The following is a 144,179-nucleotide window of genomic DNA, read 5'->3' as shown; positions in this document are numbered from 1 at the left end:
AAATGAGACTACCTTGAGAAGTTGCCAAAATATCTATGAATAAATTTCCCCATTAGCATTGTTGTACCAGCTGCTGAATTTTGTGGGAAACACATACGTGTATCCCCTTCCAGCTTAGGGGACCCACCTTTCAATGTTAGAACTTCCTATTGTGACTTTTCTTCAATATCTAAAAACCATCCAGGCCAATGTGAGCACTATGGCAAAGACCATGGATCTTCTACTAGGAGGTTTCATTGAATTCATGCTGCTGTGAAGGTTATGAGGAAGTAGTACAAGATGTGGCATTTGGCAGTGCAAGGGGAATGGATTGGCATGGTGCAACTCACTGCGGCCCGGGCCCTTGAGGAGATGGCCAAGCTTTGAAGACACTATGTAGCTCCATCCTGAGGACTGTGCAGCAGCTCAGTGCGAAAAGGATGGGTGCCATGGGGTGGCCCTGTCCTGGTCTGAGAAAAGGGATAGTATAAATCTTCTAAAATGGTTTTGACTCCAGAGAAGGGTCAAACAGTCCAGTGTGGCAATGGCAAGGTTCAATACCTTGAAACAATTAATGCTAGCGCTCCCAAGAGGAGAGAGCCTGCCTTCAACTTACTTCTAATTAATTTACAAATTAGCCTGCTGGCCCATAAAGAGCATCATGCACTAATTAAGCCCAGCTGCTTTATGGGAAGAGCTAAAAGGAAATCTGTAGATTTCTGGTACCAAAAGGAAATGTCCTATCTGCACGTTGTTCAACTAGCACTCGTTGCCCCTGGATGTTGTTAAAGCTAAGAACATGTTCGGTCACAAAGAATTAAGCCGTTTATATTAGATCCTGAGGATATCCAAAGTTATAATCAATACGAAAAAGAGATAGTGCCATTAATGCCAGTAGCTACCTAGGATTTGCATCTCATGTGATGGAGAGCCATGGTTGAAGGTTTTCCCACAGCTGGAGCACTTATAAAATGCTCTCATGTGTGGTTTCTCTGGTTTCTAATGAGGTGTAAGCTCACCCTGAGCTGGTACGTTTACCTCTCTCCGCACTGGGGAGCAGCTTATATTCATGAAACCTGTAGGAACTTAACTGTTTGTGAGACCTCCTCTCCTCTACTCCAAGTGGCTCAGATCCGAAGTGTTCAGAGGTTACTGGAGGCAAGAGAGTAGACAGAGAGGGAGGGAGTCAGAGATCTGCACAGCCAGGCAGTGCACTGGTTGCATAAGCCCTGTGTCTGTGGGAAATCAGACTAAAACCTTTTCAGAAGCAATATAAACATGTAGCCTTTTAGGACTAAAGTCATTTATGCAGAAATTTCCCCTATGGTCAGACTATTTCATAATAATCCACACTGGGATGTCTTGCATTTTGCTTTGAAGCATCTGGTTCCCGGCATGTCACCATTAGTTTGATCTAGCAGTTCCTATCCTTATATAATAGCAAACCATTTCATGGCTATTTCACACAAAATGTCTCTCTTTTTACCCATTAAATGACCTGGAACTAGAACACAAACATTCTGTTTGCACAGTTTTACATAACATTTGCCATAGTTTTCACACAACACTATTAAAGACTAATTTGTTTCTGTTCCCCGGCTGATGGAAAGCAGTACTTTTGGTAGCTCGATTGCGTCAGTGTTCTTTGAAAATGTAAATAGAGATACTGAGATAAGACCTGTCCAACTACAGAGCCCTTTTTCTCTTTATGTTTACCAGATACTTCAAGCTAAATAAATTATTCTTTGCACTTGATCTGCCTAAGAACATGCTCAACAAATTGATAATCAAATTTTCTTGGATATCACATACCCTCCTCAACTTGCTGTGGTCACGAGCAGCATCTAAGAGGATCCACAATAACATTTTCAAAAAGGCATTCTGAAAAATTACTTAGGGTCCCAAATACCATTTTGAAAAGCAACTTAAATTCTGAGGAATGGAATTTTCAGGGAGATTTTGATTCTTGAGCATTGGAGAGCTTGGAAAAAGGAGCTTCTTCTTAGCAGATTCTTTGAAAGAGTTGCCTTTCCAGCTCGTATTGACCTTGATGGAAATGCATTATTTGTTGGCATCTGAAAATCTCACAGAGCACTCACCATCATCTTCATTGGTGCAAAACACCTTTGCAATGTGATTTAAAGATGCTTTTTGAAACTGTCCTAACATCTTTTTTGCTAGGCAAAGGGCAAGAATATTTTCTCCTCCTGGTTCATTTTGGGATGGTGACTTGGAGATCCGTTTGCTTGGCAAGATTTCTTGAATTGACTGAATTTTCAGTAAAGACAGATGAGTTTGGAACAACATTCAGCAAAACTGCCCTTAGTATATTTTTAAAAGATGGAGATATGACCAACCTAACACGTGAACCACTCTCCAGATACACCCAGTTTTGAAAGACTAGGGAAGTTAGTCAGTGGGATGTTTACCTCTAATGCTCCAGGTATGGGATGAATACAGCACTAGACCTTGGACATGTAGCCTCAAAGTATTTAAATAAGCCTAGCAGTACAGGTTCATCAAATCAGCTCATCAAATGTTGGAGCCATGGAGCAGGTGCAGTTGGTAGAAGGTGCCCAGTTAAATGGAGAAAGGCACTGGCTCTTCCTGCCTTCATCTTTTTTTCTGCCTCCTTTGCTAGCTTCTTTCCTCCTGGACTTATTTCACCAGGTGCTACATAATGATCTTCTGGTCTCTGAAGCAGGGGAGTCACCTCCTCTTGGAAATAAATGATGATGTTATATTCATTTTGCTGGGGCTGATGCTTAAACAACTGCTACAGTTATTACAGTGTTTGATGTAACTTCCCAAATAAGCAATGCCAAGAATCCCTAAGTGTAAAAATAAGTGAGAAGAAAAGCAAGAAATGGAGGAGGCAGAAAATTATTAAGATCACATCAAGGTTTTTATGAAGGCCGAACACAAGGCATGTAACGCAGTTATTAGCCTTCAGAAGGGCGTATGAGCTATCTGTTGTTTATGGTACAATATGAAACTGCAAACCCACATCTCAAAGGGAATATTATGTAGAGTAATAGAACTTCACTTGCCCGGTCAATTCTTCTTCTGACGTTGCTTAGATTTGTTTTTTAACGTGTATTTTGATAAGCCTAAAGAAATGTTGTCAATTTGGAATTGCTACCTTACACCAGATCCCAAGAATTATTATTTTTTAAAAAAGAGCAGACAGATAAGAAATGAAGAATATCAGTCACAGATACAGGAACAAGGCAACCTTTGAGGTCAGAATATTTCAGGAGGCACAGAAATTACCCCTAAACAACTCAGCACCACATCCAACAGTACATGGCAAGAGTTTCTGAAGACTCAATGGCCCAAAGAAGCATTTTGGTCCCACCAGGTCTTTGATGCTGCCTGAAACAACAGCCAGCCACAGCCATTCCCTGGCATCAGCTGCCGACAGAAATGTGTTTAGAGGAGCTGAAAGCTTGCCAAACCTTTCCCAGCTTGCCAAACCTTTCCCAGAGTACTGCCACTTCATTATACAAAAACTCCGAAGTTGCAAGTGCTTAAAAACGTTTTGATGCAAAACTCCCTTTGAGATCAGTGGATTTTATGAGGACATCAGCACTGCCCAAGGCTATCCAAGAGCTGCTCTGCCCTGCTCCTGCGCAGGGATGCTGCGCAGGAAAGGGAAAGCCCACATGTCCTGTAGAGGCATGGATGGGTCAAGGAGACAAGAGAGGCTGTTCCCTTCCCACCTGTTTCCCTCCTAAGACTGCCTGGAAACCCTACCAAGGGTCCAGCAGCAGAAGTCACGCCTTGCGTTAGGAGTCCCCACACCTTTTCCTCTTCTTTTCCTTGGAGGCAGCAGAAGGGAGTGGACTCAGGGCTATCCCACCACCCTCTGGGTCTCAGCCACCCCTTCCTGAGCACCTCTGCACGCACTGCACGTCTTCGCCAAGAAGGAAAGCACAGCAGCCAAGGTCTGAAGCATCTCCTGCTGGCACTGTGCCCAAGGCAGGCTGCGTCAGCAAGTGACAGTCCTCACCGCACCAGCTCAGCTTTATCGCCACATTTAATAAACAACCAAACATCTGCTTGATGGTATCAGCTGGGGCAGAAGTACTGAACATTGTAAGCATGATTTAACAATGTCTGTGACCTCAGTTTGTTGTTTCTTTAGCGAGTGCAGAGCCTGACCCCACTTGCATCCTCTCAATCCCATTGCACTCTTCTTTTCCTGCCCCCCCAAAGGACACAGGATGAAAATACCCCCCCCCCCCCCCTCTTCCCCCCCCCCCTAAAAAAACCAAAACAAAAACAAGGGGCACTAGTATTATATTGTGAGTAGCAACAACCAGAAACTTCATCAACGTGAACATGGTATTCATACAACTTTATCACCAGCAATTTTTTTACATATCTGGAATCCACTATACTGTGAATTAGTCCCATTTGTCCACTCAGTGCTAATGCCATTAAAATCAACCTCATTTTCCAAAGCGCATGAGTCCAGAAATCCCTGGACTTGTTAATTTTTCAGTTTTAAAAAGTAATCTTGGTTCCTAAACTAAATTTTATGGAAAGAAATCTCATTGTAGTTTGAAACTACACCCTTGTAACTCTAAGGAAAATTAAGAGCAGACCACCCTTTGTTTGGGTTGGCACTGGAGGGTACTTTAACACCTGTATTATTTTCTTATACCTCAAGAGCAGCCGCTCATTCTTTTTCACTCCAGCCCAGTATTTTTCACCTCTGTCTTTGCCAGTGGTTGCTACAGAAATTTCACTGTGGCTGGGGTGACAGAATATGTGATTTATCACAGTTTCCCGGAGACTGTTGTGAAAAAAGGGGATCCTTTTCTTTTCCCCAGAAGGGTAACTTTGACTATAGGCAAAATACTCTGAAAACTTAGCAATGCTGACAAAAAAAAAAAACCAAAAAAACAACAGTTTTCTTGAGCTCACTATTTTCTTTCCACATTTTTTTACCAAACCCATCACTGCCTAGTGGTTTGCAACTAGCACTTTCCCAATGAAATCTGACTTCTAATTTCATTTTCTGTTTTTGAAATACCTTCATAAAACTCTGCCTTAGCTGACTATAACTGCTATAAAGTTCAGCTTTTCACCAACAGGTTGCTACTGCCAAAGATGAATACAAGTCTTACTTGGCCATGGAGAGATAATGTGAGCAGATACCAGTGGTAAAGGCTGTTCACTATGTAAGTGTGGGTGTATATTTTTGAAACAGAGAATGAAAAAATATACATACAAACTAAAGCAAAGACAAGAAAAGGAGGGGAAAAAAAAACAGAACAGTGCAACATTGCCCTCCTGTTCTTCATCTTGTTTGGTGAAGAAAACTGCAGTGTCATGCAAGAAGTCTTGAAATGGATATTGATTGCAGATGCGGTGCAGCCAAAAGACAGACCTTTGATAACTGCGTATTTCACAAGCTTCTGTTGCCTTTTAAAAGGCAATGCAGCTGTCACAGATTGATGAGGATGCCATCAGGTAAGTGATATACATACAGCTCATGAGAACGGGTACAGTCAGTGCAGGCAAAAAAACACCTCTTGAAAAATGAGCCCTCTTTCCTAGGAGGTTTGGCAAGAACTAGCAGAATCGGTTAAGAAACCCCACTGCCGACAGTGAGCCCATATCTTGTTCCCTGTTTTTAGGTGCCTCTGAAACTGTGATTTAGGTTTATGTAGTAACCAGCGTGGTCCTGATGCAGGTTCCTGCTATAACCAGTTTTGTCCTCACGCAGCTTCAAGACAAATATCCTCTGTACATCTGCGCAAGTATTCAGCATCCTGAAATGCAATTTGCCTTAATCAGAAATAGGTTTTGGCCTGCTGCTCAGTGATAACCAGCTGTTATGGCAGAGAGGAAGACCCAAAGGGCCATCCCCCCCAGACCCAAAGGCTGCAGCTCAAAACCACTGTTCTGAAAACCCACCCTCCAATGCTGCATGGGCAGCATGTCGTCTGTCCCCACCACAGGCAACCCACCAGCCCACCGAATGCTGAGCCTCAGCATCGCTCCCACTCCACCTCCCGCCCACGATGCCTTTGTGGGCAGCTGCAGTGGGGAGGGCAGCTGGCAGGCAGATGGAGGGCAGGCAGCTTCACAGGAGCTGCCAGCCACTTCCCGGGAATGGTGGCAATGCCGCAGCCCACCGTGGGTGTCAAAAACGGATGAGTTTCTCAGGCCCAATGGTGTGTCACCCTCTGGGTCTTGGCTTCCCTGCCAGGGAGGATGGGGAGAGGAGCCCCCACCAGGGCTGACCCCTCTGGGCAGCATCATGCAAAGTACAGGACAGTGGGAGGACCAATTGTCCCCAGACTGGGGCATGGTGGTGGGATGCAAACAGGCATGTACAATTGCCTTTTGATGCACGCAGGATGGGGAGTACAGAAATAAGGTCAGGACTGCAGGGATGTGAAGAGGAGAGAGCCAGGTCCCAGGTGAAGGCAGCCTGTTGAAGCTGTAGAGGTGTCCCTACTAACGTCCTGGCAAGATGGAGGTGAGCTGCCCACCTGGGGAAGCATGGCGGGGAGCAAAACATGATGGATAGATGGGGGGCTTGGCATGGTCCCATCCCCTGCACTGTCACCCGGGGCAGCCTGAGTGGGGCCCACTGCTCATTGCTGTTGTTTTCTCCCATGAAAATCCCAGCCCATCTACCTGGCAGGTCAGCAGGGCTGGGTGTCTCTGGGACTGCCTGACCTGGGTGCTGCTCTCAGCCCCTGCTGCTGCCACCCAGAGCTGCATGCTTGTGGCACATTTCCCTGCTGTGCTCAAAGGGCCACGTCTTTCGGCGGTATTTTTGCAGCAATAAAGCAGCATTTTCACTAAGCGAAGCTGCATTTTAATAGCAAGTTGAGAGGACTGTTAAAAGCTGCAGCAGGCCCTGTTTGGCGCCAGTCATTGCTTTTTTTTTTCCTCCTCCATATGTACCCCATATGCAAGTACAGCTGAGAAGCTGACATAGAAACTTTTTGTAAAAGGAGAGAAACATCTGAAGCTGCCCTGAGAAGGATGTTCTGGGGTTTTTAATTCTGCTTTTGCAAGAGCTTGTGGAGACCCCAGAGACCTCTTACATCTGCACTTTTTAATTCCATCCTTGCAGGTAATTAATAACTTGGATAACTGTAATGGGGGTGTAGGGGAGAGACCTTTCCACTACTGAAACCCTCTCCACAGCCTAGCTGCTATTCAATGTTTTGTTCCTGTGCCATGAGAACATCTCCACGGCTGACACAGCATAAGCAGGTGGGTCCCAGTAATACCAAACCACTACTTTGCACAGATTTGCATGGCTGTAATGGGTCTGGGATAGCAGAGATGGGTTTGCAATAGATCTCCCAGCCCAGCCTCTCTTAAAGCCCCTCCACTGCCATGAGTCATCATGAGGCATCCAACACCACCAGATGCATCAACCTACCTTCATGTCAAGAGTCCCTCCTAGCAGAGCAGGGGGTCACTCAGAACAAAAACCCATGTCCAGGCTTGGTTTTACGACCCAAGTTTAGCCACAGAAGAGGCATAGCAGTCCCCTGCTCTGTCAATTGGGAAGTCATGCTCACAAGCTCCTGCTTCAGTTTCAGCTGAAGAATTCCTTGACCTTGGATTCATGGGTTGCATATGGACAGGCTTGTCTGTGTCTTTTGCTCCCTGCTGCTCATAGGCAATATTAACTAGTTTCCCTTCTTCATAGACCCATGTGAAATATGCCACAAAATAAAAAAGACATTAAATAACCTCTACACCAGTGAAAATGCCTTGAACTTCCTTTCAGGCCCTGAAGCACCCTCAGTGCTCACAGGATTCACCTTGGTTTCTAAACCAAAATTCACTCTTTAATCAGGAAGCATGAGAAATACATAGATTTGGGGGGCAAATCTCCACATCCTTGCATTTCTTCATTTTAGTTTTCTCATCATCCTGGAGAACTTTTGGGGATTAAGTAAGAGTCCCAAAACTCTCTTTTTGAAACCTCTGGCTTGTTCATCAAGTCTCCAAATCTGTCTGTTCTGACTCACTTTGTGCTAATGGTCATGCAGCTATAGACAGGATCATACTTGCTGTGAAAGGTGCTCCTCTCTTCCTGCCTCCCTTCCCATTGTTTTCTGCATGGCACTCTGAGTCCCCCACTGAGTACTGCCTTAGCGGCTCATACACATCATCACCATGCAGCTGCTCTCCGTGGGCCCAGGGACCTGCTGCTACCCAAAAGGTGCCCTGTGGAGAAGCTTCTGCTCAAGGGTCCTCCTATGACGGCAGGTGGAGGGGACATCAGTTCTTGCATGCATCTGACTAAATGGAGGGTATGTTCCCAAAACTAAATACATAGAACCATAAAATCATAGAATGATTTAAGTTGGAAAAGACCTCTGAGATCCTCAAGTACAACCATTAACCTAACACTGCCAAGTCCACCACTAAACTATGTCCCTAAGCACTGCATCTACATGTTTTTTAAATACTTCCAAGAATAGTGACTCCACCACCTCCCTGGGCAGCCAGTTCCAATGCTTGACAACCCTTTCAGTGAAATTTTTTTTTCCTAATCTCCAATCTAAGCCTCCCCTGGTGTAACTTGAGGCCATTTCCTCTTGTCCTGTCACTTGTTACCTGGAAGAAGAGACCGACCCCCACCTGCCTACACCCTCCTTTCAGGTGGTTGTAGAGAGCGATAAGGTCCCCACTAAGCTGCCTCCTCTCCAGGCTGAACAGCCCCAGTTCCCTCAGCCGCTCCTCACCAGACTTGTGCTCCAGACCCTTCACCAGCTCCGTTGCCCGTCTCTGGACACGCTCCAGCACCTCAGTGTCTGTCTTGTAGTGAGTGCAGTCTCATCAGTGCTGAGTGCAGGGGGACAATCACTGCCCTGGTCCTGCTGGCCACACTATTCCTGATACAAGCCAGGATGCTACTGGCCCTCCTGGCCACCTGGGCACACTGCTGGCTCCTGTCCAGCCGGCTCTTGACCAGCACCCCAGGGCCTTTCCCACCGGGCAGCTTCCCAGCCGCTCTGCCCCCAGCCTGTAGCACTGCCTGGGGTTGCTGTGACCCCATGCAGGACCCGGCACTTCTCCTTGTGGAACCTCATACAATTGGCATCAGCCCATCGGTCCAGCCTGCCCAGATCCCTCTGCAGAGCCTTCCTGCCCCTGAGCAGATCAACACTCCCACCCAGCTTGGTGTCGTCTGCCAGCTTACTGAGGGTGCACTTAACCCTCTCGTCCAGATCATCAATAAAGATATTAAACAGGACTGGCCCCAGTACCAAGCCCTGGGGAACACCACTTGTCACCGGCCACCAGCAGGGTGCAACTCCCTTCACTGTCACGCTTTAGGCTCTGCCATCCAACCAGCTTTTACCCCAGCAAAGAGCACACCTGCCCAAGCCATGAGCAGCCAGGTTCTCCAGGAGAACGCTGTGGGAGATAATGTCAAAGGCATTATTGAAAACAAGGTAGACAACACCCACAGCCTTCCCCTCACCTGCTAAGCAGGTCACCCTGTCACAGAAGGAGATCACGTTCGTCAAGTAGGATGGGCCTGATCCCCTGGTTGTGCTGTACATGTCATGTATTGGCACTCAAGATGACCTGCTCCATAACCTTCCCCAGCACCGACGTCAGGCTGACAGGCCTGTAGTTCCCCAGATCCTCCTTCCTTATGGGAATCACATATGTTAACTTCCAGTTAACAGGGACCTCCCCAGTTTAGGTGGGACTGTTGATAAACGATGGAGAGTGGCTTGGTGAGCTCCTCGGCCTGATTCCTCAGTACACTCAGGTGGATTCCACCTGGCCCCATAGACTTGTGCGTGTCTAAGTGTAGCAGCAGGTCACTAACCATTTCCTCCTGAACTGTGGGGACTTCATTCTGCTCCTTCTCATTCCTGTGTTCCAGCTCAGGGGGCTGAGTACCCAGAGAACAACTGGTCTTACTATTGAAGACTGAGGGGAAGAAAATATTAGGTACCTCAGCCTTTTCCTCATTCTTTGTCACAATGTTCCCCACCACATCCAATAAAGGATGGAGATTATCCTTGGGCCTTCTTTCTAATGTATTCCTAAAAAAATGTTGCTTATCTTTCACAGCAGTGGCCAGCCTGAGTTCTAGCTGGGCTTTTGCCTCTCTAATCCTCACCCTGCATAACCTTACAACATCCCTACAGTCCTCCTGAATTGCCTGCCTTTTCTTCCGAAGGTGGTAAACTCTACATTTTTCCCTGAGGTCCAGCCAAAGCTCTCTGTTCAGCCAGGATGGTCTTCTTCCCTGCCAGCTTGTCTTTCGGCACATGGGGACAGCCTGCTCCTATGCCTTTAAGTTTTCTTTCTTGAATAATGTCCAACCTTCCTGGACCCCTTGGGCCTTCAGAACTATCTCCCAAGGGACTCCATCAACGAGGGTCATAAACAGGCCAGTCAGACCTCCGGATGTCCAAGGCAGCAGTTCTGCTGACTTCTCCGATAACTGAAAACTCTATCATCTGATGGTCGCTATGCCCAAAACGTCCTTCAACCACCACATCACCCACCAGTTATTCCCTGTTTGTAAACAGCAGGCCCAGCAGGATATCTCCCCTGGTTGGCTCACTCACCAGCTGTGTCATCGAACTTGCCAGAAGCATTTTACACATGGAAAGACCCTATGACGTCATCCTCTATTTTTTTAATATTTGTCAAATGTATGCTAGCATAGAGAAGTCTCCAACTAATACAGAGTCACAGGCTTTCCCTGCCCAATTCCCAGACCCAGATTTCCACTCTTGTTTGTTGTATCCTTGAGCTTCTACAGCTCCTCTAGCATGGTCTTGCAAGTAATTTGGTATTACTTGTATTTCAATGGTGTTCAGCACTATCACTGTGCCAGACACTGTCTAACCAGGCAAGTCAGACAAAACAAGGGCAGATGTAGAATTTCCACCTCCATTTTACAGTTAGGCCAAGAGAAATTATGCGTAGATCTTAGCATGACATTTAAAAGGACCAAAACTGCAGCAAGAAAAGCTTTTTGTAAGCTTCTGAGACTCCTGGGTGGCCATAGTGCCTGTGTTTCCCCCAGCAAACATCCACTTTCTTGAAGTTCTGGTCTTTTTTCCCACATAGACCACAGGGTTTGTGACCTTTTCAGTGCCATGCACAAGTGAATGAGGGAGCAGGCTTCCCCAGGATCCCCACCACCCTTCCCAGCTGGTCCCTAACCACCAAGGATGCCTGCCTTCTTCCCTAGCTGAAACCCATGTCCCATTTCCAAGTGTTCCATGGTGGCAGTGCCTCGCTCCCAGCAACATGTCCATGATGGGGTCACCTGAGGACCAGGTGCTTCAGCCCTTGTCATCCTCACAAAAATCATGAGAACCGACAACTGGCTGTTAGCTGCTCTCTTCTGCAGTGCATTTTGAAACATTACCTCCCTTTTCATGGCCCATCAGGACCCCTAAGTCCCTCTCTGCTTGTTATAACATACCAGGAGAGAGATGTGTTCCTCAGCTAAGAGAAACTGGGAGCTGCATCCCTTCCCATAGGGAGCTGAGAAGGGCTACCAGCCACATACGGGACCTCGTCTGGGACTAGCTCACTGAAGACCAACTCTCAGGCAGCATCATTGTCTCTCAGCAGTAAGATGGAGAAGCAGATGAGAAAGGAAGAAGTATGGCAGGGAGTAGACCTGAGGAGTGATGGATTTAGGCAATGGACTGTGACAGGGAAAAGTATTTTTTGTACAGTTTTCCATATTGTCTACTGCAAAAGGTAATTTTTGATCCTATTTTGACCTTTGATTACATTTCAGTAGAGCAGACAGTGACACAGTATGTGATTCTCTTACTCCTACAAAGAGAGTTTCTTTATAAAGACACTGCACTGTAATAAACACGATGCTTGATGGTACTTAAGTCACTTTTCTATGGGGAAAGTTAGGCAAAATGTTCAAAAACCTGTGGCAATGAATATCTTTTCTGTAGCTTTTAAGAATCATCCTTCAATGGAGACACAATTCACCAGAATATCCTATAGGGTAGAAAAGGTAAGAATTGTTATTTTCTATTAAAACCTTTAGGACATTTTCTACAGAAACGTCTTTAAAACCATTAGTCTTTAGGAGATCTGAATGCCTCTGTGTTTTGTTCTACTGCTTAAAGTGTTGTTTTAGAACCACTTCAGCCCTGTCAACATGTGTCTGCCAGACAATGCAGCTGATATGAATTCGCCATTAATTGGAGAATGGGGCTTCATGTGTACCAGACTAAGTGACTGACTTTCAAAGTGCTGTTATTATGGTTGTAGACTGCATTTGGTTGCTTAGAAACCATCCTCATCGATGATTCAAGTTTTCTCCTGATAGCACGGATAGCACCTTTATTTTTCTCTCAGCAGTTGTCAGGAGGAACTATTTTATAAAAACCACTGCAAGAGGCAGTATCCCTCCATGGATGGGCAATAGTGTAGCTGGCATGTTGATTTAGGCCCAAGAGGTACATTATTCCAAAGGAGCAAAAAATATTTTAGAAAACAGCATTTGTCAGCATGATGCTCAGAGACCTATGGTTCGGCTGGGGGAAGAAGAAGAAAAACACTTCCCCATCAACTGGGAAGACATATCTGACAAACAGCATATCTAACAAGCAACAAATGCTGAGAAGAAGGTCTCTGTAATGTTTCATTAAAACCACAGACACATTACCAATGTGGACTTTAGGCTGCAACTCATTAGTAAATGAATTCTATCTGTGACAGCCTTGTCAAACCCAAGCTTTACTGATTACATTTGGCTTTTAGGCAGTAATCCCCAGGGAAAGTGATTTATTTCAGCACTTGATGAGTTACTCCATCGATGGTAGTGATAATGACATTATCTTGACATAGGTTAGCGTTTATAGGCCTCTTGGAAGGAGTGAGTGTTCAAGGGGGATTTCAATTAAGACAGGAGGGAGGCCAAGCACAATGGTGTGAGAATAGATAGAAATGTTTGGAAAGCGCAGACCACCTGTAATAGCGGAGGGTTTTACAAAGCTGAGCAAATGCTCCGCTGGCCACCTTTCACAGGCCAGAGCAGAGAGCGCTGAGATGAAATGGCCGCCAGGTTAGACAGCAAGCCCACAGCAGGGGGAGGCTGCAGGCTGCCCACCGCCATCCTTCCTGCCCCAGGCCAGTGCCCTGCTGGTCTGCAGGGGCTGAGCAAAGCTGGCTTCGTCTCCTCATCTCACAGCTAAACGGGGGGCTGCAAAAGGGAATGAAACTCTTCTCATGTCCTGCTCCTGACAAGGAAGTTTTTCCAGGTGTAATGAGGAAAACAAGTTGAATGTGTGGTTACCAGGGGCTAATGATGTGCAAAACCAGAGAGAGCTACAAACACAAGCAGAACAGAGTTAGGATGCTGTGAGGAGCAGAAACAGGGTGTTAATGCCTAAGACTAACGCTCACATGCCTCCTCAGTAGTCAACGAAGAGAGAAAGGGGAGCAGAGAGGGACAGATCAGAGCAGCCAGCAGCTCTGACTCCCCTCTAGACAATCCTTTTTTCTTCCAGTGTCCTTGGATCAACAGAGAGATGTTGGGTTCCTTAAGATCAAGGGAATACTCCCTTGAAGTCCAGGCATTAATCTTGCCAAGGGAAATCACGTTTCAGGTTCACACGTCTGCCATGGTAATTCATGCAATACAGGGCCAGTGGGCCAAAGAATAAATACTCACCTTAACAAGTGAGACATGGAACAGGAGCTCCAGGAGAAATAGGAGCTGCCTTTGAGATACGTCTGATATAGGTACCACAGGTGAGATTGCTCTGCAAGATCCCAAGTTCTTGGGATCCCAGTCTGACCTACAAAGATGCTCCCTGCAATGCAAGGGGGTGAAACCTGAGCCTGGCCAAGGCCAGGAACCAAGGCTGTCTCAGCAACAGCTATTTGGAAACCCCTTAGTTTGAGAAGTCTTTTCCAGCTTAGAAGAAATCAAACAGGGATCTGCAGACACTTGACAACCCTTTAGCAGATCTAAGTGTGTCTGTTAAGGCTTCTTTGTCATTCAGCTGGCCTAGCAAGGCTCCTTCTCTGGGAGGAACATAAAATTGAAGCATGAGCACATTTGAGGATTGATGCATTCATAATCTCTAAAACAACATCACAATCTCAATTCTGCTGATCTGTTTTTACAGAAGATACCGCAAAAATTTACCCTGTGGTGGCAGCAGCATCTGTGGGCCTTGTGCAAATTCAGGAGAAGATTTTATGTCTGCTGAACTTGTTCTGTCAATTTTCACTCAAGAATATGCCTCTCAAAGTGCAATGAACATGTGCCATGTCATACTGATCCGGTGTTGCTCTAGCTGTAACAGCGAAAGCAAGAACAGCTTGTCTTTTTCAGTAATTAACTCTAACCTGAGAAGACACAGGTAATTGCGTGAGTAAAGGCTATTACCCCTCCAAGAAATAAAATTTAATCTGCTTTTTTTTCAGCACCAGTGTTCAGCTGGACTACAAAGTTTTTTCTGTTGCAAACCAGAAGCATGATATGATTAAATAGTAAATCTACTATTACTGGTTTTAAGGCAATGACACCTTTTAATATCTTAAGCAACACCACGTCAAGTGAGTTTGAGATGGAACCCGCAAAATTCAGTGACAACTTTTGGGAGGGAGTCTAAACCATAGGTAGCAAATGACTGAATTTCAGAAAAACGTATTTTCTTATTTAGAGAAAAAGGGGCAGAATGTTAGGCTAGTCCATAGTCCTGAAAGGGCTTTTCAAAATAAAAAATGTGCATATTAAGTCTTTCACTGGACTGGCATCACAGATATTGTGAAAAGAAAGGAGTGGACTTCAATTCACCAAATGACCATGGTTATTTTAAATCGTAATGAATGGTTATCCCGGAGCAATTGTCAGCAAAGAGGAGTTCTGGAGGAACTGCAGAACATGAAGAACCGAAGACATGTTTTCTCGGACACACCTGGCTCTGGCTGTACTGGGGGCAGTTTATAAGCAAGCCCCTGCAGGGCACCAGCTCCTCAGTTCCCAGGAATATTGTCTAGGGAACAGCTCAGCTTATGAAGCAGTTAGAAGTGCTGTGTGTGAATTAAAATATAAACTATAAGGCTAAATGAAGTGAATTGTTTAGCCATAAGGCTAGATTACCAAATAATGCAGAGAATAATACTTTTCATCATGTAGCTATATTAATTCCCATACACACCATTGAGTTTTGGAAACAATATGGGTCAGAGCCACTAGAAATACGTGGCTGCTGCGCTATTCCAAATGGCCTGTCTGTGCTGAGGACAATGCAAAATATGATTTTATTAATTTTTCCATCTAATTTCATGGCACTCAGCAGTGTTTGTGCCTGCGCACAATGACAGGCACCAATCCAGAGCCTGAACTGGCACAAGCTAGGTTTGTTCCATCTACCCCAACAAAGCCATGCTGATTTACACCAGCCGAAATCCGACCCATATTTTCTGCCTTGGGTGGATTAAACTGAATTACTTTTTTATGCCTGACCCACAGCGTTGGGATATCCCAGCATTACAAACCCAAGGGTATCCATCTCTCCCCTCAGCTGTAGTAAACTCCCATTCAAGCCAATCTCACGACAGATGCCTGGTGAGAAGCAGAAATTGTGCTGTGGCACCAAACCCATTGACTGGTTGGTGTGGCCATGAGAGGTCACATGCCAGGGTTTCTGGAGCCCTGTGGGGCTCCAGGGGCTCACAACGCCTGCCCTGGCAGAGGCAGCTTTCAAGACCAGACCTCCTGGACTGCAGGTCCTGAAAACCAGCTTCTGAGACCTCCCCCACAAGGAAGAGGGGTTTGGTCCTTCCAAGGGGTCCCCCTCATGCTTGGTCCAGAGATGCCTTTGGAGTGCCCTTGGTCTGGTGATGCTGGAGAAGGGTGAATGTGGGGCCCTCATCTGTCTTGCAACATCGTTTTGTCTATCAGTGCTCCACACATGTCACCCTCCTGCCGGCTGTCTCTGCCTCCTTGGTTTTCTACCACTGAATTACCCTTCTTGAAAGCTAATATGGAACAGGCAGAGTCAAGTGTAAATGCAGGGTTTGCAGTTTGCCCTGAACATTTCCAAGTCTTGGACCAACAGGGGAGAAGGGAGTACTTTCCAGGAGAAGATTTAACACCCAGGTCCTGCCACTTGGACAGTGACCATGCTAATGATGGCCCATGGGCAGAGCCACTTGACACAGGCCCACTGAGGATGTCAGAAGTCAAATCAGTTGGGACTTCAGAGGTTAAAACACAAGCACCTTAGATTGCCTCCCTGCGCCAGAATCAAGCGGTGGCTTGCCCAGTTCCCAGCATGATCCATTGCCCATGGGAAGTGCTGCTGAATGAGGACACGTTGCCACACTGTCCTGCGCTCACTGCAGTTTGACAAATGCTTATAGAGCAGCATCTTACATAGAGCCCATTGTAGTAATCATGCCTTAGGGCTCTGTCCTTTCTTTCCAAGCAGAAGAGGGTGAAAGCATGCATGGAAAATATTTCTCACTGGGCACATGGGTGTAGAGAAATCCAACAACCTTTTCCCCCCATGCTTCTCAGCCTGCCCACCCTCAGTCATGCTCCTCTCAGCCTTCTGGTTTATGCAGTTATTAGGACAGTTTAGGGCACCTTCAGGTAAGCAATTTGCAATAGAGGGATTATTGCCTGGTCCCCAATTAAACAAGTTCCCTGGTGATGGGGCTACAGAGTAGACAGGAAGAACATCCACCACAAAATGCATGGTGTTCCCCTCTGTGCCACCCTAGCATGCTACATGCCACAAGGCAGCATGTATCTTATATCCTAGCTCTGATAAGGTCAACGGTCACCTGTTCCAACAGCATTAGGCTTTTGCCTCAATTTTTTTTTTTTTTCTGCATGGAATTCAGCAGTCTCTTATGTGAGGAACATTGGCCAGGTTTGTTTTGCAAAGCATAGCTGGGAACGTCATGCTGCTTGTCTTCCATGTAGGAACAAACCAATGGCTCGGGTATAATAATTTTAAAATCTCCTGTTGCTAAACTGTACCTCTATGGGGTTGATTTCACTGTGTCCCTTCACTTGAAGACATGCTGAAATGCAGCTGTTAACTGTAATGTCTATCTCCTTACGTCTCTGAAGAGTACACACCGGTTCATTAATTTTGCCATTTCATCTAGGAAGGATCAAATCTGGAAACTTTTTTTTTTTTCTTTAACTTGGTAATTACACTGTGAGAAAACAGAGCAGAAAGGAAATTGCTTCTAAAGGACATGGTAATAAACATGTCACGTATATCACTTAGCTGGGTTGTGTTTATTATTAATTCAGAATGGGAGAAGACTCGAGTTGTGGTGTAGGAGCATAACGGACTGGTTCTCCTGGGAGTGCAATTCCAGACTGCACTGCTTATCCCACATTTGCACCAAGGGGACCCAGCCCGTGCTGCACACCTCATTAGCCAAGCGAGGGACCTGGGAATCCTATTGCTGCATACATTTCTCCACAGCTCAGCAGCAAGGAATTCCCTAACATTTCACTCTCTGCTAATTTCCACTAACTGAGGATCCAACTATTTTTAATTAAACCAGTATGTACTGAGAATAACTCCTCTGACTTCACATTAATGCCAGCCAACAGAGATGAAACTCTGCCTTGTAGTGCCTCCTCCTCGGCAGCTGTCCACCTGGTGAACTTCAGCTATGATTTACTGAACTCTGGCACTTGTAGAGATAAACCTAAAGATGGTGGCTTGATGATGAATCTCAGACAGGACTCGCGGGGCAGTGGATGCAAAACCCTAGGGAAAGTCTCCTAAATTTCACTGTAACCAAGAATTCACTTTTATCTTTAAAGAATGCATTGATTCAGGACAGATTTGCTATCCTACTGCTTTAGATCACTCCCAAGCTGTAAAATAGAGTTAAAATTGTTAAACAAGTAGCTACTTAACCTGGGTTTACTGCTGCTTTGCATAAGTGAAATGGCAAAAAGCAGCTTGCATGAGTAGTTGAATCTGGCCAAAGCTTGCCCGGATTCTTCTGTTGGAATAACTTCCTTTATAGAAAGGCCATGGATGGGCAACCAAGCAGCCATTACAGGTTGGCTTTTGGCTAACGCTGGAGACAGACAAATGGTTTGGGCACTCAGTTGTATTGTGGAGCTCCTTTGTTTTTAGCAAATCCTGGCGTAGCTCTGCTTGGAGGCATGAAAGTGGGGCAGCTGCACCAGGGCCCCCAGGGCAGAGTCACCCTGGCTTTGAAAACGAGGCAAGGTAGGAACAAGCTCTCCACAGCGCAAGCTGGGACCCTGGAGCCATCCAAAGATGCTGAAATATCGCTCAGATTTAGGGAGGACATTCAGATCAGTTGGGTTTGGATCACTTCATGGAAGTGAGTGCACAGGAGCGATGCTCAGTGAGGAAACGGATGCTTGGATGGGAGCTGGGTCATGGTGATGTCCAGATCCAACAGGGCCAGTTTAGTTCTCGGTGGCCAGTCCCAGGGCAAATACTAGACACAATCAAAAAGAAAAAAGTGCACGCATAACCACAGTTCCTTTGCTGTCACATGAAGTACATTTCTCAGGGCACGTATTTTGAAAGATGTACATTGGCCTTTGTTTTTTTCAGGAAATTAAAAAGGTGGCATCCACCCCCAAAACTGTTTCTGCCTAATTTAAGTTAATAAGCTCCACCAAGACAGCAATTATTCTCCTGTTTGGCTGCGGCCTCTATTCATTATGTGTGTGTGTGTATATTATTGTTATTTATCAGTAATCTCCTTGGAGCTATACAATGACACAATATTATGACATTCGCTGCTCCCAGAACTTGCTATACCAAATACAAACAAATGATCAGCAAGAACCATAACAACTGAGCTACTGATCTAAGCCAGCATTTGATCTGTAGCTGGGAATTTGAGCAATTGAAACATGGCTTGTCAGATTGTCAGGACCTTGAGTTTTTATATGATCCACCAGTAAAAGTGGGTACTTTGGCTAGGGCATATTTGATGCACATTCTTTCAAGGATGCTAGGGCTTTTTCCTTGGTTTGGGATTTTTTCCCTCACACGTGGCATTGGTTTGAAAGTATTTAAGTGGTGATTATCCCTTATTTTCCTACTATATTGGCAACAGTGAATCGTGGGGATAAACAGAATATATGCAATGGTGAAGAAAAAAAAAAAAAAAGCACATTTCTGAGTTAAGAAAATGAATTGTGGAGCAAAGACCACAGTGCTATTACACAAGCTTATTCACTGATGGAAATAAGTGCTGTGGCAGGCAATTATTTCCAGACCTTACCATGCAAGAAAGGCAAACTGTTTGCTGGAGAGCATTCATGAGGGTCAGATGATGGAGGGAAAGGCCAGGAAGACAAGAAGGAAAGCTTTCACATCCTTTTTTCAAGCTGTCACATGAAAGAAATGCCTGCAGTAACACTCAGTGAATGTGAACAGGGAGATGTTTGCAAACTGCCAAAACGTCCTTCAGTGGGGTAGACAGAGGAGGGAGAAGAAAATTATCATGAAATAAAACAATAAGAGAATTGTTGCCATTTCATGTTATTTTTGTCATCCAGAGCTGAGTGAAGAGAAATGAGTTGTGCCCATCCCGTACATGCTACCATGATGCTACTATAGGTGTTGCACAGCCTTCTCATGTGCTGCTGGCGAAGGGCAACTCGGTGGGGTTGCTGGTGATACACCTTGAGTATTTAATGGCAACCAGGAGGAACCCATCACAGTAAGAGCCCAGTCAATGGAGGTCTTGGACTTGATTCACCATCACATGAGAAAAACAGTAGTTCTAAAAGCATGTGCTCTGAGCCCTGTCCCAGCTGCAAAATCACCTGGGCTTGTTCAAAAACCATACTGGTCCCTGCAGCACGTGCATGCACACCCAGTATGCCACATGTGCTTATAGACTTCTGCTTAGCAGGCACAATTCTATCTGCTGTTCAGCCCTGAGCTGGCAGCCCCTAGATGACAGGCATCTACCCGAGATAGCGGGCAGAGACTGGCTCCTTAGAAGGTCCAGAGTTGCCCCTCTCCCCTTGACCACAGAGGGGACCCCAAGCACGCATGCTTCTACCACACAGGAGTGGTGGGGTGGCTCTGGACCTGCAGGCACTTGTATGACAGTCCCAAGGCTCAAGTGAGCTGGCAGCAGTGTGCCTGTTCCTGTGGGCACAACAGCTCCGTTAGCCCAGAGACCTGCTCAGGGTGAAGTGATGCTGCAGAGAAAGCTCCTCAGGAAGCGCAGCCGTTCAGGAGTAAGAAAGCATGTCCTGCTACTTATAGATAATGGGCTGAAAAACGGGGAACAGAGGTCAGGAGTAGACAGCCAGTTCTCACAACGGTGGTGTGATAGCAATGGCCTTCCATGGGGGTCTGTGCAGCAACCTCGGCTGCTCAGCATCCTCATAAATAGCCTGGAAATGGGGTGAGGAGCGAGGTGAGAGAGTTTGCCACTGATAAGAAGTTATCTGAGTGCAAGGACACCCTGTGAGAACGGCAGACAAGGTGATTAGTCAAAGGGCAGATGAAATTCAACACATGTAACTGCAAAACTGGGTTTTCGAGGAGGGAAAGAGAGTCCTAGGTTCATGCGGGCTCTGCACAAACCGCTGCTGGTTAAGAGCCGGGTCCTGTGTTTAGTGTCCACCAAAGCATGAGCTCAGCCCTCAGCAGTCAGGAAAGCAAGTCAAGCACTAGGAACCTTCAGGAAAGGAACAGAGATCTCAGAGGTTAGCAGGGGAAGCATCACAAGCCCTGTCTTCCCTCCTCCCAAAACATCTGGCCACAGCTGGAGATCGATACTGGGCTGGATGTGAAACAAGCCTAACCCACACAGTCAAGCTTCCTCTGTTGGCATGGTATCACCTCAGTACGCATCTAGGGTGGGAGATCTCTGCACCACACAGTGCCATGGACATATTGTTCCTCTCACCACACCCAATAAAATGAGAAGATATGCAAATAATATGAAAAAAACTCCCCTGTGCCTTTCTACAAAGATAGCACAGTCCCAATAAATGAATGAATTTATTCCCAGTCCTCAACAACAGGGTGTGAAAAGTCAATACCCAAAGCAAACATAACAGAATACTGACTTTAGGAAGGTCTACCACATTGTTTGTCAGCTGAAAGATGGTTTTAAAAGCCTGTAGCAATAGGTTTATTGCCTGTTATGGCAGGAGTCACCTGGCCATGCAGCTATGCCATGGGGCACCCTCTCTTTTACCATGAGTAGTCATGCTTTTAGGGTACAGGTCTTGTTGCAAGGCTACTGCAAGCAGCTGGACAGTTTGCCATGTGTTTTCCTTCCTACAGCTTGAAATAATTCCTGGGGACGTGTTATATCCTGAAAGCTGAGACAGCCCCGGACTGAAGGAGCCAGAGAGCTGCCCGCACTCTCATTTTGGGAACCAGTTGCTGTGTCACAAGCAGGTAACTTACACCAAAACATTCGTGTTTCAAGCCTTGGATTTCTCCCCCAAAGGAAAGACTATACCCATATGGGCTTGAAATAAGCGGTGTTAATGAAAGGTGTAATAATGTGCATCACGAGAGGAAAGGGAGTCTTTGCTTTCACCTCAGATGTCATCCTTGCTGCTATGGGAGCCACTTCTCCCAAAACTGCTAGGTGCCACCCCAGGGTTTGGCAGCCCCTTGTACTGAGGTGTTGGCAGCCCCCACTGCCCCGGGGACAGCAAGGGATGGGGCAGCAGGGAGAGCTGGTGGAGGACAAACAGTGAGAGTGCAGGGCATAGGCACAGAGGCATAATGGGACATGCATTGGGGACCACTGGTGACACGCAGGGGGGTTGGTGGGATGTGTGGAGGATGTAGGGGGCACACAGGGACATTCATGAAGCTGCAGAGGGACATGTGGGACACATGGGGTGCATGCAGGGGCACAGGAGACACACGAGGGTGAAGAGGGACACATGGAGGTGGAGTGGGAAACATGGGAGCGTGGCAGGACATGTAGAAAAGCATGGAGGGACAGGTGTGGGAGGACAGCAGGACACAGATAAGATGTTGGATCATGTTGGGGCACATGGGTGCATGGGGGGAGAATGTGGGAGCATGGGGGAGATGTAGGGGGCCAGGCACAGTAGGGCATGCTGTGACATAGGTGGCAGGATGCATGGGGCCACACAGTGGGGATACACTGGAGATCAAGGGGAGACACACGAGGCTTCTCTGGGCAGGTGTGCCTGCCTCCTGTGGGGTCCCACATGTGTCCCAACGCCACAGCCTGTGGTAAGCAAAGGCACTCAGAGGGATGCACACACTTTGGGGGCCAGAAAAGCGGCCCCCAGCAGCCCCAGCTGCACCATTGTCCCCATAAAAAAAAAAAAAAAAGATATTTTTTTTATACACAGGAAAACATATGCAATAAATACATATATAGAATGATACATGTCTATATACTTACAATTAATTAATATATTTATGAAATAAGAAAGCAATAACAGCCAAATAGTGGATCTGGATGGCAAGTGAAAAGCACAGTGAAACCTCCACCCACCAGAGAGGAAAGGCAGTCCCACACTGGTAAGGTGATGCTGGGGTGGTGGGGCCATTAGTAGGGCTCTTGGGGGGACACCTCAGGTATGCTCCCTCAGCTCCCAGAGCAGGCAGGGTTCCTTTTTCCCTGGCATCCTCTTCAAAAGGGAGGAAAACAACCTGCCTGTTCATTGCAAAGCGTGCATCTGCCCCAGTGAAACCAGCAGAGGAAGTGTCAGACCCCACCCTGCAAAAAACCCACACATGTGCGAGTATGTATATATAGATGGCTCGGGGGGCGGTGGCTTTGTGGCTGAAGCGGGCCACAGCCTCCCCTTCGTGGCCATGGTGGCTGTGCCTGGGCTCTGACCCCGTCACCGCTCCACGGGCGGTGGGTCTACCCAGCCACCCGGCGCCTGGGCTGCTGAGGCTGCCGACAGCCAGGAGCTGGATTATGGGAGGGGGCTCTTCATTTAAGCTGAGCCTGCCTTTATCTATAACTCCTGTACAGCTCTTGTTTGGTCTAAATCCACTGACAGAAGGATATAGGTGGGAAGCAAAGAGTGGATGTACTCCTTTCCCTTCCCTCCATCGTGGGAAAGGAGGGCGTGATTTCCTGGTGTCCCAGGGGGGAAGAGGGAGACCCGTAGCGAGGAGTTTTGGGTGTCTGGGCAGAGCGACCCACTCTGCCTTGGAAGTAGGACTCCTCAGCTACATTTGGCCAAAATCCATTTTTGTTGTTGAATCACCCTCATGTCCCTGAAGATGAACTTTAAAAGAAATATGCTACAGCTCTTGATGTTTTCCAGTCCTTAGGAAAAACTGGTAGATTTACTTTTCTTCCAAAAAAAACCCACAACTCCAAGTAAACTATTACAAGTTAATTTAAAACAGTGTTTCTACAGCCCGCTGCCTTTCTGATAACAAGAAGCAAGAGTTTGGTTGGATTTTTTTTTTCATGTTTACTTTAAATCAATTCAATCTTTTCTTTTTTGCTCCTGCCACTTGTTGAACTGCAAAGCAGGGTTTGTGCTTGGAGTGCCCGTGACGAACACCAGCAGGAGTTACCACTTGCAGCATAAACAGCCTGGGATTTGCGGTTGCTGCTCTGGTGCCTCCTCTGTCTGCAGTCCCACATGGCCCCAGGTCTCACCCTTTGGGTCAAGGGGACATTCCTGCCAACTTGCATTGTGCCAGTTAGTGGGATTTTGCACTTTCAGCCCCAAAATTGCATTTGAAGCTTGGTTGTCATGCTCAGCACCACATGGGTGCATTGCCCCAGGTGGGAGGGGAACCGATGTGGGTGACACCCCTCTGGTTGATTCCTCTGAATGGAGGTTCAGCTCTGAAAGGAGCTCAGCAGCTGCCTTGGAAATGGGGTGCAGCCCGGGGGGGCTGCCAAAGACCCCCCTGGTGCCAGCAGGGACCTGCCCCAGGACCTGTCCCCACAGGGTGGGTACCCAGGGTGGGGAGAGGGGAAGAAAGAGCTGCTGGAAGACACTAACAGTGCTGAAATTAAAAATGGAAAGGAAAAGGAAGAAAAAAGGGAAGCCAAAGTATAAATTCAGTTACTTTTCAGAGCCAGGGAGGAGTCAGACAGTTACACAGCCTTTACTCAGCTGCTGCTGCTGCTAAACTCTACCAGTTGAACAAGTCGAATGAGTAATTATCAGTATATGTCAGCTGTTATTTCAGTCCTGGCAACATCTGCATTTACAGAACATCTGGGGGTTTTGTGAAGCTGTTCTATAGTTGACATATTGGTATTTAATTCTTCTTTTTTTAAAAGAAATCTTCAACCTGTTCCATGAGTGCTATGCTAGCAGTATACATGAAAATGAAACTCAGCAGTCCAAAATTACTATAAATTAATGAACTTCTCCTTTCTATGGTTTTCCCCAGCCTCAGAGCCCTGCCTCGTGCTGCTTCATTGTACTGACTCGAAATAAACTGAATAGAAGTTGCAACATCTTAGCACATTTCACATAAGGATATTTCTGGCACATGCTGAAAAGCATCTATTTTAATGGGATTTGAGAGAGGGAGGGTTTAACAGTTTAGCTGGTTTTTGGGAGGAGGTGCCTGCATCAGTAGCAACTGAGGCATCTCAACAAGAGAAAAAGAAGAAGAAGAAACCCCTTGGGAGAGAGATGCTATTGGGTTGTTGAAGTTTTCAGATCTCAGAGCATCCTCTATTTTATTTACAGCTCCTCTGTGACTAAATACCATTTTCCAGTTACTATATTGTGTTTTTTTCAGTTGGGCTCCTTATCCTTTCTCTGAAGCAACATGACCGCATAGTAAACTGTTTTTGAGGAGCGTTTGCTGTTTGAGGTTAGAAGCTGAAACCACATAGTTCCTTATCTTGCCTTTCTGCGACTGTTTTTATATGAGCGAGTAGGGCAAAAAAGCAAAGTGCTAACAACCGAAGTCTTCTTTTTCCCCTCTCCACACCCATATTTTTGAGGCCACAGTCCCCTCTAGGACCCAGCTGCTGGCTCTCTGGTTTTGTTGCCTGCGGACCAGGTATGAACATGCTTCCAAAGGGTGGGCAGGGAGAGGAGGCAGGGGGCTGATCTGGGAGGTGGAAAGCAGTTACCAGCCTGGCATCGCTCCCTCTGAAACTTGTGTTTGTGGCTTAGGAAAAAGGTCTGAAAGATGCAAAAAAGTTCATTCTGCTACCTTTCTTCCCCAGACTTTCAGTGTTCATTATTTAATGGCTGCTAAGTCTTGCTAGAAAATGTGTCTGGACGTGAAAGCCGGTGAGAGTCTTGCTTGGTACCTGGGGCACTGGGCAGCGTGGGGGTAGGTGGTGGCTGGAGTCTGTTCTCCTGGGATGCAGGTTGGCATCTGGTGTGGGAAGGTGGCAACCGTCACTGCTGCCATCTGAAATAGCTTCAGTAACCCCCAAGGGAAGGCCTTTGGATGAGCCCAGGTGACAAAATCTTCTCTTGTGGTTCAGTGTTAGGTTGCAAGGTTATTAGAGACTTCTAACTGGGACAGACTGGGTCACCTTCCCAGGCAGGGATGGGGGAGTCCTGGGGGGGCTGCAAGCATCTGGTCCCTGCACTGCACCATGCACCTAGAGGCCTTTCAAACCCGCTCAAGCTTTCACAAGCCTTGAAGAGCATTTCGAAGGCATTTGTTTTTCACATGCTCCAGTGGTCATGCTGGATACATCCCAACATGACATTTTTATACACACATGCTGGTACAAATCATTTTGTGAGGCTACCTCATTGCAGCCTCCAAGAATTGCACGGGGTCAATAAAGTCTGGCCAAGCTGGGTTGGGTACTTAGTCCTGATCTTTTACAACAGCCATCCTTGGGCTTCTGTGGCTTTTTAACTCGATGACCTTTAACTAAGAGGGAAAAGATTAAAAAAAACCCAACAAAAAACCTCCAGCTTCTCTAGATGTATCTGATATGTTCTTTCCAAAGAGTTGTTCCTTGCTGTGAGAAGGTACCCAACCATTTCCAGCATCCTTGGGCAGACAGCATGAGCACTGCTTCCTGTGCTCCCTCCCCACACGTTCATCACATTGAACCAGCCCTGTAGGAACAAATGGCACCAAAATCTGCCCCAGTGCACTGGGAGCACTGGGAGGCCAAGGAGGAGGAGGAAGAGGCAATGAGCGTAGGAGCTGAAGTGTATTGTGACGAAGAGCAAGTCAACAGCACATAGCTGACCAGGTAGCCTCATCTTCTGAATCTGAAGGCTGGATTTGGGATTTTTCTAGTGGTAAATGATCACTTTGATCGACGGATTGATTTCTAAGTGAAAACATTTGTAGTATTGAATCCTGAGCGGCGTTCATTATTTGCACTCAGCTGTCAGCGAATTACACAGATATTTTGCCTGAGAAATAGAATTAGTTTCATTATCTGGAGACCCGTCTTGAAAACACAGCACTGATAATGACACGGGTTTAGTGCTGACTCTCAGAAACTCCAGCTTTGTCCTTGAACAAGATGGCCAGGGGAGCTGTGTTTAGACAAATGCTTCCTGCTGGCAGAAGCTATTTCCCCATCTCTTGTCAAGGTCCATGTGAGCCCGGGCAGCTTCACCTCAGCGGCTGACTCCTCCCAACTGCCAGACTCTTACCTCAAGGTCTAACCTGAACCCTGCTCCTCCTTCAGCTTCAAGCCATTCCTCCTCGCCTGCCACCTCCAAGAGCAGAGCAACAGCCTTCCTTCATTTCTGTTGGTCTCTGCCGCTAAAGTCCCCATCCTCTCCCCCGTCACTTCTTCCCAGGAAGGGCCCTTAGTGACCCCAAGAGTGATGTGCACAGGTCTGTATCTTCTGTGTATTACAGCCAGATTTTGTACGCCTTTCCTGAATACCAAAGGTCAAAAACACAAACCGTATCTCAGGTTGGCCTCCGCAGCTTCATTAATGCCATAGCTTTTACCTGTAACCCCTCCTCCCTAAGGGACCAGCCATCATTTCACTTCCCAGTGTTTGTTTCCACAGCACTGCAGCATTACCCTAACATTTGCCTTGCTGGTAACTGCTTCCCACCCCCAGAGGCTTGGCAGGGGTTTGGGTTCACAGTTGCAGGGTCCCAGCCAGGGTGGCGGTTGCGTGATGTGACAGCATTGCCATCCCACCATGCATGACTGGTAACCTTCCCCAGCGGAAACTCCTGACATGGCATGTCACACCTGAAAGGGCATCTTCTTAATAGCTACTTCATCAGCCTAGGCACAGCAAGGCCTGATGTCTCTTGGACATGAGGATGCGTTGTCATTCTTCCCCTCCTTCTTTGTTCGTTTGCTTCTACAGCTGGTAGAAGCCACCAGCACCCAGGGTAGGTGCTGGTTGGCTGGGGATGTCTGTGGTTGGAGCTGCAGGGGGGATGGGAGACCAAATGGCCCCTTGTGGGGATGGTGTGAGTGGACCAGAGGTGTCCCTCCCCCAGGGCATCCCAACGTTCCCTGCCTGACCACCAGCCCAGGTACTGCTGCAGGTCGCTGTGAGGGTACCATGTCCCATCCAGAGGCAATATAATCCAGGTCTGGAGGGAGGTGCCTCCTCCTTCCCACTGGCTATCAAGGAAGTGGAGTTACCTGCTCAGCTCTAGCTAGTTGTTAATTATCTACAATTAAAACCTGTATATACCACTCAGGGTTAAATTAAGGTTTGCAAAGTGCCTGGGAATGAAAGGCATGCTGTGGATGCGCAGTGTCACTGCTGCTGAAGGTATCCACACCTGCCTGTGCAGTGGTGGGAGACTGAAGCATGTTTCCGTGAACTGGAGCTAGCTGAAGAATTCAGTGACTTCTCTCCTTCTTTCTTTTTTTTTTTTTCTCCGTTTTTTTCTCTTTTTTTTTCCTTTTTTTGCTAATTCAGCTGTTGCACGAAGGGAGGGATTGACAGGTGACAGGTCTTACGGCATGTTCAGAATCGTGGGTTGACAGCATCCTCCCTTCAGATGCTTGCGGAAGGCGCAGCACATTTGGATGCTGTAGGAGGCAGACCAAGCAGCCAGCGCCCACACTTCTTGCAGCTTATCCCCACTTCACCCTTAGCGGGTCAGGGGCAGCGCTGATATACTTGCTTTTGCCAGTCCTCAGTGGGCATTTCTCCGTCCAGCCTCACCCACATCCCCACTCTGCCCATCAGAGCACCCGAAATCTGGCGCTGGCCACAGGCCCGCCTGTGGAGGTGAGCCCAGCCCGCTGGCCTTGCTGGAGGCTGAAAGCATCCCTCCATGTGACCTCCTTGCCTTGGCCCCTCTCAGTCCCTTTCTCCACTTTATTTCCTGTGACAAATTTGCCGTGCTGGGTCTGTGGAAAGCAGCTGGAAGGGTTTCATGCCCGCAGTATTTTTCTCCTTCTTTATCCCCCTCAGCAGGCTTCGATCTATTCAAATCTCCCTTTCTTTTTCTTTTCTTCTTCTTTTCAGCGCAGCTTCCTACAGTTTCAGCTTTTTGGCTTGAAATCTGTCTTTCCTCTTCCCTGGTGCTTCCTCCTGCATTAACCCTTCATGTGCCATGGGCTTGCTTTCCACAGGCACGTGGAGGTATGTTTTAGAGCACGGTGGAAAGCCACTGCCTTTTCAGTTGGAGGGCTGCCACCGCTCCCAGCTTACCCCCTTAACCTCCCGGAGGTGGCAAGGGCATCAGCCGCTTCACCCTACAGGTGCAGACATGGAAGGGAAGAGCATCGGGGTGCCGTGCCTTCAGCATGTATACAGCCCCTCACCCTCCCGTGGGCTTTTCCGGGAACAAGTGGTTGCAAACCCTGTGTCAGAGCCATTGGGACATGGGGTCTGCTTCTCCCCCCAGCTCTCCTTGCATTGTTAGGATTTGTCATGAAGTTGCCAGCATCTGCTCAGCACAATGACACAGCTTGGAAGCCACTGGTGAAGAAACCAGCCTGATGCCCCGGCTGAACATTGTTGCCTTTCAATGCCCCCCTTTCCCCCTCCTTTCTCTCTTTAGCTTTTTTCTAATATTACAGGCAATGCCCCACAAAGCCACATATAAGGAAACCCACAGCAAAAAGTTTTCAGGGCACACTACAAGCTGTGCTGGCTCCATCCTGCAGATGGATAAGGTGGGTAGATGCCCAGCACTTTGGCACACAGAGGGACTGCAAGATCAGTCCTTTAGGGACACTCAGGGCACATAGCCACTCCATGTCACAGCTGCCTCTCTTGGTATGTGCAACTGTGCCCTGGGCTTGGACAACCCCAGTTTTGATGGCATAAATGCAAATGCATTTCTGGCCGTCTCATGTCTTTTGGGGACTTGCCACAGCCTGATCCAGGAAGGCCAGCAGGCAGCTGCTCTTCCATTTGGCAGATGCCTGTGCAGCTGGGAGCCTGTACTGGGACACCAGTATGATGCCCTGCCACCAGCCAGCCACGCTGCTGGCAACTGTCTGTTCACATCCAGTGCTTGGGGGATGCAGGTACCCATGAGCTCAGCTGTTGCCGTATCAGAGATGATGGTTTCACATTATTAGATAACAGTTAAAATAGGACAGGTTGAGTTATCTGAAGGGAACGGGAAGTCTCACTGGGCTCCTACCAACCCAACAGCAAGGAGCTACAACACAAAGGACATTTTTGCTTTTATAGTGATTTTAACTATATGGATAAGCTGGTCCAGAGCGGGTCAATCTGCTCTCACCAGGATGGATTTGTGTGATGACTATATGTATGTCTGTTTCTGGATGCATACACTGTGTGTATACTATCTTCTGTTTTATGATGGAACTTCTAAAAATATTACTACTATAATTACTACAAAAAAATGCTTATATGCACAACAGTGTGACATTGGCACCCACTTCCCAAATAGCCAGTGCATGATGGTTTGAATCGGATGTGATGCTGAGCATGCTAATTCCTGGAACAGATCCCCAGGTACCAGAGTTAATCATCTCGTGTTTACGCTCCAGACCCGGCAGCTCTTTTGCTGCATTTTTGTTTAAGAAATTTATTTGCCAAAAATATGCTCTTGCTCATCTGGAATTTTTATGGACATTAAACAAGCCAATGTCAACAACGCAAGAGTCATCCTTGCTGGGCCGGTCAAACTCATCTCTCTTTTTAAACAAGGCAGGTGCTCCCAGCTCCCAGCCCTGCCAGCTCCATGCCCCCATCCCCGCAGCAGCGTGTGGGACATGCTCAGCACTCAGAAACCCCAGCCTCATCAAAGACAAATGGCAAAGGAAAGACACCCACCAAAAAAAATAAAAGTCACTTTAGAAATGCTCTTTGCTACCTTCACTTCACTTTTTCTCTATGGTTTTTGTGTTTTTTTTTTTTTAATTTCATATAATTTCATGGCATTTCATTAGTGCTGCATATTACATAATAATCTCTTATTGTTTAAATTCAGTTTCATTTTAAAACTATTAAAACCATCTGCCACTTAGTAAACACTAACATATTTTCTTTCCTAGATCAAAGTGTCTCCCGTCTGTGTTGTAATGGAAGTTTGACATTATTTTTTTTACAAGACAGGCAGGAGACACTTTGATCAGGTGCCAAACCATTTCACTACAACAAACAGGCAACACTCTGAGCTAGAAATGATAAGATGTTATTATGCGCCGTGATGATTTCATGACATGTCAGCCATAATGTTAAAAAAAAACCCTACAGAACATATAACATTAAAAACGTCAGTGTGAAATTCCAGGTTTTAAAAAATGAACAATTTATGAATTGAAAGCGTTCCTTTTATATTTTTCCTCTACAGAACTGTGACCTTTCTGTAGCATTTTTTGACTATTTTTTTTTTTGCAATCCTTTTCATTTCAACGAACCAGTATCTTCAGTCAAAAACAATCCACTGAAAAAATTCTGACAGAGTTAACTTAAAAAGCTTTTCTTGAAAGCCCTGTTTATATACAAAAGATTATTGTCCTTGTCAGAGAACAAAAGAATCACCTGCTGGCTTTTTTGTCATTCCTAAATAAATTAATTGCTTGAGGATTATTTCATCCATGTTTCTCAAATGCACCGCTCCCCACTGGTCCCACCAGACCGCGGTACACATTTGCCTTTTATCCTGGGACACAGGATGCCTCCACAGAGAGCCCCCGACTTTCCAATAACACAAATACTGCAGCTACACGCTGGGGAATAAAAAACCATGCACATTGTCATTTCTGTCTTAATTTGCATGCTGAAGAGGAGAAGGGCTCTTCCATAGTCGTCTGCACTCAGCGCGCGGGCATCAGAGAGGGGCTGGGCACAGGAGCTGCAGGTGGAGCAGGGGAAGGCAACCAGACCCTTCCCCCTCCCCCTAAAAGGGGGGCTACTCCTGCTTGGCTGAGCAAAGCTATTCCAGCTTTCCATGTGGACAACCATAGCTGAGAAAGGGCTAGTTGTCTCCAGCATGCATGGCAGCTGGAAGGGAGGTCCACGGCTCAGGGTAACTGGTAGCAGAAGGGCAGCAACACGCACAAGGGGAGCCTGTCTCACCAGCAGGGAAAGATGAGCACTTCTTATTTGAAAACCACAATTTATTTCACCCTAAAAGAGGTGAGAAACCTCAGGGGCCTAAAATTTGTTTCTTTACAGTGATCATAAAGGAATCAAGGATGACTGTGTTGCAGAAACCAGATAAAAGTTGCATCTGAGAAATGTCTGACTGGGTATTAGGGAAAAAAAAAATCACAGAGGAAGAGGTTGCCCTGGAGGGCTGTGTAGGATTTTCATCCTTGGAGATTTCCAAAATTCAGCTGGACACAGCCCTGAGTGACCTGCTGTAATGCCAAAATTAGCTCTGCTTTGTGTGAGGAGTTGGATCAGATGACCTCCACTGTTCCCTTAAAGGTTCAGCCATTCTACATCCATTTATGACATCCCTACGATTATACGGGATGAATCCCAGTTTAAGAGATAACAAGTATCAGGTTTGCCCAAACCTGATTGTGTGTCCTTACCTGCAGCCCACTGCAGCAATGGCATTTGCTGTGTCAGTGGTGGTGCCAGTTACCACCTCCCACACCACTGGAAGCACAGTGTTCAACCCTTCCAAGGGTAAGTCCTTGGCTTCCCGGATAGCTTCATTTCAAAACATGCATTTGAACCAGTCTGGGGGTTGGGGGACCTGTATCACACTGCCCAAGGTCAGGAGGAGACCCCAGACAGCGCCGGTCTGCAGGCGTTTCAGCACGGGGAGCTCTTTGTAGCAGCAGAGCCACATGCTGGTGCAGTGTCAACACACGGCGCACGTCCAAGCGCAGCCCAGGCCGCCGCACACCGGGGTCTTGCGTCAGTATGCGCAGTACAAACAGGCACCAAGCGTGGGCCACTTCATGTTTAGGTCTTCTTTCCTCCCCTGATGCTTTGGGTCGGTGGGTGTCACTGCCCTGAGAATGACTTTCCAGCACCAGTGGAGCAAAGGCTGTGCAAGAAACGATTGAGCCTTAGCTCATCTTCTCCCCTTTTAAATGCAGATTCTTTAGAAACAAAAGCCGCAGGATTGTGTGCGCTTGTTGTTTCAACCCACTAGTAAGTATTTTAATGTGCAGTAAATCATTTTTGAAAGAAAAGGTCAGAAACCCAGAGCCTGGGAGGCTAGAGGTGTGGGCTGGGCATTGCAAACCAACCGACAGGAATACAACTCAGGTGTTTCATTCCCTAGGGCTCCCTCAAAATTCACAGCTTTTGTGCTTTTCTTCCTGAAAGACTGCATTCAGGGTGTGTTAGCACAAGGCAAAGTTGGTTATACTGGAAAGCTGAGAATTCAGTACTTTATCCCCTATAAGAGGACCTGTTTACCACAGGTTGTTTATTGCTCATTATTACTGGTTGTCTGCTAGCACCTCTCCCTCTTTCTTGCCCTCTCCAGGCAAAAATCAAAGCCTTTCCTACCACCCGTGATGTTTTAGTACCCCACGGGCTTAGCAATAAGCTTGTGCCGTCCCTCCACACCCCATGTTGTGGACAGCCCAGCCAACCACACAACCCAGCATGCCTGAGGGCTTCCTTCCTCACCAAGAGAGGGAAACCACTGGGAAGCGACAACCACAACTCCCAAAGAGCCCATTGCTTCTCAAATGAAAACATTGTGGAGCTGTGGCCTAAATACAAGCGTTGTTTGCCAACAAGTCAGAAACATCTAGAACAATCTTCCCTCTGGTCCAGCGCGAGGACCACCTGGTGCCCAGAAGCAGATAAACATCACGTGGCACCGTGAGCCTGTCCTGCTGCATCAGCCACACCTGCTCATCTCCTTGAAGAAGGACTTTGACTTGGGCTAGCAAAGGAGGCAGGGGTGATGCTCACCAGGATCACGGGCCTGAGCAGAAACCCTTGGAGAAGTGCAGCATAGCCTTCAGCCACAGCATCTGACCGCTCTCTTGGCTGTGCTTGGCAGTTGCTGCCACGCGGGTACCGCCCGTAGAGCCCACAGTAAATACCCCTCCTTCGCCAGCAAGAACATGAAGATCACCAGGGTACCATGCTGAGGTGCACCATACACTAACAGTTCAGGTCCCAAACGTGTTATTTGCCCCGTCAGTTCCTGAAACATGTTTTTGTAAGATGTTCACGCCTCTCCCAGCACCAAAGACATCTCCAGCAGGACTGATCTATTATCCTGCTGCCCCTCTTTGGAGTGCCTTGTCCCCATTAAGTAAACAGTGCAGGAAACCCTTCGTATTTACCCGCTCCAGAGAAGACCTTTGGTTTAACCTTGTCAGGATGCGTCTGCTGGAGCGACAGCGTACTGTATGTTCTGCCTCTCTATTTGCATGGGTCGAGGAAGGAGGCTGCCTACATAACCACCCTCCAGATGGAGTGGTCCCGTACGCATCCAGACCTTTGTTGGCAGTTGCCAGGCTCACGCGGTACATGAGAAACGCCTTACGTGTAATTATAGGGCTGCGGTGTTTTGCTTAATTGTTCTGCTGACAGAATACAGCTGTCAAAGGAATTGTCCCCTTGGAAACCTCCCTGTCCACACATTTTAGGACACTCAAGATAAACTAGATCTCCTAGCAGGCTCAGGATGGACAGATGTAATTTCATGGGGGCTGGGGGACAGACAGAAGGGTCAAACTTCTAATTTTTCACAGAACAGCTCTCTTCTCGTTTGCTGTGCTCCTGATGTAGTTCTGCGAAGACGACAGCACACATAGGGGACTGGAGATGGGATCGTTACCATGGCTGGTTATTTTTGTTGGAAATGGCTGTTGCTATTTTTTAGTCTAGTTGATTTAGCCAGTGGTTTCCGGAGAACAAAAAAGTCAGTGCTTTCTCTTGACCCTTCATTGCAAAATGCAACCTGAGCTTTAGGAAACTTGTTGTCGGAAGGTTCCCACTCCTCAGACCTGCCCTGGCTGTCGGGGCCACTGTGAGAAAACGCCGATGGCTGCAGGGTGGCTGTCCCACCAGGCACTGAAGGGCATTAGCCCTGGCTGCCTGGGCAAGGTCTGTGAGAGCCCCTTCCCTGAGGTTCTATCTACCACAGAGCAGTTGGTGCCACACAGTGCCCAGGTTGTAGATGCCACAAATAAAACGCTCCAGAGAGTCATCTGGGGTAAATAAATGAATGCCATTGCTTCTGAAGTGAACTCTGACTCTGAGAGGCGCAGTAGAGCTGCAACACTGCACAACCCCAAGCTGGACACTGCTTCTCCTCAGCTGTTTACACAGCTAAAAGCAAGTAGCCGTTTGCCTTCTCCATTTTTCTAAACAAGGTTGCAACCTTTGTTCCTGCCTTAAGGAACAGACTGAATTGCTTATGATCCAGAACAATGTCATCCTTTATTCTCTCTCCAAAAGCAAATCGTATTTCATCTTGATTATTTGCACATAATATGATTCACCAGACAAAATACCACAGGTATAAAAATGCTTATTGATAGAGAAATTGATAAAATGAAAAATCCAACATTTGCTTAAATATCATGAAACTTGTCACACACCAAGAGCAAGATTTCAGCCCCACTTTGTGAACTGGGAAGACTGATGCTGTGTTTCTGTTCACTCCCAAACCCTTAATTAATTTGTTGTGGGACCAGGGCATCATAATGCTAAAGGCAGCTTGTGCTGCAGTCAGAACACAAGAACAAGTTTGCTCCAGCACCATTTCCAAAGCTATCAAAGCATCCCAAAGCGTCCTAAGTCTGGCCCAAATGCATCATTTAATCTTAAGAAAGAATTTGGTGGTTTTTTTTTTTCTTTCTTGTTTCTGGCTTGGTGTATTGCAGCTCATTGATACTTCTAGCTCTTTTCCTCAGAAACTGAAGGCTAGAAACTGACTCAAGAGGAGGTATGAGTCTCATCAGAGCAACATGATTTCAGGAGCTCAGATTTTAATGGGAACATCACATCTATTTGGCATTACAAGGTCTGATCTTGGTTTGCTGAAGGTCTATCCTGGGTTTGCTTCTAACAGAGATCATAGGCTGATGTATACAAATGTCTGTACTGACGTTGCCGAGCAGCCTCATTGGCAAACTTTGCAGTTAAATATAGCTAGAAAGGGATTTCTTTTAAAATTTAGACCAAAAGTAAAGGCCGTTTTTCTTTCCCCTCTTTTTTAAAAAAGAAAAAGGAAATTATTGATGTCTGTGAGTTTTCATACAGAACATCTCCAAAGGGTGGATGTGCTTTCATTTAAACCTTCCCTTAGCCGAGCTGTTCTCAGCCCTGTCAGGATGACGTCCTTGTTGGAGAATGAGAAAGCAACTTTGCACAGACACTAAAAGGAGACATTTAACGATGTCACAGCTAAAAAAAAAGCAAATAAAATCAATGCTAACAATGGGTACCAATACTGAAAGTCCTCTTTTTCTGAAAGCGGAGAATTACTTCCTTTAAGTACCCAAGTAAGCAGGCAAGGGTGGCAAAGGTGAGGAGACAAAGTCTGCGGGGGGGCACCACACGTTAGCCATGTGAGCCTACCTGAAACTTCAAGGGGCGAGGACTTGCAGAGGACCTGACGACACCAAGTTCCAGGCAACACACCCAGAGCAGAAAACTCCATGTCTGAAGTGATGCCCATGGGCTAATAGCACAGATCAGGGCCAGTGCTGGGCTCCAGGCATGTTGCTATGCTGCAGGGCAAGCGTGAGCACTGGGGGGCCTGGGGAGCCAGGCTGGAAAGGGAGAACTGGGAACATCTGCTCTTGCAGAGCGAGCGAAAGATGGAAATTAATTTAAACATGTGTCTGCAGGACATGTCCAAACGCAACCCTAAAACATGGGCATCCAGCTGCATCCTCCAGTTTGGAAAGTCCCCGAGTTGTTGGCTGCTGGAAGGTGAAAAGATGCTTCGGGACAAGGACAGGTCCACACCTTCCCTCATGTATCTGCTGGTGGCCATGGCTACTCAGATGTGCTGGGCTAGGTGGGCTGGGTCAGTCCCCACTGATAGCCCAGGCAAGGCCGTTCCGGAGGGATAACACACTGAGTTGCTCAGTTTATCCCAAGCAGAAAGCATCACCTTCAGTGTAGCAATACCACTACCACAGTACTTACACTGTACAGATTGGCAGGAATAGCCACTGCTAAAATACAATCATGCTCACACTAGGAGGTCCCATGACCTCAGCAACAGGCTTGATCTCTAACAGAAACCCCTCCCCTTAAGAACATCACTGCAGTTTTCGGGGCAGTACTTTGGCAACAGCTTTTAAGGGACAAGTCGGCAGGTGCCGTTCCAGTATCGGGGTGCAGCATTTTTATGCCAGACACCTCACTAAGCAGCGTGTTTTCCCTTCATGCCCTGTGTGCTGCAGCACACGCTTGGTCAGGTAGGAGCTGGAATGGCAATGAACTGCCAGGCTGTGCTGGAAGAACTCTTTTCTCCCCCTAGGATGGACTGGGGTAAGATTTTCACGACCAAAACCACCAAAAAACTACTGTGTGCAGAATTGCCCTTGCTTTTTTACATTACTTTGGGTTGGGGGTTTTTGCTTATTCTTCTTGATTAGCTAAAATGCCCACCTGAAATTTATCTTGAGAAAAGGCAAAGGATCTGACCCTCCTGTAAACAACAGACTGTTGATAGGATAACTTTTTCCTCTCTGAATTACTAATAACTGATACCTGTATTTTCACATCCCCAGAAAGGAACGCTTTTTAAAGAAAGGGGCATTTGCCACTGAAGCCGCAGGTTGAAATGCAAACAGAGTTGTGGCGTGGGTTGATTTTACCTCCAGGCTTGACTGCAAGCAGCCACGCTGAAATGAAATAAGAGCACCATGGAAAACTGGAACATTTTCCCTGGGCTACAGGGTGCCGGGGTGCAGCCCTCGCCCTGCCCTATGTGCCCCAGCACTCACCAGGGGCATTAACCCTCGCGAGGAGTACCACAGCTCCTCCAGGGAATGGTGGGTGGGCGATGGCTGGCTGAAAGCTGCCATCCAATGTCACTTGGTGTCACAGGCCCTCTGCCTCCTGATCCAGCAGGCTCAGCATAGATGGCCTGGGGGGGGGGGGGGGGCGGTGTCTGTGCCCATACATCTGCTCTGCCAAAAACCCAGAGTGTCCAGGAGCAAGTTTAAGCACTGCAGGCGTTGAAGATGCTCCAGCAGAAAAATAGCCTCAAACCTCCTTGCTGGAAACCCTTTAAGACAGGTAGGGGCCCATGTTAGACTTTCCTTCCCCCATAAGATTTCACTTCATTTATTAAAGCTACATTAAGAACATCAACATTGTGAGGGTGGGGAAAAGAAAGCCTCTTCAAGCCTCTTCTGATTTCCCCTGCTCTGCATGAGATTCATCTCAGCAGCTTGGCACTTGTACCTGCTCCCAGACCTCTCTGGCTACCAAGACCACCCCAAGTAGCCCGGGGCTGGAATAAAATCACTGCCTAGCTCTGACATGTCCAACGCAGGCATTGGCATCCAACAGGCCACGTCAGAATACTGCCTCCCCCATCATCTCCCTCTATCCTAGACCTACTGGAGCACCCCCAGCCCTGATCTGTCTGTATCCTATTGTTGGCTGGAGCTGCTTCGGTTTGCTCCACATGCCCTGGCAACACAGCTACTGCTGCTCCTTAGAAAGCCCAAGTGCATTTATGGCACTTAAGTAGTAAATAGGAGTAATTGCCTCCTGAGCAAACAGGCTGTCCTGGCTCAGATCCTCTGCATGAGCCCATTAAAGGGGAGCTGCTGTTCATTAAGAGCATGACTGAACTTGATCCCACCACTGCTCGCAGGATTTTAAGTTGAAGCTGATGGAGACTGGGAGATGGGCTAGGGGACTTTTCCCCGCACTGCCTATGAGCACTGGCACTTCCAGCCTCTTCTCACCTCCCTGTGACAGACCTCAAGTGCTTTCATCATCACTGCTGGGGTGGATCCCTTGTGAACAGCAGATGGAGAAAGCCCATGGCTGCAGGGCACTTAGCAAGGCTTTGCTAAATCCTGCGCTCAGGGGACACAGACAGGTACAGCACCCCAACCCATCAAGGCTATACTCAGCTGCACCGTTCTGATCCCCATTTGCTTTTCTCCCGTGCCAGGTAAGCATTAAATCTGCCTCTCTATCATTAAATCTGCCTCTCTATCAGCGGGGGCTGCTGCTCCCTGAAGGCACGGAAACCTGCCATGAGCTGCAAGCCACATCCACTCCCCGCACTCACCTTTTTTCACTTCTCTTTGGGTTTGGCGATTTTGTCAACTGCATCTTTTCTACAAAGAAGCCCATGCAAACCTCCCTTCTGACTGCTTTCATTTGTGATTTGCAAGCCTTTATAATTGGTTCTTAGAAATGCTTTAAGCAAACCGCTGAAGCACTTTGCAACATCCGTCTGCAGCATTTTTAAACAAATGGTATGGTTGTGGTATGTGGTAGGGATCAACCTGACATCACTTGGAGGTCACCTTTACCTCTGGGGTCACGCAAATATTTCCAAAGAGTTGTTCCTCTTGGCGGTCTGGCCCAAGCAGGAGGTGTTTGGGCCTTGCCTCAGTCACCTCAGAAGGTCACTACGAGCAGGAAGAGTGGCCCTGGAGCAGCCAGCACCAGGGAATATGCATTTACAGCACCGGAGACTAAATTAAAATCAGTGAAAATAAAGCCATCCAATTCCTTTTTGTATGGACATTCCTACCAATTCATCATGCTTTCATGCCCATGCAAAAAGCACAGTAATTTACCCCTGGAGCACCTTTGGAGCTTCTTCATCCTACTTCCCGAGGCAGAAAGACGCTACACTGCAGCAACCACTTTCAGTAAGTCATAAAGCAGATTTTGTGGCTCCTGAGTGGTGCCAAGTTTCTAGCTTCTCTCCTGCTTTGCAAGGAAGAAGAAGTACACTCCTACCAGCCTCTGATGAGGAACGGGCCCTCATTTCAAGCATCTGTAAGCAGAGCCAGCAAGGCAGGAGGGAGGATGAGCCGGTGGCAGGAGGCAGAAGGGCTGGAGCAGAGCCCTGCAGGCTGCAGCACCAGCAAGCCCACAGCGTGGAGGGCACTCTGTTCTGGCAGCGGCCAGTTTCACAGAGATTGTGAGTTTAAGCACATATCTAATTGAATTGCAGATGTCTTTTCTGATGGCTATCTGGTAGCAAAGCTTCGATTAAAGCAGCAGCAGAGAGGCAGAACAGGCTGGTTCTCAGTAATAAAACTAATGGAAGGAAGAATGACCATTTACCGCAGCCTCCGTGGGAGCATAATGCAGGCAGCTACTTTAAACACGATTTTTGAGGGAGATCTGAGAGCTCAGCACAGATCCTCAGCTTCCAGCTCCTAGAGATCCTGAATGTATGTTGGACTGGAAAGCAGCTGACAGTAATTCAAATAATCCACAAATAAGCTCATCTCCCTCCCTTCCCATACTCCCTGATGAACAACAGATCTGCTTTCCCATGAAGGCCATAAAGGTTTGTTCTTCTTGACTTTGTTTTTTAAAGGCTGACAAATTTTAACCACTGCCCTTTTGTTTCTTCCAAGATTCAGGTGGGTTTGCCCCGAGCTTGCACTGGCCAGATCTCAACCTTTCACCATTTTACGGTGCCTTTAGACCTTCAAAGAGGGAGAACTTTTAACAGAGCTCTCAGTCCACCCAAACTAGAAGGCTGGAGTGCTAGGATAACCTTTTTTTTCTTTTTTTTCTTTTTTCTGACTAGCCACTTTCTCGTGACAGCTTGAACCACATCCAATATGCATCACCACATATGCATCACTGAAAAACCACCCCCACCCAATCCAGCTGAAGCATCAAAGTTAAGCTTCAGGATGACCTAAGAACCTGGCTTAGCTCTAGAACAAGGCTTTTGAGAACTGTTTTCCCTTTTCTCAGCTGGCTGTTACACAGTACCCAAATTCCCGTTGTGCTGCCTTTTGGAGGTCTCTTGGCCATGTCCCACCCAAACTCTTTTGCCTCTTGGTGCAGCACAACCCTCCCGGGGGCACCTCGATGAACAACCACCAACAGGCACTTAGCTGCAAGGAAAGTCATTGCAGTTTTGCTCATTTTCCTTTTTGAACCGCTGCCCTTTTCCAGCGTATTTACAATGTAAGGAAGTTGGTTTATTCATGGTTTGGCTTTTAACTTCATTGCTGAGCCTGGCTTTGTTCCTGTTGGAAACTGGACCCCGATTCAGGAGGGCAGTTGCCAGTGTCTGCTGGAAACTCCTTGCCATGGGATTTTCAGACACGGCGTTTGTTGGCCTAGCTCAGCACATACTAAATGCAGTCAGAGGAGTCTGCTTACTCATCGCAGGAAAAGGACCAGGCCAGTGGCAGGTGTTTTTCAGAGTATCCTCAAACAAGCATTTCAAATGCCTACGTTCTTTCCAGACTTCCCAGGAGCTGCCTCCAGTAACTATCCTCCATTCGGTTTCATACATCTGAAGTTACACTGACCAGCAATGGATGGAATTAGGCTGATTTCCAGTTCAGGCACTTGGAATTGTAACTTGTTTCAGGCTCAGCCCAGCAGCAAACTTGCCAGAAAGTCAGAACGCATAATCCCAAAGAGAGAGGAGAAAAGCAAGAAATAACGCAGTGTCTGGTAAGATGTGAACTGTTACTAAAGTACTCAGCATGTTTAACAAGAGGTTTTGTGAATGGCATATATTAAGCTAAACAAGCATGCCTTCAGTCAGCGAGCTCGAGTACTGCTATTGCACCCTACAAGGAATAAATAATAAACAACATTCTTTGTATTGAGATAAATACATTCACTGTAGCTACAGAAATCAAGGGTGGTAATTCCCAAATAGCCTTGCTGGGTTCTTTCTCCAGCTGAAAGATGGGAAGCTGCCTCCCAGGCATGGATTTATTCCATGAGAATTAGGGAGAGGGATCTCTTAAGGCACTGCATTTACTCCACTGCTGCTGGGAGGTTTTGTCTGGGTGATCTCCAGATCAATGTTATTGAAGCATATTTCTCTTCCCCAAGTATTTACAGAGCCCCCAGAATCTGGACAATCTGGACTTGCCTTAGAATTATTTGTCAAAAATGATTGGTTTAACCAAAAAAAAAAAAGCCACAAGAGGCAAAAAATAGCAACTTGCTCTCTACGATAATTGGCTTAGATGAGTTTATCATATTGCTGTTAAAAATAAAGCAAGTGTGCAGCTAATTGTCAACAAGTTAAATGACAAACAGCTTGAATATAGCCTGAAGAGTTACTGAGTTGGAGATAGGCAGAGAATAAAGAGCCTGGCAAATAAAAGACAGATTACATTATTCTCACTGTGGATGTAAACCTGAGCAACTCAGAGCTCATACAAAGAAAAATTCTGGTGGAAAAAGGTTACACTCTTAACTATTGATAAGCTTTGATTTAAAGTGCTCTGAAAAATTATTTGTTCTAGAATAAAAACAAAAATCAAAACAATTAATTCCAGAAGCATTACAACACCATCGACTGAAACACTTTTTATTTGGGTCTCAAGTGCAATTTTAGTTGATTTGAATCTGTTTCACAGAGAGGCTGCAGTTTTGATAGAGCTATTGCTAAAATCAATTCAGCAGCAAAACACTGCTCTGTCTAACTTTAGCAATTAATAAACAGCTACAAAAAAAAGCTCTATAGGTACTGAAGTTTTAAAACTAAGAGTAAATTATCCTATTTGTCAGCATTGAAGCACAAGGTACTAAAATTGTTGATTACCTAACCAAACTTTCAGACTTCCAAATACTGTATTAAAGAACAGTTAAAAAAAAATATCTTGGATTTAGGATATGCTCAGGCTCTTTGTGAAAGAAATAAAAGCAGAGGTTAATTTCTTTCTTAAACAAAAAAAAGTAATTCCTTGCAAATTTTGGTAAGTGAAGTGGGTGAAAAAGCGGCTCTGCATGTTGAGATTGACTTTTTTATATACTCAATGTTACAGCCTGGAAGTGCTAAAGAGACATTCAGAATAGAAAGGCAACTGGAGACAATTAAGCCATTTAAAAAGCACCAAAATTAGCATTCCTTTTGTCAGATCCAAATAATTCCAGTGCTGTTCTGCCACAAAGGCTATCATCAATTTCTAATTTTAGCTTAATCCATGAAAAAAAGCATCTCGCATTTCTCTCTGGCGTTTCCTCATTAAGAACATTCTCAAATTATAGACTGAAATCTCAAGAACACAAACTACGAATTAAAGTTCACACTCCCACAGAGACACACTCACGCATGCACTTTGATATACTAGTCCCAATAAAGGTAATGCAACTACTCATGCCGTGATACAACTAAGCAACGCCTGAACTGCCGTATGATGAGTGCCCAAAAGCAAGAATTTAGCTATAAATCACACAAAAAGATGATCTGTTCTGCCTCTGAAGCCTCAGCCTTCTTGCTCCCTCTGCTACACCCGATTACTCTCAATAACATGAGATTCCACGAGAATGGTATCTCCTGATTTTCATTATATGGAATAAGCAGTCATATAAGACCCTATTAAAAAAAAAACCAACACAACACCTCTGTAATTAACCCTTATGTTTTAAGCCAAATTAATTCTTTGTATTCAAATTTTAGGACAATGCTTTCAAGGTCAAAGAACTGCCCTACCACTCAACGCACTGACCATTCTCCCTCATTAACCGGGAATACTCTTTTAAGTATACAAGATTCACATGCTCAGCACTAGCTAACACGATCCACTGCAAAACCGCAAATTCCTTTGCTCCCCCGGTTATAGCCTATCAATCACGCTGTATCTAGTCATTCACCTAGAAATCGGTAGGTTTAGATTCAGTTGTATTTTAATCATCATAACTAAAGAGGAACGAAATACTTTTTTCAAACCAAAGGGAAAGTTTTTATCTTCACACAGAATTGGAAATTCTTCTCAACAATTTTAGAAGGCAGAATTAATACTGCAAGCCAAGTTCAGACAATTTTAACTCACAAAAGTATCAAATAATCAAGATAAAAAGCTGTGGGAGTGAAAGTGAGAAATTCTTGGATGCCGAGGTTTCAGCCTGGCAGTTTGAGAGGAGGGCAGGTCGCTCACGTTTGCACTGCCGGGGAAGCCGTAATGCTTGCTGCCTCAGTCACCCTGAATTCAGGGTATCGGAGCCCCTGCCAGCATGGGGTGACCCACGCTCAGGCACGGGTGCAGTGTGCTGCCACGGAACAACCGTTGCACGAGATTTATACGTTCATAGCTGATCATACAAGCAGATGCCTGACTCCTGCTTATCTGCTACTCCACATACAGAAGGTACTCAACAGTCCTGCCTGCACACGATCAGAGCAAAACAAGGAGCTTTGCTTAGTCAGGCCCCCTATTCCCACCTCCTTCGTTTGGCTTCATGTTCACTGTGTTTTTAAGAACACTGTGGAAAGCAGGAGATGCATTTTTAGCTGAAACTACACCTCTGAAGCCTGGACCTTCTCCTGACCTCTCTGCTTATGTAAAACTGCATTGCAACATGCTGACAGTGACTGCAGTTAACATTAGTACAGTATACAAACAGTGATTTATCAACATTGTATGCTTTATTGAAAGTTGACAAGTGCAACAGTTAAATACATTGACGTGTTACAACTGTTTAGAGAACATGCACAAAAACATATGCATACTACTATACAGATCATATGCAAAAAAATCCATACTGGGAAATCCAATTTTTTTTTTTTTTTTAAATTCTTTGCTAGCAGGGTTTGATAATTTTTGGAGTGGTTTTTCCTGTCTTGAACCAAACTACAATGAACAAAGATTTACTTCAAGATAATCAGCAGCCAGGGAACTTCAGAAGTTACACAAACAGCATAAATCTGCCAAATTCTGAACAGTTGCGTAGGTGCATTCTTATTTATGTAGCATAAAAAAAACAACTTTCCAAACTTCTTCAGATCAGCCAATGAAACAACTAAACTTCAATCTGTACAACCTAAATAGTTACAGTTTTCTATTTTACAAAGTAATTACACTAAATACACAAATATACAGTAGGCGAATAACCTTCATTGTAATTATCCTATGACCCAACTGTACGTCACCTACCTGCTTTCTATATATAATACAGCTTTATGCACCTGTCCACTGCTTCAAAAAACGGTGCAAGTATTTGCACTTAAGGTTTCAGGTGACAATTAAATGTTAAAACACTGAATTTACCTTTCTCCCTCTCCCTCTTCGATCCTATGCACCAGTCCTCACTTTGGAACCCCAGTGCACTATGGGGGATTGAACCATCACTTTTTACTCCAGTCTGTTTCTTCATATTTCCAAGCTCGAAAAGCACTTGTATCAGTTATGTCACTGGATGAGCAGAAGGTTTAAAAACAAACAAACAAACAAAAAATTCAGGCATGCAACTTCGTTTCTCAGCCATTTGCAGAAGCTGCTCAAGTCCCCAGTGTACTTGTGCTAATTCTCTGGAAGAAGTTTATTTTATTCAGTCAACCTAAGAACAAAGACTCCTTCAAGCCAAAGGGGGGAGGGAGGGAAGAGAGAGAGACAGATGAGTGCATAACACGGGGAGGGAGAGAAGCCTCTCCTGATGTGTACAGGGCATGGAGTCCTCAGTCTGAGTTGCAATGTGCACTGAAATGGATGAAGGGTGGCTGTGGCGGATTCCCGCTAGTCCTTCTTGCTCTGGGCAGTCCAGAGGCCAGCAATCATGATGGCAACGACATCCTGAACTATGCTGAAGGCCCTGACCCCTGTGATGCCGGCTGAGCAGGCTGCTGTGTTGTCCCTTGTGACTGGGAAGAGGAAGGCGGGGAACCAGTCTGCAGCTGTGCTTGGAACTGGGCAAGCTGCTCCGGGCTGGCCAGTGTTTTTAGCAGAGTGTTTTCTTGCTCCAGCTGGGAGTTCTTCTCTATCAGCTCTTTGATTTGCTCTTTGAGGACCTCCACTTCCTCCCTTACCGCGTACATCAAGTGACTCTTTACCAGATCCTGAAAGGCAGCAGAGAGCCGGAGCGTTAGGAGAGCAGCCCCGCAGGCGACCCACGCTGGCGGGGGCCGGCGCCGCCCGGCTCTGCCGGGGCACGGTGCGGCAGGTCCCCCCCGCGAGGGACACGGCCCCGGCCCGCGGCGGAGGGCGCCGGGCCGGCCCCAGCGAGCCCCACCGGAACCGGGGGCCGGTCACAAGCCGCCGCACACGTGCGGGCCCGGGGAGGGCGGTGGGCCCCGCCCCCGGCGCGCGGCAAGGCCCCGCCCCGCGCCCGGCCCCGCCCCCCGCGCACCGGCTGCAGCCAGTTCTCAGCGCAGGTTGCCGCATTTCCCTCCCTCCCGCCGGCCGTGCGCGGCCGTGGATGACGTCAGAGCGCGCCCCGGCCAATGAGCGTCCGAGTTATTTATAGCCGGGAGTTAAAGGCTCGGAGTTTGCCTAGCAACAGTCGGCAGAGGCTCCCGTGAGAACGGCTCCAGGCACCGCTCCAGTAACAAAGGGCGGCCGGGCCCCAGGCGCAGCGCGGCGGGACCGCGCCGGGGGCAGGGCGGGGACCGGGCCGGCGGCCGCGGCGGCCCCGAGGGGGACCCGCCGGCTCCGGGCAGCGCGACGCCCGTGCCGGCCGCCGGGAGAAGGGCGCAGCGGCGGAGGATGCCCGGCTGCAGTCCGCGGGGGATGCGCTCGTTTGGCAGAAGCGGGATGCGCTAGGAGTTTAAAAAAAAAAAAAAAAAAAAAAAAAGCGAAAAGCACCCCAAAACACCCCCGCTTTGGGGGGTGGGCGTGTGTGTGTAACACCCTACACACACACAAATGCCGCTGTCTGCCCCAGCAGCGCCCCTCCCCCGCCGCACGGAGCTGGGATCAATCGGTTGGGGAGGCAGGAGCCAAAAACGATGCCGTCATTCCCTCTCCGGCATCGATAGAGAGAAGTGCGCATTCCTCCCCGCAGGAAGCCTTTGATCGATAAAACAACAACCACCAGAAAAAAAGCCCCCAGAACCGGAGCCGTGCCTCCCCCTCCCTCTCCCCGGCCCCGCTACCAAAACGCGTCCGCGCACGGGTAAACCAGCCGCATCCCCATATTGTTTACCGCTTCAAACATCACCACGGTTTTATGCCCCAATCGGTACGTACCATCGCTTGCTCGATTTTGTTGTCGATAGCTACCACGCTTGCACCAGAGGAGCTGCAAAAGAGAGAAAGAAAGAGAGAGAAAAAAAAAATTACATTAGCGGCGGCTGAATTATTTAAGAGACAAGAGACGCGGGCATTGGTAGCCAGTTGGCTGAGAAAAGTCATCCTCACGCTGCCCTGCCGCCGCCGCCTCACCGGGATGCTCCACTGCAGTAAAGCAACCTGTGAAGCCGCCCCGAGCCCCCCGCCCGCAGCCGGATCAAATATCCCGACATTTTGCCCCCCAGCAGACCACAAAGACCGAGCTTAACTGCAGGCTGCGGCAGCCGCGCTCCGCGCCGGGGAGGGCAGCCCCTCCGGGGCGGGGAGACGAGGCGAGGCGGGCGCCCGGTGCCGCCGCTGCGGCTCCCCCGGACAAAGGAGTCAGCCCGGCGTTCACCTGCCCCGCCGCCGCCGCGCCGGCAGAGCCCCTCGGACACAACACTTATTTACCTACTGTCGAGCCTCAGGGACGAGTTGTCGGTGCCCAGCAAGGACGATAAGAAGGAAATTGAGAAATGTCTTAGTTGATAAACTCCTAGATCCATTGCCACTGGTCTACAACATTGGGCATTCATGCAATCGCGGCCAGAAAGGCTCCCCGCAGAAATCTGGTCTCCCTCTTGCCGGACGTGTGCGTGTACGCGGGCGGCGGGGCAGCTCCGCCGGGCGGCGGGGCGGCGGCGGGACCCTGCGGGGCGCGGGGCTGCGCTCGGCCAGCTCCGAGGTCAGCGCTCCGCCGCGCCGCACAAAACCTGGCCATCCCGGCCCCCCCATAATTTATGCGGCGCCGCCGCCGCCCATTGGCTGCGCCGCCGCTCGGGCTCCGCCCCCCGCTTCATCGCATCTCATTAAGCGCGCTCGCCCCCCCCCCCCCCCCCCCCCGGGGCCGGCAGCGCCCTGGCCGCCCCGCAGCGCCCACGCGGGACGACCCCGCACGCGTGGGGGGGGGGCCGGCTCTGCCCCCTCCTCCCCCCCCGCGAAACCCCGGCACACGGGGTGCCGACGCGCGGCTCACCGTGGATTTCCACCAGCAATCGCTGACGGCGAATGAAAACAATAATAATAATAATTATTAATAATAATAGTAGTAACAGCAGCCGCAGCCGAAGCAGCTGGGGAGCGGCGGGGGAGCCCAGCGCGCTGCCAGCCGCCGCCGGCGGGAGCGCGGCCCGCGCCGCCCAGGGGCCGCCCGTCGCCGCGCCGACAGCGCCACCTATCGGCGCACGGCAGGGCCGGCCGGGCCCCGCCGCACCGGGGCAGCCCCGCCGGCAGAGACGGTGCCGGCTCCCGCGGCGGGATCCACCGCCCCTACACACATCTCAGCCCCGGAGAATGAAACCCGTTACCGGACAGCTTCGCCTGTGCGGGATGCACACGCACTGACAAATGCACCTGCAGATAAAACTTGTTTCAGACTCCTACAGATCTGCTAAAGCAGCAGCGATCTCTCTTCATCCTTTACACAGGCCTTATTAGTCCCTAAAACCATTTATGAAAAAATATTCAGCCATCCGATCACCCACAAAAAGCACGCACTGCCAAACCTTCGGACTTCTAGCAACCCAGCTAATACTCTTGTACAATAACAGGGAAAATGCGTATTTGCTGATTTTTATATTGTCATCCAGCACTTACGGTCTTAAAAGTTGCAGCATGTGCACTAATAATGTAGGAAAAAATTATCCCACATAACTGTGGTGTATTTATCAAGAAATATTATGCTTTCATGGGTCATCAAACACAGCCACTACAGTCACAGCCAGTCCAAGTGATCCTGTCTACCAGTAGAGTTTAGGAGGAGACCCGAGGCTGAGCTTGACCACCACAAAACACCTCCACAAGAAAGGGCCAGCCTCTAAAACCACTATCTGCTAGACCTGCACTTTCATAAGGCATTATGTTACTTTAATGCACAAAAATAAAGTCAAAAACCTCTTCAATTCTCTACAGCAAACCTCTCCAAGAACTGGAAGTCACATATATGTCACAGGTGTTGCTCCCAGAGAAGCAGGAAAGCCAGGAGGCACAGAATAATCATCTTAAAGCTAAATTTAGCATTTGCGTATCTGCATCATCCTTCTTAGTTTATTTACGTTGTCCTAGTCTACTATTCTTTCATTCAGTAATGCCAGCAGAGTAGTACAAACTAATCCTGTTCACAAGAGAGGTGACATTTAAGAATAAGTGCTCATCATAGCTGCTATCCTAGTACCACACAGGATGTACATAGGATGTACATCCCGCAAGGGCACAGCTCTCATCTCGCCATCTTCAGATATTCAGGGGAAGCTCCACAGGATACCACCTAACAGGCTGAAAATTAAAGGAAGGTTTTTTTGAAAAAAATCCTTTTACATTTGCAAGTCAATACAGGCAAGTAAATTAGAACCACCACATGAAAACATACGTGTCAGGCTCCAGCCTCCCACCTCCTGATGGACAAACACCAGTAACCATACAACGTGAACAGACTTCAACTAACCGCTTTCTTTGCAAAGGTGACATACTACACACAATGGTACTCAATCATATTCAGTGACCCAAGTGAGCCATTTAATAAACAGCTCCAAAAGCACATCATCTGTACCGGAATCTGTATCAACTTCTCTCCTAGACTTGATCTAAATTAGTATTTTATGAAGAGCTGGGGTTTGAAAATCAAGTAAATGTCTCAAATGACTCCTCCTCACAGCAGGGGACTTAGGACTTTAAAATTAACGGAATTGCAGCTGGACACAAGCTCAGGGGCAATCTCTGTTCCCTAAAGGTCTCAACCTGAATGGGGCAGAGTAGATATAAAACCAGAGAAACTGTATCTCTGCTAATTAGGTCCTTATAAAATAACTCCCTGGAAGATAGCAAACTCACATGCCCACACAGACGTACCCTTGAAATGCCTGCTTTTGTTGCAGGTCAGGCAGCAGACGTTTGTATGTGTTTTCATTAGTACATGTAAAAATAAAGTCATGGATGCATTCCAAGATGATCGTCAGTGCTGCCATAACAACTGGTGATTATAAAACACCATCATCCCACTTATGACAGAAAAATATGATTTTCAGACTAAATTATCAATAAGTAACATTGCCCTCTAATCTACACTAATGTGTCTTCGTGAAGAAGAGATACAGGTATGATCCTAAATCCAATTCCCACTAAACTCTCTAGCCATCTTCCATTAACTTCAGTGGGCTTTTAGCAAATTCATTTATTTTTAGATGCCTACAAGCAGGGCTATGATTCAACTGAAAGCTGTCAGCTGCGTAAGTAGGACTGCATATTAATATGCATGTTCTGCTTTGCCCACCCTATTAAAAAGCAAAACATAAACGTCCCTTTATGGCTGAGAAAGCTCTAAGCTCTCAAATCATCTAGGAAATAAAAAAAGCAGGACATGTACTTTCATGTACTACTTCATCCCCAAAAAGGCAGGGGGGGAAGAACACTAATCTGTGATGTTCTCACCTCAACACCACATCATCTGCCTGACAAGAACATGGACAGAACTCTGTATTTAAAGTTGGGGGTTTGCTATTGCTTTTTAAAATGTATGATATAAAACAATCTACACAAGCTGTAAGGAAAATAATCCTCCAAGCTCCCTTCCCCCCCCTTGCTTGCTCATCAATTTGTCTCCCCTCCTGGCCCCTCTACCATAACATTCAACATGCACTTTACTCAGCTTATGTTGTTTTGATTCACTCACCTTCTCTCACAGCACTAGAAGGGAGTCAAGATGACTACTATGTTACTCAAAATCTTCTCTCTCTCTCTCTTTTAATATCTCATTAACAGATACTACATGGTATTAGACTCCTGCGAAAGCTTACAATTTTACATTCCTGGGAGCAGAGGTGAGAAAGGCTGCAGAATTCCTTATTTCTGTAAAGCCACCCCGGGTCTGCACTGGGCTGGACCAATTCATGCCCGCTGTTAGCCCTGGACACGGAATGAGGGTCATTTATTTAGAGTCCCATCACACGGCAGATCACACACTTTGGAAGTCTGCCTGGTGTTCACGAACTGCTTAAATTAATAGAAAAAGGGTTGAGATGGGTTACTGAGAAACAAGCAGGGCAGAATACAATATACTGCTAAACAAGGAGCTCACCAGCATCTCTGATGCTCAAGTAAATCAACTGCTTAAGTTGAAACATATACGGTAGTGAAAGACTTCTTAGCATGCTTCACCTTTTGTAGTGTTTCAGTTCTTAAACACTGTTTCTCCCACTAAATAAATTTCCTCATCTCAATATAATCACGCTAAGCACTTGAAAAAAGAGCTTTTCATCTTAAGCACATAATGAAGTAAGCTGCAGCACAGAACCATTTTGTCTCTACGCAAGTTTGGTTTGGCGTATTTCTGTGTGCATGTTAAATTCTTTCACTTAAATTACCTTTCAGGTATCTTTGTCAATGTATGCCCCCTTTAAATGCCAACATTAAAAGCCCTAGATAAGCATCTCCTGAACTTAAAATAAATCTCATCTTTTGACCATGTTGCAAAGAGACCACACCAAAAACTGTACTAGAAAACAGCAATTTCTGTCACAGCACACTTTCAACTTACGCTATAGACAGGCTCAGATCCTGTGCACTTCAGCTATAGTTTTCAACCACAAAATTAAAGCACTGAAAGGTTAATTTTTTTTTTTTAACAATTACTAAAGAAAAGAGTACAGTAATTAGATTCTACATGACATCTGACTTTACATTTCACTTGGCATCTAAAAATGGTCAATAAATGGCAAAGTACTATTCTGCCTTAAAATTTATAAATGCAAAACTATTTGTGTACTGACAGCAATCCCCCCAGTATCAAACTTAGCAAAACTGCTCCAAGCTAATAACCTGAAGAGGAAACTCTGGCTGCAGTTGGCTTCAAGGACTTAAAGAATTATTTATTTCAATACACCATGACTTTTTTTCTTCCTCTCAGTAAAGGTACACAATAGGCTGGAGAAGCTTCCCAGTGATTTCCGCTCCCCCCCCGTAAGTTATAATTATTTTTTTAACAGACTAAGGACAAAACCAAACCAACCAACCAAAAAAATATCACATTCAGATAGTCTATAAAAGATCACAGAATCTAGCCAACATCTTTTTCCAGCCCCAAAACTTGTAGCTAGGATCTTGATTTAAAGAAAACTTGGAGAGGTTGAGAACTTACTGCTCAGCTCCAAAGGCTAACACATTTTATTTCTAGTTTGAATTCTGCAGATTTCCATTTACATATTTCTGCTAAATTGAAGAACCTCTTGCTGCCAGATACTACTTTAAATGTATCTTTTCCTCCCCCATAGTAAAGTTATTTGCAACTCTAATTTGGTTTGCTAGGAATTGGGTTTTAGTCCCATGAAAAACAGATAAAAGGGAAAGCTATGCAAGATGCTAGTAAAATGAACTGCTATATTTGTAAATAAGTTGGGTTTTTTGCAGATGTGCAAGCATAACTAAATAAATAGTCAGCAGAAAGAATACATACACCCTGCTGGGGTTCTGGAAATAACCTGACAGTACTTCTAATTGCAATGCACACACTGAAATATCATGCTGTGTGCTCTGCACAGGAGACACAAAGCTGCATTTAAAAGCAAGAAGGTAACCATGTAAGATCAAAAGACAAACAAGGATAGGTTCTCACTGGCCCCTCTGAGGATATCCTCTTTCTCTTTTACAGGCAACTAATTGCTAAGTCAACCCCAGTTGTTTTTAATGAGAATTATAATGATTCTACCAATTGTAATGCTGACAAAATAAAACATAAGGTCTGTACCAAGTACCTGTATATAGAAAAACACAGAGATAATCCACCCATCAGAGAGAGCTCTGCAAAGAAATGGGAACCATCTTAAAGCAATTTTGATGCTTGGGGAGAGACATGTGGCATACCCTTCCCTGTGATCATCCACCGATGATCATCTAGCAATGCAGCTGGGATGAAGGACTGTTCTGTGCACATCCATTGAGTTTCAAGATCTCCTCACACAGTCAAGTGAGATCTATCATAACTCAAAACCTGAAATTGCATCCAGATGTTACACCGCCTAAACTCAGAGAATTACATATTTGCAGTAACATCTAGTTTGGGAATCACAGGCTTCCCTAATTTCATATCCAAGCTTAAAATGAGTAAGTGTAAAATATTTAACTTCATTGAAAGTGAAAGTCCTTGTCAGTATTACATAAACTTTCCTTGACCAAGGACTGGAAGTGGGAAAAGATCCACCAGCTGTGTTAGCACCCCTGAAAGTTTTAAGTGAGACATCTGAGCCAGGAATTTATTTTCTTTCCTCCAGAAAGCTACACACAACATCACTCTGCAGGCTGACACTGTCCCCAGGATGGAAGGGGAGAAAAAACCCCATCCGTTTACTGCCATAAAGGAGCCTATGTAGAACAGTGGTAAAATGTTACAACCCAAGTTTCACTACCCAAAGCATGGAACTGTAACTCATTTTTCCTTTATGTGAAATTTGGTTTAAGTAATTTTAGATTTAACTTATTCCCTGTTCTTATGCATAGCTTTCATGTGCAGTGATTTTCTCAAAACCAAAGAGAACACCTAGAAGGAAAACCTACTTATACTAGCATTTAATCCCACTTGTTCTAGCTGTACAACGGATTTTTCAACTGTGTACTCCAAAATTAAAAGAGGGAAAGAAACAGTGTCACTGGACCATTTCAAGTTACACCTAACATAACAAAAGAAACATAGCAAATATAGAAAGTGGTTTGGCACAGTGACACCACAAGCATTTGGAAAGCTGAAGTTCTCTATATTAACTAGTATCTCTGACCCAGGGGGCCAACAGCCCAGGAGGGACTCAGACAGTGGCTGACACCCACCCCACTCTACCTTGATAGCACACAGTGGGATTTAGTCATCAAATTAAGTAACAGCTAATTTAACCTGTAACTGAGCAGGGTAATCTTTTATCATTTTTTAAACTCTTAATATCTTCTGTTTCCTTAAGGCTGTGGAAAAGTCACTCCAAGTAACATGAAACGGGAATACATCTCACTGACTGGTGCTAACCATGGAAGGGGGACAGAGGACCTTAAGTCCCTCCATTTCCCCTGTTCCCAGTCCCCATAAAGCCTACACCTATTATGTCAATCTCTTCCTTCCCTCTTTCCCACCTCCTCCACTTTTTCCAATTGTTCCCCTTGAAACTACATTGAAAATCTTGGATCAGCTAATAATTTACTCATGCTTATTAAGAAATTACTTATACGGCATAACAGTTGGCCTACACTTCTCACTGAATATCATTTTCCCTTTAATGGCTACTTTTCAATTCAATGCTTGAAATTAAGCCTGTGTTTCCCACAGAAGTATATCACACTAGAAACAAATTCAGAGTTGCTAGGAACAAAGCCAAAACCCACACAATTAACCAGTGTTGTCCTATGGTCTTCAGGAAGTCTGGAATGAAGTTCCCTATTCCAGCTTCTACAGAAATGATTAAAAACAGCCAATGATGATCAAAGGAGAAAAGTACAGGCATACAGACAAAAAATGTAAGGTAAGATCACAGTGCAGGAAACTGAGTGCCCGGGATGTGGAATACAATCTGCTGTGAATGAGGATGAAGGTCCGTCATTGCTCAGCTTTTGACATGGCAGATCACTCGTTACCACCCTGTTATGCAGAACCTTTTTTAAGGACATTCTGTTAAATAATAATAATAAATACCCAACACTGCAACTCTGTTACACATATAGTAGAATAAAGACAATAAGGTCAGAGTTCAACAACAATTTTCATCCTTGGCAAATATATGAAGATGACAGACCTCTATCCAATTGTCCATTTACACTCCTACAGTTTCAATCTCTTCACAATCACTGGCAAATGGCTTCAAAAGGTATTAGCAATATCAATTAACAAGTAGGTGAATGATTCCCCTGGCTCTAATGTATGTGTAATACCATATTTCCTAATTTCTTAAGTGGTCAAAACTTTCTACTTCAGATGTACCTCAACCCACAGTTTATCAACATCTGGTGACTGCTTAGAAAATTTAGAGAAAAGTCAAGAGCTGTTGTTCCATCCAAGCAGAAGTGCACTTTGACAAACAGGCTGCATTCACTCTGATGTATTTAAAGGTATTTTTATAACTGAATGGAAACTTGCAGTTATAGAATGTACCTCCACCCATTCAGGAAGCATAGGGGAAACTTCCAGAAACTGGTAAGAATGTGACCTGATTTACTACACCTATTGCACACGGCAGTGTACCCCGAAGTCTTGCTCCTCTTTATCAACCTTTAAGTCAGCCATCTGCTGGACGATTTCCTGCCCAGGCTGTGCTTTCCCCACCCTGTGGAAACAAGGATATGAGAGGAATCTGATGTATGCTCCTGCTTCAACTTGGTACAGCATTAAGAAACAGGTACAGCTAGACCCTGGAGTGGGAAAGTACTCCCAAGCTTCTTAATCCAGGCAGAGCTTCAGTGACTTAAGAGACACAAATCCTGCTGACTCACGACCGCAGAAATCTCAACAGTATCTCCACATAAAAAAAACATTTACCTTCTCCCCACTGAAGGAAGGAATTTTAAAGCAATACTGACCTGAAATAGAAAGGCAAGAAACCTGGGAAAATACAATAAGCCTATGAAATGAGGTGTGCTTAAAAATTGCTTCAAAATTACCTTAAGACAGATAGATATATTTCAAATCTGACCCAACTGTGCCTTGTGGCTTTAGAGATGTATTACCCGCTTTAGTGCAACGTTTCGTTCCTGTAATTCTGCCACACTGCAAACCAAAGAGACCAGTCAGAACACAATGTGCCAGCTCAGCATATTTTGAACACGTCCCTGGAACACCTTCCAGGCCAGAGACTGAAAATGGCTGGCATAGGTCCCACCATCTACAGAAGGCCCGTATATCCTGAAGTCCTGGTTCTCCTTCAGTTGGGATTCAGCCTTCCTCAGTACCCTACTGCTCCTCTAAAAGAACCCCAGCCAGTACAAAGCCCTCATTTTCCGCAGGACTTCATCTTCTAGCAAGTACCTTGAGACTGTCAGATCCATGGTGGCCACACAGAACAGACACCGCTGACATTTAGCCACCCTTGAGGCAGACATTTTGCAAACAGCAGAAGATAATCTTAATCTTTTAATACACAACTTACAAAGGATGTTATTTCATACTTATTCAATATCTGGGTAATAGTCTTTATGCAGAGTTGGCTAAATTTGTGAGTGGCATACTGTTTATGAAGCAGTCCTGTCCACTCCCTAAGAGTTCTGATGCCTATTTTCTGGTGGATATCCACATAAGATAAGTTTCATTAGCTGTTCCAAGAGTCTTTTGTACAAAACAAGTTCTGAGCTCATGTATATACTAACCGAACGCTTCTTGAAAACAATTACTTCATCCTCCAGAAAACCACTGTTAATAAGATAACACCTTGAACCTTTGTGGCTTAGAAAAAAACCCAAACAACCTCAAAACAAAACCCCCACAAAAACCCCAACCAGCTCCAGCATCAGAAGCCTGAGATGAGTAACCCACTCAGTAACACATGGGAATCCAAAACAGCTCCCGGGTACATTTCCTCATTCTCGTGCAGGGTGTTAGCCCAGATGCCCAGTGGCCACTTCTACAGCATCAACGTGGTGAGCTGCCACACTGCTGTCAAGGTATAAGGAAGGAGAGAAAACCCCTGCTGCAGGACAGGATTTAAAGCCCCTTTTCCAGCTCCACCACTGCTGCAGTGCCCCACCAAGCACAGAGCACAAGTCAGCTCTTCCAAAAAGCCACCCCAGGCAGCCTCCCATCCAGGAAGGCATTGCCTGCTCCCGCACAAGGTACAGAACAGGGGAATTCCTCTCTGACTCTCCCCAGCTACTGCTAATTGCTAGAGGCCCTGGGCAGGTAGACAGTAACATCGATCAGCAGTTCAACCCCGAGCAATCATGACAGCTATAAACAAAAATACTTGCAAGTGAATGTTTGAGTCACAGGGTAACAACGGTGCCACTGAGATAGGCTCCTGCCTTAAATTAGTTTGGCCAAACCTGTTTTTCAGCCCCATTTCTGAAGAATTCGGCATTTTAAAAAATGCTGTTGATAAACTGAAACAGGTAGAAAAGAACCATTGAACTGATTCAGAGATTGGGGTTGGGGGAATTCACTTACACTGACAGACTGAAAGATGTCAAGGTACTTGAAAGGATCCTTGAAATCCTTGGAAGGACTGAGAATGATGAGTGAAAAGTTACCTTTAAATAGTGAAAATGCTAGGTTTCAGGAGCTGTCAGATTTTTGTTTTCTTTTTTCATATTAGAATGTATCTATTTAGTATTTGCCTAATGATGAATTAAAGCCTGCCTTTGAAAAATAGTAAGAAGGACCAGCTCTAATACAGCTGGTTTTGTATCCCTTGACATCAGATCAGGTAGAGGCTGGATGCCCTTCACATCCTTGTTTAATGCTTTAAACCAGCTAAAGTTACTTAAGTTCAGATAGGAATGACCTAAATATAACAGCACAAGACACAAGTTTTTGTCCCTTTAACCAATACAGCCCACCTTAACCATTCCAAGAGTTAGCAGGTGCACCCAGCACTCCTTCCTTCCAGCTGACGCCATAACCAGAGCCTGAAGCATCTTCTGACTTGGGTGGGTTCCCCCAGGCCCCAGGCTCATATGACCTGCATTTCCAACCAAGCTTCAAAAAGAAATACAGAAGATGCCACGACACCATTTGTTCAGTACAAATACAGAAAAATGCCGATACACGCCAGGCCTCAAGCAGACACAGCCACCAACTGCCTGCAGTACAAGAGAAGCAGGAGCTCCTGCACACCTACATAATCGCAGTTTCCAGCTGCTTAGTGCTACACAGCTCCTCAGTAGCACACAGACATTAGGGATCACTCTTCCAAAGCACCCTGGCAGAGCTCCAGAGCCTGAACTCTAGATCTTGGATGTCATTCTTGCACACAAACTTTAAATGAAAAAGTATAAAGTATTTAATTTTATTAAGAGTAAAAGCCCTTCTCAGTACCCTGCAAACTGCCCTTGACCAAGGACCGCAAGTGGGAAAAGATCCACCAACTGTATCAGCATCCTGAAAGTTTTAAATGAGATGCCTGACCTGGGAATCACTCCTCTTCCCTCCAGAAAGTTGCACACAACTGCACTCCCTCTCAAAAAAGAGATTCTACATCAAACCTGAAGAAAGCCAAATGCTTCTTTTGATTTGGCTCACACATTCAGTAGGGTCAGTTTTGGAAAGCAAATACAACCATATGCAACAATAGCCAAGGACAGCTGCGCAAGAGGTTGAAGTTTCTCCTTCATTTGCAATTTATGGTGACGTGACAATCAGCCAGCCTTAACTCACAGAAAAGCAAGTAGAGCAAAACCAGCGTCTCTGTAAACGAAACTAGAGGGAACAAAAGCAAGCGAGAAGTAAACAGGAAGTAGCTTGCTGAATAAGAATACAGGAGAAGTCATCCACATTTTCTACATAACTAACAGATGTAGATTTTGGTTTACAACTAGAGGTGCTACGCTGGGCTGCTATATGTATCAGTAAAAATCAGTTATAGCAAAACCTCTTAATAATGCAGAAAGGTTAAAGAAAAAGCATGTCTACTCCATCACACTTTTTTTCATCATACATTTTGTGGAACAGATTGTTTCCTACCACAAACCAATCTTCTCCATACAACCTTTCTTGCTCGGTAATATATGAGAACACAGGTCATTGCTGTACACACACGCCACTCAAGCACAACATACCTTTTGTTGTTATATTTCGATTTCTATATAAAATCGTAAAGTATTTCCATTACACTCGTTCCTTAGGCATACAGGTGATTTTAGTGTAGTTTTTAACATTCATTTCAAAATTCAAGCATGTTTTTAGAAACTGTTGATTGCTGAAGAACTTAGTTTTTTAAAAAAGTTTTCAATGTATAAATTTATATTCTTTAAAGAGGCACCATTCACAGAGGAAAGCTATTCTCCGTGGGCAGTACCGCAAACATAACATGACAAAGGTAACAAGTGAATATGTATAATTAGTATTTATCAAAATTTATATGATATGAGCAAGGTTTCTAGATTTTAAGGCTGTGGTGTAACAAAAGCACCAGTTCAGAGATCAGAAGTTACGAAGAACGCATTCTGTGCTCTCTCCCACAGAAGGGTATTTGCCTTCTGTACACAGAACAGCAGCTCTTTAACATGAAGAATGAGGGCATTTTCATTCCCCCAACTATCAGATATTTTTAACTCAGTAAAATAATTCTTCCCATTCACCAAGTTACTTGGTATTTCTTTTAAACACTAGAAAGGAACCAGATCAAAACCATCCACCTCATTTTTATACTGTTTAGATGGAAAGGGAGGTTAACAAATGTAATGCAGAAGACCATGTTTTATTTCAATGTCTCTCCAAACATTTAACAAGACTGATTAACTAAGCTGTTCTTTAAACACATGACAAGACAGAAAATATATTATGTATGAAAAATATTTACATAAATATGAATGTGCTTGATAATAAATTTCAAATCATGTCAAAATTGTCATTATTTGGTTTAGTACTGCATCACTTAAGATTTGGAATAACTGTAATAACTTTTTTGAAAAGAGGAAAAGTACTGTAGTGGCAAACAGTTTACTAAAATATCTAAAACAATCTATATTATAAAGAGATTTCAAGACATGCAGATTTTCGGTGAATAAGTAAAACAATAAGTAAACAAAAACTATGTCTACATGACACAGTACATTCAACCAATGTGATACTCCTAGCTTTAAATAGTTTGAAATAGTTTCAACTTGTGCCAAGCACCTTGGTTTAGGAGAAGCATTTTTAAGTACTTGCTCAAACAAATTCGTTTAAGAAACCATTTTTTTAAAAAAAGGAAGACCAGTAAATCAAGCATCTAAAAATTAAAAATTTTATAAATACCTCTTTAGATGCTGTTCCAGGTCCAAGAATAACACTTTCATGGTTATTTGGTCAAAGCCTTGTTTCTGAAGAAGTGTCACTTTCATTGATGTACCTATTTAGTACCCACTGATTAGTTTCCCCCAGATGGAAGGTTGGAAGAAATACCTCTCAGTCCTTGGCAGCCGTAAGATTAGCATTAGCATTCCACTATTAACCACAGGTCCTGAACTCTGCAGCACTTTCAAGAATCACAAAGCCTCACCCGTTAAAGATTATCCACTCGCTTCCATTCAAAGTTTGAGGAGTTTAATTGTGGTTGGTCATGATTAACAAAAACAAGAAGGGCGAACAGTGATGACACTACAGATTCTGAGATCACATGGTGTGCTGTTACATAAAGCATCAAGAGAGATTAAAATCTTCATGATTAGGTTTTCAAACCTCAAACAGATGCATCTTCATTCAGCAGCGCCAAATTTGCCAACTCTCAAGCTGATTCAGTCTGCTCTCACTTTTTCTGAAGCATGTTAATCACTACAGGTAGCCAATTCTGCTTAGAGAAAAGGCAGATGAGTTGTATTGTTTCTCAAATCAAAGTTCTAGTGCTTAATGACAACTGTAATTAGACACAGAATCAACAGTACCCAATCTGTCAAAACATTTTACATGGGGAAATCGTATCCCCAACTACTATTATAAGAAGAACTGGTGACGGCAGTTACAGACATGCATCTGGTTAGTCTCTTCTGCAGACCAGATAAAGATCAACTCATCATGTATCAAGCCAAAATTCAATCAAATACTGTGTATTCTTCCCCATAGAAACACCAATCGCCAGAAGGAATTTTTGGTGCATTGTAGTACATCTACCACCTAACTAGAAGTGTACTTGCATAGGGGTCATTATCCAACACTGCTTCGATGTAAACATACTCTTCTCTATCACTGTGAAAGCTTTTCAGTGAGAATAAAAATTGACTTGCCCACAGCACATTGTAGAGAAGTGAATGAGATTCACTTCCCTAGTCTACACAGGAGCTGGAGAGCCAGAGATACCCCCTCACCGTGGGAACAGCCAGATACTTGCAGCATGCGTGCAGGAGCTCCCACCACACAAGACAGCATGGGCATTGATGTTACACTCTTCTATCAGACTGAGACCACAAAAATGCAGACAAAACCAGAAATCAAACCTAGCAAATGTTACGTGGGCTTACTGCTAACTGCTAAAGCATGTCAGTTCCTCAGGCAGATTTGCCTTGTAAGACTATACAGGAAAGAAACCAAATAGAAGGGCCAAACGAGTTGGCTCAGAGCACGGCCATCTACTATGTAGCTGCACCTCTGTTGTACCTTGCCAAGGCACTGAAGACGTGACTGATGGCAAGAGAAGCAAAGCAGGTATTACACGATAAAAAAAAAACCAACAGCCTGGCCTGGGTGAGGGAGGGGTAGAGCCAATGCTTCTTAGTAGAACCAAGTCTACCCATCACACAAAGGGAATATTTTGGTTAAGAAGTAGAAAGGAAGCAAACAAAAAGAAATAACAATAATTGTTTTTTTTCTTCCTGGCAGTGAGGGCTGAGGTGGGATTAGTTCTCCATTCCCAAAGTCAAAAGGGAATTCAGTTAATTTAAAATAGGCATCAGAGCTACTAACTGTGAAGCAGGGCAGAATATTTCCAAATGGGTCTTCCCAGAGCCTGGTACACCTGACTTACAAGGACAAAGCATCACGTTCCTTTTAAAGCACACCAGGGAGATTGAAACAGACAAGTTACACTCTACAATAAATGTTTCTCTCATTACCTCAAGTCCATCTTAACACAGCATGGAAATGGGTAACAGTCATGGCTCATTTGAGCATTCTCTTCTCACTCCCACCAAAAAAATCATGGAGGTGGGACCACTCAGATGGTGGAGCAGTTGTACTCCAGGATCTTGGTTCTCAGAGAAGAAGCACAGAGGTATAACAGCCCTGAGAGAGATGCGTGCTCTGAAAGCAGAGCTACTCTTGAAGACTTCAAGTGGAGACTAACATGGTACAACCAAATATAAAATGAGAGGGGGTGGGGAAGGGAAATTATTTGTAGAAGGAAGGAGACTTTCAACAGGCTTTCAAGGAACAATAAGGTAGCAGCAAAGGGATCATCCATTACAGCAATTAACGACTATTAAGATGAGAAATTTTAACCCAGCATTATTTAATAGTTTCATTATTCTAGATGAAATATTACTTGTAATGAGGAATCTTGCTTATTTTAAAGAGCCAAAGCATCAAGCTGACTACAGAAATGCTCAAAACCAATTTCAAAAAGCTGAACCAAGACAGAAATTACAATTTGAGTGGCATCTTTACATATCCTTTCGTAGTCAGAGATTTAGTACACCAGTAATCTGTAAAGAATCCTGGTTACATTATCTTACGTATCACATATCCTACAACCACATATCCTACAATCTCCCTTGGCTGTTCTATAAACTACACGGCTGACCTGTGGCAGTCAGGCTCAGCTGAGTCTGTATCCCACAGAACTGCACCAACAGAGCTGACTGCTTTGGATTTTAAGCTGCCCTTCTCTTAATCCTCTTTAACATCCTTGCCATCTCTGTTGCCTGTATTCCCCTCTGTAAGGCTGCACAGCTGACATCAGCTAGGAAGACAATCTTTCTCCGTAACTGTTGTGCATACAAGCACATGCACTGGTCACAAGTGTTTTCCAGTATGCCCGAAACAATGAAAACACATTGCAATATGTTGGAGCGGGAAAGGGAAGAAAGCGGTGCCATTAACCTTTCCCATGGACAGTCTTTACTTTCTCCTTTCCTATTCCAAGACACCCTCCGAACAGAAGCTCCATCATGCTAGGGGCTGTGTTAAGCCAGTTAGAAACAAGGTCCAGTAAAAGTTGTGCACATCTGACCAATACATCACTCAGCTTCCAATGCTGATGTGTCTCAAATCTGGGTTTCCTTTATAGCCAGAAGGATCATTAAATGTTAGATGACGGGGGGGGGGGGGGGGGGGTGCGGCATAGAGGGGAATATATGTCTAGAGACACAAATGTAAGCACTGAATATAATTAATGACATAACTAACTGTACTATCAACTCATGCCCACAAACAAATCAAAAGATACTGTAAAAAGTTATCCTTCCAGCATCCTCCCCATGAGCTTATGCTAAAGCCCTTGTAGTTTGCCCTGCTTATTAAAAGAAGTCTTGTCAGAGTCCGTTTTAAAGTGGAAGACAAATATATATGCATGTATGATGCAGGACTACTGGATATATTCAGCTGCTTCATTCTGCAGAGAAGCAAGCGCACTGCTGAGCCCAAGAAGAGAAGCCATAGGTAGCTCCACCTCTGGTAACACTAATCACCCTCCCTCATGCTTCAGCCCCAATTACGGTGATGACTTTACAGTAAGGCAACACTCACAGGCTTAATTTGATGCTAATTCTCCAGTTATGCCAAGTAAAATGGTTTCTACACCACTGATCTAAAAGCACCTAATTCCAGTTCATCACCTTTTTATGTGGGGGTTTTGTGCCCCAGAGGAGTCCTACCAGTTTCATTTATCACAGCCATGTGAAACAGCAAAGGATTTGCATTGTCAGTTACCAGAAACCAAATTAAATGTTAAAACATAACTGCTCCAGAGGCAGGTATCCCAATAACCGATTTTCCTCATAAACATTCCCATAAATTTGACAATTCTGGTTACAGTGCATTCAAGTAATTAAAAGTATTGCTCAGTTATGTGCAGGTCAACAACTTACAGGTAATAGAAACCACAAAGAAATTGTACGTCAACTGGATTAACTACATGATCGAACATTTTTACTGCCTTGAAAAATAGCCTCTAGCTGCAACCGAAAAAAGCTTGAAGTACAAGGATCTTCTTTCTTCTCCTGTCACATTCAAGAATTCAGCACCAAGCTATGCTTTCCTTCCTTTGTCCTGAACCATTCTGGCTCTTATATAAAGTGACAGATTGTGCACAGATGAATTATCACTGTGGGTACACTAGGATGTCAGATACGGGTAAGTTCCAGCATTTATTGAAACAAAAAACAACAAGATTTCATGCATGATAGCATCAGGGTACCTAGGTTCTCCCCTGGCCATAGCACTTATGCCCAAAGGGGAGGAGGGAGCACATTTCATGATACTTGATTTGCAGTACTCCTCGACAGTCTTGCTTTTAATTAAAAAAAAATACATCAGCGCAAGTTTAGATTTAGCCTGGTAACTGAATGAATCTGGCATTCAGCCAACAGAATTTACTGTTTATGTCAGTCTCAATGAAGTGCAGCACTTGAGCCCGAATTCCTCAGCATGTCACACATCACTGAGTGAGCTGCCATACCTTCATGGAGTAAACATTTAGCAGGTTCATTTCCCACATACTACAGAGGACTTAAATAGACTATAGGACTTAAATAAAACACTATAGGACTTTAAAAAAAGAGGCAGCTTAAGTAATCCACAATTTACCATAGGAAAAAGCAGAAAATAAAGCACAAACCAACATTTAGACTACAGACATAAAAACCCTGATGGTAACCATGTCAATTTTGATGTGATGCAACAAACTAAGAATTATGATGCGCATGAGTGCTTGATAAAGCAGAAAATATACCAAACATTCAAGCTTTTCTGGAAGCTTTGAAGTTATAAACATGTAATCCTTCCAATATTTAAGGGCTAAAAAACTTACTAAAATAGCGATCCAAGATTCATGTAAGCCAGCACTCAGGATTTCCAAAGTTCGATCTGTGTTCATACACCAAGTGTCTAAGACTACTACTACAGGGGGTTCAAAATCAGAAAAAAATCTATGTGAAGTTGTAATGTGTGTTACAGGAGATGCCCTACATACCATTGACATTGTAACTTAACCTTTTTTTTTTTTTTTAATGCTTTGTTCCCCCTCACCCCCATTTTAAAAATCAACCTTTATGGAGTACTTTGCCAAAGTGTTTTTCAAGGCTGCTAGTCAGCAACAGCAGCACAGAAAAAACAAATCCAACTTCAGAAAATACTCTTTAGAAGCCATCAGTGAAGCAATACACACTGGATTATCAAGGGAAATAAAACTGACAATGAGAAATGGTAAAAAGCACAAAAAGCTGCATAAAGATATCTGCACCATAATGAAAACCAAAGCACGGAAGTGAAAGACAAGTGCATGGATGCCAAGTTGGGAAATATCTCATTCCCAAATGCTAGCAGCAGAAATCACTGCTGTACCTTTGCTATCCTCATATTTTGAACAGATGTAATGAAGTACAGTTCGAGAAGATAGCTTTATTTCAGTGCACCATTAAGCACTTCAAAAAAGTGTCTTTAGCTATTAACATCCTAATTGAACATCTAAGGAATATTCTTAGACATCCTACACAGTCATCACCAAGTGATATGCACTGTAAGGCTTTCACAGTTGCAGAAAGGTAAGCAAGACAATTGCACAAAATCAGCCTGTTTTACTGTTGATTTTTATTTTCATCTTGGCACTATGACACATACTGTCAAAAAGCAAATCCTCCCTGTGTGAAAGATCAAGAAACACGTACAGGAAAGATCTTATTGGGTATGAAACACCCGCCTAGCCTCTGACACCACCTCCAGGCAAGGCCAGAGGCAGAGGCCTGGGGGAGAACCCAAAAAGGCAGGGAGATAAATGCAGCTTCCCTACAGTACGCTTCTACCTGTCAGCAACCAGCAGCTTGAGAAGACCCTGCACAAGAAATAACAACTTAAAGTGTTTAATAACGTAAGAGAATTTTCTTCCAAGAACTGGCCCAGTTGCTTTCTTTCAAAGAAAGTACATCACATAGTTCTGAGACTTTGTAAAACTCTGCTTGGTTAATTCCGAGTTAATTACCCAGAAGAGGCAGTTTTCAAACTATCAAATACAACCACCTTGACTGCTAGAGAGATATGAATTCAAATCTCAAGAGCAAACGTTATTTAAGAACACGTCAGGAACACCTGGAAGCCACCACAAGCAAGAAGGAGCAGCTACCAGGAGTCATTCTCCAAGAACCACCTACGAGCAAGTGCTTTACATTCCACTTGTTGCAAATCACTGAACTTCTGTCCTTTAATCACACAGAATAACAGATGTACTCGAAGCATGTTCAGGCTGTGGAACTATGTCAGTATCAGGACAAAGAAACATTTTGAAAAAACTAAGTTATCTTGGGGGAAAGAAGTAATTATAAGCATTGGTACTGAATTTGTATTATAAATTAGAATATTTACTGGTTACTGCTTTTTGATTGCGAACATCAGTAAAATCAGATTAAGGCTACAGGAGACAAGCCTAGTATCTACTACTTTTACTTCCACAGGTAAGGCATCTCTCTACCCTGGCTATGTTCTGTTATCCTGGTCTATAGCGAGTGCTCCTTTCCATCACTGCAGGCACCTGTGAAACCCAAACCAGCAGAATCTCTGATTAACAAGGAGCCTGATTAACATGGACTGACACAGCACAGTAACAGCAGCTCAGCATTTTTTGCTGCAAGGGATTGTCAATTTAGTTTGCATGTTACATCAGCTGAATACAAAATTAATAATGAAGGATTTACAGACATTCATCTAGACTGGAGGGGAAGGAACCCTCCCCCCAACACAGATGTGTACGGTTGTGTTGGCATTTTTTAAACCTATGCATGCACAAGAAAACTTCAGAGAGTACTATTCAGTTGCCAGTCACATAATCCATGAAGTGGAACCTCACAGTTAAGGGTAAATAAGTTTCAACAGACAAATGCAGCATGAAGCAGGACTCACAAGCCTTCTTATTGAGAAAGGCCATCCAAAACCTTCACAGGCCAATTCCAAAACAAATCTGCACCCTGCCCAAACCTCCAAACTGAGGCTCATCACTAGGTGTGGGCTAACAGAAACCAGTTACAGCTCTTCTTGGAGACCAGACACTCCTCAGTAATACAGGAACTTTATGAAACTAAATTACAGCCGGCATTCCTTGGGCATTTGGTGACATTTGTATTGAAGGAGTAAGATAAAGATTTACAACAATGTAGTTGTAGCCATTATCAAGACAGGAAGAGTTTTTAACTCTACAGCTCTCTTCCCCCAGACTTTTCCTTTCTTTCAGATTCCAGAGAGCAGTGTGCACTCCGGCAGCAGTTGAGGACCAAAAAGCTTTGGGCTCCATGAGGCTAGCATCTTATTTTTAATGTCAGCCTGTTGTAAAATGGAGGCAAGTAGAATGATGCAGCACTCAAACATCAAACAAGCACAAATCCAGACAGGAGTAACCAACCCCTTTTGGTACTGCGAGTACAGCAATTACAACATGACCTTTGACGCTCTAAATAAAGCAAGCTGCAGAGACCAGAGACTGGGTTTCTCTGCCATGCCCAACATCCTCCCATCGAGGGAGCAGCACTTTGCCATCCTGACTCTCTTCAATTAGGCCAGATGCTCTGAGAGGTGAGATCTTGCTAAAGAGAGATACTCTACTGTTTCAACCAGGATAAAGCCCTCCACAAACCCACTGCTGTCAATGGGAAGGGCACTCCACCAGGTCCAATCATTCAGCTGCTGGACCACCAGGACTAGAGCTATTGCAGCACGCCCTCTCATGAGCAGCACAACACAGGTGCCGCGTGTGCAGAAGGAAAAAGGGTGTAACTTGCTGCTGAAACTTGAACTTTAGGACCTGACAAGCATTTTGTGCATAATCTGTTCTCATGCAGGTAACTTTCATGGTGCTGTGCAACCTACACAAACGTGTATGTTCACAGAAAGCAGCATAAGTGCTTTAGGAGGTTTGATGGGAAACCAGCAGCAACAAAATAACACCGCAGGTAGCAAACTAAATATCTTGCCATGTTGAGCTACTGATAATACACCTTTTTCTCCCTGTAGTGAATGCTCATCAGTGGCCCACCATGAATGATTACGCCACATTAGTTCAAGTCAACAACACCCCAACATTAAGTATTAGTTCCTTTAACAGGCACTGGAAGACAGCACTAATCCTATACTTGATTATTTTTACTGTGAACATTTAACTCTTACACAGCTCTTACCCTGTATTTATTTTGGTATTCTTCTAGATTGATTGTGTTCAGCAATGTTTTATTTCAGAAAAGACTGACAGTCACAACCTTCAATTTTCTTATCTGGCTATGTGACAACAGCAAGCAATTCTGAAATTAGCTGCTTCTGACAAAGCATTTTCTTCAGAGACTGAATGTATTTTCATTTCTTACCTTATCAGTAAGGAGTACAGAATGTGACAAAGTTGCAAGATGTGCTGAAACGCCTCTCTTCTAAACCAGAGATTGGGACTTCAGTTCCGCAACCAGTAATTATCAGTCATTTTCTTGAAATTAATTGCTCTAATCAGGTAAGTAAAAGCTACTGAAATTACTTGGGAGACCAAAATAGAGGTTTGGAAGATTATTACTGCATCTCACAGAGGAAGAGATATTATTTTTATACATGCTATTATTAACAAGACTGAGAAATGTATTTATCATGAAATTAAATATTTAGTAACAGAATCATAGGAAAACAATCCAAGTACAGATTTGAAAAATCAAAAAACATGTCACTGAACTAAAAGAGATAAGAAGAGAAGAACAGAAATAAAAAGGCAAGTGAAAGCAGGGAAGGAACAGGGAGAAATAGTGAGAGAGAACAGCAAGCAGAGCAAGGCAATAAAGACCGAAGGGTCAGAAACCGCATGAGGGAGTGAAGAGGATAAAGGAATTATGGGCTAAAAATACCCAAACGAAAGGTAACAGCAGATGTTATTTTTTTGGTACATTTAATACAACATCTGAAAAACAGAGCATTTCTGGAAATGCCAGATTTTTCTAAAAAAAACCCCCAAAATCCAAAACAAACTATACAAAGGAAAGGAATAACAAATTAAACCTACAATGAGCAGCTGCAAAAGGCCTGCCACTTCCCTTGGAACAACAGCACTTCGATTCATAACCCAATACCATGACATCACTGTCTTATGACGACAGCTTTTGGAAAAAGAGGAAAAAAGGGAGAAAAAAATCAGAAGTTTCAGACTCTCAATCTCTCACCTTCACGTATGTGAGCAAAAGCTTCCAGCCTGTAACGACTCCCTTCTTAATTCATGCTTCAAATACAATGTACTAGAGAAATACTTTAACCTAAAGTACCAGAGGTAAAAGTTACGTTAGCCAAGATAGTTACGTGGCTCAGCTTACCCCACTGAAAAGGGTTAAGCTGGCAGTGCTAGAGTAGCTCCTTCCAAAGCAACTCACACAGCCCTGAACTGTGCAGTGTGCATTCTGTAGCCACACAAAAGCCATGCAAATTCTCCTGTCAGGAGCATTGCAGTTCTGTACCGAACCAGCAGCCCTTGGCTTAACCAGTAAGGCAGCTGCCCTTCAGTGGAGACGGGTCAAACAGTGCAGTGGTTAAAAGCAAAAAATCAGCCTACACCTGTGTTTCCACAATCACAACTGACTGTCATGGCAAGCATGAGGATTTTTTAGGATAGCAGCACTCTGTGTGAGCTCCAAACAATACAGTGCTATTTTCAATCCTCTTCAGAGAACAGCGAGGAAGAGAGAGCAAGGAGGTGTTTTGAGTGGGGAGGACAGACACAAAACTAGTTTATTGACCTATCTGCATTTCAGCGGTTGTTAATAACAGCTAATGCTTCATATCATTCACTGAAAGATTTATCAGAAGTAAGGAAGTTGAGCTCCAAGCGTATTCCAAAAAGTCTCTGTAATTCTGGCTTCTGAATATCAATTTATCAAGTTATAAGAACTAAGAGTTCTTCTTTCCAAGATGCCCAGGGAAGAAGGAAGATAATCAAAGTTTATTACTTTCTCCTTCAGTGACCAGTTCAATATCCCATTAAACATTTGTGGTGACCCCTACTGGTACATACATACTGATCTAAGTCCAAAGATTCAAACCTGCTCAGGCATTCATGGTGACAGGCCTTCCACTCAACAACTGAATTTCACAGGTTTTAATAAAAAGCACAAACACAGCTAACATGTCAAGTTAAATAACGTTCTTTTCCTCTCACTCCATTACACATATTCCACTACTGTATTTCACAATGGGCTCCAACTAATTGCCTCCTACTTCATCCTGCCCACAAGTTCTTGCCTTCTCTTTTGTACTGGATCTGATGGAAAACCAAAAACTATTACCTGCTGCACCACATGAACAATATAAGTGAAGGCAGAAACGAGCGACCGGCAGAGAGGGAAGGCAGCTTTCCCCTTCCTCAGATACACCCACCCACCAAATTCACTATCACGGTAAGGTCTTGCAGAAAACACCAGACAGGAAATACTAGCAAAAAACCCCACAACCCCTAAACATGCAATTTTGTCCTTATTGTCTATCTGGATATTCTGTTGTTAAAGTCAGGGAAGGAATAAGAAAAGCAGATAAGGAAGATAATATTTAGGCCACTTTCCTGGCTAATTGTGTTCTCTAATGACAACCATCACAGCAGTAGGAGTTCCCTTTCCCAGTCTACAGTTACTTGTGTGGCGTGTCTGATTCAAGACTCTTTGCAAACTGCCAAGCAGAGGGCATGCTCAGTAAATAGAGATACAAACAGACTGTATTTACTTGTGTCAGAAGTTTATCAGAACAGTTGAAGAACCACATTCCAAAGAAGATAAGCAGGCAGGCAGAAAGAACATCAGAAAAAAAAACCCAAAACTAAATTATAATCAAAGCTACCATATTGAGACATACAACAGCAAGTACAATTAACATTTAACTTGTTACTTGAAGTTTATTTGAGAAGTGACTGAATCATTTGTGCCTTGGAGCAAAGAGGTGTTGACACAGATAGAGCATTAGCCAATTATTTTGCTCAATAAAAAATATGGTTAAGTCATGAATTTGTCACCTGTGACAGCGTTTGGTCCATTGAAATGAACCCTTCAAGATAAGCAAGTGGTTAAAAAGAAGAAAACTCTGCTTGTAATAGTACTGAAGGTAATGTACATATTGGATATGGTCTTTCTCAGAGTTCTCTTTAGCGTTAGGAAAGATCAGACGTCTAGAGGATAGCACCCAGCCTAAGGCTCAGTCCCTGCCTTTCTCTCCACTAATCACAGAAGCAGCCCAACACAACGAACCTCCTGCACCAAGGTTAGCCTCTGTAAATGTCCTTCCCTCTCATAAAGCAGTTTCTTCCAGTGGCCAGCATTAAGCCAAACTCTAAAAGGGAAGCTATTAAACCAACCAACCCCCCCACACACACACACACACACAAAATAAACAAAAGAATCAATTCAATGGACTAAGAGAATTCTGGTAGCTAAAAGGCATTAGGCACAGCACCTAACGGCACTCTGACTTCACAGGATTACTCAACCTCCTCAGTTCCCTTACTGTGAAGGAACTCGGTAGCACCTTTTCTGTTCCTCTGCTTTGTTCTCTTGGCTTCTAAGTGCATCCAATCCCCCTTCCGCACTTCTCCTGTATTCTTTTCTCTGTCCTTTCTCACACATCTCCCTTTGCTTTAATAAACTAGCAAACAGTAAATCTGTCAGGTGTTCTCCCTTCCCCACCCACTCCACCCCCAACACAAAAAAAAAATACAGTTGGCAATCAACTTCCAAGCATGAGGGAAGTGCAAGATGTGTAGGTGAAGGCAATGGCTATCAAGCATGCATAATTCATCGGACCTACGGCTGCCTCTGTAGAGAATGGAAATAAATTCTTTCTTCTAGCACACCACACTGGAAGAAAAGACGAGATCCACAGAACACACAAAAGATCAATACAGCACCTTTAACAAAGCCAAAGGTAACAAGGGGAAGAAAAAAAACTACAAGAAAAAAATCATTATCTATTACCCGGAACTGCACAGACTAACCCTAAAATGATTTTAGATTCAGATATTTTTATGTTTCGTTCAACAGCTCCTAAAAAGCGCTCAAAACCCAGAAACTCCTACTGGTCTTAAGAAGAGTAGCTAGATTATGATTTCTGAAGAACCTGAACCTTTGTTCAATTGTACAGCAAAGTTATCTGAAGAAATTGGAACAATGTCTTAATTCTGTTTTATCATTTGTCTCTATTTTCTTGCCAACTTGAATTAGAAGAAAGTCAGAGTTTTCAGTCTCAAATTGCAGTTCATGGATGAAAGTAAGTTTTTACTAGAATTAAAAGGCATTCCGCATACCACATCTTTGTTTTTAAAGCAAGTGGTTACTCATGGTGACTTGAAACTCCCTTCATTCACGTTAAGTGGCTGCTTTTTTCTTCTTCAAGGCCACTATTGTGTCATAACTCAACTACTTATAAAACAGTTGTATATCTCCATACAACAAGCACGAAAGAAATTATCCATTTTTGCTACAAACACTCCCCTAAACCCACAAAACCAACTTTTTCTGGTTTTCTTCGCTTTTGCACCTACTTATGAAACTGCCACCTGATATCAGCACTAGAAATAGATGCCTAAAATAGCAATGCAGCTTTTTAAAGAAATCCAAAACAACAAAACCACTATCATTTGACCATGTACGTATTGTTCGAGTGAAACCAAAGAGGTCACGCATATTTTTAAAATTCCCATACAGCACGCTACACAAAAGAAAAAAAAATAGGAATCAGGACAGCACAATGCTTGCATAACCAGAAAGTCCTCAGTCTTGCTGCAGGAAGGCTCAACATCACCCACACCAACCCTGCCCCCGGAGGGATCCTTATACATAGGATTAACTTCTACAGTCATGCTAAGACAGAAAAAACTCCCTATTCACAACTAGGAAGTTAAACAAGAAAAATACAAAGTGTAAGTACAGGTATAGACCAGGTATATTTTCCTCCCAAGCATCACACAATTTCAGAGTTACTCAACCACAGCAATTAAGAATGCCTTGAGTGCGCTGTACCTGAGCAAACTCTGTTCCAGTGCACTACATTACCGACACTGCAGCCTCAGCTGAATGTAACCCAGTCCTGGCAGCTTTGAAGCTTTTTCTGCCTTTCCCTCTAACGTTTCCCTCCCGTGGAGCCTGTGGGCTTGGAGAAGCAAGTCACTCCTCTAGTCAGAGGTACATAGCTGGCTTGCAGAGATCAGGCAAGCCCCTGGTGACAACTTGTCCCCAGAAGCCTAGCTCTAAACATCTTCTATTCAGCTTTTAACTTAGAAATGAAATAGGAAACCCCAAACCAGAAATCTGCAGAATCAATCCATAGCGAAATATTCACCATCATAGATAAAAGCAAAACAGGCAGACTTGGTGCCAGAAAAAGCAACCTTAATGCTATTATCTACTTCCACCAACCCCCCCGTGGAAGCCCATACATAAGGTCAGTGGCAAGCTCTGCCTAGCTCAGTACCATTTCACAGCTGCCATACGCCAGCAGAGTCTGCATCCTTGTTGATTACAGCAGGGCAGCAGCGTCCCTTCCCCTGACCCAGTCCCTGCTAACCCTGTTAGGTTTGGTCAGATGTAGATCCTGCTGTTTGTAACTACCAGTACACGCGGGCACGAGCTGTTCTTGACCAAAGCAGTTCTGGTTTTCACTGGCAATCAAACTGCGTGCAGTCAGAACCCTGCTTCTAGCAAAACAAGCTCCTTAAAAATCCAAACCAACTGTTCAGAACTTTAACACCTCATAGGGGAAATGGGGACCCCAAATTGTGCAAATTCCTCGTATTCTGCCCACTTTGCTCACTCAGCACCATCCATACTGAACTCCCATCACCACTGTCAAGGCAACGAGGACTCGACCTTCTCGCCCTCCGCAAGATCTTCCCTCGGATACTCTGCTGAAGCCGCACTCCGGAGTTTTAAGCTTCCACTATGAAAAACCTCAACCTGCGGCGGCCACTTTCCCCCGACTCCCGAGGATGCTGCCCGAAGAGAGGCAGTGCCTGCGCGGAACACGGCTACTGAGCCCGCTCGCCACAACAGCGCCGCGCGGCCCCGGGCCGTGCCCGTGCCCCCGCCGCCTGCTGCCCGCGGTGACTCTGCCCCGCCACCTGGTGGCCGCTGCCAGCGCCAGGCCGCGCTGCCCGCCGCCGGCACCGCCGCCGGTACCGCCACCCGCGCCGCCGCACCCCCCCCGCCCTCCCCCCGCACCGGGCAGGGGCGGCCGCCCCCCACCCTTCCGTAGCGGTGCAGGTTTTGCGGGGGCGGGGGGGGGGAATGAGAGGGACACGCAGCCCGCCCGGAGCCGCGGGGAGAGCCCGGCCCGCCCGCGCCCCGCCGCGGCCGCTAGGGAGCGCTGTGGGGCCGGCAGCGCGGCAGGGTCCGGCCGCTCGGCTCGGCGCGCCCGGCGCCCCCGCAGCCCCCACCCCCCGCGGAGAGACCCTCTGCGGGGACCTCCGGGCTCCGAGCCGCTCGGACCGCCGCTGAAAAACCTGCTGGGAAACAAACAAACAAACAAACCAACCCTAAACGTGAGATGCGCCAATAAAAGGGGAAGCAGCGGCTCAAGCCCTCCGTCGTTCCTCCAGAAAACAGATTCGCGCCCCTGAAAACAGCCCGAAAACCGCGGCACAAGGGGCCGGCTTCGCCCGCCGTTACAGAGAGGGTGGCTACGGGTACAGACACACGAGTACGCCGCTCCTGCACTGAGGCTGGCTGTAACCGGACAGCACTGGGAAGCGCCGCACACAAAGGCCGGCTCGGAGCGAGAGGCGGGCTGCCGGGCCCAGCCCCGAGATGGGACACCGGGACCGTGGGCACATCTGTCCCCAGCTGTGCGCATCCCCCCAGGCCCGGGCCGCGCACCTCCTACCTGCTTTTATATCCTCCCCTAGTAATCTTCTCTTACTGCGGAGTCAAGGCATGAAGAACGTGCCGAGGGAGAGCCCACGGGGACCGGCTCCCAGAGAGAAGCTGAGACCGCAGACCTCCGCCTTGGGCCGCTCCCACCCCCACCGACTGCCCTGAGAAAGGGGGTGCCCTCGGGATGCAGCACCAGCCCCTTCCCCAAGGCATCCATCAGTCACTTACTACACTTTCAGGTCTAAGAAGAGCTCAGGGCCAAACCCGGTATCGGTTTTCCCTCCGAGTAAAATTTTTAAAGGCAGGAGCAGCCCAGACACATCCCCCCCCACCCCGCGCTCCAGCTACAGGCAGCCAGCCGGGCTTTGACCGCTGGAGCCTGCTACTGAACGGGGTAGGGAGAGACGGTGACCTGCAGCAGGCTCCCGGCACACCAGGTTTTTCTCGGGACAGTGAACCTCCAGGACGCCGCAGCACAGACTGCAGCACACCCCGCTTGCCAGCTCAAGTCAAGCTAAAACAACACCCGCCCTCCCCTCGGTCCTCTCTCACCAGCAACAAAGCCACAGGCAAGGGTAGCAAGTTACGGGTGTCACACCAGAACATCCACGCTGGATGAGAAAGGAAAAAAGACAGCATTTCAGTTTATGGAGGCATAATGTCTAAGAGACACTTCCCCCCCTCCCCCTTCCAAAACACCAAATTGACATTATTATTTAAAAATCCTTCATCTTTCCCCACTGTAAAGCCAATGTCACTTCTCAGATCAAAGTAATCCTTGCATTAATTGGATTGCTAGATTCCCTCCGGTGTCTTCCTGAAAACTTCCCTACATTTACTACTTTCCACTGCTGGGTGGTCATTAGATTACCCACAACACACACAGGCCCACAGCCTTGGAGCTTTATTGAGAAAAGAACCTCACCCTTTGTGCCAGCCTAGCAGCATATGACAGGGGAAAAAAATAATCCGAAAAGTTGCTCTAGCCAAAGATGCCAAAGGGTCATTGAACTCTCACTCGCAACCCAGTCTAGCTTTGCTCACTGGCAGTTACCTCTGAGCAAATACTAAAGGAGCAAGAGGCTGTGCACTTGAACCCTGCCACTATTCCCAGGGATACTACAAGGAAGGAATGGGTCCTTGCTGAGTCTTGCTTAAGAAAATAACACGTGTGTGTGTATGCATGTGCATTCATAGGCACACCTGTGAGGCTGGTATGTCAGAACACACTGATTTTAGAGAGTCTTAATCTCCAAGAATTTTACTGCTATAATATACTTTTAAAAATCAGATCTTGTCTTTTTTTAAAAAAAAGTCTCTTCATGAAAAATGGGATGCGGAAAAAAAAAAGTACTCCATGGTGCATCGTTTTCAGTACTGGTACGTAATTCCGTGTTTTTCCTTTCTATGAACATCCAAACACTTGAAGGTATTGGCTTATGGTTTTTTCCTTCCTTGTTTTTTTCTGTCTGTTTATTTTAACAGAGCATCAGCCAACATGGCAAAGACTTGTTCTTCAACTGCCAAAAGCATCACTAGTATAAAAGTGATGTCGGCACTGTTTTGTTAGTAATGTTGGCCTTCCCTCTGAAGAGGCAGAACATACACATTGCCAGGTCAAGCATTAATGGAAACTATTGTTAGTTTACTTAGCCCAGCAGCATGAAAGCTTGTAAAACAAGACAACATCATCAAAAAAGATCTGGGATCACCTCAAACAATCACTCCAACTCACTTCTCCTGAAGATCCATATGCTCAGAAATCCAAGTGACCGAAGACATGGCAGAGGTAATCACAAAAAAGGGATGGGATTAAACCTTGGCTTCTTTGTGCTCCTCCACCTCACCCTCCCCTTTGCTGTGCACTGGAACATTGTATTTTGCAGAAAAAGATGTGCCTGCAAGATTGTGAACTCAATGAAAAACAAATTTAACAATGAATCAACTGTCATAACAGGATTTGACACAAGTCTGAGTCTTTTGTTACTGTGCCAAGCTAGAGTTTTGCCTACTACTGTAGTTTCAATACTGCACGTAGACTCCATGAGTTTGCTGATCAAAACCATATTTGTATTTTTAATTAAGAAATGCAATGTTTTATTCAATTATTTCAGTGAATTGCCTTAGTCTTCCTGGTTACTTTAAGGAGATGAGTTCTTTCTACTGTCTACTTTGCATGAAATTATGAGAAAATTCTCTGAAAACCAACCTTGATCAGGATGCACAGGAAGAATACTGCCCAGCAAGTATCCTTAACGGACCTGCTATCTTTTGTCATGAGTTCTACAAGTTAGAGAACTGAAAGTTTATACCTTCAAAGTATGGGAACAAGTAATTACACGGCAGGCCCAATAAAAAGGAAAAAGCAATCAAGAAAAGTAGCTAAAATGGAAGCCTTCGAAACCACTTAGTGAGGTATAACACAGATGTTACCAACCACAGAAAATAATAGAAAAAATGAGATCGGAAGGCTTCTTTGGCTTTCACCTAGACCAACCTCATCATAAGTGAGGGCTTGCTTCAAAATTTTATCAGGTTGCCTTCTAAAGGAAATGAACAAGAATAGACAGAGCTCAAAGTTCGTGAACACTACTACCCTGACAGACTACCACAAGTTGGCAGGTACCATCTGAAAGACTCAGCCTCAGGAATGCTAAAGAGCAGTAAACAAAAACCGTGCAGTCTTCATATGAACCTTGCAATTCAGATCAAGCAAAGGACAGCATTTGTGATCCCCCACCCCCAACTACAATAGAACAAGTTACTTTCTGAAACAGCAGAAAGGAAAAGAATAGAGCATCAGAAGAACCATCAATCAGTTCCCAAAATATTACAGCTCTAGGATGAGAACCAGGAAAAACTGTATGGCTCATCTAAAGTACCATTCCAAAAGTACAGCAGGCAACTCCTCAGAACATACCTTATATTAAGCTATATTTTTAAAATTACTTCAGCTATTTGGCTTCTGCACTCCTGGTTTGAGGCCAAACCAGAATCTCAGCTCTCCAACAGCAGTAGCCTTTAGTACGTCACACGCATTTTCTTGCAATATTTTAAGCTAAGAGATCACACTAGCCTGAAAAATAAGTATAAAAGTATAAATTGGCTCTTCTTCCTCGTGGATGTTTTAAAAGAAAAAAAGTCACATTCCCTCAGTCTTCTGCTGGTAGGCTAAACAAGGCAGCATCTGATAAGAGCAAGAAACTCAGTACATGAAACCTTTTCAGAAATGCCCAGAGGGGGAGGGGAGGGAGGGGGAAGTATGCAAGTGGCAGTGAAAGGAGGACCAAATAGGTCAGTCAACACAGAAGACAACTGGTTTATAGCGCTGTCCCAGATGAAGCCCTGATTGCTTGCCTTGCAAATGTAAATACAACTAAGTTCTAGCTCCAAAGCACCCAAAAACCTCAAGAACTCAAGAGAGTGTAACTGTACCACCAGATCATGCTAGTAAGATCCAATTACATACTTAAAAACAACGGTCACAAACAATTATGTTGTAATTAGGTATGATGTCACAATCCAGAATGCAGACAGCATTGAAAGAAGGCTATATTCAAACTGGCAAGAGAGATTTTATCTATAAAACAGCCTTAAGAGACTCATCCAAAACGTTAATGCTCTGAAGATTTCAGACTAAGTAGCATCCACTATAAAAATGCCAAGTCTACTTAACAGGAAGCTATAGGTAGTATTAAAAAAAGGCAGGCAAAAGTTAGGATATTTTCATCTTATTTTTACGTTAAAAACCTGCCTATTAATCTGCATGAGTTTTATATGCTTCGGTGCTGTCCAAATATATGAATGTTCACTCAAAATGACCACTTCTACAAAGTTCAACACCTGCATATCTTGGGACTATTTCCTTCATAGTGTATCATTCTGAACCACTGTTTCAGTCCAAATGTTTAGATGAATGCTGCCCGAATTAAACTGCTATTAACAGTTCATTGAAGTGCACAGATATGTATTTGATTCGTAACTCAGTGGATACTGCTCTCTACAGTCACTTCTGGAACTCAAAAGCAAAATAAAGCAGAAAATGAGAACAGAAACACTGAGATTAAGAGATGTAAAAATGAATGCTGCCAACACCTATAGTTCTGTGAAAAAAAATAAGAAAGGAGGGTATGCGAAGCATTAAAACTATGTAAATGAACTGGAGACATATCTTAACCTCGTATCATCCTATTTAACATTATTCTTAAGATGTCTGTGTTACACAACTAAAATTTAAAGTATTTTTGAAGTCTATTAAGACCCAGTTACTTTGAATCCCAAGCACTCCTGCCTGCACTGGCTGCCAATAGTAACCACATACTTCAGCAAATGTACTCCTATAGCTTCTACGAGTTAAAAACTGACATTTCTACTGTTTCAAAAATTTGACAGTCAAAGTTATAATGGAATTTTCCTTTTTTATGCTAGAAGTTGCAATCCAGACTGAGCTCTAACAGCAAGGTTAGAGACATGCTAGAAATGTTTGCAATACATGTTTGCTGAAGTTAAGAATAGCCCAAAGATAAGCAGTTGCCTAAACTTGGCAGTTACAAACTGGGTCTCTACACAGGCACAAAACATTCTTCTGATGCTCAGACTCATTTGTTCTCAAACACTGACTGTCCCGGCTCCAAAGCCATACAGAAGTTTAATGAGGTGACAATCCCCTGCTGTCAGAAAAGTTTTGAGATTCAGGTCACAGCAAAAAAAAAAAACCCAAAACAAAACACTATGGGTAATTTAACACAACAGGAACTCACTGAAGAGAATTAGATAATACGTGCTAGGAGCGGGGTTTTTCCCATCATCAAGATAAAAATCCTATTTTTTTTTCCCAACATTGAAGGAGAAGGCTCACACTTGGTATCAGAAAAATGTGTGCATATTTGATCCTTGAGTCTTGGAAGGTTTTAAAGAAACCTCTGATAAACTCATTCTTTTCAGGGGAGTCACCATTCACAATCACTTTGCCAAAGCTCTCAGAAGCTTCAAACATCTTAAGATGGTCTTACCTTTATATGCACCCATACTAAAACTACAAGAGGTAGGTTAGCAGGGAAAGAGGAGGTGCAGCAAGACATATAATGTCATCTCTGGCAATTGAGTAACTCTGTCTCTCATCAGCAAGAGTGCCATATTGAATCTTTCTTCGTTAACACATAGAATTTCCCATAGCATTTGTGGGAAATACTGATTTTGCACATTTAGCATTATTTGATCACACATGCCATCTATACCATCTCTCCTGAAGCTGCTGTAATTCTATTGTTACTGGAAAAATAACTTAAGTCATGGCAGCAATAAAAGAATTCCCTCACTCATAAAAGACATCCATTTTGTCCACAGGGGAACACCTTATTTTACCATTCACTTTCAAACATAAAGTATACTTAAGGCCTTGTTTGTACCAGTAGAGCCCATCAGACTCATTATTTCTATTTAAAATTTGATGTAAGAATGTTCATAAACACAGTGAATAAAGACTCACTAACAGTAATTTAAAAGTAATCGTACCTGCCTGTTCTGCATTAAATTTATCACCAGTTAGCATAACATGTAAGAGTGCATTAAGTTCAAATGCTTCATGTTAGCTGCACTGAACTGTTTTTCAACTGATCTGTAATTAAACAGGACTTTTCTTAGAACTGGTGACCAGTTCCTGAAAGCAGATCATGCACAACAGGACAGGTTCTTCACCTAAGTCAGACAGTAACAGTCTTTCACCTTCTTCCCTTTTTTCATAGATTCTTACTAGGAAGTACCCAGGTTTCCATTAATTTTAAAAGCAAAACCAGAAACAATGGCATTTTCATCTCTGAAAATACAAGAGGGTTCTATTTTCAGCAAAATAGCGCTGCACTTCACATCAGTATGCAAGACCATTACACTGTTATTACATTTCACAATCATTAAGAAAAGGAACTTCCAGATTAACAAAGGGCAGACAACAATCTGGATGTTTCCTCACAACATGTAATAGACAAAAATTAAATTATTACAATTCAGACTCAAGCTTTACCTCAGTAACTGTATCTCCCTGTCTGCACACAGAAGACAACTTTTCATTCCATTGAAAGCTAAATCTGAGATGCAGTGATTTTAAAGAAAGTTACTCTAGTGATGGATACTACCACTATAAATAAATACTGGAAATTAAAATGTTGAATAAATTATTAAGCTAAATGAAAGACTTGTTTTCTTCCTCAAATTGACACTAGCCCTAATCAACAGTATGATCCTCAAATATTAGTTAATAAAAATGCCAACAAAAAACATGAGAATTAAGAAAAAAAAGTTAGTAAACTCGGAAAGGCAGACCTATATTCAACACATACCAAAACAAAGGAAAGCATCAACACAAGATAGCTAGAATTATGTATACAGCATAAAGAATCTAAAAGATTTTTATTCCTTTCTCACCCTAAAGAACACAGAAAAGAGAACTCATTCAGCTTCTCCTCTCCCCCCCCCCCCCGGTATCATGGGATACAAGTTTCATGTTTTCATCTAGATAATTACTACTTTTGTTTTCTGTGAATTACAGTGTCACCCATTTCCAACTGAAACAAAGGCATTTATTAACTTAAGCAAGAAGGATCTGGGCTTCAAGTCATTAAGTATTTCAGAAATATAGGTTAGGCCTATCTATAATTAGCATTCCTGATGATTTAAACATGGTTTGATGATTACTAAATTCATCATCTTTAAATAAACACTTCTGACTCAGCATGAGCAGAATAGAGACATTTTCATCAACTAATTTAGCTTAAGACTTTTTGGCAAGCAAGACTAGGAAAGAACCGATAGCTTTTATAAGATCAGCGAAGGCAGGAATAGGCATGCAAGTATGTTAACAAGTAAAAGGGAAAATATTATCATGAAACTGAATCCAGAATCATTGCAGACAATTGTTCCCATACTCCAGTGTTTTGCATTTTGAAGTGAGTAATCAGTAAGCAGACACTACATAGACAAAAAACATCCTTATCTAAGAATTCAGGTAAGGGAGCTACCCTTTTTTTTATTATGATTAAATACTAACATGCTTTAGAAGTCAAGTTGTATCTTGTAGAAGCTAACAATATAAAATGGAAAACATTTATTTCAGTACTTAGTGGTCAAAGAGGATGAAGCTAATGACTTAAATCAAAGATTTAATCCTATAATGGAGCCACAGTGTTCAATTGCCAACAATGAGTAGGAGTAGGAGTCATCTCAGCAAGTCACCTGCTAAGCAAGCCAGGAAACAATACAAAAATAAAAAAGCACCATGTATCCACAGTGGAAGAATGTACAAAGACTGAAAGGGCACATGCCCACTAAAATCCTCAGCAAACAAAACCTGAAATTGGGTACCAGATTTATTTCATTAGTTCATTGTTATCCAGAACTGAGACCTTCCCACAGCTTTCAAAGATCTGACCCATATTCAAAGGCCAGATCCAGAACTTTACATGTCACCTGAACTACAAAATCTTGTTTCCAATACATTGGTGTCACACAAGGCTGACTCAATCTTTTTTCTGAACACTCACAAAAAGCTTTTTTTCCAAGGTTCATCTAATCCTTAACAGTGGTTTATTGATAATACATACACCCCCCATAATTGCACTAGAACACAATTTTGCATATCATGTCTTAAAGTCTGTTTTGTCTACAGACTCCTTGGAAACCTGGTTTGCATAACACATTCTTTCCAGAAGACTCCTCTGCTGAAATTACTATCTGGGTTTTTTCTTTTATTAAATATGAGGCAGTTAGTTCTCTGTAGTTTCAAAAACTCAATCTAAATCTTTATCTTAAATTCAGCAGAGGACTCTTCCTTCCATCTTCATGAGGCAGGCATTCCACCCTACAGATTGTACTTGAAATCAGTTCTTTCCAGATTCAGTAACTCTCTCAGCTTTTATATATTGCATTGACTTATTTGTTCCACATTGCACATTAAGATATCAGAGACCTTTAACTCTCCTTTCTAGTGTGTTACATCAGTCTTCAGCTACTAGGCTACATACCGTTCCTTAAATAGCATAAGCCATTCAGATTTTTTAGCAGTACGTACACATGAAGCAAATTTCCTCATTTTCCCCCTACATCAGTTGCTTTAAAATAGAGGAGACCTTAGAATGATGCTGAGTGTCTAACGTGAGCTCCTCCAGAGGTCTGACCATATTTTAGAAATTGAAAAAGGTCTATCTATACTGGGTACAAGGATATGGCTGAGTCCAACAGGAACCTATTTACACAGTGCCTCTGACATTTTGAAACAGCCTTGCAGCAAAATATCTGGGGCTCCACAGAGCACAACAGCACCAAACGTTTATTCACATGCTTACTGCAAGTAGTTTTCCCACTTTCCCTGTGAGCTTGCTTTTTTTTGGGGGGGGGGGGTCTGGTGGTTATTTCCTCCACTCAAAAAGGTGGCTGAGAGAATTCACTATTAATTTCTTTAAAAGCTGTCAACTTACATAACATTTGACAAAGTACTACAGAGCAGTTTAAGCATCTAGAAGGTTTTATGAATGATGGCTTTTGTTCATCTGAAGTTTTTACATCATTATGGAGAAACTTATTACAGGTTTAATACAATTCGCAACCTCCACTATATCAAAATAGAGGGCTATCCCACTTAATTACATGCTGTTTGTGGTTTTTTTCTCTAGGGGATGCATGGGGGAGAAGGCTTCAAGGTCAAATTCAGGACCCTGAATTTTGCCTAAGTAGACTAAAAACAAAGTATAAGAATAATAATAAAGAAATTGCAATATGCTACCAGAAAGATTTCATTAACAGTCTGAAAATTCACTTAGTAGAAGTCTAGCAGGGGAACAACACTGTCAAACACCATACGCCCACTTAAAGTTGTATTTTAAACAAAATTTTAAGTTCCAAATTACGTACGTTCAAGGTTAGTTATAAATGATGTAACCTTGGACTTCTGACTTTCTGTAAATCTTTAAAGTAATTTTCCATTATTCCTTACACTATTAAGTTTCTTATGCTTTTCATCAGCACAGTACATCTGAAAACCAGAATCAATTATCTCCTATAGTAAATGATCTCTAGATGTTCAGTTTGAGCTTTAATAAGGAGAGATTTTTTCAGAGACTCAGCATCTCTTCTCAGACCCACCTCCCTTTACTAACAGCTGCCAAATCCATCAGCCCAACAGAGGCAACACAACCCCAACTCCCTGCCCCAAGGTCCAGCCCAGCAGCAAGGCTGAGCACGCAGTCCCTATAGGCACACACGTAAAAACACATGCACAGCGCACACATACACGGCTGGCCACACAAGTCAACACAATCTCAGCACTTAGGTAAACACAAGCAGCACCAACAACCTCCTTCTGCTTCTCTCTGATCAGGGTGAAAGTCCATTAGGAGAATACGTACAGATGTGCACACACAGAGAATATGGATACCGCTGTAACTGGCCTTGGGCTCGCTCTGAAGTCTCCCCAGCAGATGTTCCCAGACTCTAGGTCTGCCCAGCTGCCACCACATGGCACACAAGCCCCTGTGGCCACACTCCAGCTGCTAGCACTCAGACCCCCTTGCAAACACATAAACACATCCACTACAGATCCCTCTAGGATCTAGCCTTGGACTCTTGGTCTACACAGCAGCTGGTTGCCAGAGCTTCTCGCCCCTGGTTAATTACTTCATGCACAGATACACACACAAACAGGGGTCTCAGCCAGACCCCAGAGTCTCCGTAGCAGCTGGCCTGAACTCTTAGGTTCCTCCAGCAGCCAACCCCTCTAGCTGTCACATACAGATGCACATGTGTTTTGCCTAGACTTTACAGGCACACTCAAGTCTCTTTTCCTACTCCCTGGCTCGTCCTGCTTCACAGACCCTAGTGATCAACACCAATGCATGCACCCTCTGTTGACTCAGCCACGCGAGCCCTTGTCATCCATGGCATCTGACTCTAGCTGCTGGAACGGAGACCCCTGTAGCCACACACGGTAGGTAGCCTCTATTTCTGTTTTCTTGGGTAACAGTTTAGTGAGGAGATAGGCCTGCCAGACTGCGCCAAGGAGGACAGGACATGGCCAAATATACTGTCCAGCCACCTGCTTACACAGGCAACCAGCCCGCTTTAGCCCTCTGTCCCTCTATTTTCCCCACAGTTGTTCCTTCCCCCAAAATCACCCTGATCCCTCCCTTTCCCCAACCTTGGTCCCTCCCCTAAGCATCCCATGCTGCCATGTGCAATCCCAACATGTTCTTCCCTGCAGCCCATATTAAGTCCTACAGTGACTCTAACCCCTCTTCCCAATCTGCAAGCTGACCACACATTGCCTCTCCATTTACTCATCAATTATGTCACCCAGGTCCCTGGGGGCTGATGATCTCCAGTGACAGACCTGGCAGGAGCCAGGTCAGGGGGCTTGTTTCTCTGACAAGGTTACCAGGGTTCCCCAGTTTGCCGCTCTGCCTGAAGGCTTCACTGTGTGCACAGAAACGAGCCTTTTAATCACATAACCTATTACCGTTAGTATTTCCAGACTGAACATCCAAAGCCATTCCAAGAGTATTTATCAAAGCCACGAAAATAACATTTCAAAGTTCAAAGCCAATGTGTTTGGAAAATCATCATGTTCACCACTTGTTTTAAGTTGTGGGGTTTTAGATTAAAAAACACAAGCACATCATTTATCAGATCTACTCACTCAAAGTTGTTGCTCTTAAGTGTCAGGTGCTTGCTCATGTGTAATCCTAATAAATGTTTTCCAACAGTTATCAGGACACTTAAGTAATACAAAAAGCACCACATACCTTGTTGACCATATCATATTGTATTTGCTTTATAAACACTCATGACTGTTAATGTTATTGCTAGGCAACTGGACTATCTACCATACAGTATCTGCATAGCACTGTCTATTAGCAAACAAATGATTTTGAAGTCTTTTAGTTCACAACTCACAGAATACACACCTAACACTGGACAGATTTTTTTGTTTTAAACCTTTGATAAATTATCCAAATCATTGGGTGACAAAAAACTCACTCACCACTAACACTTAGATTGGAACTGTAAAGAGATTGTAAAAATATGGGAGGTTTGGGTTGTATGGGGGATAACAAAAAAGCTGAAGTTCTAATTATACAGCAGTTCTGCAAGGTAGAGGCAGCAAAACTAAAGACGTTATCTGGCATTTGTGAAGTACCATTTTATGCCTAGAAGGTGAGGGAACTTGTCTTTCCTTACCTAGCTGCTACAGCAGCTGCAAAGATGCAAATCTGTTCATGCACAGAGGAAAAATAATTAGTCTGAAAATTGAAAAGGAACAAAGAGGAACTAGGGCTGTGTTTCTTACGTTACAAACTGAAAAACTGCCCCCTTCTATTGCCTCCCACATACTATCTTTTCAGTAACCCTAACTGTGCCCTTCTCTACCAATACATGGTGCCATAGCTCTTTCAGATCCCTCTTCATTTCCATGTTCTTTAAAAAGCAAAGGTTTATTTTATCCACATTAAAACCTCAGTGTTTCCAACTTATTTCATCCTAATGGCACAATTTACAATCTGACAAAACAGCAACTATTACTGAATTAAACTGTAATGCCCCCTCCCTGAGTTTCACTGTTGTAGTTGGTTTATAGCTTTTGGTAGCAGGGGGTCTACAGGGGTGGCTTCTGTAAGAAGATGCCAGAAGCTTCCCCCTTGTCTAATGGAGTCAATGCCAGCTGGCTCCAAGACAGACCCACCACTGGCCAAGGCTGAGCTAATCATCAACAGTGGTAGCACCTCTGTGATAGCATATTAACAAGGTGGAAAAAAAAAATCTGCACCAGCTGAAAAGAGGTGAGGCTACGTGAGAGAAAGAGCCCTGAAGACACCAAGGTCAGCACAGAAGGAGGGGCAGGAGGTGCTCCAGGAGCCAGAGCAGAGGTTCCCCTGCAGCCTGTACTGATGACCATGGTGATGGAGGCTGTCCCCTTCAGCCCGGGGAGGACCCCACACCAGAGCAGACGGATGGCCAAAGGAGGCTGCCACCCCATGGGAAGCTTACACTGGAGCAGAGGAAGAGTGTGAGGAGGAGGGAGCTGCAGAAATAATGTGTGATTAACTGAACTGTAACCCCTACTCCCCTGTGCCGCTTGCGGGGAGAAGGTAGAGAAATGGGGGAATAAAGTTAAGGCTGGGAAGAAGGGGGGGGGGGGAAGTGGGTTTTTTTCTGATGGTAATAAATTAAACTGATTTCCCCAAGTTGAGTCTGTTTTACCCCTGACTGATCTCTCCCTGCCCTCACCTCGACCCACCAGCCTTCTTGTTGCATTTTCTCTCCCCTGCCAGCTGAGGAGGGGAGTGACAGAGCCACTTTGGTGGGCACCTGGCACCCAGCCAGGGTCAACCCACCACAACTGTTAAATGTTGTATCCCCTTGTGCAAACAATTCTACAAAAAAATCATATTCTGAGAGAGCAATAAGCTCAGCCAGACAAGCTGAGTGAGGGCATGCGGCTGGGCAACCCCACTAAGAGCATGCAAAGCAGGGTCTATACAGAGAGCAAGATTTTAACACATGAATTTCAGTGAGAGGCTCTGAAAATCTGATGTAACAAGTTGTGCTCTCTGCACTGCAATGGTGCACTGAAATCCTGTCAGTTACTGCTATGGAAAGGTCAAATATACAGTAAGAGTCAGCGTATTGTTTTAAATGCCCCATTCTTCCATGCAGAAGCACCATCTCAGCTGAATGGTACAAGCAGCCATGTACCGCCTGAATGGCAGCAGGAGTTGTTCATATATTCCTGTTACTGTCAGGTCAAAACAGTGGGTAATTTTAGAACTACTCCACAAGAGACACGTTTAAAATAGACAGATGAATGACAGGAATTTGGAGTGAGACTACAACAATTCTGATTACCAAGTGTCTAAAATTGAATGCTCTACTAGCTAGACACTAACCCAAATATTAGTTAGGCAGGTTTTCTAATCATGCAGCTTCACAAAAATCTATGGCAACCTATGTGCTTAGGTTATACCAGATATTCCCAACATAAATCACCTTATTTTTTGGTTTGATCATTCCCTCATCATTATTGATTTCTCACCTGTACTATTATCAGGAAAGCTGTGGCACTGCTGTTAGCAACCTACACTTCAACATGGTCATAAGTGCAAAAAAAAAAAAATCACACACAAGAGGATATACAAAGGATTTAAGCCGCTTTTGCACGAACAACGACCTGTTGGCACAATTTGTAAAGTTTCTCAGACAGAGTGTTATCTTTTCTGTATTGAACATGAGAGAGAAAGCTTCAGTTTGCTTGTAAAGCCAATATTACAACAGCTATGGTAGAGGGAGGAATAATTGGCAAGAAGGATGTCATAACTTACAAGTGGAAGGGGGTAGCCAAAACAGAAGAATATTGCTACCCTTTTAAAAAGGGGAAAAAAAAACCAATTTCCAAGGTGATGCTCTTAAAATTTTCAAGTATACACCGAACAGCAATAATTAGAAGTAGACAAGTAAGGCTGAGGAGAAAAGCCACAACCCCCTACTTCTTCAGCCCTACAACGTCTACTTAACTTGCACTGCATTAGTAGTGTTCCCAGTAGAAGTACTAACTTAATCACTTCCTCAGGTTAAATAGTTTTATGAAACAATACACATTTAGTACATATACAATGACAGGACCTAGCATCATACAGACCTGAAGTCTCTGTGGATAATGGACTACACATCAACTCTGTTTTCATGTTAAAGTGTAAGGTATTCTGGAGACTACATTTCTGATTTTTTCCAGGGAGAGTGGGGGGATACAGGAGAAAACTGTACAAGCAGACAGATCCTTTTAAACACATTACTTATGCTCACTCAGATCAGCAGTCATAGGTTTTAAAATTTATCATAAACCCACATTATTTTTCAATGTAACAAAGAAAGAGAAATGTAGCACAACACCATCAGTGTCAATGAAGGACTACTCACTGATATACCAGGATAATTTTAGTATTACAATGCAATGGTGTTAAGTTTGTACTGGTTTAATTCCGTTACCAAAATAACAAGTTGAACCAAATCTAATGCTAAGTCCTGGCATATCTGATTATGCTAGAACTTGGATATCAGTGGTAACACCACAGAGGCATAAAAAGAGGCCTTTCAAGCTGTTATCTTTAGATACATGTTACACATGGCCTATAATTCTCAGAAGGAAGTACTACAGAACAAATTGAGAATTTATCAATTTCATTGTTGATCAGAGAAATTTAAAAATCTCTAGTCAAACTGTTACAGCACTCAAGTTAGAAGAAACTATTAGCTTAATATCACCAAATATCTGTTGTAGTTACATCAACATTATTTTAACTACTCTTTGTGCAGATTCTCCTTCCATGTAAAATCACAAGTGCAGTATTTAGTTCAAAGTGTATGTATGATAGAAGGAAAATGAGGTTTTCATGGCTCAGCAAAGACTACTTTCTATTCTCACTTACTCTTTCAGTCCTATTTCAAAAGGCAGGACTGAATTACTTCAGTAAATTGTGGTTCCTTTATTGTGACAACTAATCTGCTAAAAACAACTTTTATTTGGTCTACCTAATATCAAAGCTCGCTCTCAAAAAAGGACCGGTAGAAAACAAGGACTCCAGCCTCAGATTTGTGTTAGCACAATAGAAGCTACAGCCAAGCTGTGTATGATGTTAAGTCATGAATCTGTACAAGCAGAAAGCACATACTTCTGCACGTGAAGCACCATCTGCAAGCAATAAACTTCTCTATCTCACTCTGGCCTCTGGGAACATGAATAATGGCCTTTCACACAAAAGATACACAGCTGGATAGGGTGCCAAGATAAACCTGGAGTACTTGTGTTTACTGTACAAGTCCTACACAATTCTTAAGTGTTCCCAGGAACAGCCTCTCCTGGAAGCCTGTGTCTTGCTTCTCCCTACACATGCCCCAAACTACACCACTTACTCTGACATGCCGTAAGAAATAGCTTTAGTATAACTCAAAAGCTGTTAATATGCCCCAGGAAGAGAGGAAAGGAGCCTCCAGATCTCCAGGTGGTATGTTAAAACAGACCCTCTTAAGCAGGCTGCTTAATACAGCATGTGCACAAAAAGCACCACCCTATGCATTGTCATCCAAGCAACAGTGATGTCAAACAAGCACATATTTAGAGTCAGAAGGTCCTCTGTAATTTGCAAGGCAAATACAACATCTACCAGAAATACCGACATGCCCTTCAAGGGCACATCAACTCTCAACAGCATAAATCAAAGATTCCTAAAAGGTATGATACCACAAACTGATAACAGTGTTAGATAGTACCTGTCTATCCCTAAGGGCCACAACGTATCTATGAAAATTCAGCAGCCACCTCTCCAGGAAGGCCGCACTGCAGTAACAGGTCCTCTGTTAATGCCATACCCCACAAATGGGAAATTAAAGCAGTATTAATGAATCCTCTTGAGTTCTTACATGAAAGGATTTCATGAAAAATCTTTTTATGGATGGCCTCAGGACTCAAAAGCATCTCCTCAAAATAGAAATCTTATGTTGATGCTCTTGTCAATACAACACAGAAGTAAAAGAGCCACTTCAGCATTCAAATCCACTTCTAAAGCAAAGGATTTCAGTGATTTTTTTCCCTTTGGCCTTGGTCTTACATACTGCTATGGTGGTGACTGAGAAATACTCCAGTCCACCATATCTGAAATTTAGAAAGTGCTGAAAAATTAAGTTGGAGGTAATGAAATAACATGATATTTCTAGAGGACACGATTCCCACCTTCCTCAAGCCCTAGCCCACTTTATTGTAAGAATCACTGAGCTAACACTCAGGTACCAAGTCACAGCATTGGCAAAGCCACCTGTTGGTAAGTAAATCCGGCGTTGTTTTGTAACACAAGGAAATCACTTCTAAAGAAAACACAAAGTTTACAAACTTGTTCTGAACATGGCCTGCATACTCTTCATATTCATTTACAACCTTCATCTTTAAACAAGTTAACCTATCTGGCCTTTGCAATAACAACCTCAAGCGAACAGATTCAGCAGCTTAAGTTCTTTAAACTTTACAATTTAAGATCGACAACTAAACCTACCAAACACCGCAAACTGTTTAAAAAACCATACTGCTTACATAAGCCATCTCCTTTACTTAAAATGCAAATCAGCCGTCACCAAAACCATGTTAATACTTTATTTAAAAATGAAAGAATTAACTGACTTAATGCCTCGTTAATCAGTCTGTGCTCAGCATTTAAACCTCACTGCCCTTACAGGGCAAGAGCATTCAGGTCAAGTCAAAAAAGCAGCACACAGGAGTAACAGATGGCAAAAAAAGCTTCCTACAGCCCTATCAAGTGACAGAGGAGCACCATCACTGCAATGACTGATGACTGCTCCTGGTGGGGACAAACCCGTTCAATTATACATTAGTGCAGAATTATCAATAACTAGATAAATGTAGTATAATAATAATATTGTTTTGAAGAGCTGGGGGAAAAGTTACTGTAAAACCCTTATTTAATGATTAGATGGTGGGTTTGATGGACTTTAAAGTCAAAGGGAAGAAATTAAAAGTTCTGCGGCCCCAGACAAAGCTGCTTACAAGTGATATTCTGCACCAGCGCGTTATATGTATTTATAGAAACGGATATATAGATATGTCTATATATTTATATATAGACAGATACAGACATATCATTTCACTTGCACATAAAATCTACCTAAGATTCCAACATGCTCTTACAGGCTGCAGGACTTTGGAGTTGATATAAATTCATGCTTTTAACTTCCTGAGCTCTTAAAAAGATACCAAAGGTAATGGTTCTGAATCTGTAGAAAACAGCATCCTCTCTCACTGAACGTTCTCACTTTAAAAAGAGTCATCTGCATCCTTAACCTGACCTCCTTATAACCAGAGGAATGGCTTCCCCTGGGATCCTGGTAGAACTCCTTATCTTAGTCTGCTTTCTGCAGGCAATCACATTCCTTGCTTTAGTCAGAGCTTTCACTTTAAAGGTCAGCATAAGCACCTAGTGCTACAGAGCAACTCTTTAAATAACTTTAAGACATCAGAAATTTAATTTACCACTTATTTCACCCTTCAATATAAACTTCACACATATATACACAGTACCATCTCCAAAACTCTTCTTCAGTGTAAAACCAATACACAATATAGTGTTACTCAACTAGAGATCCCTGTGTAACCCAATACATACATATTTGTGTATGTACACCCACACACAGATAATACTCATCAGTTGGAAAAATACTTTTTGATTTCTTCTACACACAAAAGCATAACATTTTATATAAAACACTAAGAACATGTATTCAGTTCCCTTACCTCTAAGAATGCTCTAATTTAGCAAAAAGCTAACACAAACTCACAGCTGAAGCTGTCACTAACAGCACAGTAGAAGGGGAAAAACCTCATATAAACTTTTAAATGTTTAACTAAAAAAAAAATAATCTTTCTACCACCTTTAAAGGAGGAAGACACTACTACAAACCCAGTCAAAAAAATCAAGTCAGTGTGCTAAGTAAGTCAGTAACTAGGCAATAAATGCAGAGAGCTTATTAAAAACAAGTCTTCATTAGCAAAGTCTCACACCACTCTCAAGTATGAATCATTCCTTTTTAAAAACCCTCAAGCTACAGGGGGGGAACAGGAGGGACATAACAGACCAAACCAACAGGGTAGAATCCCCTGTCTGAAGATTATTTTTGTGTCATGTTGAAAAGAAACACTATCACATTATATTGTACTTTACACTACAGGTCTCAAAACTCCACTTTAGCAGGACTTTTGTCTTAACAAAATACCTTGTATGACAGCCTATGTTTAAGTTGGAATTTTGAGGAAACAGTTTTCAACTTTGGGTGCAAATGAGAAAATTCAAGTTCATTTGGGGTATAAATAAAAACCCTTGCCTTATAAACCAAATTAATGTTTGTACTGAAATACCATCCATGGGTCTCATTTAACAAGCAAAGTCTTTTTCTTGGTATACAGAGAAAAAGGGGGGAAGTGACATACTGAAATTTTATACGAAGTAAACTGAAGTTTAGATTTGAGGGGGAAGGTACAAACAGCATTCATATCATGTTACAGTCATTATAATTCTAGATTAAACTGTAAATTCTTGTATTTTGATACAGGTCAAGGCTTTAAGTATCACGACTAGCATATTTCATGAATTTGTTTATGGACCATACTGAAATCAATTGATCTTCCAGGTTTATCTAACCTGGAAGGATACTCTGATGGGTGGGAGTAGTTTGCCAAGTAAATAAACTCTCCTCATTGTGCCAGAAATTAAAGAGGAAACACAGGAGCGAATAAGGAGAAAAAAAAAAAAAAAAAGTGGGACTCCGGCAGTTTTATTGTACTTGCTTTTAGCTAGAATAGAGAAAAAGTTCCTTCAGCCAACAAGAATACCTTCCTTGCAGAAAGCCAGTCACTACATAATTTGCTCCAGTGCAGTCCACATAAATGTCTCAAGGAGTGTCCCCAATATCACATGATCACATGTCAATCAAACCGATGAGACTATTCACTGAACCAAGGCCTTACACAATGCAGTTCTCAAACAGCTCCAATACGTAATTCTGCACTCTGTGCAAAGAAGCAAATATGAAACAGCTAGTCAAGACATAACATCTTGCATATAAGTCACTATTTACATAAAGGCAGAAAGGAGAGTTTCTTTATGAAGTACACTGCATCATAGAGCAAGACAGGTTTTGAAACAGTAGGTGCTCCAAGAGGGCCACAAAACAGATGGTAGCTCAGAGTGACAAAATGTGGCAATATAAACCATCCACTGCTTAAGAGTAAAGGCAAGTGAAGATCTAGATTTATCTCATGCATTCATACATGGCTTTGAAGCCTTTACAAAAATGTTTAACTTGCAAAGTTGTAAGGAATGAGCAAGGAGCCCATGTATCACTATTATACTGCCACCAAGATTACAAATTTTACGTGTCTTTGAAGGAAGCAGAAAATTAACCTGAAACAATAACTTAACTTCAACTACAAGCAGGAATTTGGGTGTTAAGATTACCTGGAGAGACAAGCAAAATGCCCTGCAGCTGAAGTGCTGCCACACTGGAAGCACTGGTTTGACTGCTAGCTGAGGAGATACGTTTGAGTCTTCCGAGTAATATGGTATTTCTGGAGAACAATGTGAGGACTGATATGAGGACAAAAATTCTTAAACAATTTTCTTAAACATTTATTTTTTAATAAATGTAATATTATTGTTCATCTTTCTCATTTGCTAAACTGCTTTATTAAGAAAAAACCCAGTTCTGAGCTAGTTAAAGGAAGTAATACAGAGACCTGGTTAGTGTACTCTCTCAACAGGGATTGATGGGAACACTCTCCAAAGCAGATGCAAGTACAGGGAAGAATAACAAAAAAAAAAATTTCTATGAAGCTTAGCAGTAATACAAGGGAACAGACACTTAAAAGAGATCACCCATACAAGTATAAAGGGAACAAAAGTGTCAATAAAGAAATTACTTCTTGGAAGACTCTTGAACATAATACGTAACAAAAGAAAGTATTATTCTTCCCTGAAATACTCGAAAGAAAATAATTTCATCAGGGGCTTTGTAAATACCATTTGAAAAAGTTCAGAGATCAATTAAGTAAGGTATGAAAAACATTAGTTGTGTTCTAGGACACTACAGAGGTAAAGCTGAGAAGAGATTAAGACAGGAAAAGCTAGGTTTGTTATAGCACATTCATTTTTACAACTACTCTTAATTGATTAGGAAAGGGACTAATATAAGCTCTTTCTGTGAATGTCCCTAACATTTTTTTTAACCTATTTCTAATTTCAAACAGATCCAAGAGAGGGTTACAGCTTCCAAAGATAAACAAGCTCTTAAAAGAGTTCCATAAAAATAAACTGACAAGTCTAGGAGCCCTTCTGACTTGTCTCTACTTTCCCCTTTAAAAAAAAGCTGCAGCATTAACTCAACTGGTTTAGACACCATGTGGTGATAAAAGTAACTAGTGCCCAAGGCATAATAAAGCCTCAAATCAGTGCTTATACTTCATTAGACACCAGAGCACCTAACCCCACAACCTACAAATCTATAGGAATACAGACGTTACTAGTGTCATTGCAGGGGCAGGGGGGAAGCTTAGCTGCAGCAAGCGATTTTCTGTCAAGTCTACTGCCTGTTAAAGGAGTTTCTACTTTAGCTAGCTGCTTGTTATTCTAATTCCTGCACTGCTCCAGTATCCACTCAGCCTCAATTTCTCTGTAGTCCTGAAGTCACCCAGAAACATCCTGTCTGTACCCAGTAACTGCACTGAAGTCAGCTGTTCTTCATTTACTCCTACTTGCTTCAGTCTGATTTCATCTCTCTATCATTTATACACAAACAAAAATATTTTGCAAATTATTATTTCATGGTTCCTCATCTAATGTAAAGTACTACCAGAGATCAGGAAGACATTTTGCAAAGTACTTCAAATTTTAGTATTCTGAAAAGTTCTAAACATATGTCAGCAACAGGTGTGTGAAAGCACCCCTGAAACACTTGAACACATAAGGATGCTTTCCCAGGTCACGGCTTATTTGTTTTCAAGGTAATTTCCACCATTTCTCAGAGAATCATGTTTCACATTCACATGCTACTTCACTTACACTCCACATTAAACAGTATTTCCTAGCCTGCCACAATACCCTCCCCCACTGGTAAATGCCAGTATATACAACTGTGGGACAACATAATGAATGAGAACAGAATTAAATATCTACCTTATGGAGCCAAGCTTTCCTGATTTTATGCCTTAAGCCTTCCCTTAGCCATAAAGAACCAAACTTTGGAAAACCTGGTAAGAATCTATTATTTGTCACTAATTTCTGCACTAATTACTGCAAACAGTCTTTCCATTCTTCCTGTAGCCCCACACAATAAGTACAGAACAGTGTGTTTATTCTACCTTGTGTTTTTAACAAAGGTATCCTACCAACAAGAAGCAAACAGTCTGCAAGCTCATGCTGCCTATCCAGTTAAACCAATTTTAATCAAGGTAATGCACAGAAAGTACAAAAGCTACAGGAAATTCCATCATATTTTAGTAATAAATGATGCTGATCTACCATTTAACCTACAGCTTCTCTATACCACTGTTTGACAGGTCTTTCCATCTTTCACCAAAAAAGCTAAAACCAAAAAGAGAGAGTTTATTTCCCTATGTGCCATGCCAATAATTCTAAAGATCACTTGAAGTGAAATTAATTTCTAAACAGTGCCTTTCCTGAATAGCAGTCTACATTTGCTGGCAACCTCTCTGCACTAATATTATCACAATTTTAATGTGGGCTTTAAATGAGATAATTCCATCCAATGAATAAACCTCAGTTTAAGTCAGTACAAAGCTAAACTTCGCAGAAATTATCTAAATCACATTTCAATCTTCAAAAGGCAATTATGATCACATAAAATCTATTTATAATCATAAAAGTTTTGCTGTTTGCTCAAACGCTGTTTACTTTACAGATGCTATCTTTATCTGAATTTGGCAAGATGAGATCAGATACTGGTAAGGTAGAAATTGTCAAAGCAGTTACTGAGAAGAAAGCCACCCCGAGCCACATGCCTCTCTGTGCAATCTCTTACAACCATCCATCAGGATAAATAAAATTATTTTGTCCCCATGAAAGCGATACCCATTTGTGCAAGATAAATTTCTTCACTTCCTGTTCTGTAAGACAACCCTAAAACCTACACATTTTCCTGACCTCTGCTGGATCAGAACACAGGGAAAAAAAAAATAATCAAGAAACATCAGTTTTTACCAGGGAGAGAAAAAAGGACAGCCACCTATGTATGTTTAATATCCTTGATCTACTTTCAATGTAAGACAGTTTATTAGAATAGTGATTTCATATTCTTAAAAAAAATTTACAAGTTATCAGGGAAGCACCACTGTCATCAGTAAGAGAAACAAACTTAATATGGTTTTCAAAACCATTTTTTAAAAATAATTAATTTGTCATGCCTTGCATGCCATTTAAACAATCCAGCTCAAGTGGCAAAACACAGCAATTCCCGGAACAACCCACCAACTCACCTCATGTTGCTAATACCAAATTATGGACATGGCTTAGAGCTCTGCAGCCACCAATTCTTTATAAAGTCCACGCAAGAAACAAAACTGGAAGGGTTCGACCATCTGTTACCATTGCTTTCAGAGAATGCCTTTTTCCAGCCTTCAATTAAAAACAATTTTCTGAACTAACCCCTAAATCACATTCATTCTTTCAGGGATCAGTAAGAGATGTCTGGCAAACCAAGGTATCAATCTAATTTCCTCAATAAAAAAAGAGCTGAAAAGGGGTTTCTGTCACTGCTACCTGCTCAAATTCCAATGCGCTGCAAATAGGACTACTGGAGAGATGAATTCCAACATCCAGCACACCACTGCTGATGGAACCAGTCTGGCTTTCAGAAGTTCACAGAAAACCACTGGTTTTGTTACCCATCTCCCTGACTGTAAAGCAAGGGAATTACAAACACCCCAGAACCTACACTCTTTATTCTCCTTTTCTCATTTATAAAGTCAGCATAATTTTCTGATTTACAAAAGGAACACATTTTTTGACACACCTCCCTCAAACTACTCTAAACCGACAAAGTATCTCTCACGCAAATGACAGGTTTAGCTCTGGTAAAGTAGCAACATTAACAAGATTTCCCCCAAAGTTTCCTGATCTTTACAGAATACTTCCTCACTCTCAAAACATCCCATAATAAAGAAGGAGTTGCAACGTAAGCCACAGAGGATGGACAGAAGGTGGAAAGCACAAAGCAAATCTTTCAGGTTAAGCAATATAGATCTTCTGGGACAGGAAAAAAGGAGATGTCAACAGCCAGGATTTTATTGACTGGCTAAGTAACAGTTAGGAGGCCCTGGCATCTGGTCAAGAAGATGTAAAGGATTACATGAAGTGAGTCAGGTAGCTCAAATGCTCAAGGAATCTTAAAAGGGAATAAAACCACCAAAATAGGAACACAAGTCTATTCTGTGAAATTCAGTTAGTACTGCAGATTAAAAACCTCTAAAATCATACAGTGTTTTTCCATGTTTCCTGGCATTCTGGAGTCAGAGGAGTCCAGTACTCAACACAGTTATGTTAGGTACAATATAAACAAGAAGAAAATGGTTTTAGACATCTTTATTATTTAATAACACAAAGGCAGGAGTTATTCCTCTAAAGATATATCAAGAACCCAGGATTCCAAGTTGCAAAACTCAGCATGATAGTAATATGCTAACACAATGCTGGTAAGACAAGGAGTATCTGACTGCAGAATAGCAACAAATATTTTGGTTTGTGTTTTGGGTAGTTGGGGTTTTTTTTTTCTCCAATCATAAATACGGGGGGACAGGGGAGTGAACTAATTTTAGCAACTGAGACAATAACATTAGAAACAGTTCTCAGTGCCCCTGTTATTTTATTATAAGCATTTAGCATTCGTAAGTATTTGATAGTTTTAAATTTAACATACTTCAGAACAAAATGACCAAAAACTGTGGCTAAGGCAAGTATACCTATTAAGGAAGGTACAAAAGGTATCAAACTTTAAATGGACTACAAGTCAGAAAAACAGGCATTTTCAACTAAAAGCACTGCTGGCACAGATCTCTAGCCACAGATGTTAGTATTTCTTTCTGAGACTCACAGATCTTCAGCTTTTAACTTCTAGATGACTCCTGTTCAGCACACAATTCATGCCTATACTTATAACAACCACTCAATTTTTAGGTCATCACATACACATTTCCACATATTAAAAAAGCATTTGTTACATTAAATAGAATTAAATTGATTTCTCTTTAAACTTCAAAGTTCACAAGTGTTACTGTCGTTGCATAGTTTAACACACACATCCAACTACCAGTTTTCTAGAAATACCAGGTTATAAATTTAGCATTTTACTCAACCACAGAAGCAGCAAGACAAAGTAGTTTTGATACTCACAGCAAAAAAAGATATTAAAAAGCCATCCAGCAGAGCCAGATTTCAGAAAGTCCAGTGAAAATGGCTCACTACATAAGTATGTACTTGAACAGCACCATCTGAACAATTATTTTTAGAATGTACTAAGACTACAATGCATTCCAGCATAGTAAAGAAGGCCCAACTGCCATGAAGCAGTAGCCTGAGGGCTATGTTAAGACTGTTCAACAATTTAAATATGCAGGTGAACTTAATGAAAGATCTAGGCATTAGTTAAAAAACAATGTTTTGTGGTAACTGATTTAAGACATTAATTGGATTCAAGCACAAGCATCTGATTAGTTTACTCCAACTGCCAGAAGCAGAAAACAGGAAAAGTGCTTTCTACCTACTGCCAGAGGGTCCGGTTCACCCTCCTGCCACCCCTTCTCAGTCAGCTTCAGAACAAAGCTTTCCCCTTTCCTAACCTGAACATTAAAAGTCAGCCCTATTCTTCAAAACTGATTTCCTATAACAAAAAGAACAAAAGTACACAGATGTGCGTGTTGTTTACTACTACTGCCAAACATAAGGTTTTTATTTGAGATCTCACAAGACATGTAATTAAGTTTGACTATAGAAACCCTTAGGGGGAAAACAATTAAAAGCTTTCTGCTTTCTAACAAGTAACATTTCACTCTTAAAAAAAATATCAAAAAACTAAGTTTTTTCACTTCCATAGCTCTTAACACTTCCAATGTACCTTTTCAACAGAAAACCACAGGAAACCTGAAAAAATGCAGTACTTCCCATCATATTGCCCATTGTGACATTTTTGGCTCAAATTTATTTTTAAGTAAACTTGGAGAGGTAGAAGCCTAATTAAATACCATTTGCACAAGAAGCTTCATTAGTATTATTGCTAATCATTTAAACGGACTATAAGTGGACAAATCTTCACAAATGTAACAGTCTGAACCACAGCAGAACCCTGTTTCACAGCTTCATGCGGCATCTCCTATGCAGGGGACAGCAAGATCTGATCACATTAGACTTGTAAACTTTTAAACTTGGATTTAACTTGATCTTCAGATAGGAAGATGCCAGGTTTAGGTTTTATAAAAGTCATCTTTCTGACATTGTAACAAAAGGACCGTGGGAGGTCAAACAAATTTCCTTAGGAATTACGCATTAGAAGTAATTTTCTGCCTAGGCCTCCATTTCTAGGGTAGCTCTGTGTGATGGAAAAAGGAGTCATTTCTTTCCCAATCCCATTTTTGTCAGGAGATCCTGCTTAAGGAAGGCCAAGATCCAAACCCAGTCATCTTCCAGCAACATAAATGGCTCTCAAGATCTTCTGCTGAAGGCTTGTGATGCAGTATAAAGGTTAGAAGGTGTCCTGAAGCAATTTGGAGGGAATGAAGAAGGAGAGAAGAGTCACAAGATGCACCAAAGTAATAATGTATGTAACATAGTTCCAAATGACCAACTCAGCATGAAAGAGGAACTGGTAAAATCTCCTTAGAATTTCATTGCCAGTTTTCAAGTGATTCCTTTTGCTAAAAGTCAGAAGGAAATTTAGAATAAACTTCCTGTGCCAGCAATGACACAGCTGGAAAAAGAAAGGTCTGACTGTGGGCTATCGATGTTTGCAAGGAAGAGGCTGTTGCTCTGCACAGCACGAAGTGAGAAAGGCAGAATTTACCTGAGCTGATTCTACTGATTCCCCTTCTCTGAGCCTGAGGGATTGCTGATCATGTGGGTTAGCAGCACATCCCCTTAATCAGGATGTTCCAGTCTACTCCCTTCATATGGACAAAGAAACAGGACTTAACAAACCCAGCAGCCACAGGCTCCTCTGAAAGAAGAATGGTTTTACACATTTAGAACTGGGGAATTTTTTCAGTGCTGGGAATCAAGTCAGATTTCAAACACATTTGGTGGCCTCCACCTTACTGCACATTCACACCTAGCACTGGTGTAAAGAGACAGGGAGGAGATGAAAATTGTGCGGCTATGGGCCAAATACAGATCACTGGCCTTACTTTGACCCCAGCCACCAGTTTCTGCTCTTAGCTTCCTGCCTAGAAAAGGGTCAGACCAAGAATGTCATTAGTGCTTCAAAGAACTGAAGTACAAATATGACCCACGGAAAGGAAGCTTACACAGAAGCATAAAAACTTTCCAAGATATTTTTTTCTCCTCTCTCTCTCCCCCACTTTTTTTTTTTCTTTACACTGCTCACACTCTTTCCCTCTCTCAGCCTAGAGGAGTGGAAGACAACATCAACAAAAAAAAAAGCATAGAGAAACATCATAAAGTCCATCCTTCACACCTGAGCGGATGGCAGTTCAAAGGGGCCCTACCTACCTGCAACCCTGTTGTTTGCTTCAAGAACTCTGTTTGCCCAAGGAAAAAGAGGCGAGCAAATCCTGGAAGCAGATCCTTCCCCAAAGGAAGTTTCTTTGTTTCTTTCTGAGTCTGCAACCTGGAGCTTTTGCTTGAGACTCAGTCCTCTGAGCGGATTCTTTCTTCAAACTCACACTGGTTCTTTACCTTTGTGGGCAGCTGGAAAAAGAATGAAGCCGTAGGCTGAGGCAGGGACTCCATACTTCCAGGATAGGGAGGCAGAAAGACTGGAGGGGAAGGAAAAGTGCTAGTTGGTAACTTCTTGAATAATGGTCTGCATTCCCTCATTTTCTGCCACACAGAGACATACACATAGTCACTGCAATAGGGGAGGATGACAAGAGATGAGTACTAGACATGCAGTTTTCACATGCTCTGATGCCAAAAAAAAAACCCCGAAGTGTTGAGCTGTGAACTTTCAAGACTTAAGACATCTACCAATAGATGAGATCAATCATAAGATGTTTTGTCCAGAAAGTTCTCTCAGTTTGTTACAAGTAGATGTAGGTGGGGGAAACAAAAAAAAATAATTTAAGCGCTCATTTCTTGGGAAAAAAAAAGCCAAATCTCTCTTCTGTTCACTTTCTCTCAAGTGAATGAGAAATGGCATCTATCGCAATGCAGCGAACATCTCCCCTTAATCTCTTTAAGAAGAAACAACCATACTTACCAGACTGTTTCCCTCACCAATGACTTCCTAACCCCATCCCCAACTCCTCTGCAAGGCCTTACTCCAGCCTCAAGTCTTCTACTCTGTTTGCAAAATCAGATCAAACACTGATAGCATTTTAATGCTTTTGTGACAATCTCTGACAACCTAGGCACGTTATGGATGCTGTGGAAGCCAAGAACCAACCCAAGATCCTGGATCGGTTTCAGGGTTTCTAGAATATTCCTCATTTTTCCTGAAAACCTAGATGTCCTAGGAGTCAAGTGTCATTACAGGACAAGCAAAGATAATGCATACGAGAACTCAGATTTTCTTCTGCTGACAGACTTCTGTGAAATTTTATTAGTAGCATGGAGCCAACATGCAACGAAACAGATCTAGAAGTCTCTGGACTTAAAACACAAGTATAGGCATAGCCACTCACGTACGCATTTACCGGTTATTATGTATTGCAATACCTTTTGCATAACAGTAACAGCACCCAGCATTTGCACATAGGGTAGCTGCTGAGCCGCGCACCTCAGATGAGGCACTATCATTTTACCTGCAGTGCTTTTCATTGCTCTCAAGACACCAGGTAGAGTATGATCCAGTAGATAACCAAGAAGCTGTGCTACTCATTATGTTTGGTGCAAGTTACTCTTAATTCATTTGGGGGCAATTTTGGTGGTGTTTCTTCATGTTCTCCTTTAGAGTGCATACCTAAACAAAACAGCTTTATATGGTTACATACTTCACATGTCCTTCAGTTTTAAGCTCTCCTCTCCTCAAAGAAATTTTCCTCCATTGTGCTCCAAATAATAGAAAAGAAGTAGGGGGAAAAGCTAGGTCTTCTCATTAAAATCACAGCAATAATGTATTTCTTAAAAAGCATCTTTAATTTTTACAGTTAGAGTAGCAGACAGGAAAATTTCCTCTTTTTTTTTTTTTGAGACTGGTGACAGATAAAGCCATCAAGGACAGAACCTGATATCGTACAGTAATTAAACCAATCAGCAAGTTTCTTCCAGAGAAACTGCTTAGGCATGCAGAAGGATACTCTGCTGCATGATTCCTCTGAGGACACCGAATATGGTGATGCTGTATCAATCTACGGCAAAAGGCTTCGCTCTGAATAGCAAGACTATTTCACAGAAATAACAGGATTGGTAGTCTTTTAGTGGAATTTCATGACTTTTCAACAAAAGACCAAGATGTGTTACTAAACCTTTCAATTTGACAGAACATTGCCTTTTTGATTATTTCAGATCAACTTCCAAATACTAGAGAGCCAGGTTCAGTCTTTCCACCCCATATGCATTTTTTGGTGAAAGAAAGTCTGTCTGTTTGGAAAGAATAACTGACCAACACACACAAACATACTTGGCCAACAGATATCTCCAGGATTATGTTTATATTCTCCTCTTCCAGTAAGGCAGAGGATACAACATAAAAGAGAAAAAGTTCAATGCAAATTTCTACTCCTCTGTACTTGCTGGCTAAAAAACTATCATAAACAAACAGTAAAATTAAAAGCATATTTCTTCTTAAGATTCCCTTGCAAACAGAAGGTTCTTTTTTACCAGGTAACTTGCAAGACTTTGAATCTCTGAACTATTCAAGCTGCTAATACTTGTTGCTTACAATTCATAACTTCAATGCAATATACAGCATTAGAGCCTTAATTTCAGGTGATGCGCTGAAGCCTACAAACACTAACACTTCTGAAGTCAACATTCTTTTCCAGCTCAAAGCAGTAGAAAGTATCAAGAGCAAATCAACCCAGGTGAAGCAGCGTGACCCAGGTTATTGTAGCTTCCTTTCAAACAGGAATCTGCCTAGTACCTCTGTAATATCAAGATAAGGCTGCCTTTGAGAAATCCTCACCACGGAAGGAACCTATTCACTGAAAAGAGTCCACATCACCTTCAGTATGCTGCACAGTATGAAATCACCTACTGAAGTTTTAGGGGTGTAGAAGAGAGGATTACTTGGCCTTATTCTATTCATGTAGCAGTTCAGTACAAGAGACAAAAGATCCAACGTAAAATTTAAGAAAAAAAAGCATTTATCAGGACTTTGATCTTCCAGAAACTGTTTTGTTGTTTAGCTATTTCCATGAGAAAACAACAGTGGGCAATCTTAAACAAGTTGTTAGGAATAACTTGTTTTTAAATTCCTTTCCTTACTTCAAGGTCACAGTATCTCTCCTTTTCCAAGGAAGGGAGAACACTTTGCTTCTAATATTTATCCTTTCATACATACTTGCATACCACTTCGAACAGACTTCTCTCGAACTCTAAATAAATAAGGTTGGTAATGTTTGTGTTCTAGCTATCAGAAATACTAGCCCTATTGATTCCTATATAGAAAGAGATATATACAGATATATATACAGATCCACAAACAACTGGATCTCTACATTTTTAGATGAGAAATGCTAATAAATACTCCTTTGCTTTTCCAAAGATTTAGAACAGAAAATAGATCTAGAATAGACCATCCTAAGTACCTGAATCCTTCTTATGGGAATTCTGGGAGAGGGTTTTTTTGTTGCCTCGCATCAATCATCAGAAGTGATTCATGCTGCTGAGATGGGATGTTAAGCCAGCTTAAGGCACTGAATATACAGTAGCTTTTCTCAGTCACTGTACCATAGAGTCTGCTGATTTACCTCAAGTGCAGGCCAAGATGGAATCCTTCTAGCTGGAGCAGGAAGAAGGAGCAGAATGAAATTATGGCTGGGATGACACGAGAACACCACATGCTGATGATCTTCAGGTATAGACGAAGTCAAGAAAGGCACTGGTAGATCTGTTTGTGAGTATACAGAAGACTGTATGGAATCCTATAAACAATATTCTTCTCTCCTTTGGGCAAAGAAAGGAACCTTTGCAATGTCTTTCCATAGTGACCTGACTGTTGATAAGATATTCTGGGAGAAAAACTCCCTTTAGCGCTTTCTTCCACCTTCCTCCTCTACATAGCAGGTTTCACAACCACTCATCAATTGAGGAACCAGTGAAGAGCAATCACCATTTTTCTGCAGCAGCAAGTAGAAGCTCAATAGCCAGTAAAGAAAAGTTTAAACAACCGTGAGTAAATCCTACAGAATAGCATCTGCAAAATAATCAAAAAACTGAATCGATGCATTTGGTAAGTGGTATTCAATATAAGCAACAACACTTTTTTTTTCATCCTAATACTGCAACTCCAACTATAGGATCCAAGTGAAAGAACATGGAAACAAAACACAAACTGTTAGACCAGATTCAAGGTACCTGCAACTAGGTCAACTATTTCTGAACCCTCAAACTGGAATTTTAAAGCATCATGCAATTATTTTAGATTTAAAGTGCAACTAGCCATATGGAGTATTTGCAATTCCTAAAATGAAACTTGTTCTGGGTTAAGTAGCTGTGGCCCTCCTGCCATTAGTCATACCTCTAGAAGTATGTGCAGGCTGCAAACCCACGGCAGGATCTATGCACCAGCATCCCGTGGAACTGTTATTCAAAATAAACATTACAAGAACAACAAATTTTAGTAAAACATCTTTCTGCTGGAAACCAGCACCAACATGGCATGCATATTGAAATAACAAGAATGATGTAAGGCTATTTAAATTCCAAGCTACTGCCATTATGAAAAAAAACAAGTTTCCCAAAACTTCCTGGCTTTGGTTTTTTTTTTGAGGGGAAGGGGAAAGGACTTGATGGGAGAGAAGGGAAGAAGTCACTGAGCATTACAACAGCTATACCAGATACTGTCATCAAGTTCCAAGATGGAGAAAAGGCAGCAAAACTATTGATCAAAGTGTTGATTTTTAAAAGATTGTTATGCAACCCATCATTAAAAGCTAAACTTGCAGACAAATAGAATGTAGGAATCTTGACTTTCTGATTTTCAGACTTTGTTTTAAAGCATTTGGTCTCTCTCCAGAAACATTTTCTGCTCAACTTCTTTAAAGGCCTACTAGAAAGACAGGGCCACAGCATTGTCTGGATTACCAGACAAGGCATTGTGTAAGACCTACTCAAGACTGGTGTAGGCACCAACCCCTGAAAGACCCTTCCTATTGCCAGATTACTTTTTTCATTTTTCAAACTGTTTACATTGCAAGAATATTTTTAAATGTCTATTAGCATGCTTTTTGTTTCTTGTCAGCTTTGTATGCCAAGTACAGTTGAGAGCAAACCTTTTTTTGGCTTAACTAAATCACATTTCAAATTAGGTTAACAGACTTTACTGGCACTATTATATATTTCTGTCATGAAGACAGACCTTTATTCAGCCTTAGGGAAATTCTATGCTTCTGGGCAGAGGGCATGAGCAGATTTAAAAATAAAAATAAAAATCAGTGTTTTTAAGACTACATATGATGCCAGGTTGTTCACCTTTTTCCTCCTTAAGAAAGCCAACTATAGCAACAAAGGTTACTGTATTTATGTGTATCTTGAACTTATTTGAAGAAATTCGATAAAATGTGTAGTTTCTTAATATTAACAGTGTCTTTGCACTTTCCTTTTTAGCTCTTAATACATGGCTTACTTTATTTAATTCAGTTCCATTTACATGCAACTAGCTTAGATAAATTTCTTAGACAATTCTTTCTTTAAAGCACCATTTTTCTTACTGAGTTCTTAAACTTCACATAATTCCTATAGTTCTCTGGTCGGGGACTTTCAGCCAGTCTATCTGCAGAACCTGGAGGCTGAAATACTACACATAAGCAATGTTAAGAGGAGTGATTCCGTTACTGTTCATACAGCCACACCAAACTGGATGCCTGTGATTTATTTTTTTTTTTTTTTGGGGGGGGGGGGGGCGGGGGGGTGAGGTGGAAACTGAATTTTCAGGTGAGAATGGCTCAAGGCTTTTCTCTGTAGGTTCTGACCCTTGATCATAACTTTCCTCTGGTGTCTAGAATATCTGGAGAATACAAATACAACAAAAGTATCCCTTTCATGCAGTATTTACTCAAATATATACATTTAACAGATTAATGTTAATAAGGGCAACATGGATTCCACTGGAAAACAAAAGCTAAACAAATTAGTTGGTTTTTTACAGTCACTAGTTAAGAAGTTCTACTTTGGAAAGTACTCAAAACATGTATTTCAGAGTGGAGTACTTTCTACATGTTGCCTTCCACATCTAATACTAATTTCTACATTTTTTACCTTTTTACGTTAAAAGAACATCCTGACTCTAGAGCTTACAAATGCAGCATGCAATCTGACCAACAGGCTTTATCCTTTCCTCATTTTCAACAATAAGAACTCTACAGCCAAAACTGGACGGAGTTTTCTAGTAACTGTGACTGCTGAGATACAAAGTGATGTCAAATGCTATTGTAAGCTGTGTTACTCTCCAGCACTAACAAATGTGTGATGTTAACTAAGGCTTATTTTTGTCTAACAAGCTGGTGACAGTGGAGACAGAAGCCAATTTAGAGTCATGACTTGCAAATGATGCGCAAGCACACCATGACACTTCTGTGATATAGTCCAACTCTTCAGTTCAATATTAAGAGAGTCTCATATGCAGTCAGTTATGTTTTAGCTTGGAGTTACTTTTATTTTTACCTAGTAGGTGTTAACAGTACATGAAAAATGCATTCTGGATTATCTTGTACTGCTACCATCACACAAAATATGTTGTCTTTAATAAGCTAATTTTCTGAAGATTTGCTGACTTACTTTATTGGACTAGTGCCTTGAATTCACCTGTATTTTAGTATCAAACTAAAATTGTGTAATTATCTCAAAGACAACTTGGTATAAGACCACCACAAGTTTTATTATAAAAAATGTATGTAAGTCAACTAAGGTAAAGGCCATTTGAAATATATCATTTGTCTCTACTTAAGCAAAATTGTTTGCATTGAGTTGCCCCTGCATCTTCTTTCCATGCAAGCACCTTCACACCTACCTGCTTTGATCAGCCAGAACTCCCAGCTTTTGCACTAGACAATTAACTTTGGCAGTGCCTCTTCACAGGCATACCAGTGTGCAGTGTTTGTCATTCTGTTATCTGTTGAAATATTAGCACTTGGTTTAGGTTGTGTGCAAGAAGAAAAAAAAAAACAGTATCAAGTCATAGATAAAAAACCATGAAAACACAACAAGATCTATTTCTAGCCTAGGCTTACTGCTTTCACAAAATTATTCAGAACAGAGAAAAAAGACATAAAACAATCCATACCAAAATAGAAACTTACCCCACTGACTGATCTGGGTTGGAGAGTGTTTAACCATAGACTGAATCTCACAGGACCCTCTTTCCCTCATTTGAGTCAAGACTTCATTGACAAAAATAAACACAATCCAGGGCAGATAAAAAAAGAGCTTCCCACGCACTCAAACACACAAGACAATACGAACCCTCTCAAAGAAACCCACCATTTGAATCATTACTGAACACTTCTGTACATGATTAATATCTACAACATGCATCATTTATTTTGAAGCAAGTTTGACAACATACACCATGGATTTTTCGACATGACTCAGCATGAAATTAGTTGCCTCATCTCAGAGTTCTATGCCAAAACTTAAAAGGCCAGTGTTTCCTAAAACCAGTTGTATTTCATAAAATGCTTCTGCCTTTAAGTTCCTAACATCAGCTCTCCTATAGAAGACTAGCAAGGCTCCCTTCCTTCCATCACATTTTCTTTTTAAGGCGTGATTCTAAAATTAGTTTGCAGGAAGACCAAGAGAGATCTGCATTAAGGTTCTCAGGTTTTAGCTGTGTATTACACACAAGCTATCATACTTTTTATTTAATGGCTTTCTAGCTACCAAAAAAAGTTTAAAAAAATCTCACAAGTATTCCATGTTGCTGTTACTTCTACGTGCAAGAAAGTTTGTATTACAAAACTATCTTACACACTCCTAAATTAAGCCAAACTCCATCTTCTAGTTCACTGAAATGTACAAAAGACATAGTGCATGTGACCTAGCCAAGGTAAGGAAAACTGCAACAGATGCCTAGTAAAGTAAAAGTCCTTCATTGTTGGCAAGTGTTCAAAACCCATCCCCTAATGGTTGCTGAGTTAAGCATTACATTAATATAGAATTCAACTAAGAGCAAGTCTGTATTTTTAAGTGTACTCTTCCAAATAGCTATTTCCCCAAGTTTTAAATTATTCTTAATTCATAGTTTAATATCTGCATAACTGAAATCCCCATAAACATTTTGCAAACTAGAGTTTAATATTGTGTAACTGCTTTTTTGCTCCTTTTTTTGCTGGACAAGTATTATATTAAGTATTACTTCATCTATATAATATTACATGTGAACATCAAGTAATTTTCTATTCTTCTATTTCTTAACTATTTTTATTGTAAACTTCAGTCCAACAGAAAAATTATTCAAACAGAATTGCCACTTCATACTTCAGGATGCAACTTACTGTAACAGTCTGCTCCTATTCCAGGCAATCTTTTAATGTCCTTTTTTCAAGTCATCAGGGAACTGCCATTTACCAGTCAAGTTCTTTCACTCTATTTTATAAAATAAAGCATGTATATGTATTTAAGCAGCCTGCATGACAGAAGGATCATATATGGTACCAAATAAAATGCATTCTAAAGGTACTTGTATAGGCAACTGTACAAGTTTGAGAGAAGCTATAGGAAGTATTTGGGTGAACAACAAATGGCACATTACAATACAGCATTAAAACAGATGTTTTCACATGAAAAAGATTTTTCATGTGAATTGAATACAGGTTTCAGAAATATGGCATATTCTATCCTACACTAATCAAAAGTTTGCTTTTCCAGCAACGTACCTTGATACTATGACTAAATATTTTCATAATTTTTTCTGTTATATTTTTAAAATACGTACACAGAAGGGGTACAATAGAAAAAATTAAATCACTAAAAAAATAGATTCTCTCTGATTACCACAATCAAGCAATAATTTGTTTTCATACTTACTGCAGTTCATTACAAAAATGTGCAATGAAACATATATTTTGCATTCCAACAAAACTACATGAAAGATGCTTCCATCTCCAGAGTGGGGACAGAGAACATTCTGGGTGGAGAAGAGGACATGGGGAAGGGTATACTACACAGCCCCAGTGGAATCACTTGAACGCTTGTTAGCAGCACGTAAATTGGCACAGTGTTCTCAAAGAGCCAGTAATTTAACCACGATAACCCTGGCCTTCCAGAAAATGAATCATTAACTGGACTGTACAGATTTTTGGGCTCCACAGTAGCTACAGCTCTAACTATAGCAAAGTAACAATGAGTATAGATAAAAAAAAAAAAAAAAAAAAGGCACACAAACACATGATGGAACTTTAACTGCAACTTAAACAGCGGTAAAAGACATTATTGAGAAAGTTCGAGTACTTTAAAAGGAAAGTAAAAAGACAAAACGTAAAATATTATTCTCACTACAGACAACCACTTCTTTGCCCACCAGTTCCCTAGCATGCATTAACACCACACATATGCCTTCCCTCTTCTTTATCACTTAAATCAGAGCAAATGGTTGTTCTGAGCAGTATCCTAAATGTTTACATTTTTAAAAAATTATGTCTGTTTAGCAGCTACCAATCAGAGAAGTCAGTATCATCTGACTACTGTTTTCTATCCATCATAAGGCAAATTTAAACTACTGCCACATGTTCATTTGGAGCATGAATATATACTGCAAGCAAAGTTAATCTGAGGTAAAAACATGACACTATGGACAAGGACACCAGTAATCCATCTCCACATGGCCTAGTCATAAAGTACACAATAGGAGGAATCAGAGTTACTATGAGGAAGCCAAATTCACACAAGCTTAATCTATTTCAGAATTGCAGCTAACATTAAACACAGAAAACTACAATTTAGAGGAAAAAAGGGCTCATCGTTATTATTAACAAAAACTCATTTCTGTATTTTATTATTTTGTTTAGTAAATGACTAGAAGTTACTAGGCATTTATTTAGTTTACATACACAATTTAAAACTCCATAAACTTGCAAATTTCTAGTTATTACACTTAAATGGTTTGCAATGATAAACCACTCAGACTCCACAAGATTAGTGCCCACTACACACAGTTGACCTCAATTTTGATCAGTTTTTCAAAAACAAAAAAAAAAACCAAACCAACACCAACAAACCAAAAGAACATGACAAAACAAGTATTTCTGCTGCCTGTTCCCTACAAAACAACTTTTGAACCACTGTTCAATTTAAAGCCTGTTTTGACACCTCAAAGAATAGGCGCGTCATGAAAGCAATGGAGTAGATGAGCATGGCCCTATTTCTGCCTCTACAAGCACAAGGCAAGGGACAGCAAGAGGCACTCCCAACATTACTCATTCTGACAGAAAGCCACCAGCAATCCGTGTAGCACATCCCAAACTGGGAGTGCAGCAGCCCACCCAGCCTGGTTTTTTAGGCAGCCAGCAAGCTGAAAAAAACACAAAGCAAAGGGGAAACTACAGTGGGGATGGCAGAGGAAAGAGATAAGAGAACTTAAATTACTGGGGGCAAAGGGAGGAGCAGTATGGCAATAGGAAGAGGGTAACTGCAGCGCCAGTCAAGGAGATTTCTGATAGAAATCCCTAGAAGCCCTACACACAGCCGCTGCGCCCCCCCCCCCCCATTTATTTGTAACTCCTCCAGTATTCATGGAACTTTTTGTTTCTCAAATAAGAAACAAAAATACTCGGGGCGGGGGTGGAACCAGACTTACAGACTTGAAAGTCAAATCTTTTAAGGTTGGTTCCTAAATCATACACTCCCCCCATAGCAGAAACACTGGCTGCAGCAAGCTCCACCGACTTGAACACTCCTGCAGCATTAACTTCCTTCATTTATGAAGCCACTGGCAGGACTGCAGCCAGTGTTATAGGTGTAATAGCTGTGCTCCAACATTTGGCAGACTATTGCATCAGCCAAGCTATTTTTAAGTACAATTCAGCTTTTCTTCCATAACCTGATGCAAGCTTATATGTTTTTTGCCTTTAAACACTGTTCAGTTTGTTCATCACCACCTTATTTGCCAAATATTAAGAGCCACTCTAGTATCATACAATGTCTAGCAGTGAGAACATTTATTAAAAGCAATGATTGCTATGCTTGACAAGAGAGCTGCTAATATTACAATTTATCCTTTTACATAATATAACAAAATTGAGTTGCCAGCTTTGCATTATTTCCATTTTACTACTTTAGGCTGTATCAATGATAGTATCAAAATATTTAGCATCATTGTGCAAAAAAGTTAAGGCATCACACTACTAAACCTAAAGTTTTTCACAAAAGCACACACTAAAAGAAATAAGAAGCACAACAATTTACAACAGAAGTTCTGAAAAATCAGGTTATCAAGTTTTAAACAACCAAAGTAGGGGGATTCTCAGTAAGACAACTTTGTCTTCAAACCTTATAACCAATACACATTCTTATTTGTGCTGTATTTCAAAGAGCTTGATCAGTTAAATTTTCTGATAGGAATTTTAACGCAATTTTATCTTGAAATTTGTACATGCAATTTTTTGGAATATCAATGCTTACATAGCACTTAGCAGAGCTGGCAATCAAGCCTTTAGAAGTTAGGCACTGTCAAGAATATTTTGCAACAGATGTAATTGTTCTTCCCCACACTTCTTTTAATTGCCTGTATCAGGGGAGAAGAACATTAAGTTCCCAGTTTTTAAGTACCCAACATTTTAGAAATCCCTTGCCCTTCAACCAACCAAAGCACAGACGAATGTTTTGGCAGTGTTCTCCAACTGCAAATGGTTCCGAGTGCCCAGTTTGAAGTATCTTTGGCTCAGTTTCAGGAGCATTCTTCCTTTCAGACCACCAATACAAGTGCATTTTAGAAAAATACGAAGTGAGACCAGTCTGTGCTAGAATAAATAACATCCAAGAGACAGCATGAAATAAAGATTCAACTAGAACCAAAGAGGTTTTATTAGAATATGAAGCTGCAATAAAATGGAATGCAACAAATGAGCCTTAAGTACAAGAGAACTACACTGGAAAAAAAACCCTGCTTCTTCCCAGTCCTCTGAGGCTAGGGAGGAACAAATGCCCTTCACTATATATTACCTTATTTTCCGGTTTACCCAAAAAAACAAAATTCAAAATACTTTCAGAGAAGCAAAACCAAATTTATGAAAGGTAGTACATACTCTCTTAGAAATAACTGTAGAAAAACAGCTTAGCTAAAAGGCTAGTTGAACAGAAGAATTTAGGAGTTCTCAACCTAGGACTGCAGCAGAAATGCAGCAGAATTCTTTACGTAGTTTTGCAGAGCTCTCCTCAGTTCCTACATTGTGTATCTAAAAAAGCATCTTCCTACAGTCTCCAGATAGTTTACAACCTCAGGAAAAAAAAATTTAAGAGTTTGATTTGTGAGGTAATTTAACTCGATCAGGAAGCTACAATCACCGGTTTGTTTCTCACACTGACATTACCCTTAGACTTGCTTTCAGGATGGCATTTGAAATATCGGCAATTCCTCAGACACAACACTAATATCTTAAAAATGCATCATGGGAAACCAGGGTTATAATTTGTGAAACTTGCTGTTGTCACGGTGATCTACTCAGACCCTAATATACAGGGTCCTGGCAAGGGGAAGACAGACTTACAGATACCTGCTCTCTCCTGTTTCTTTTAATACTTAACACCCTAGCTTTTTCCAAGAAGAGTTTCACAAAAGTTCATAAAAAGGTAATTTTCAGGCTCAAGACAAGGTGTTTGAAGAGGGATATGCAGTTGCTAGTTCCTCCACCTTTGTTTTGCCTTGAGTTATTTAACAAAGCCATTTAGCAATTCAACAAAGAGGAAAAAATAGAATAAACCTGAACAAGCATTCAAAAGCATATTCCATTTTCTTGGCTCCAATACACCCACCCTGGTCTGCTCACTGGCCAATGTAAAACCACAAAAAACCTAGCAAGTTCTGAATTACTAGTATAACGGAAGTCTGAGCATGTTATTTTCACTCCATCATGCACTTACAGCACATTCTCTGCTAGTCCAGAAGACACAAAATGAGGGGAAGGAGAGTGATGAACAGAAACATTCCAATGCTAGAATACTGGGAAATAATAGGTCTGGAGTACGTCATGAGGCCTAGTGCTTCCCTTGAGACTTACCAGGATGCATACAGCAAGACCAATGGATATGCCTCTCCACTTGTGTGATGATCAACACATGACTAGCTTCCTCTGGAAGGAGTTTCAGAGCATGCAGTTTGACAGCTGTCCAAGAAGCTTGTAGGCTGCTGCTCAAATACCACAAAAAATGGAGGAGTTGGCAAATGGACAACAGCAGGTCAGCAGGTTCTCCTGCAATATTGTGTCAAACTTTACAGTTCTTTACTTCAAGGTTCTGTTCTCTCTACAAGCATCAGTGAAAAGGAATTCAGAACACAAAAGTAAACCCTAGACTTTTGTCTTTTCTTAGACATCTCCTCAAAAATATGCATAACAAAATGAAAAATCCCTCAATCCCAAAGAGTTGAACTGAAGGCAGCTTTGCTGATTGCATTGTGGATTCCAAGACTGCAGGAGTAAGGAAATGGGACATGATATGGATATAAGGCAATGGGTGAAACAGGCAAATGTTAGTTATAGATCACAGAAGAAACAGTAAGTTTCCTTACAGTCCTATTAATTTTATTTTACAGAAAGCTAGATGTTCTCTCTCACACTACAGTGTAGTAAATTAAATTCATTAAAAATAAATATCCACCATAGTAACACTTAAGGTATGAAACTGTACACAAATTCTACTGCTTGTTAAAACTTGCTTCTTTTAAGTCAAACTGACAATCTCATAATGTATTAAAATAAACTAAAGATGGACAAAAAGCATTGCCAGAACTATGGGCTTAACACAGATAAAATACCACAGTGAATTCACCACACCTTTTTTCCTCTCCCATTGCCTAAACATCCCAGCTGAGGCCTTCAAATAAAGCAAATTAATAGGTTGAAGAGGAAGGCAAAGACAGAGACAGCAAACAGAGAAAGGTAAAGGGACCTCAGGAAGGAAGGAAGCAAGCTGTGTCAAACAAGACAGCTATTGGAATTTACAGCAATATCTACATCAAGTTTCCTGACGGAAGAAGAATGTTATGTCTGTTTTAGTGAAACACCACTTTCAGTTCTTGTGTTACCATCACAGGTCCTATTTTTTACATTAATTTATTTTAAAAAAGAAAACAGAATCACCAAACAAGCAATTATGCTTCATTGCTGCCTAAGTAATATCATTCAAAAGAACAATTTATAAAAGTGTATTGAATTTCTCTCAGGATCACTGACTAGTCAAGGTTGGAAGGAATCTCTGGAGACCATCTAGTCTGACTCCACTCTCAAAGCAGGGTCAGCTACCACAAAGGAGTAATAAGATACAAAAGGAATAGTAAGCTGTGAGATGTTCTTGAGTACCAGCTTCTGAGACTCGAAAGCAAGCAGAGTTAGCAACTACAAACCACCTTTCCCTCTTCCTGCCCATTTTTTTTAAAAGCTGGGTAGCAATGGCACATGTACTTCATTATTAGAATCAGAAGCTGCATGCAAGAGACCTGTATACCAATTTTTGGAAAAGCAGACTTTTTCTTTACAGGAGCTATCGTACATTCAGTGAAGCACAATTTGGCACAAGGCCATTAAGTAAATATATTTAACATATCATTCTGACATCTCATCAAATCTGTAAACTTACTTGTTTACACAGATGTCACTGTTTGATATTTCCCACTTTAGGGGACGCCTTTCTCTATTTGTTATGAACCTGCTCCAGGCAATATACCATTCCTTTACTGATGGGAACAACTTATTATTGATTCTTAATGAAGTATCCATATACAGCAGAACTAGGGCATCACAAAAAAGCTTGCATCCTAAAAGTATTAGTTTCAAGAGTGTAAAACACTTATTTAGTGAAGGTGGTAAATTGTTCTCCAACTGACAGTCCTGAATACATAAAATAACTATTTTTTAATTTATAACTACTTGTTTTGAAACTGAAGAGTCAAGACAGCTACAGAAAAGGTGTGAATTTTCTCTTACATGTCTGTATGGCTTAACCCAGAAAACACCAAAAGACATGAAAAAGAAAGTGTGAACAGAAATAGAAGCTTCAAAGAGCCAGTTCAAAAAAAGAGCAAAGACAGCAAGTAATATTCAGGGACACTATTTCTCATTGACTTCAAGAGATTTTCGTTAGGATGCTTTCAGACACACTGCACTTGAAAAGAGTATATGCCAAGACTAGTAAATAAACTAAAACAGCAAGAAAGCAAATAATGTAACCCCTCTTGAAGCATGAATATTAGCATGAGGTTTTTTGGTTGGTTTTATTTTGTTGGGGTTTTTAATTTTTCTTAGCGTTAAACCCATAAGCAGAACTAAGCGGACTAAATTGTTCCTCCCTACTTGTCAAGTAAACACTTACAGTCACTTGGGACCCTTTAAAGACAATAATTTATTTAAACTGGGCCAAAGACTTTGAAATTATCATGGGCATTTCTTAACACATTTCTGTATTACGGATAACAAAAAACAGTTTTAAACATCAAAGATGTGGAGAGTTTTAAAGCTATGATGTCTGTTCTAGTTTTTATGAACTAACAGACACATTAATGATAAAGAAAACAGTATACTGCAAACACAGTACAAGAGGTAATACTTACGAATAATCCCACTGGCTTCAATAAAAACTCTAAGTACATACATGTTTTCAGCTAAAGCTACATTATTAAAAACCTTAAGGATATAAAAAGTTTCAGAAACTACTTAAAAGTCAAAGTTGTGAAAAACCAAAATCCTCAAGGAAAGTATCCAGATCGCTGTTTTGGGGGTTTATTGGTGCAAGAGACAGATGAGATGTTCTAAGAACAAATATCATCAACTCTGTGTCAAACTATGGCAATTCACATTCTCCCACCCCATCTTGCTAATATTCCCTTAGAGAGCCATTCAGAAAAAAAAAAAAAAAAAAAAAAAGGCGGCTATAAATAAGGAGTTGCAATACAAGATCTCAACGAATTTTTAGAAAGCTATGACCATAAATTCCGATTGAAAAGTCTTTGCTAACTAGCTTTGCTTCTTTTTCCTCCAGGGAAAAATGTGTTCCAAATATTTAGAAATAATAAGCATTTGTCAAAGGCTTTGAAATTAATTCAGCCTAGATACAGCACAGAAAGAACCATCAAATCAGAAATGCTAAAAACTTAAGTATCCTTTTCTTATATATATACACAAGATGGCAAGAATGATCAAGTATCCATTAAAAAGTTAAGGAAAGGTTTGTTAGCCATCTCCCTTCACAACTGGGACTTCCATGCATTAAGCCTCAGATGATGGGATTTTTTTAATTATTAAGTAGGCTTTCTATTGCACAACTAATTATCTGAACTGATTATATTAACCTTTAGAGGACAAAAACTATTAGTACAAACAAAGAGTACTCAACAAGCTTGTTTTGATTTTGGAATTCAATGTAAGGTTCTTTTGTGAGGCAAGTGAAAAGCTTAAATAACACGGGGGATCAAATCATCCAAACCAAAATAGAAAAACAGCACTACACAGGTATCTGAACAAGGTTCCACAGTCCTTAGAACAGTTCATGTTTTCTGTACAAATTTCAAACAATGGAAACATATTTGCATTTCAGACGCATTGCAATGCATAATACATTTATTAGTAAATACAATCACTGAAATTCTATTCTTTTCCATTTGGAATCTCCTAAAGCTTCTGGATTTTAGTAGTTTGTATTTTAAAATAAGTCACAAACTAAGAAGAGTAGGAAGTATTTCAGTAGAGATCTACACAAGATGCAAATGTTTCTATCCCCTTCTGCATTTTTTAAGGGCACTGACATCAGGAGTCATTGATTTCAAAGCAATTTACACAGTACAAGTCATGCACTGAGCTGTTCAGGCTTCCTTATTTTTCCCCTCTGATGATTTGCCTCCATCCTCACTCTACTTACATGATTTTTCAATTTTTTTTTTTACTTAAAAGAACTTCAATAACATTTTGATATACAGTTTAAAAAAGTATTTATGCCACATCAATTAACCAGAATAGAGTATCTAAATACTCAGCAATAATAGAAACGCAGCAATCCCTTTCATCATTTTTTTCCATTAGTCACAAACGCCTAATTATAAAAGCATGATTGTTTCCAAAACGTGAACAGTAGTGACACTTCTTCTCAAAGGCAAAACAGAGTCAACACTTATAACTAAGTAATAAAAAAGAAGAGTAGAGAAGTGTATCAGGAGCACCTTACCGTAAGTCTTCATCCAGCAGAAATAACATTCCATCCATCCCACAGCCTATTAACCAATATTGCATACATCAAATACTTCTGCTGAAATCGTAAGTTTTTGCAAAAGGCACCTATTAAAGTTACAGACACTAAGTTATTATTCTAATTTAGAATTATGAACTTATCCAACAGAGCAGCTAGTGTCCTACAGAATTACTTGGCTAGTTCAGAGCAGTCAAGCCCCTTGTACCGTTGAACCGTTCATCACAGGCGTATCCTGTTGCATGTAGGAAGCAGCACATTCACATAAAATTCTTACATGCACACTTTAAAAAAAGTATTTCCACAAGACCATAAAAAGATTAGTGTTTGTAAGATCAGCAAAAAAGCCCTAGCCAATAACAGTGTGGAAAATGCTTCTGAAAAAGGAGCTAGCCAGTCTAATCACATATATCTAAACATACTAAGTATGGCAGCTTAAAATAAAGGCCCAAACCAACACATACTATTACAGAGTAATAGCTGGAAGAAGAGGATATATTTCCAGTTAATGGACTTGGCTTTACCTTCCCACCTGCCCCTCCTCACCCACCAATGTTTATAAACATTCCCTACCAGAAGATTTCTTTCATAAGAACATATCCCTTTTAGTCCTGTCTACCAGCACCCCTTCTTTGTCCTGTATTTTGGCTACTTAACTTCCACTAGCACAGTCTTCTCCTGCAGTCAAGTTTCTACTCCTGATCTTCAAAGGCCTTGCTGTCCCCTGCAGTGCTCAACAACATATGAATTGCTGCCACAGATCAAGTTCAAAAGACACAGATCAATAGCCAAGAACTTCTTCAGACCTTTTTCTCCTAGCACGCTTTACAGAGATATCAACAAAGTTGTATTAGAGAGGAACAGGTACATTTTAAGATTAAAGCTACACATAAGTAGTTCATACATGTGGTTGCATCGCCCTCCCCAATCTTTAGCACGCAGTTTATCTTCCAAAAATGTAAGATGCTCATGTTTGTCCCTGTTCCAGTAGAAGTGAGCAATATGTGGCACACAGTAAGCACTAACATAATAAGAATTAGGGTTATTATTTCTTTATGGGTATTTTATCTAACTCCCAACAACTCTGCACACATTTTCTGAGAAGGTATTAAAAATTAACTGAACAATTAATGAATCACCTTAGTGTTCCCATAAACACTGCATTTTACAATATCACCTGGATGATAATATGATGCAAATTTCAAACACAGACTATCCAGCACAAGGAAGAAATACATTTCCTGAACAATAGTCAAAGTGTAAATAAAACACTTGGCTAATCTTATTAGTTAGTGCAGCACTTTCCAATCTTATATTCAAGGTGCTTCATTAAGACAATGGTAAGATAGTCTAGTTGGACTTATATAACAAGACAGGTTATAGAAAAAAATGGATTAAGTATAGAAATTCATGCAAAGACAGCAACACTAAGCAAAACCACATTTGCTAACTGGTCTTACACATTAGTTATAAGCCATGAAATGACTTGAAGTACATGACATTGGTTTTTGAATTTTCTATTTTAAGCCAAGCGTAGTAATTCCCTCCAATACTACCTGATGCTGCAGCCAACAGGGAACACTTGATAGTTTGTATTGGATATCTAGAAAATGTTACACTAATTTATTGGCTTTAGTAACTGCTATTAATTTTAAAAAGTACGTTTTGACAAACTTTTTACATTCAAAACAAGATCAACGGGCTTCCTGCATTCCTAAATTTATTAATCATTTTATGGCTAACTTGCAACATAATTGCATTATTTGTGTATAATCCACATCGGACTCTAGTTTAAAATCTAATCAAACATCCTCTTCAAACACCAAGCACAACCCCTGAAAAGTCTGCAGACTCCTCCAGCTTCTGAAGTAGGATTCCTGGAACAGGTGCTGTAGTTTAAATACAACACTAATATTTAGCTGATAGCCACATCATGAGGAGCAAAACAGGCAGACACAATACCTGGAGCTTGTCTTAACCCAGGCTTTGGCTTAAGTCCTTCCCACAGTGGTACTCTTTTAGGGATCATATTCAGGTCTTGTCCAAATACAAACTCATTAGACAAAACATTTGTTTCCACAGACTGGACAAGATATACACATTCTACACAGTATTCTGCTGTTGGATGGATTAAAACAGAAACACAACTTAATGAAAAGACAACTATTTTCAATATATTACAAATTAGACGTTCTAAATAAAGTCAGGAAAAAAAACCCGTAAGTAGATTATTTGTCTCCTTCAGGGTTTAGTGACCTCTGTCATGCTTGCTGATCTGCAGAACATCTTCTATGCCAGCAACTCTAGAAATCTGGAAGTCCTGAAAAATGTGCTCCAGAATTTATTAGTAGCATAAAGCCAAAATCCTCCTCAACATTACTTAAAGCATTTGAAAAAGCAGCACTGTGATGAGGGAATGTTTTGAAAAAATTATGCCAGATCTCAAGAGTCCTGGTAACATCCTTTAAGATTACTATTAGCACCCTGATTGCAAATATGACCACACAGACATGAATGAAGACAAACTGTCTTGTTCTTTTTTTACCGTGAAGACAGTTCAGAGCAACTCTGGCAACAGCATTTACCTGACAGAATTGGAAGGGGAAGCACAGGAAGCATTTCCCATCTTTGTGGGAGAGTCCTTTGCTGGCAGCAGTAAAATTGAGAACCTGGCAATTTTAAATGCTTGCTACTTGCCTATTTATTCATTAGCAACAGCTAATGGAGTTATCCACAGACACTAAGAGGGGTTATCTCAGAAGGCATCTTTCCTCCCCTTTGTCAGAATGTAACTACCAAGGATGACACTGGGAGGAGCAGGGAAGGAGGCTGCTTAAAGCCATCCCTCCTCCAGGACCTGGAGCATCCTGCAAAAGGACAAACAACATACTTCAATTCCATCTCATAGCCACTGAACATATGTTTATAAAGTAGAACTAGCCTAGAAAGGCCTACAGTGTATCCCGACATAGAACCAAGCATTTGAAAAATATGCAAGCAGGGAAAACAAGAAAAAAAAACTGCTGAAGCTTTTTCTTACCTCACTGGTACAGCTACCACTTTACTCTGTAAAACTTCAGCAGTTCTTCACAGCTAGCTACTCTCCATGCACACCTATAATCAATTTAATTACTTTGTGTTGGCAATAAGAATTGTTGGTAATCTCGTATATCTTTACAGGATTTTAAGCTCACTCAAATATTTTGTTAGAGGCACATAATTTTAAAATTTTGGAGAATTTAAAGCTTCGAAAAGCACCTTCTGATGCTTGTTTAACATTTAAAGCATTCTTCTTCTTCTTTTACAAGCCTCCTGGATGTTTGCCAGTGGGGCTCTAATGCCAGTACTATAGCATCCAAAACACTATTTTAAGCCATTGCTATGCTGACCAACACATTTTTCAAGCACAAGAACAGCTTCCCAAAAAATATCGACTGTGGGCAAGTGTTTTTGTCGTTCATTAAATTGTAAATATCTTGCTTCAGCTTACAGGTCATCTTAATTTCTGACCCATGCTTTGATAAGAGCAGGGCAGTCATTACGCCTTTCCCTACTTTAAAGGTGCAACAACCTCTGAACTATTGCGACTCTCCTAACTCACTAACACGTCATTGCATCCCACCTAGCTTTTAGCAGCCATGGGATCAGTTGTGATCATTCACATTTCTATGAACAGTCAAGGGTATCTATGGCCACCTTCTGTACCTGTTTTCCCATTTGACTCAATCAGTTTCCTCTCCTGCCCTCACACTTCACCGCTATTTTCAATAAAGTTTGAAATAAAAATAATTTTAAGTTGTAGTTTATTTAAGTTTGGAATAAGAAGGTACAGAGCAGTATCCTGTCTTCAATAGCTGCCAGCACCAAGTTATCATGAAAAATCACTGAAAAAGGTGAAAGTAGCAGCTACAATAGATACATCTCAAAGATGTACTTGCTTCCCCTGAATTAGCTAAAAGTAGTCCTAGAAGCTGAAGCCAAAAGTCATTTAATTGCCATGTACTATTATAATTCTGTACCATTCCCTATATAAACACCAGGAAAATGTACACACACGTTATATACACATGTACATTTTTTCTCCTTAAAGTGCTGCTAATTCCTAGGCCTCTACAGGATCTTGTGGCAATGAGCTCCACAGACAAATTATTTCTTAAAATTGGCCAAGGCAATTTTACCCATGTTCTCTTGTTCCCAGATTATTTGAGGGCATATAAGGTCCACATCTTGTTCTGAAGTAGTTCTCATTTATAATTTAAAGTACAAAAAAGTGGCTATGTTATCATAGCTTTAGGCTCCTTATGAGTCATTGTCTCCATCAGAAGTGTGATGTAGGTTTACCATTGAGCCTTAGAGATTTGCTTCTCTCTTTAGGTTATTACTTTGTCATTACATTCTGAATTCCTTCTAATCCCCTGTAGATGATCTTTAGTCATTAAAAAAAAAATTACACCACCACAACTGAATTTCAAGATGTTGTAGGACAGGCTCCGAGGACACAGCAGGCCTTAACTCATTAGCTTTTTGTCCTCAAAGGCTCAAGTTAAAAGTACTCACACAATTTACACGATGGACATCCTGGGTTTTCTATCTGTCCGCACCAAAGCCAAATGACCATTCTGACACATTTGGCAACAGATTTGCAACTCAAACATATTAATTCACCACAGTAATAGTGGGTAAGAGTGGAAAACCCTTAGGAAGACAAGAATGATCATCAGATAAGACACTCTACTTTGAGAATGTATCCACGAAAAGGAAAGCCACTGACCGCAACACCAGCTCCACTCTCTGCTGGCATCAAACATCGGAAGCAAGAAACCTAACCTACAAGGACAATACAAACAGCTTGCGGTTAAAGTAAGAGTGACTCTCTAGGGAACAAAGAAGGGAAAATAATACAAACTGAGGTCTTCGCACAGTCTGACAAGAGGAATTAACAGCCCACAAACTTATCATTAGTTACATTGCTCATGCCATCCTTTTTCTTACCCCCTCTCATTGCTTCTGTTGTAAAGACTCACCAAAAGACAGCCTCATTTTCCTGAATCAAAGCATTTACCATTCATCGAGAGTTCTGAAGCAAACAGCAAATGCTGAACCAAACTGGATAAATGGAAAAAGCACAGGACACAGTACTGAAGCAGACCTGTAAGACACCATTCCAGGCTTAAAACCAAGATGCGTTAGTTCACACAGCATGACAGGTCTTGCAAGTGTTACATTTTGCCAACATTACCAGGAAAGGAACAGAACAAAGTTTTGAAGCCTCTACTTGGGTACCTAAGCAGAGCAACACAGTGAAGCTACAATACAAACAGTGCACAACAAGAAAAGCAAATACACTAGGAATTCTTAAAATGCAATTTGCATCATATAAAATATGCCAACCTGGTAAATCTACAATTAACTTTAACCAAGTGCTTCTATTATGTAATAATTCTGGAAGGTATTGGCCTCAATAGTTAAGTATCAATCAAAAACCAGTCACTTCCAAGGATATACAGCAACCCCACAACACTCAGTCATACTAGCCTGACTACAAAATCCACTCTAGCTGGCCAAAAGCTTCTCCACTGGTCATTTCTTCCTATGGCACTGGACCTCTGGCCATAAGCCATCAAGAGGGAGTAGAGAGAAATTATACTTAAGGTAGGAGAAGCACACATGTTTCTAGATACCTTTCAAATAGAAGGCTAAATGTTCAGAATCTCCATTGCAAACTGCTCCAAAACGCAAAGCTCAATTCAGGATTTTCAAGTTTTCCACATCAGAGCTCTATTCACCTTCCTTCTCCAGCAGTTCTTTCTTCTATTATTTTTATCAATTCCCTGATTATATGAATTAACACATGTCCTTCAGGAAGATCAAGCTGCCAAGTCAACAGCTGCCATCCTGACATTTTGAGGTGTTTATTGCCATGTTACAAACACTTTTTATTTCCTTTGCAGAAAAAACAGAACCAAAGAGTCTTCATTGTCACGTTTCACGTCTGTGCAATCTTAATTCAACCCACTAACACCAATATACTTGAGAGATAAAAAATGCCTACTTCATCAGAAAAAAACGCAAATCTCAGATACTGCATTTCAAACCATTTCTTACCATTTTAAGGTTACAAACTTTCTTTACCACTTAAGAACAATCTCACAGAAACTAGTCACATTCACTGACAGACACTATAATTAGTGTTCAGACATGGCTGGATCTTCCTTCATAAAGGAAAAAAGCCTCCTTTTCCTGTCAATTGTATTTGGTACATTTATTTTGTGGTCACTTTAGGCAGATTGGTCTACCAAAGGTAGATACTTCTTTTAACTCTTATTTCTGAAGCAAAACGCAGATCTTTCCAGCAACCTCATGATTTCTGAAAGGGCTTCATTTCTAAATCTTGTCTCTTCATTAGAAGCAGACAACATAAATCAGTGGCTGAAAAAATGCAACTGATGAGCAAAAATTAGAACGTTCAGTGTTCACCCATCATGTTCAAAGTATTTTGCACAGGGAAAAATAATTTTTACTTCATTATAAATGTATACCTTAAAGCATATATTTAGTATACAAAATACTACAGAAGATAATCTTTTAATATATTTTTTCATATTATAGTTACATTAAGAATGGCATCCAAGAAAGTTGACGTTTTTAATAGAAAAGGCATTGTTTATTTACAGAAGCTCTACATATACATATCACAATTTACTACAGAAAACAAAAACTTTGACTCCAACATTTCTGAACACAGACCTCACAGTGCCAAGTTGCCTATGCCAAATTGTGCAAAGCTACACGGCAGTATTATTTGATGAATGCAATATGTGTGACTGTTCTAGTGATCACAGTAACAAAAGCGTGGGAAGATTTGTCTGCATACACAGAGGCTACAGACGTAATCCAGAAGATATCAACTTTCCTCTTAAGTCAGACAGCAGGTCTAGTGCCTATCAAAGTACTTCTGTTCCAGAGCTATCTGACAGCAACTTTGAGAAAGTAATTCGAAAGAGTAACTGTAAATCCACTGAATTATAGTACTTCTAAAGCCAAAATAGAAGACAGACAGAAAAGAAGGGTGTTTGTGATTTTAGATAACTGCAGGGATCTTACACAGATATGACTTGATCCTCCATCTAACATATGTTAACTCTATCATTTAACAAAAAGATATCCCAGTGTTTTGGGTTTGGTTATTTTTTTGTTCTTGCAACATACAAATAAAAAATTTTAGATATTTATAAAGCGTATGTGTTCCTGTAACATTAAGAATTGATTAGTCTGCCTTGTTTGGAGGTTGGAGTAGGAAGGAACTCTTAAAAATAAATCTTAAATATTTTACAGAATTCTTTGAAAGACTGTTGGTGATACTTTCAGAGAAAACACTTTCATCCAGTAACTAAAAAAAGTCTGTTCTAAATATTTTAAGGATTTGGACAGTAAATATATACATTAAAGAGCCCCAGAGACTGGGCTTTGATGGTCAAGGCAAATGCAAAAAGTGAAGGTAACTACTGCTAGTCACAACCGTCTGCTATATGTTAAACATTTATTTCTCTCCTTTCACAGATCACAGTACTCTCTAGAAGCTGAAAACGTCTTCATGCAAATCATCGTCTTGCATTTACCTGTTAATTTCCAATGAAGTAAAAAGACTGCTCAATTACTTCACCATGCTCCAGCATAAGCAAGCAGCACTAAGAATCTATACATCCCAAGAGCTGAGTCAGTGAAGCCTTACAGAAGGAGCTAACCCATGCTTTCATGACAAAATGGTGACTCAGTTTTCAATGCAACTGTATTCCACAGATCGTGTACTTCGTTAGCAACAGGTTACACCTCTACAGGAATATACAGATTACCAACCTGCTTTGCTGCTCTGTTTTTTCATAAACCATTAAAAACATTTAAGATTTTGCCTGCTTTAAAGTATCACTGTCTTAAAATCAATTCAGAAAGTATATGGACATCAGACAGCAAGTCCTTTAGGACCACCTCTTCTGTTCTTTGTTATAAAGCAACTAGCAAGGTGGAGCCCCAGTTCACAACTAGGCCTTTTAGCCACTATCCTATAAATAAGAGCAGCCTGTATTGCCAACAACTGCATATACTTGGCTCTAACACACACATGCCTGATACCATTTCTAAAATTAAAATCCCTTTCCCGACCAGAAAAAGAAAGAAGAAAACCGTAACTACCATCATAAATATTTCATACTTTCTTCCTCACTCCCCTGTCTCCAATCAAAAACGTGCTCAGGTACCCCTCTCTTTCACAAGTAATTACAAAATTGGAAAGTGTCTCACAAACTCTGACAGAAAGAAAAAAAACACAGAAGCACATACAGATCCTGCACCAGTCCCTAAGCAGTTATGAGTAACTTGCCATTTCACTCAATTTAGGATATTAGGCCTACTAAAGAAACCCTTGGCAGTGCAATATGCTGATCCATTCTTAACATAATAACCTCATTCAATATATTAAAGAGGTACATTTATACCTTTAGTTCATTTGAGTGCTACAGTAAATTATTTAACAAGTGCTTAAAAAAAATGTAGTCATTAACTCATGGTTCCTTTTATTTTCACTTAGTCTTATAAGAATGCAAGAAATTAAATTGTAAAGAGCAGCAACTGCTCGTTCTCTCACCAGCAGGTTTGTTTAGGGTTGCTTGGGTTTGTTGTTGTTTTTTAAAAAAAGAAGGATTAAGCTTTATATGTTCTCATACACATGTATACAGATACACAATGTTCAAAATTTTAGACCAAAGAATCTCCAAAAAAATTAATCAAGAGATTTAGCAGACATTTCTAGTCAAGGCCAGGTCAAGATTATCACTAAACAGCTTATAACATAAACAAACCGTAATACTGAATATAAAATAATTTTTTCCACAAAATCCTTCCTTGCCAGATTTCAGAGATGCTCAGAGTCTGAGAATCCTGAACACTAAAGGACAATGACAATTAACACCATGCACAAATTTACACACACGACAATCATGAGACATCCTGAACTGTTCTGCTTCCCTTTACATGCCTTTCTTTCTATAGGGCAAGCATTGCTGCATGAACCCTCGTGAAATCCCAGAGGAAGCTAAAGCATTCCACTTCTGTTAGGCTCACCCTGGAAGAATTAAAACACTATTTACAGTCCACAGACAGACTTCCTCAGAGAAATACAGCATCTCTTCACATGGTACACAAAACACATTATGGTACTTTGACACATACATCCAGTAAAATTACCAAGCTGAAAACGCTCCAGGAAATCTAGAGGAGTTGGTTTTGGTGGTTTTGTTTTGTTTTTTACTATGCTTATCCCAACTCAGTGGCAATATATGTCAAACAATTCACTCACTATTCAGATTCTACCTGAGTAGCTTTTGCTTGCTCTTCTTTAAGAAGAGAAATTTTTCATGATTGCAGCCACAATGTAAGTGAAAGCAATCATACATGAGTTACTTTTAATCACAGTCTTCCTTACTAGTTCTAACAGCACTAAATAGATAGAAACACAAATTTAGTATAGTTACGTTTCAGATTCCTTCAATTTCTACAGCTTCTTATATATAAGTTATGACTGCCAGTCATCTCTTTCATCTGTATACAACTGTGACAGTTGGATGAAATGAAGGTCAGAGGAAGCTTAAAAGGCATTTAAGTTTTCTCTCATCTTGACATGGATTTCATCCCTCTACATTCCACAGGGAGTTCAAAGTTGCTGGAAATTTGTTAAAAAAACATTAAAAGTTATTTCTATACCATGCATTTGTTTACAACAATTTAAAACCAAGCACAAGCAACTCACAACAGACACTAAATTCAGAAACCTAACACTTTATGCAATTAAAAGGACTAGGTATGTAAGCACCAAAGAAGATTAACACTTGATTACCAATAACTAGGACTGTAATTGACCCATGAGACAATGGATTACAAATAGAAGATCAACAATGTTTGCAATAAAATGATGTCACTTATATTTGATGTGCACCTTCTGATCTTACAGGAGTGAGTCAAGTGTAACACTGAGGATACAGAAATAAGCATACACTAATAGCACTGCATGCTGAAATTACCTTATCTGTGTAACTTGTCTTTACGAACTACACTGCAACACAGTAGTAAAAAAAGCTATTATTAAATGCATTAAGACACCAAAAGTATTGTTGAATGTGTATCCACATATTCAGCAGCTTTGAATACTGTCCCTAATACTTAGCACAGTACTTCAATACTGTCGCTCAAGTAACTGCTAGATAAGTTCACATCTTGATTACAAAGACATCACAGCTCTAATAAGTTCCTGGTGGATATCCATGCTAATTAAAACAACCTAATAAAAGCCACCAACCCAACAGACATACAAACAGGAGGTTGGATAAGTACTTAAAATCACATGCAAGCTCAAACAATTTGCCTGGCCAAGTGGCTTAGCACACAAGCAGGAGTTTATAGAACACTCTACAACCAACTTCCATTTGCTATCAAATCTATACCTTACTAGAAATTCTGTCTACATTTTTTTTAACAGCCTGTGGGCCCACCCATATCTTTCTGTTAAGTCTAAACTTATGGAATACCACCTTCTGCCTGTTTTAGCAATTTATAAAATCATAATCCTCCACTATACTCAAAAGAATGGGTTGTTTAAAAGTAGACGAACAGATGATCAAGATACCCCTTAAGTTTTATTAAAATACAAAGCACAGTTTTCTGAAAGTTCCCTTGAGAAAAAAAACATCAGTGGTACTTGCATTTGTTGCTCTTCAAGGATTATAGTCAGCTTCAAAAATTATTATTGACTAGAAATTTAACTAAAACTTCAAACTGCTTTACTTCCTACTCTGTTCTTCTAATATACTTTGAAAATCCGGTACTCATTCCAGATCATTATCTACAACCCGCAGCAAGGAAGGCTAATTATAAAGGGTAGTTTGCTTAGGTAGACATTCTCTGCTGAACAAAGAAGTTACTTTGTCCTGGACCATCACTAGCCCTGCACTGCAAGACGAAACATAAATTGGGACAAGAACTTCAAGCCTGAATGCCTACAATACTTAAACATATGTCCTGATTGTCAAAGGTACTCAATATATGAAACTTCACCAACACTAAGCACCTCAAAAACAGTACAATAAACTCTTAAAGCATGAACATTTAAAAAACACATTACAACACGCATTTGCTTAAGCGCCCAAATTTATCTAACTAGGTACGTGTGAATTTTACGCAGAGCACAGTGGTGAAAGCTTGACTTCATATATGTAGCACATATGGAGCAACACTTTGAAACACTCCTATGCTTATATAGGCCAGTTTAAATGTTTTTTAATAATTGAATTCTTAAAAAAAGGTTAAAACAACTTAGAAGTCAAGACCCACATGTGTAATTCAGACTGTGGAATAGAAAAAAAATTCAGGCATCACTTCCGCTGTACAAAACAAAGCTAAAATAATTTAAAGAAAGTAATAACAAATAAATTGCTTGCTCAAAGAAAATGGCAAACAAGTTTACTGTGATTTTCTCAAATTACTGAAACAAAGTGTTCAAGATTTTACTTTGCAAGTGTAAAAAAATTCATATAATTGAAAAAGTTCAATTAGTAAAGCATAATGCTGTTTCTGAACTATGATGAGTATCTCTGCATGGCACCAAAGCCAAAAGTCGTCATTTAGTAGGTGCTAGCAAGTCATTTAGTCCGTAAGATAACCAACCATGATAAAATACCTAAACTATCACAGGCAATACTCTGACATTTGCATGTATGGGATCATTACAATCCCTGCCTGCCAAACATTTATAATCTCTAAATCCCTCTCTGAGGCAAGTCTGTCCAGTATCAGTGGAAGATGGAGACTTCTGCATGTAACTGCAACCACAAACCAAATCCTGCCTTCAAACACTGTTAATGTGTAACAGGTGTTTGGAAGGCTGGCACAAAATGAGCTGATAAGGGTTTCCACACCACAAGTGACTGTAGCACCATCACTATCTTAGTAACCAAAATCCAAAAGCAAACCAAGAGTTAAAAGATTTGCAAGACATTAAAGCAGAAGGATGATCAGGTGCTCCAATTTGATACCATAATTATGCTGCACTTCCATCACGCAATTTGTAATTCTGTGAATGCTTTAGAACAGGCTAAAATAAAGTGGTATCTCCAGTCATTCAAGAGCTCTTTCTATCTTACCTTTAGGCTATGGTTTCCTGTACAATCACATTGAGAATAAACTAGTTCCTTGTTTATGGTGATCATTACCATTAAATAATTTACTGAATAATCTTACCCTTAGTCCCTGCTTAGTATGCTGTTAAAGCATGCTTTTGCTTAACAATACTGCCTTTGGTGGCCTAAATGCACTAAATTAAAGTTATAGGCCCACTTAAAAAAAAGTTTTCAATTATTTGTTAAAAGTGTAATACCTATTACACACAGCACACTTTAGTCTCATAAATTAATCAAGAACAGAAATGAACATGTGCATTCAATCAATGAAAACAAAAGACAATATTCTTTTCTATTTTTTTTTTTTTAACATTTCACCTACACCAAACTGCAAACCCAGATCACAAAGTATTCCCAAAAAGGTCATACTAAGAATACACTTGCTATTATTACACTGATACTCAGATGTGCATAGTTTCTTCTAGAAGACTACAGCAATACTACTGTTTACAACTTGACCTACCCCCTAAGCTCTTAAGAGACCGGTCTGAAAAGGCTTATTTATTTCATTACGCTCTGTAAAGTGAATGGCATTATAATAGGGGATTTTTGTAGCATAGGTGTGCTACCCATTTGCTTTTTTACTTACGCTTAAGCAAGATACATGAATATTTTGGGGGTGGTTTTTGGTTTTGGGGTGGGGGGTGATGTATTTATTTCCCCCTCCCATCCTCTTAACTTTGCTAGTTTACCACAGTTACAGTCATTACTCTGTTGTAACATTATCTACAACATAGTAATTTGTAAAGGCTGAAACATTTCACTACCAATACACAGCCTGATGAAGGGATAATTCTAATTTCCAGATTAGCCTGTAACATAAAGAATGCAAAACCTGAGACAGTAACATAGATTGCTTTTCAACATTAAATATTTTAAAACCTTTTGTTTCTTTTTGTACATACATACATGATTTAGTCTGCTTATCCACTGACAATTTCCGAAGACCAGCCAAAACTGTAGTGCTAAGGAACATTTTCTGGAAATCACTTTATCAGTTGGAGAGATACTTTTCTCAGTATCTCCAACAATCTGCCTTAAGTGCTAAATTACTGCTTTTACAACCCCCTGATATCTGTTGGTTCTTCCTGTCTTTAAAGACAATGCAATACCAAGCCTGCAGCAGTCCTTAGTTCAAAGCATATCATGGCATGCAGAAAACACATCTATAAAAAGAGAAAAAAGGTCCATCCAAACAGGTATTGCCACCTACAGCTGGCCAGCAGACATACAAGGCGCAGACTGAATTCCTCATTGTTCTTTACTCAGAGCAGAGAACTAACAAAGTCAATTCAGCCAACTGTAGGTATTTTATTTCATCAGATGAAATGAGAAGCTGAACTTGTCAGCACGACACAACAGCAACCACATTTTCTTCACCAAAGCACTCTCTTTTTACTCATGTGACTTACCACTACCGAGGGTAACTATTTTTTCAAGTTACATAAATAGCCAAATTAAAGATATGAAGAGAATTTTCTAACAGTCAATTGCCCAGAACTCAATTTATGCAGTTTTCACATTGGTGGCAAGACTCTGCAGCAAGTTTTAAATCTGAAAGATGGAAAACACCACCACTTCCCCCAGGATGCAGCTAAAAAAACCCACTACCATGCTAAGCCACCATAAATCCTTCATTGTGAAATATCTTCTAGAAGTATCTTCTCCCTTTTTCATCAAATACAGAAGCAAAATTTCCAGCCAGTAAGAAAGCCCATATACACTCTAGAACAGCTTGCAAAATAATTATGCGAAAGTTACTGCATCAAAAATAACATTTAATTGAAACTTCCAGTTGTACTTTATTACATTCATTCTCTACTGCCTAACATCTTCAATAAGTATTCAATTACATCTGTAAAAATCTCATTTGTACCTGATCAACCTTCCTAACTACATACATGATTAAAATTCACCCGATTTTCTGACTGTACACTTGCTTTACAAGCTAGTGCTAGTTACTACTATCAGAGATTCTCAAAGGCTGTTTACAAGTCTTTTCAGTGCTCACATTCAGCGTTAATCTTACAGTCTCTCCACAGACCTAATAACAAGTCAAAACATACATCCTAAACAAAAAAATATTTCCTCCAACATTTGTCTACCTCTGTCCAGGTGTTAAGGGATCTTTTAATAAAAATTTATCTTCAAAAAGAAAACTATGAGGTTGTCAGATAATAAAGAATAATTCAAATCTCTATGTCAGTTTTATGTGTTTATCATCACCATTTCCTCCTTTCTCTTTTGCTTCACTGTTTGGATGAAATGCACATACAGGTGAAAAGAACTTGCATCAGACTAAATAGAATAAAAGCAACTCTACAGGAAATGCTGTCAAAGATCGGAGACAGTTATTAGTTCTCTTTCATTCTCAAAATCTGTTTTTGAGTAATTGTGAACAATGTTTCAGATTAAGTTATTTTTAAATTCAATTACAACAGCCCTTATAAATACTGTAAAATACACTGACTTTAAGTTTTCGCTTTACAGGTAGTTTAAGAATTATACAAGTCTGTACAAAATCTTATTGCAAGCATCTGCAGCATAATAAGGCATTGTCTAGGAAGATGTAAAACTGATTTTGCACCAGTAAGTACAAATACACAAAAGAATTCACCACAATACAAATATGTATTTTTCCATACTTAAGTTTCAAAAGCATAAAAATAAAAGAAATCCTCTTCTATGGTTCTAGGGATGAAATACTAAGCTCAAAAGACCATGTCTAAAATTGACAGGATTTAATAACCAAACTGAATAAATCAAGATAACTGCTGCAAATCCAAGAAACTATATGAGAATCATGCACTGAAACAAGTCCACACCATGACGCAACCCAAGAAAAAAAGATACTTAACATACAAAAAACTTGCCAGCATTTTTAGTACATTGAAATTTTAGAAGAGATGATGAATCTACCGACATACAAACCTCTACGGCATACCCAACAGGCTGAAGAAAGACTAGTCAGAAAAACTAGACGTGGGTTTGGTTGTCGGGGGTTTTTTTGTTGTCATTGTTTTGGATTTTTTTAAAACACAAACTGTAATGGTATTATTTGAATCCTCTCCTTAATAAACTAAGTTTGCAAATTAATTTTCCATACAACATTCTGCCAAGCAGTTCATTTTTAATATCTCTTATTTCAAGTCAAAGTGAAGTTTGTTTTGTTTTTTTTTTTAAAAAAAATCATTCATACTGGGGATATAAAGGCTACAGTTTTCAAAGCAGATACACCGACACACTCTACACTGCCTATATTTAAAAGGCAATGCCCTGATAAAGGGCATAGAAAGAGCTGCAAATGGTGTTGTAAAAACTGAACAGGCCTAAAGACTTAAAGATACTGGCATGTCTTTAAATGCAATTATATACAGGTTTAACGGAAGCTGGGAGTTAATCTAAACAAGGTATTACATGGGTCAGATGTTTTTTCAAAGGCACACTAAATGGAATTTTACAGCTTCTTCGCTGGCCCAATTATGTCATCACTTACTCCTTTCTCCTACCTTTTCCCTTGCCAGGTTTAGAATCACTTGGGACGTATTGATACGTATCTTCAGCGGTATATGTATGCATGAGAGAGAGAAATAGGGATTTTATACACACATATTTACAGCATACCTCCTTCTTAAATGCTTATGTACTGTTACAATACACTACCTTTTACCTCAGTAAAGGGGGGAATAATCTAACAAGCAGGCAAAAAATTCTCAAGAACTCTAGCTAGAGACATCCGATGGCCAGAGAAGTGAGGAAGCAAGCGGAGTAACAGCATTATCTTGCACTGCCTTTATTAAGTGATGAGGTCTAAGCTCTGGACCAAAAGAGATTCCAGTCAAGATGACAATACAAATAATACCTTGCCCTGAGATCCCCTGGAAGCTGAAACAGAAGCCATTTCACTAAGTTTTTAATGCTACAGACAGCTGTATGGGGACAAGTACTGCTGTAAATTATCTAACTGTACACAAAAGTGACCTGACCACTACTGCCATGCAAAACAAAAAGCAATTATTTTTGGTCTCCATTTAAGAGAGTCATATCCTGCTCTGTGTAAAGAATCTAAATGACTTTCCAACTGCAGCTAAACAAAAGTGTAGCCTACCTGGAGATGACAGACTGAACAAAGACACAACGTGCATGGGAGAAGAAAGGATATGATCTTTGGCTAGCCAAATAACAGAGGAAGAAGGTATTTCTGGCTATTGTTACCTTCAGGGAATTAAATATTCTGGAAAAGCTACCAATCATGACGAACAGCTAACATATGCTCTTAAAATCAGGGTAAAGTCACATGCTAGATGTCATTTTCCAAAACACTGAGTATCAATGAGTTTATGATTCTCTTACTCAGCTAGGATCCCTGAAAGCTTAGGGGGCTTTTTTTAGATGATGGGGAAAAAAAACCAAAACAAACAAAAAAACCCCGAACATAAAAAAAAGCAACACACAGCACCAAACACAAACAGGACCCATGAAGAGGATTAGTGTCCTGGTTTAGAAAGATCGAAGGAAGGAGGACCAGAAAACATTTCTGAGAAAATTGACTGCTAGTAGCATAATGGGTGACACTGTGGGCTTTAACACTTTAATCTGTCTTCTACCACCTTCACGGACAAAACGAATCACAATGAAACAGTGTTGGAACTTGTCTTCTAGGACTCCTGGAAGACAAGCTGCTACTCATTATAGCTCTCTGGCATCTTAGAAAGATGTGATGAAAGCCACTAAGGCAGTCAACACCTCATGATCAACATAATCAGAGGCTGCTGATAGAGTTAGTATTTTCAATATTGAAGAGACTCTAGCCTCTCCCAGCAACACAATTTTTTTTTTTTTTTTAAGTTTGGCCACTGATACTACTCCTGATTTGAGTTATGGCACCAAGAAGATATTTAAGAAGGACTTCACCTCCCATTGCTATGGCATTTTCCTCCACCTTGTAAGTGTTCAGTGCTTTATTCTGTCTCCTCACTTGAGTCTGTTTTTCTTTTCTAGTGTTCTTTTCTGTCCTCTCCCACATTCTCAAGGCAGGTTATTTAAAGGTACTTCTCCCATTAATGTCAGCTTCTTATTAAAAAAGAAGTTTTTTGGGAGAACCACCGCAGTCTTCCTGTCCATTTGTAAACATGTATCACAAGAGGTCCTCAATACAGTGAGGAATTTCCTCAAAGAATTAATATCAAACAACTGCACTTTGAAGCTGCTGTTTGGATTGCTTCAGCCTGCACATGCAAGGGCCTTTCATAACTGACACAGCTTTTCTGCACTCACCGTCACAGAAATGAGAATATTCACATGCTCTTACTATTAAGACCAGCCAGTGGTCATTTATATGAAAAGGTGAAGGTGGAAGAACATGTGCAGTTTCTTATTCTGACTGCATAGAATCAGTGCACCAGATTCAAAGGCTCACCACCCCTCCACAGGCCTGCACGGCTCTCACAATGGATTAATGCTTTGAAGTAAAACCACCAAGACCAAAAGTGCCCCAAGTTCAATTTAAAGAGCCACAACAGTGCTGCTGAACCTCCCTTTTCCCACCATACTCATTTGCCTAAAGCACCTCTTGGCTATCAAAGAGGAGGCTTCTACATACACCACAGACTTGCAACCAGTCCAAAGTGAGTAAAGTCAATCCTCGAAAAAGAGAAGCTGAGGCAGGATGAAGTCTAGGCTCGTGGGAAAAAAAATAATCTACCTAGGAATAAATATTCATTATTTCAATACAATAAATAAGCTAAACTACAATCACCACTAGCATACCCACATTCCACAGTATCCTTTTGTCTTCCTCTATACAATGGGAATATACACACTGTCACAGATTGTTAAACGCAATTTACCCATGCAGCAGTTTCAGAGCATAATCAATACAACCCACCCACCCTCCCAAGAGAAAAATAAGTATTTTAATGTAATACCTACATGTGCCGGGACCTGAGAAACAATGTTTCTGATTAGACAAAAACATCACACCACTTCTATTCACAGAATGGCTGTAACAAGACCTGCAAGTTAGTGTAAATCACACTGTATCAGTCTACCCCTTAATAAGGTTACAGGCAGTCTTACCTCTCATCCTCACCATCTACAAGAGGTGTTGTCAACGGCAGCACCTTCAGCGGAAAGAGGGAAGCGGAGGATGGCATATTGCTGCTACCGCCATCTGAAACAGCTGATGCTCCAACACCACTCTCGCCACTGGCAGCTTGAGGTAAACCCACCAGGGAAGGTTCCGTAGGGCGTCTGCCATCTTCAACTTGGCTTACAATTGACTGAGCTAGTGATTGTGTGGGGAACTGGGTAGAGCTTAGCGGTATCTGCTGTGGCACACTCTGTGCCACTGGCATACCTATACTTGTTGATATCAAGGGAGGCTGACTAACACTTTGAGCCAAATTCCCATTCTGCACAGCCGAAGCTTGTGCTATATTCTGTGGCTGTCCCAAACCTATAGAAGCAGAAGGTATGCCAGAGGGCACAGCTGAACCAGCTTGACTTGGTGCAGGAACAGAAGGTATAGGGCTAACCGCAGGCAGCTGCTGGCCAGTCATCCCTTGGACTACAGATTCCACTCCTTGTGCCTGTGGCTGTACAGGTAACAAGGTGTTTTGCTGAGCAATGACCATTTGCTGAGCAAGGCCTGAAGCACCAGCCTGTACTCCCTGCTGCATTATTCCTGTCTGCACAGGCTGCACTACTTGTGAAGATGGAGGAGCAGCCGTTGACGGCATAACTGGAGGTGGAATTTGGTTTGCAGCAGACGGTGGCTGCACCACAGCAGCTACGCTTCCTTGCTGCCCAACATTCAGCATTTGACCACTGGTACCTACACCTGGTATTGCTGCCGGAGCATGTGCAACAGGCTGGGCTGGGGCAGTGGCTGGATGTGCTTGTACTGAAGGCTGCATGCCCTGTGCCTGGGCAACGGGAACCGGCTGCCCTGCTCCTACTCCAGTAGAACCAGGCTGCATGGCAGGGGCTGGAGGCTGAAGGATCTGCTGATGTTGAATGTAGTCTGGCATAGCCCCCGCAACAGAGTTTTGGTTCACCGGCTTAACATGACCTGCAGCCATCTGCGTAGGAACTGTCTGTTGCTGCTGTTGCTGCTGTTGTCCATACTGCAACTGCTGTTGCTGCACAACTGGCAAAGTCTGCACAGGCTGCGCTGGCTGAGAATATGGTAGCGGCTGTTGAGCCATACTTTGAATGGCAGGTTGCTGGTGGCCCAGAGATGGGGATACACCTAGTATATTAACTGGGGCTGGCTGAACCCCAGTAACAGTGGTTAGACTGGCCTGTGCAGAAGGTTGGACCCCTGGCTTCTGCTGTGGATAGTTTACTTCTTGAGAATGCAGCTGGACTTGTGCAAGCTGTGATTGAGAAACACTCTGTGGTATACTAGATGCTGGAATTGCTGGAGGAGCAGCGCTGCTAAAATCCATCTGCTGCGGACCCACACCTTGAAACGCTTGCTGCTGTACCACAGTAGGTGCTCCCATTTCTCCACTTCCCACACTTTCTGTATAGTGACTCAGTGTGCTTACATTGCTGCTAACAGAACTCCCACTGGTGCTCTCCCTTTCAGAAGTCACTTCAAGCGGGTTTTGTTTTATCGTCTCTACTGCTTTGTTTACTGCTACTCCTTCTGAAACTGCAACAGTGTTTTCTTTATCATAGAATTCAGTGCATGTCCATCTACCTTTTTTGAAAGGTTCAGAACTAGAATCTAATTTTACAACCCTAAACCTTGATGTGCCAGATGCAGGCGGCTGCTGGCTTGATCCCACTGCCATTCCTGCAGTTGGATTAGTAACATTGTTAATGACACTAGAGGAAGCACTCGTACCATTGCCAACACCACTCAAGGTATTCACATTAACACTGCTGCTAGTTCCAGACAAAGCATTTACATTACCAGTACTTGTGATGTTGCTTAAATTTATAGTACCAAGCACACTGCTTGCCACACTAGAACTACCACCACCCATATTATTTAAGGTACTAGCTCCAGTAGCAGGACTTACACCTAAATTGCCAGGAGTACTTGTAGTGCGGATATTAGAGACGACAGATGCCGGGGAACCAGTGGATGATGCAGCAGAAACTGGTGCAGTTGATATAACATTGTCAGAGCTTCCAGTTGTTGACAGTTTTCTAAATGATGGACTGGGTGGTGGTCCTCCAGAAACTGGGGCACTGCCCACCCCAGGATGTGATGGATGATGGTGTCCATGGTGGTGGTGGTGAAGATGGTGGTGGTGATGAACATGATGGGGGTGAACACTTCCATTGATCACAACACTCTGCTGTGGGTGATGAGGCAGAGGAGCATGCTGCTGAGGAAGATGAGGCTGGTTTGGAGAAACGGCCCCAGGAGTCTCTGCCTCTTGGAAGTTATTTAAAGTCTCTTCAGAGGAGCTCCTCTCGGGTTCTCCCAAGTCAGTGGCCCTAGATAAAGAAACATCCAAGATTTCTGAAGACGACAGGTCTTCAGTGTGGGACTCGTCCAGGTCATCGTAGCTTTCTGTATCCTCAGCTATGCTGTTATTAGAGCTCATACTCGCTGATATTTGAGCAGGGGTCACACTGGTAATTTGGAAGCCACTTTTCTTTTTCATTTGAGCTCCACTCTGTGCAAGAGGCTGCGGCTGGAGCTGAGACTGTGAGAGGAGGTTCAGGCTTTGTGGAGGAGGGGGTGTCGGCTGTGGACCCACTGATGAAGATGCTGCAGGAGATGGAGGTGGCGGCTGGACCAGCAAAGGCGGCTGATAATCCTCGGCAGAGAGGGCAGCGCTCCCAACGCCGGTACCTGGTGCAGTGGGAGCAGTAACGCAGCTGCTGCCGCTGCTACTGCTGCTGCCCCTTCTAGGAAACATTGCCGGGTGCGCCATCTTCCTAGCACTAATGTCTGCGGCTGAGTCAGGCTGGTGCATTGTATCGGGTGTATTTTAAGAGTGCAATCCCCCGGCATGGAGAGAGACAGACAGACACACATACACACAGTTAGCTTTGCGCTCACGGCAGGGCAGAGGCACCAGGCACAGCCACCCACCCCACCCCCCGGCTCCCGCAGAGCACGGGCTGAGGCGCCTCAGCACCGCCGCTAACCACCCCCCTCCCCTCCTCCTCCCCTCCGAGACAGGGAGGGGGCGAGGACCGGTCCTCCGCCGCCTCGAGATTAGCGCCTCTGAATGTGACACTTTCAACCCTCCGCCATTCACTTTCTTCCTCCCTCTCCCCCCCCCCCCTTTTGCTTTCCACGACCACCCCCCTCCCCGGCCGCCCCCCCGCCTGCGCCTCTCCCGGGGGGCGAGCAGCGGGCGGAGGAAATGCCCGCAGGAGCCGGCCGGCCCCGGGGGCGAGCCCCTTCCTCCCCGCGGCTCGCCCGGCCGCCGCGGCTCGCCGGCAGCCGGCACAGCCCGCCCTCCCCACGGCGGCCGCCGCCGGGCCGCCGCCTCCCCGGCGGGGCGAGAGCAGCCGGCGGGCCCTCGGGGCAGCCCGGCGAGGCAGACGGCGCCCCTCGCCATCACCGCTGTAGTAGTAATAGTAGGAGAACGCAGATACGTACAGGACTGGCGCACGGGAGGGCGGCAGCGGCAGGCTGAGCCGGGCAGGGACATCCCCTTCAGTGGCAGCCATGGAGCTGAATCATTTTGGGTATTAGAGAGACGGAATAAGGAGGGAAGAAAAGCAGCAGCCCGACAAGAGAGTCCATGAAAAGGAGGGAGGGAGGAAGGGGGAGCCAGCCAGGCAGCCTCTCTCTCTCCTCCCTCTGTGTCTGGCTGTCTCTGGAGGAGGCTCCGCTCCGCACGCTCTTCCTTCCCCCTCCGCCTCCTCCCCCTTTATAACAGGCGGCACCCGCTCTTCCTCCGCAGAACCGCGCCTGGGACCGGTCCTCCTCCCGCGTGCGTCTGCCCCGTCCTTTCTTCCCTCCGGCTCTCTCCCGCCTGCCCCGCCGCTGCGGGTCTCTCCCCCTCCCGGCCCCGTCTCCTCACGGAGCGCTGGAGGAGGGCGCTGCGCGGAGCTGCAGGGGGGAGGGGAAAGCTCGCCAAAGGGGAGGGCAGGCGAGAGACAACGTAAGATGGCCGCCGCGCATGCGCGCCCCGCTGGCAGACATAAAGCCCGTCTGGCCGAGGCCGACGGAAATAGGCTCGGTTCGCGTGGCGGAAATTGCCGAGCGGCGCCGAGCCCGGGGAGGGGGAAGGGCGGGGTGTCCCCGCGTGGCGGCGCTCCTAGCTGGGGGGGGGGCGCCGGGCGGGGGCAAGGCTGCGGCTATGGCTATGGCGGGCAGCCCCCCCCACGCGCCCCACTCTCTTCTTCGGGCCCGCAGCATGACTGTGCCTCACATGACCCGCCGCCGCCTCCCTCCCCCTCTCCTCAGCTCCGCTGCAGATTTATTCAAGTTATTCATCACCTTCTCCTTCCTCCCCTCCCTCGGTCCAGAATATTCCTGCCCATTCCTTCCTTCCCTCCGCCCGGGGAAAGCGGAGCCGCCTCACTCGGGGGCCGCCTTCCCCTTTGTATGTACCTCCGGCGGCTTGCCCCCGACCCCTCCCCGCGCCGGGGGTCGCCGCGGGTGGCTCCCCTCACGCCCCGAAATGGCCGCCGCCCAGCACCCCCCAGGCGCTCTTCCTCGCTCAGCCGGCCGGGCGGGAAGGCCCCCGGGGCGGTGTCACCGGGCGGTGACGGGAGGCCGCGGGTGCTGCCACCGCGGCGCGGGCCGCCGGCAGGGCGGGAGGTGCGAGCCCGCTGCGGGCGCGCACTGAGGCGGCGAGACGGTGCCGGGGAGGCGGGGCTGCGGCGGGGCTGTGGCGGGCGGGGGACGCCGCGGGCGCCCGAGGGGAGCGACGCCCGCAGGCGGCCGGGTCAGGTGAAATCGTTCATCTGCATCCACAGGCGGCGTGTGCGTGTGTGTGGATGCGCGTGTGGAGGAGTTTCTGATGAGAGGTCGAGAGGAAACGCGCTGCTCCCAAACCGGTGCCGTTCACAAGCATTTCGAAGTGACGGAAGGGAGCTGCGGTGAAACCCACCACCCTGCCCTCGCTGCTGGCGGCAGGCCGCCCGGGCCTCCTCAGCGCCAGGCAGCAGCGCTCGACGCGCCTGTCGCGGCAGGGCTGCTCCGGCTCTCCCCAGTCCCACAGTTGGCTTCTCCTCATCGTGGGGCAACGACCGTCTGACCCCTGAAGACGCTAGATGCATGCGTGTCTGCCGGGAGATGCCCCGTCCCTGTGGCTGTTAGACTGCAGGTACACAGCAGGTAGGCAGGCACCTCATGGCCGCACAAGCCCGACAGATTGGCACTGCCGGTATTGCTCCCCCTTTCCCATCAGCAGGATCCTTTCCAGGAGTGCTTTCAGAGCGCCGAAAGTTGGGCCTCCCGCTTTCCTACAGAGAGTGGGACAGGTTCGCACCCTCTCCTCCCGCAGCCTGGCGTGCACTGGCGCCTGGAGAGCTGCTCGCACTCCCACCTCCTGGCAGCACGCCTGTGACTCCGAACCCAGGCGTCCCTGAGCTTCTGGAGTTGTCCGAAATCACTGCTTTGGAGTTGGTCCAGTTTGCATGGAATAATATAATGTTCGCAGGACTTGACTGGCATGGGCTAATTCTGTAATCTGACTGTGAAGCCCGCTGGACAGGACAGTCAACAGGGCATGGGGGGAAAAACAGGGCTTGGTGTTTGCTGCAGTGAATATTTAAACATACCACAAAGAGTAGTAGAGCTTTAACGAGAGGAGAGTTGTGAGAGTCCAAGGTAGTATATCATATAGCTGAGTCATTAGAGAGTTCTTGTGGGAGATGTAAATGTTAGCTCCTTCAGGCAGAGAGGAGATTTGAGTCTCCCATGTTCACTGTGTGGCGTTTAATCACTAAGGTACTAGAAAAGCTGGGTTTCTGGCTCCATTTTGTGAAAAGAGTGAGGATTTAAGGTCACACAGAAGGAGGAGCTTTTGCTGCCTGTTCCTGAATTTCACCCTTCCATCTTGCCTGTCCCTGTTGACCTAGCTTACCTAATTCTCACTCAATGTGGGGACCAGTGTCGCTTTGAGAAAACCCTGCCTTTTGTAGCCTAATTCCTTTTATGCCTGGAATGCAGACATTCAGCTCGTCTCTCCAGGTACCTGAAAGGTAGACTTGTAACCCTTGCTCCTTCCATGGCTCTCGGACACTATATACAGACGCTATAAAACTATTGTCATGTAATTAAATAGGATTCTGCCTTTTCTAAGAGCAAGACAGTATTATTTTTTAAAACTGATAATCAGCTAGAACACCTTGAAGACCACAATACTACCTGAACACGTGTTCCCTGTGGGAAGGAGCCTTTCTGCAACCCTCACAGATTTCAGGAAAGCATCACAAAGGTGCCCACAATCTGTCTACATCTTGGTGCAGCACTGAGACCTTGTATGTCTTCAATGAGATACTCACATGTGTAAACATTTTAGAGATGAGAGCCCGAGGTTGCAATCCAACTTCCATTATAAATTCCTGTTCTGTCTGCTTATAACTTTCCCAGACAATTTCCTTGAGGAATTAAGTCTTCTATGATTAGTTGCAGCTCGAAGATGATTTTTTGAATGTTTGAACAAAGTCCAACTACTTTTAAACCACATAGGCTATGAATACAGATGACTCTGTTTCTAACCTTAACAATTTGTGCAAAAGTAATTCAAAAAGGACTGGGCTCTGAAGTTTGTATGCACCTAATAGACATCAACAAGCCTGAAAAAGATTTAGAGCAATAGTTTTGTCACTGGTTAAATGCTTGCTTTTACCCACACTAACTTATATTAATTTTGAATAGTTGGTAGTCTTTTGGACTATAAACTTCTGAGTACAGCATGTGAAATGGTACTTTAAGTTGGGTCTGTATAGTTCTCTTCTTATACAAGAGAAACTGAAGAAAAAATGAAATTTAGATAACAGTGTTAACTTATCCGCATAACGCGGTCACTGGTCAGTTAACAATCCAAATGATAGTCTAGGCTAGACAAAGCACATCTGAAATGGCATGTTTGAAATTATTTTTTTAATGCTCTTTGTAAATACGAACATTTTTGTGTTACAAATTTTTTCTTTGCTTATCTGTTTTCATCAAGTACATGCTTACACTTCTCTTTCATTTTTTGCAAGCCTTAGTCTAAGCACAAAAATAGGGTTCTCAAATTCAAGATTTTAATTAATTTTCATATCCATTAAAGTTTTTTAAATTAAAATAAAACCACTGAAGTTGATAATTTAATTGTTATGAATTGTCTATTTAATTGTTCAAAGTGGGAAAAGAAATTTCATCATATACCTCATCTACAAAACACCACATATTTAAAATTCAACCACAACACAACTGACCACCTTCACATATGGACAATAAGTGAAATTACCCAGTAGTTATTCCAAACAAGTCCACCTGCTGTTTTTTAATGAACTGTATCAATCAACTAGCTGGAACCAGAGGTGCCTGTGTCATCACTGGATGAATCCAGCACCTTGTTGACCATGGTCACTGCTTATGACTACAGGGCAGATAGTCCTGCAATCCCGTCACTACCTCAGCCGGAGACTGAAGACTGCTGGAGGCTTGCCGGTATAGAGGAACCCCCTTGGATTGCATCTCCTACATACATGCTTCCCAAATGGGCCAGCACAGATGGGTTTGGTGCAGCCCTTGCTGCCGGGTAGAGAGAGTGAGTGTCTGAAAGAACTCCTATTTCAACCTTAAAATCTTATCATTCACGTTAGGGCAAGAGAACAAGATCTTCACAGTGTAAATATGTCTCACATATATATAATATTTCTTCAGAGAGGAAACAACAAGCTGTGTTGCCACCACAGATTCTCCAAGGATACAAGAAGCAGCAGTATTTTAATATTTTCTTTCTTTGGCTCCTTTGCTATTTGACACAGTTGTATGTGTTCATCCTAGCATATGCAGTAGTTCATGTCTTTGTGCAGAGTAATTATAAAACCAATGAACAGGAACACTATGGGTTTTTTACTCAAGAGAGTCAGAATCGTGGCAAATCAGTCTGATGTGTGTTTTAAATCCCATGTGACTGCTTCATAAATATTTTTTTAAAAACTTCAATGAAATGAATTTTTTTATGCTACAAAGCTGCCATTGTTAGTTTAGACAGAAGGCTTTTCTATGTTCATTAGTATTGCTGACTGTAGTCTCAAAGTTGGTTTGCAAAGGTGTATGCAGTTTTCTTTCTTGCTCAGAAAGTACAAGAAAATTCTCACCTTTCAGCTCTGAAAAAGTTGCAATTCTGCTTCTTCATTTCTTAGAGAGTTCAAGTCAAGTCTTGATCTTCCTGTCTTGTTTTGTTTTTAGTTGGCTTGTTAGTTGGTTGATTGGGTTTACTGACTGATTCCAAAACGCCTACTGAGACATTTTTCAGTCCTTATTTTAATTCTTATGAAATAATGTTGAACTTTTTGGAAAGGGAAGTTTTCCCTCAAGTTTTTATTAAATGAATGCTTGCAGAAATTGACAATTGTAGCAATCCTTAAAAAGACT

At 42.6% G+C, this 144,179-nt stretch overlaps 2 protein-coding genes and 2 long non-coding RNA genes across 12 annotated transcripts; 2 read left to right on the top strand and 2 right to left on the bottom strand.

The window, feature by feature from the left end:
- Positions 1–4,227: 4,227 nt before the first annotated feature.
- LOC308059445 lies at positions 4,228–30,916 on the top strand. Its single transcript, XR_013926244.1, has 2 exons — positions 4,228–13,974; positions 14,005–30,916. It is a non-coding gene; the product is annotated as an uncharacterized lncRNA (long non-coding RNA).
- Positions 30,917–43,816: 12,900 nt separating this feature from the next.
- On the bottom strand, positions 43,817–139,624 carry TSC22D1 (TSC22 domain family member 1; the record flags this gene model as incomplete). Of its 8 annotated transcripts, XM_080376788.1 has the most annotated exons (4): positions 43,817–45,245; positions 46,375–46,426; positions 135,731–138,585; positions 139,230–139,624. In XM_080376788.1, the coding sequence occupies 3 exons, from the start codon at positions 138,550–138,552 to the stop codon at positions 44,988–44,990; spliced, it is 3,132 nt and encodes a 1,043-aa protein (XP_080232914.1). In that variant the 3' UTR covers positions 43,817–44,987. The 8 variants fall into 8 exon arrangements, with proteins under 8 accessions (XP_080232914.1, XP_080232913.1, XP_080232916.1 ...); XM_080376787.1 differs by lacking the exon at positions 139,230–139,624 and having other exon boundaries at positions 135,731–138,594; XM_080376790.1 differs by lacking the exons at positions 135,731–138,585; positions 139,230–139,624 and adding an exon at positions 59,363–59,637.
- On the bottom strand, positions 98,810–135,724 carry LOC308059444. Its single transcript, XR_013926243.1, has 5 exons — positions 110,836–135,724; positions 108,536–108,626; positions 107,053–107,154; positions 101,684–104,624; positions 98,810–100,696 (listed from the first exon to the last, which is right to left on the bottom strand). It is a non-coding gene; the product is annotated as an uncharacterized lncRNA (long non-coding RNA).
- Positions 139,625–139,742: 118 nt separating the features above from the next.
- On the top strand, positions 139,743–141,234 carry LOC308059443 (uncharacterized protein; the record flags this gene model as incomplete). 2 transcript variants are annotated; one of them, XM_080376813.1, is made up of 2 exons in its annotated part: positions 139,743–140,918; positions 141,088–141,234. In XM_080376813.1, the coding sequence occupies one exon, from the start codon at positions 139,743–139,745 to the stop codon at positions 140,682–140,684; it is 942 nt and encodes a 313-aa protein (XP_080232939.1). In that variant the 3' UTR covers positions 140,685–140,918; positions 141,088–141,234. The 2 variants fall into 2 exon arrangements, with proteins under 2 accessions (XP_080232939.1, XP_080232938.1); XM_080376812.1 differs by having other exon boundaries at positions 141,053–141,234.
- Positions 141,235–144,179: the final 2,945 nt, after the last annotated feature.

This window comes from Falco punctatus (assembly GCF_963210335.1).
Source record: "Falco punctatus genome assembly, chromosome: 2".
In the NCBI taxonomy this organism is placed as follows: Eukaryota; Metazoa; Chordata; class Aves; order Falconiformes; family Falconidae; genus Falco; species Falco punctatus.
The sequence above is the reverse complement of the archived record's forward strand: the minus strand, read 5'-3'. Positions and strand labels throughout refer to the sequence as shown.